Raw genomic sequence first — 123860 nt, forward strand, 5'->3', positions numbered from 1 at the left:
CTGGACATGGAACAATAGACTGGTTCCAAATTGGGAAGGAGTATGTCAAGGCTGTATATTGTCACCCTGCTTATTTAACTTATATGCAGAGCACATCATGAGAAATGCTGGGCTGGATGAAGCACAAGCTGGAATCAATATTGATGGGAGAAATATCAATAACCTCAGATACGCAGATGACACCACCCTTATAGCAGAAAGTGAAGAACTAAAAAGGTCTTGATGAAAGTGAAAGAGGAGAGTGAAAAAGTTGGCTTAAAGCTCCATACTCAGAAAACTAAGATCATGGCATCCAGTCCCATCACTTCATGGCAAATAGATGGAGAAACAGTGGAAACAGTGGCAAACTATTTTTCTGGGCTCCAACATCACTGCAGATGGTGACTGCAGCCATGAGATTAAAAGACACTTGCTCCTTGGAAGAAAAGTTATGACCAACCTAGACAGCATATTAAAAAGCAGAGACATTACTTTACTGACAAAGGTCTGTCTAGTCAAAGCTATGGTTTTTCCAGTAGTCATGAGAGTTGGACTATAAAGAAAGCTGAGTGCTGAAGAACTGATGCTTTTGAACTGTGGTGTTGGAGAGGACTCTTGAGAGTCCCTTGGACTGCAAGGAGATCCAACCAGTCCATCCTAAAGGAAATCAATCCTGAATAGTCATTGGAAGGACTGTTGCTGAAGCTCAAACTCCAACACTTTGGCCACCTGATGGGAAGAACTGACTGCTTGGAAAAGACCTTGATACTGGGAAAGATTGAAGGCCGGAGGAGAAGGGGCTGACAGAGCATTGGATGGTTGGATGGCATCTCCGACTCTATGGACATGAGTTTGAGTAAGCTCCAGGGGTTGGTGATGGACAGGAAGCCTGGTGTGCTGTAGTCCATGGGGTCACAAAGAGTCAGACACAACTGAGCAACTGAACTAAACTGAGTCAGAGGTCACAGAGTTAGTGGCAAAATCTAGATTTGAAGAGAGGTAAATTTCCTGATTTCTGAGGTTCTGTAGAGTTCATCCTTTAACCAGGAGGGAAGAACAGGCCCCCAGACTCTGGCAGCCTGTATCGCTTCACCTGTTGCATCTTCTTCTCTTCTGCCCCTCAATACACTGCATCTATCTCTGACCCACCACACACTTTGGCCAAGCCAGCCATCTCACTGGTACTGGGATAAGTGGTCTTTCTGCAACCTTCCCCTCTCCGTCTTCTGGCTTTTCTCCCTCTGCAGCCACTTCTCAGGTCCCTTAGAAGACAGCTCCTCTTCCACTCTGCCCCATCCTCCATTCTTCCCTTTCCCCTCCCCACCTCTCCCCTCTCCTCCCCTCTCCCTTCTCTACTTCTCCTTTTCTTCTTTCTCCCTCTTCATCACTGCTGGCCCAGTTCAGTCCTGAGCCCTATTCCTCTCCTCTTCTGGGTCATCTCAGTCAACAAGTACCATATCTCTATCTCCAGCCCAATGCTCGCTCCCCAGCTGCCACACCTGTAATAATATATCGTTAGGTGGTTCAGTGGTAAAGAATCTGCCTGCAATGTAGGAGATCCAGGTTCGATCCCTGGGTCAGAAAGATCCCCTGGAGAAGGAAATGGCAACCCACTCCAGTATTCCTGCCAGGATAAATCCCATGGACAGAGGAGCCTGGCAGGCTACAGTCTGTGGGGTCTCAAAGAGTCAGACATGACTTAGGGACTGAACAGCAACAAAGCAACTATTAATGACTTACTACTAGCGGAATTTACATTCTACTAAGCGGAAAAGACTCTGATGCTGGGAGGGATTGGGGGCAGGAGGAGAAGGGGACAACAGAGGATGAGATGTCTGGATGGCATCACTGACTCGATGGACGTGAGTCTGAGTGAACTCCACGAGTTGGTAATGGACAGGGAGGCCTGGCATGCTGCGATTCATGGGGTAGCAAAGAGTCGGACACAACTGAGCGACTGAACTGAACTGAACTGAACTGAAGCAGCTTAACTTATCAGGTCTTTTCTGATGTCCACAACTACCCTCTAAACATGGGTTTTGTAATCTCCCATGTGCAGGCCTCTGGTAAAATCACTTTCCCAGGGGCACACAGTTATAATGGAGGGGGTCAGGATGTGGACCAGGGTCTAGTGAGGCCAGAGGCTACTCTGCCCTCCACTGTGCCTCCTGAGGGTTCATCTGCTTCTAGGGCATCTCCACTTGAGTTTGTGCCTCAGGCCCTGGAAATTGCCCAGTCCCTCTTTTCCCCTCAGGGAGGCTCCTTTCATCTTACCAGGCAGCTGATTGGAAACCCTGGTCTCATCCTCACCCCCTCCCTCTGTCTTGCCCCCAGACTAAAGTCCTGCAAATCCTGCTCCTGGGTCCTGCTCCCTCAGCTTTCCTTTGCTGATCTCACACTTCCTCTCAGTCTCCAGGCCTCTCCCCAGCTCACCCCTCACAGTGCAGAGCTGTCCTGAAAACGTGGATTTGACCATGAAACAAATTTCAACTCAACTTGGCTTTCACAGCCCTTTGATTCCTAGCTCTGGAAGCCTCAGAAGTCTTGTGCTCACCCCAACATCTTACCCTCTGAGAAAATAGAATAGCTTTCCCCCTAGCATGCATCGTTTGTACCTCCTTGCCTTCATCTGGTAGTGGTTTTCTCTCTTGGAGGGTCCTCCTCCTCTCCAGACTACATGTGTCTGGCAAACTAATCCTTCATGACAACACTAAATGGCCACTGCCTGCAGGAAGCCCTCGGTGACTGTCACGGAGCAAGGCTGAACTGCTGTGGCACTTGTCCCAGCTGGAAGATCCGAACCCATCTGTCCTCCTGCACCCAAGGCCTCACCAATCTCTTGCCTTGGTGACTGCAGTGGCCTCCTGGTAGGGCTTCTGCTTCTGCCATAGTCTGTTCTCCACTCAGCAGCCAGAGCAATCCTTTGAAAATGTGAATCAAATCATATTATTCCATGTTTAAGCTCACCGATGGCTTCCATCTAACCACTTTCCAAGACTTACATGATCTTTCCCCGGCCTGCCTCTCTGAGCTCAACTCCTACCTCTCCCCTTGGCTCCTTTGGTCCAGACACACTAGCTTCTTCTCTGTCCCTCAAACAATCAACCCTTTCCTCATAAGACTTTCAGTTCAGTTCAGTCACTCAATCATGTCTGACGCTTTGTGACCCAATGGACTGAAGCAAGCCAGGCTTCCCTGTCCATCACCAACTCCCAGAGCTTGCTCAAACTCATGTCCATCAAGTCAGTGATGCCATCCAACCATCTCATCCTCTGTCGTCCCCTTTTCCTCCCACCTTCAATCTTTCCCAGCATCAAGGTCTTTTCCAAGGTGTCAGTTCTTTGCATCAGGTGGCCAAAGTACTGGAGTTTCAGCTTCAGCATCAGTGCTTCCAATGAACATCCAGGACTGATCTCCTTTAGGATGGACTGGTTGGATCTCTTTGCAGTCCAAGGACTCTCACGCGTCTTCTCCAACACTACAGTTCAAAAGCATCAATTCTTCTCCGCTCAGCTTTCTTTATAGTCCAACTCTCACATCCATACACGACTACTGGAAAAACCATAGCCTTGACTAGATGGACCTTTGTTGACAAAGTAATGTCTCTGCTTTTTAATATGATGTCTAGGTTGGTCATAACTTTTCTTCCAAGGAGCAAGTATCTTTTAATTTCATGGCTGCAGTCACCATCTGCAGTGATTTTGGAGTCCAGGAAAATAAAGTCTGTTACTATTTCCATTGTTTCCCCATCTATTTGCCATGAGTGATGGGATTGGATACCATGATTTTAGTTTTTTGAATGTTGAGTTTCAAGCCAAGTTTTTCACTCTCTTTCACTTTCATCAAGAGGCTGTTTAGTTCTTCTTCACTTTCTGCCATAAGGGTGGTGTCATCTGCGTATCTGAGGTTATTGATATTTCTCCCAGCAATGTTGATTCCAGCTTGTGCTTCATCCAACCTGGTATTTCGCATGATGTACTCTGTATATAAGTTAAATGAGCAGGGTGATAATATACAGCCTTGACATACTTCTTCCCCAATTTGGAACCAGTCTGTTGTTCCATGTCCGGTTCTAACGATTGCTTCTTGATCTGCATACAGATTTCTCAGGAGGCAGGTCAGGTGGTCTGGTATCCTCATCTCTTGAAGAATTTTCCACAGTTTGTTGTGATCTACACAGTCAAAGGCTTTGGTGTAGTCAATAACGCAGAAGTAGATGTGTTTCTGGAATTCTCTTGCTTTTTTGATGATCCAACAGATGGCAGTTTGATCTCTGGTTCATCTGCCTTTTCTAAATCCAGCTTAAACATCTGGAAGTTCACAGTTCATGTACTGTTGAAGCCTGGCTTGGAGAAGTTTGAGCATTACTTTGTTAGCGTGTGAGATGAGTGCAATTGTCCAGTAGTTTGAACATTCTTTGGCATTGCTCTTCTTTGGGATTGGAATGAAAATTGACCTTCTCCACTCCTGTGGCCACTGCTGAGTTTTCCAAATTTGCTGGCACATTAAGTGCAGCACTTTCACAGCAGCATCTCTTAAGATTTGAAAGACTTTGCACCTGCTCTACTCTCTTTGAAACTCTTCTATTCTCTTTTCAATTGACTTGCCCCTGACCTCCCTACTAAAAACAGGTCTCCTGGTTATTCTACATCACGATGTCTCCTTTTCCCTTCAGAACATGTATCAGCTATGTACTTAATTACTCAGTTGTTTCCTAGTCTATAATTAAGTTCCAGGAAGGCAGAAACCATGTTTGCCTTCATCTACAGTTAACTCCCTGCACCCGTAAAAGCTAAGCAGGTGCTTATTAAATAACCACACTGTACCATGTTGTGACTGTGTACATGTTTGCCTGTCTCACTGGCCTGTGAGACCCTCAAGGGTTCCCTACTTAATATCATATTAAGTGTTTATTTGTAGATTGTCCATTTCCCCATTAGAATGGAAACACCATGAAGAGGAGATATCTGTTCATTGCTATATTCTGTGCCTAGAACTATGCCTGGCAAATAGTAAATAAACTCGATAAATATTTACTGAATGTTGAAAATGCAGGGATATGGCCACATCGTCTCTGTCTGTAGCACCCTCTCAAACCCAAGCCCAGGGGAAGTGTCAGTGAATATTGGCTGAATGAATGGGTCTGTGCTAAGAATGTGTACACTGATGATGGCCAGATTCTTGGAGCTTGGACAGGGGGCTTCTGTCTGTGTCTCTCTCACACACTTCCCTCCAGAGTCTAGGCCCACAGGGTTGGTAGAGGGAAAGAAAGAAAGAAGTGTAACCTGGAGGTGAGTGCTCACAGCCATCTGGTGGTCACCTGGGGAACTACAAGTATTGTCCACCTTAGTCAAATTTCACCCCCAGCCCCTTCTGGGGAGAGAGCTAGGCTAGAATGAAGGCACACTGGATTTGGTTCCAAATAGAGTGGCTTCAGATCCCAGCTCTGCCATTGACACTGTGATTTGGGCAAGTCGTCTGGCTTCTCTGGGCTTCACCTATGAGATAGGGGTGTAGGATTATGGTACGTACTGGGCTCTGGTCTGGCACCTGGTAGGTGGGAAGGGCTGGAGGGGAAAGTCAGTGACGAGCAGAATTAAGGAGACAGGGAAGTGGGCCTGAGGATGAGAGAAGAGAAAGGGTTGCCTTTTCCTCTAGATAGCAGATCTTTGGGGAACAGACCTGGTTGGCAGTGATGGCCTCAATTGTCCTGTTGACATGGGGCAGTTTTGGAGCACGAGAGAGTGTACTCACATGAAAATCCATAGCTTAAGACTTCCCTGGCAGTCCAGTGGTTAAGACTCTGTGTTTCCACTACAGGGGACGCAGGTTCAGTCCCTGGTCGGGGAACTGAGATCCTACGTGCTGCATGGCACAGCCAAAAACCCAAAACAAGCAAAAAAGAAACTCCACAGCCTCACTTGAGTCTCTTAGGTCTCCAGGGTTCCTCATGGTTAGAAATATCACTCCACTCTTTTCCTCTTTGGCTCGCTGAGGATCGCCTCCATCATGAACCAACACCATGATTCTCTGGATCAGGAAATTCTGACCAACCAGCTACTTCAGGGGAAAGGTGGTCACTGATGTTCTTCACCCTGGAAGGGCAACCGTATCCAAGACAGAAATTTGGGGAAAACTAGCCAAAGTATGGAGAAGGCAATGGCACCCCACTCCAGTACTCTTGCCTGGAAAATCCCATGGACGGAGGAGCCTGATGGGCTGCAGTCCATGGGGTTGCTAAGAGTCAGACACGACTGAGCAACTTCACTTTCACTTTTCACTTTCATGCATTGGAGAAGGAAATGGCAACCCACTCCAGTGTTCTTGCCTGGAGAATCCCAGGGACAGGGGAGCCTGGTGGGCTGCCATCTATGGGGTTGCACAGAGTCGGACACGACTGAAGCGACTTAGCAGCAGCAGCAGCAGCAGCCAAAGTATACAAGACCACACCAGATGTCATCTTTATATTTGGAGTCAGAACCCATTTTGGTGGTGACAACTGGCTTGGATGTGATTTATGATTCCTTGGGTTATGCAAAGAAAAATAAACCAACACCACCTTGCAAGACATGGGCTGCCCGAGAAGAAAAAGAACTGAAGGACAGAATGAAGGAGCTTGGGGGATCACAAAGACCAATGTAGGTGCTGGCAGAAGGAAGGATTAAAGATCCTGCAGTGACTTGATTTGTGGTGATTGTACAGATGTTTCATGAGAGGATTAATAAACTATGCAAAATAAAAAAAGACCACTGCCACTCAAAAGAGAAGATGGTCTCTCATACATCTCCCCTCTCTATTTGTGTGTGTGTGTGTGTGTGTGTGTGTGTGTGAGCCACATGGCTTGCAGGATCTTAGTTCCCTGACCAGGAATCGAACTTATGCCCCCTGCAGTGGAAATGTGGAGTCCTAACCACCGGACCACAAAGGGATTCCCTCTCATACACCGTCTCATGCCAACCTCCCAGCAGCCTCTCTGAGACCAATTGGACAGTTGTTGGGACCTGGCTCTGACAGGGGAGAAAGTGAACATCTGGGTTCCTGGGGGCAGATGTCCTTATATTCTCTTTGATGCCCCACTTTCCTCGACACTGTGCATATTACTACTCCCTCCGTGTTTTCCTTCCCTTTCTTGGATGTTGCTTTTTGTCCAGTCATCCAGTCAGCAAGTATTTATTGAACACTTCCTGCATGCCAGGCTTTGTTCTCCAGCACAGACCAGAACAAAGTCTGTACCCTCGTGGAGCTTTTATATCCTGGTGGGGCTGACATGTCTTTTCTCTTAAAACAATAAATTTATAATTTCAGGAGTGCTAAGTGCTCTAAAAAATGATAAATAAAGGAAAGCACAGAGAGAATGATGGAAGCGGGAGTGGTCGTCTAGGGTAGATGTTGGGAAAGCCTGCTCTGGAAGATATTGACTTGGCCACAGAGGCTCTCGAATGGAGTAAAGGGGTTCTGGGCAGAGGGAAGAGCCAGGCAAAGCCCAGGAGCAGGAAGCTTCTTTCCCGCAGTCTGTACTCTCACTGGTGGGTTTCCCTGAAGCTCCTCCTCTCTGCTCCCTCGCCGCACACCCAAGCCTCCCGGGTGTCCTCCTGCAGCCAGCACAGCCAGTGCTGACAATGTGCCAGGCCCCTCCCAACAATCCCATGCAGAAGATACTAACGTGGTCTTTTTCTTAACTTTTATTTATTTGACTGTGCTGGGTCTTGTTAGTTGCGGCATGCAAACTCTTTAGTTGCAGCACGTGGGATCTAGTTCACCTGACCAGGGATCAAACCCCAACCCTCTGCATTGGCTATGCAGCATCTTAGCCACTGGACCAATTGGGAAGTCCCTGTCTCTAGAGAAAACAGGCCCAAAGAGCCTAAGATATTCACCCAATCTAACTGCTGACCACACCACCTGCTAACCACCCCAAACTCACCATGTCCAACCTGAAGTACAGTATCTTCCCCAGCCCTGACCTCCCCATGTACCCTGCCACTGGCCTGCCCCCTCCTTCTCCCTGTGACACTTCAGTGGTTCTGTGCTGGGAGGATAAGTGGTGGGGCCTGGGATCTGGGCCTTCACCTGGTCCCTGCCCCCTAGCCCCATCCCACAGGCCTGGTTGATTCCAATGAGGATAAGAGCTCGAGTTGGAGGGTGGAGGAGGCAGCTATTTTCCCTTCCCCAGAACTGGCCATATCTGTGGCATCTGGAGAAGTCAGCTGGGAGAGGTTCCCTGGGAACAGGAAGAGGTGGGGAAGGGGGAGTTCCTTCTCTGTGCCCTGACCTGCCAGGGTGCCTAAGATGGGAGGCTGAGAGGGGCCCGCCCTGGGGACTGAGCTGATGGCTTTCTGCTTCCAAGTTCTTCCCGGCTCCCCCACTCCTGCTGCTTCGGGGAAGTGACCCCCACCCCCACCACCACCCCGCTGGCTTTCCAGATCCTTGAATAAATAATTCAAGTTTTGAAATCTTGCCAGGCCCACCCCTCCCTGTGCAGTGAGGGCGCTATTGGGCTGACATGATTGACGTCGCCCGGTTCCTTCTGCCAGCCCCAGCATCACGAGGGCTGGCCCGGTCACTGTCAGTCCAGACCCTTTACCCTGTCCCACTCACCTGGGGGCCCACAGTCACCTGGTGTCTTCATTCCAGGACCCTGTGACCCTCATCACAGCCTGGTCACTTCAGCACTTGTCACAGGGTCACGGTGACCTGAAGAACTATCACCCAGCCCCTCCACCTTCCCTTTCTTTCGCCACCACCTCATCCCTGAACCCCATCATGGCCCAGAGTCACCCTGACACTGCTATGGTTGCCCTAGGGGCTTCTTCTCTACCTCAGCGTCGTACTGCCACCATCCCCCCAAGATCCTGTCACCACGCTCATACCGTCACTTCCACCCACCTCCCTGCTCCCTCGTGCTCCTGTCACCATCACCTCAGGGCCCCATCGTCTTGGCAACCCCTGTCATCCTCACTGGGGACTGGGACGCTCATTCAGCCCCCATCACTCGGTCTCCGTCACCTGAATTCCGTCAGCCTCTCTCTGCCACCCGAGGGTCCCATCACCTCCATAAACTCTCCGGGGCCCCTTTCCTCCTCTCCCTCTAACACATGCCCCCCGCCACCTTCCTGAGACTTCAAGGGCTCTCGCACCAGCGACCCCGAAACCCCCGGCCCGTAGAGGGCGCAGCGTCAAGGACAGCGCGGGCCGACTCAGAAGGGGGCGGAGCCGCAGCCACGGTCGCTTTTTATGAATGGGGGAGCGGGCGGCACGAGGCCTCATTACTATGCCGAGCGGCGCGCGCTGCGCCCCAGCGCGACGCATCCATTGGCCAGCCGGGCCACTGACGTCACCAAAGCGGTGGTCGGGGGCGGGGCGGGGCGGGGTGACTCACGCCGCTTCTCCCGCGGCCGCGGGGGCTTCTCGGGGTCCTCACACACCCTGCGCAGCCCGGACCCGAGTTCAGCCTTCCCGCGGCCCGGCCGCGCCCGGTTCCGAGAGGTGAGTAGCGGGCCCCGGCCTGGGTACCAGGCATCCGAGAGGGCACGCAGGATGCTGGGGCGCTGGGCAAGCGGTCAAGCTCCCAGCGGTTGATTGGGGTCGGAGGTTGAGACCAGGAACCCTGAGTCTGGGCTCACAGGAAGGGACCCAGGGTCTGGGTGATAAGAGCTGTCAGCTGGGTAGCCCGGCGTGGGGTGAGCACTCCTGCAAGGACCCGAGGCCCTGAAGGGACTGATGGTCATCTGAGTTTGGGCCGGCAGGAGGCGTCTGGGCCAGGACCCAGGCGTCCGAGCAGGAGGAGGTGTCCGACTTAGAAATCCAGACGTCCGGACAGGAGGCGGAGTCAGGCCCAAGATCCAGGTGTCCAAGCAGAGGGAGGGATCTGACTACAGGATCCTGGCTTCCAGCAGGGGGTGTCTGTCCCAAAGACCCAGAGGTTCAGGCAGAAAGAGGGGTCCAGCTGGGGGGCAGAAGTCTGGCCGAGTGTGTGTTGGGGGGCTGAGGTCCCAGATGTTGTTACCCCAGGAGTGCAGGGTGGGGGCTGGCGGGAGCTTCACGAGCATTCTCTGGGGGCGGAGTCTGGGGCTGGCCATACTGAGAATCGTGAGGGGTCTGGTGAGCCTCAGAAACTGAGCGTCATCCTCCCTGGTGGGGAGGGAGCAGAGCTGCTGTCAGTCTTGAGATGTCCCCTCCCCCGGTCCTGGGCCTTTCCCAGCTTCTCCGGGATCCTATGGGCCTCTATCCACTTATGGTAGTCCTTGATCTTGTCCTCCTCAGTCACACAAGTGGGAGAAAGAGACCTGCAGGACTCAGTGAGTTAGAAGGGAGAGGGGAGCGACCCACCACAGGGATCACCAGACCCCTGCTGGCCTAGGGGCATAGGCGAAGACAAGGGTATCCTGGAAGGAGCTTCAGGGCATGGGAGGGGGTGGGCAACCTGGGACCCAGCCAGGTATCCTGAGGAGAGACCCCCACTGCTTCCAGACCCCTCCACCCAGCACCCAGCCCTGCCAGCTTCTCACAGGGCCTTTCTCCTACAGGTACCATGATGTGGGGTGCAGGCAGCCCCCTGGCCTGGCTCTCTGCTGGCCCCGGAAACGTGAACATGAGCAGCATGGGGTCCACAGAGGGGCCCACAGGCCCTGCCACACCACTGCCCTCCCCCACGGCCTGGGACGTAGTACTGTGCATCTCAGGCACACTGGTGTCCTGTGAGAACGCGCTGGTGGTGGCCATCATCGTGGGCACTCCCGCCTTCCGTGCCCCCATGTTCCTGCTAGTGGGCAGCCTGGCTGTGGCAGACCTGCTGGCAGGCCTGGGCCTGGTCATGCACTTTGCTGCTGTCTTCTGCATTGGCTCAGCAGTGATGAGCCTGGTGCTGGTTGGCGTGCTGGCCATGGCCTTTACTGCCAGCATCGGCAGCCTACTGGCCATCACCGTTGATCGCTACCTTTCTCTGTACAATGCGCTCACCTACTACTCAGAGACAACAGTGACGCGGACCTATGTGATGCTGGCCCTAGTGTGGGGGGGCGCGCTGGGCCTGGGGCTGCTGCCTGTGCTGGCCTGGAACTGCCTGGATGCCTGGGCCACATGCGGCGTGGTCTATCCGCTCTCCAAGAACCATCTGGTGGTCCTGGCCGTTGCCTTCTTCATGGTGTTTGGCATCATGCTGCAGCTGTATGCCCAGATCTGTCGCATTGTCTGCCGCCACGCCCAGCAGATTGCCCTCCAGCGGCACCTGCTGCCTGCCTCCCACTACGTGGCCACCCGAAAGGGCATAGCCACCCTGGCCGTGGTGCTTGGCGCCTTTGCCGCCTGCTGGCTGCCCTTCACCGTCTACTGCCTGTTGGGCGATGCCCACTCCCCACCCCTCTACACCTATCTCACCCTGCTCCCTGCCACCTACAACTCCATGATCAACCCCATCATCTACGCCTTCCGCAACCAGGACGTGCAGAAGGTGCTGTGGGCTGTCTGCTGCTGCTGTTCCTCTTCCAAGACGCTCTTCCGATCCCGCTCCCCCAGTGATGTCTAGTCTCATCCTGGTGACCCTCCAGCCCTGATCACTACAGAATTCCAGAGTGTTAGGTCCTCCAGGGCTTTGTTCCAACCCCCAGCTCCACACCCCAAGACCCAGCTGGTTCTGGAGTTCTAGGACTTTGGGTGTTTCACAGGATTCTGTTCAGATCCCTGCAGGGCCCAGCTGGCTCCATGGTTCTAGAATGTTCCTGTGGTCAGGGTTCCAACTCAGAAATGTCCCACAGCCCAGATGGGCTTGGAGTTCCAGTAGGCTGCTGGGTATTTCACAGTGCCATTCCAAGTCCCTGACCTTCCCCCTGCCTTGACCTTGACCATGTCACTTTACTTTTGGGTTTCTGAGCTAAAGAGTCAGAGAGGTTAGTTACTCCGTTGCCTAGATAAGAGAAAGATTTATCTGTATATATGTGCACATACAAAGAGAATATCTATTTATTATTTATTTATGAATTTATTTATGGGTGTTAAGGGGAAAAAAAGAGACCCACACCTTGAAATCCAGGCCATACCAGGGTACTCCCAGTCCCCAACACCCTCATTTCTGACCTCAGTTCCTAGAGGGGGAAAAGGGAGAGAGAGAAACCACGTATTTTGTTATTATTTTTGCTTACTTTTTATCGAAGAGATCATAGAAACCAGAGCCTTCTCCCCAGGCCCGCCCCCCTCGGGTTTGCAGGGGGAACACACCAGCCTCTGGTTTTTTATTTTTTTAAGAAGCCATCACCTGAGAAACCGAGAATTCCTCTGCTCTGGGGGCCGACTGCCCTCTGGTGGCCGTTTTTTGGGAACTGCAGCCGGGTCGGCCGTCGGAACCAGGCCAAGTAACCCCAGCTCCACTCCAGCCTGGTGTCCAGCACCATAGCCAGAGCCTGGGGTCAGGTCTCACCCTGCAGTGCCCTACAGGAGGCAGGGTGCGAGCCAACACCTGAGCCCTCTGCCATCTGGGGTAGGGTCCCCAGTCCCCTATTCCTGTTCCTAACCCAACCCTCAATAAAAAAATGATTTTGTGATAAATAAGATTTGTCTGTGCGTGGAAGGAGTGGTATGGGGTGTAATGGGTGACAGCCTGGAATGGGAGGATTAGGCCAGGCCTGGGGACCTATGGGAGGATCCAAGAAACTGGAGACCCAGGTGGAGTATGGCTGGCAGGTGACACCTCCCACCCCAGGATGCCAATCTGATGGGTTCCTCTGTTCAGACTCAGGCATCCCCAAACAAGAACCCCACCTCCACCGAGACTAGAACTCCTGGTGCTAGAGCCCCTTGGGTTTCAGTTGCTCACATCTTGCCTACATTAGCTTTAGTTTGGGGTTTGGGCATGAAGAATGTGCTCAAGGCATGTAGGTGTTCCAAACAACAGCAGCCTCTTCCACTCACAGGTGTCTTCTGTGTGCTGGGCACTGCACTAAGCGTTTTGCATCCGTCAGCTCACGTTTGCCTAACAAGCACCCCCTGGCACGGGTAAGAACTTCTCATGTTACAGACCAGGAAGCAGGCCAAGGGAGAGTCAGTGGTCAGCTCAAGGTCATACAGCTAGGAAATGGCAGAGCCAGGATTCCAAAGAGGAACATTTGTTTCCAGGCCCTGTGCACTGTCCCCTGGCCGATGCCCCCTCATCTCCTGCCTTCCCAAGCCAAAGGCTTAGGACATTCTGGATCCTGCCTTGTGTTGGGGTTAATTTTCAGAGCCAGTGGCCCCATTTTGGGAGGTGGTTGGATGGGGTCTGTTCACTCAGGAGCTGGAAGGGCTTTTTTTCTGTGCAAAGGTGAGTGATAGTAAGAGTGTGTGTGTACCCTTGCGTGCATTTGAGGACAAAATTGGGCAGGACTCTGAATTTCACTGTTTTGGAACCAAAAAGAACTTGTTCACCAGGTACAGGCAGGAGTAGGTTTGGGGTGTGGCTGAAGAGGAAGCTCTGACTACCCCAAACCCACATCTACCCAGATGGGCAAAGCCTGGAGGTGGGGCCCTCAGAGCGCCCCTATTGCACAGATGGGGAGACTGTTTCCCTGGCCAGAGAGCTTTCGCCTGATGTTCAAGTCTCCTCCCCAATAGTAGCCACAGGAATCCAAGGGGAGTGGGCATACCAACAGGGTTGGGTCACAGCTGGCGGAGGGAGGGCCTGGGCTGAGCTACACACAGTGCCAATCCAGGCCCAAAGTGGGGAGGCTCCACCAGGTCAGGTTGAGGCTTACCTCCTCTCCCCACCTTCCTGGAAGGTCCCTAGGGAAAAGGTCCTCAGTCAGGAAGCACCTGTCCCATGCCAAACATCTCACACAACATCACCATGGTCCCTTTGGGGGAGGGGGGGGGTACTACTGCTTCCCCCATTTTACAGAAGAGAAAGTTGAGGCTCTGAGAGTAATGAATTTTCGTTTATTCATTGCTGTCCCTGTGGGCAGCGTAAATTCTAGCTGGAGGACACAGTAATAAAGAGAGTAACTAAAATATGATAATGTCAGAGTGATATATCCTCAGAATCGAGGCACAGGGAGCACATGTAATCTTTAAATGAGAGTGCCCCTTGGGACTTCCCTGGCAGTCCAGTGGTTAGGGTTCAGCTTATCCACTGCTTCTGGGGACCCGTGTTGGATCCCTGGTCGGAGAACTAAGATACTGCAAGTGATATGGAGTGGCCCAAAAGTAAAAAAAAGATACGGATGCCCTCAAAATCCTCACTGAAGGTGACATTTGATTTGCCTAAAGTCACACAGTTAAGAGCTGAGCTGACCTGAGGGTTGAACCAGGTCCTTGTGACTCCCAATCTGTTTCTTTTCTGGGTGAGGGAATTTGTTTCAGGAGCAGCTCAGAAATAGCAAGCAAGGAAACCAGGGCAGGGAGCCCTGTCCTGGGCTATGGGAAGTTTTGGGGGTCTCCAGGGTACCCCTAGGCCTTTGGGAGGGGCAGTGTAGGAACAGGCCTCCTGTTTGCCTCCGTCACACTCCCAAGGAGCACCCACCAAGGTCCCGCAAGAGCAGGGCCAGGGCCCATCCCACCCTTGGCGGACTTGGCTCTTGGCCCCCTCCCCGCTTCCGGCTCCGGGGCCCAGCAGGGCCAGCCTCACTTCTGGTGGACCCTCACGCTGTGAGTCCTCTTCTGTCTCCGTGCAGCTGTGAGGTGGCGCTCAGGCATTTCTGGAAGCCTGCATCTTCAGTCTCGGCCTTGAGTCCTGGGCCCACACGAGGGTGTCTGAGCCTGTCCCCGGGTTGGGGTCTGTGTGCAAGGTGGGGCCCGCTGGCTTCTCCTTCCCCTGGGATTCTGCAGCTACATCTCAGGTCCTCCCTGTACCCTAAGTCTGTGTTCCCTCCAGGAAGCCTCCCTGGCTCAGCCCTCCTGTGGCTGTGAAGATGAAGTTTACACACCTCGCTACACTTCTCCTTAGTAAATATTTACAGAGAAGTTTTACCTTCCTCATCAGAGTGGGGGCCACTGAAGGTTGTGTCCCAGCTCCAACCGAAGGGCCCTGAGAAAAGGGACATGTCTGGCCCTCAAACTGAAGCCGTCTGTGTCTCTTTCAGGCTCAGACTTCTCAGCCTGGGGCTGCTCATCACGTGTGCATGCATGTGTGTGTGTATGCCTGTGTGTCTGTTTTTCGGGGTGGGGTGTAGCCAAGCCTTCCAGCCTCTCTGCCTTAGCCAGTTGTCCAACTCCATACCTGATCCCCCCAGTGACTGAGGCCCAGGAGGGTGAGCTGGGCAGTGCGGTGGGGGGTCCCTGGCTTGGAGGAGGCAAAGGCTGGGGCCCAGAACCCTGCTTTCCTGCAGGGGTAGGCCTTAGGGTGGGGCTGGGGCCCTTCTCTTCTCCCCTTCTTCCCAGGTCCTGTGGAGGGGGCAGCCCCCACCAGGGCCATGACCGCTTCTCCCTGCAATAAGTGAGGAGACAGCAGCTATTAATATAAGATGAGTTCACGGGCTCACAGCTTCTGCAGGCTGGAAAACAGGCTCCTGGGGCCAGGGGCTGCGGCAAGTCTCGTCTGTCAGATTTTCTCCTGGAGCCTGAAACCTGCCAACCCTGCACCCCGAAACTCCCTACATGCAGAGACATGTGTGCACACAGGCACATAAATGGAGGTCCAGGTTCCTGGCTGTTGAGAGAAGACCCACACATGCATACACATCCAGACACGCACGTATGATCAGTGTGTCTGCACACCAGTATGCACACCTGTGCACACAGATATATCACATGTACACAGACCATGTCAACCTCAGGTACACATGTTCTCATGCAGAAGCACAAACCTAAATGTATGCACATGCCCCTGCACAAATACGTATGCACACAGACACACAGCCTTGTATATACATGTGTGCACACAGGTCCAGGCATGCTTGCATACCCAGACCCATCTGCACACCACGGCACACCCACATATATACAGACACAAAACTGCCCGTGTGCATACAGATGGCATCAGTCATGTACACACATGTGCATACAGGATTACATTCAAGGACTTGTACATGTACACATATATGTACATGCATGTCTTTTGCACACAGTGTACACACAGTCACACAGGTTCCTCACTGTCAGTGTTCAGCAATCATGAACTCACAGGCAGACCCTTGGTTTCTAGCACCATCCGGCTGGCTCAGCCTCCCCTCCCCCCAGCCTCATGACAGGCAGATCAGGCTCCTGCCAACCCCAATGTCTGCCCTTGGCTTCCCACCCCCCGGGGGTCCCCAGATCCCTGATTAACCCCCTCACTAATTGGCCACCAGCCCCTTGACTTTGCTGCAGGCCTTCTCAGGAGCTGGGAGCGAGAGGCTGCAAATTGGCCAAGCAGGTTGGGTCTGGGGAATAGAATGCGAGGCACGGCGGGGGTGCTATGAGCTCAGTGCTGAGCTGGAGCCAGGCAGGGTGCCCCTATACCAGGATTGGGGGGGGGCACTGGCTTCGTACCCTCGTGGGAGGGCACTTAGGATTCACATGCACCCAGTCACCTGAGCCTTGATTGCACGCACTTTCAAACACACTAGTCATGTGGGTGGACATGCTCCAGCCCACTTCACACAAATGCATGTGAACATTTGCACACACCCACACTCAGGAAAAACCCCATTAATCAAAATCTTACATGTTGATAAATTCACCTGTCAGATACAGAGACCACTGATATATGTACATCCAAACACACTTCACCTAAATGCCCAAATGTGTCACATGTATACATGCTTGCAAACACGAGTTTACATGCTATACATGCCTATGAATGTACACCTAGGTATACCTGTAGGCATGTAAGAACATCCATCCACACCTGTACATGCACACCCAGAGTCCAGGCATGTGTGTGCACACCATTTGTGTGCCTACCATGATGGACCCCCAAATAGCCACAGAATAAGAACTCCCACAACCAGCCACCGGCTTTGTGGAGGAACAGGGAGTTTGAAGTTCCTGCAGTCTAGGGAGAGGGGTGTGTGTTGGGGGCGGGGAGTGGTGGAACTTGCCTAATACCTAAGCCCACTACTCCCTCTGGGTTCTCCTCAGCCTCGGGGCTCCCAGACAGGACGGAGGTTCTGGCTTTGCTTCTCTAGTTCCTGTCTCCTTGGCTCTGGGCCTGAGCCCACAGTGAGTTCTGCTTTCTTGCAGACAGCCAGGGGCATTGGAAAGCAGAGGGTTTCTACTTTCATGCTTGCTGCCAACTTGCTGTGTGAACTTTGGGCAAGTTGCTGTACCTCTCTGTGTCTGCCTTTCCAACTGTAAACTAGGAATAAAAAGCTTGGTATTGGCCATCCTTCCAGGATTGCCTGAGGAGTCCATGGGTTCATCTTTATGGATGTGCTTTACCCGGGCATATGTCTGGGAGAGGTTAGTTCCCAAGACAGCAAGACACTGGAGCTGTGGTGGGGGGTTGGTGTTGGGCAGAATACATAATCCTGTTCAACTCCTCACTGAACAGGAGGGAGCTGAGTCCCAGAGGGAGCCGCAAGGTGAGAGCTACAAAACCTGGCCTCCGACTTCTCAGCCAGGAAATCTTCTTCTCTTTAAATACGTATGCAGGGCATGAGCAGGTGCGTGCACAATCCCCCAGGTAAGGGCGGGGATGCCTGCCTGCTGCAGTGGGAGGGTGTCTCTGCAGTATGCCTGCCACCATGGTACCGAGCATTCTACCAGGGAGAGATTCTTTTGGGTGTGAAAGGCTTATTTTCTTGTCCTCTAGCTTCAGACCCCTCACAAGACACTTCTCCCGGGGCTAAGGCTGGCTTTGGGGAGCACCTGAGACAGCTCCTAGCTTCCTGATCTAGGAGGGAACTAGCTGACAACCACCCAGAGCAGCGCTTACAGAAGTGCTGCCAGGTTGCCCTGGCCGCCAGGCGGCCAGGAGGGGGCAGTGCGGAGCTGGCCGAGGCAGCACAGGAGGGGTGGCTCCTGAGGACTTTGTGTGGTTTGCTTGTGCTTGTGCTCCTGTAACTGTGTGCCGCTCTGTGCTCTTGTGTGCACAAAGACAGCATTCTGTGTGCACGTGTCTCCATGTCTGAGTGTGCACAAATGCCCACATCTTAACAGGTGTGTGCATATACTGAAGCTGTGTCTGTTGGGAGCCCCCGCCCATACACAGGGAGACCACTTTGTTCCAGGCAGTTGAGGGCACAGGGTACTTCTAACTCTAAAGGTCTAGGATAGCAGGGCCCCCAGTACAGCTCACTTATTTCAAAGCAAGAGCAAAATTAACCATCATTTATAAAACTAGGCACCAGTGGGTAGGTAGGTCAGCCTGTAACAGAAAACCTTTAACACACCCGCCTCTGACACCAAACACCATGATCCTCGATGGAGAGATTCTGAGAATGGTTTACGTTGTGTGGTGGGCAGAACAGGAGACCCACGTGCGAACTATGGCTTTGCTCTTGGTCGGCTATGCGGTCTTAGGCAACTCAACCTCTCTGAATCTTTTTCTCAACTGTCAAGTGGGAGACCCTTGGTTGGTGAAATAAAGCATAGGCAGTCTCAGGCAGGTAGTAGTTGAATGCTCATTCTTCTCACGACTAGCCCAAAGAGCTGAAGCTCCCAAGCGGAGGAGCTGGAATTTAAGTCAGACTCCCAGCTGCCCAGAACCACATTCCTTCCCTCCAATTCTCCAGCAAGGGCGGCTCCCGACACCACCATTTTGTCTTCTCCCAGGGCGGGCGTCTGGCTGCCTGTCAGTCACCGACCTCGGGAAGCCAAGTGCTGACTAAACACAGGCCTGAGCACGAGGGTGGGGCGAGGGGCTCCGCCGGGGCCAGCCGGCTCCCGCGCCCCCTCCCCGGCACCCCCACCCCCAGCGATGAGCTCAGAGTGGCTGGCGCAGCACTTGCTGACGATTCAAAACTTCTGCCCCCTCTCCTGGGATGCCAGTGGGTGACTCTCTCGCAACAGCAGGCGTGACCAGCCGAGTCACCAACCCGGCTCCCACCCCTCTCCCGGGGCCGCCCCACACCGTCTGCTGGGCTTGGAACAGGGAGTCCGCTCATCAATTACCCCCGGGGACAGCTACTCGCAGCAGCTGTGCTCGGTACAACCGTTGCTTCCTGGGTAGGTCATTTTTTTAGGGTCAGAAGAGAAACCCAGACCTGTCACCTTCCCAGGCAGGAGAGAGAGGGGGCCTGCGGCAGCCTAACCCTTTTATCGGATTCCATTGTAAGTCGTTCTATTTAAGGTAAGTTGCTCGGGTCTGAGAGGCAGACAAGATGCCGGCCAGATGCTGGCAGGCAGCATCAGCATTCTCCTGCCTGATGTGAGGCTCCCCACCGCCCCCCCGCCGCCCTCCCCGGCCCCAGCACACCCCTCTCAGCCAACTGAGGCGGCCTCCACATCCCCCAACAGGTCTCCTCCTAAATCAACACCCCCACCTCCCGCACAGGGCGCACCAGCCAGAGGCAGAGGCCCCCGCCCTCTGAGCCCACCCACACCGACCTCCCTGTGGAGCTCTGGCCACCACCACCTGTGGCTATCAATGTCGCCCCCTTGGAACTGCTTCTCCCATTACACAGATACAAGTGTGCACACACACACACACACACACACACCCCCCAGAGGTGGCTGCGTGGTTACAAAGACTTTCATCAAATTATTTAAAATGTTGGCATTTATGTATTCGGAAGTATACATTAAAAGTTACATAGAATCTTCAGGTCACTTGGTGTGCTAACGTGCTACACACATGAAACCTGGCAGGGACTCAAGTGAGACCAGGCCTGGAGGCACAGGGCTTTGAAAAACTGGATGTCCTTTTCTAAGGACCTGAGAGGAGCAGGGGAAAGAGGAAAGGGTCACTTCAGGGGTCTGGCTCAGCCCCACTGCTCAGATCTCAGTTGCAGCTCCTGTCCCATCTTCAGGGGAAGGGGCCCCATCTTCAGACTGTACCCCACGACATACAAGCCCAGTCCCTAACATCTTCATGTGGCAAACACACCCAAGAATAATCCACCAGACCAGGTCCTTATAAATATATTTATATCAGAGAAAACAAGGCACTTTGGGAGCATTACAGCTCACTCTCCTACACATACATCATTCTAGACAGAAAGTAAAAATTGGTTAGTTTCTCAAGTGAGTTAACTGAGGAAAGTTAATACAATAACAAAATTGCTCCCTAGCCCTTCCTGAGGCACGGGATGAGGTGCATCTCTGGGCACACCTGGTATCCCAGGTCAGCTGGACCCCGGTAGAGCTCAAAGCCTGACGACCCCAGAAAGCCTGACATCTCTCCTGAGCAAAAGCCCCTAGCCTTGGGGCACTGCCCCCCTCCCCAAGCCAGGTAAGGGGGGGCTGCAGTGGGAGGCAGGCAGAGAGCAGAGCTGGGACACGGTGGGAATGCTTAAGCAGGGTCACCAAAGCCACAGAGACCTCAATCTGTCCGAGCTGGCGCTGCAGAGCCGGAGGATCGGCGCCACGGGAAGAGATTTCACATTAGCCCTGACAACACCGCCTCGGCTCTGCGGTGACATTGGCCAGGGTCGTTTCTGAGGGGCGCGAGCTTCCGCTGGACGCGAGCTGGAGCTCAGGCCAGCTGCTCTGAGCCTCCAAGGGATCGCTGAGCCTGCCCCCTCCCCGTGGCTGCTCCTTTGGAATGTACTCATCTCACAACCAAGGCAGAGCCACAAGTCACTTCTGACACTGCCGAACTGGAAGCTGGGCCCCTGGGCCACAGGAATGGGGGCAGGTCCCCTGGGCTGGGCAGAACAGGGAAGGGAGGCGGCTCCTTGCCTTCAGCCCTCAGAGTCCTTAGGGGCCATTGCTCCACACCCTCACCAGCCTCAGCCCAGTTTAAATAATCACTAAACTTGGCTTTCTACAATTACAGGATTCCAAAGACACACAATTACCTGCACAAGGTCCTTTATCATCTTAAAGGGCTCTGGGTTTAAAGAAGCTTTTTTTTTTTTTGGTGCACATATGCATAAGTAGAGCCCAGAGGGCCTCTCGGCTGACTGGGTCCCCAGCCCCCCGAGCTGAGGAAGCTTCGCAAGGCCGGCTGCTACAAAGCGCCGAGCTTGGCTGCATAGATTTTAATGAGAGCGTCAGGCAGAGCTGTGCTGTTGCTCTCCGGGACTTGCAGATCATTACCAAACCAGCTGTAGGATGAGAACACAGCACATCGAAACCCTAGGAGGTCACTGAGCTAATGATCTAATCCTACCTTCCGCAGGCAGTGCCCCTCCCCACCTCCTCCTGCCCCCAGCCCTCTTCCACGGCAGGCTCTGTCCATTCCAGAAGCCAGGCCAACACCGCCCCCTTCAAGGTCAGAGCAGGATGATACGAGCACAGTGCTGGCTCCCCCTTTTCCAGAAAGGAGGGGGATGGGGGTGATTCAGTCAAAGCCATTAGGCCCAAACCCTGGCCTGGCCTGGCCAGGCCCCAAGACTCCTATTTGGGAGAACCGCTGCCCTCTGCCTGCTGCCCTGGTCACTGCTGGGCGACAGCTGGGGGCACCTTCAACAGCCATTTTAGAGTTCTGAAGAAAGCACCTTCAGCTTCTGGAGCACACTGTGGGAGGCACGGCAGGGGTGCACACGTTCTGGTTCTCAGCGCTGGAGCCCGGTGCCTGCCCTGCGCCCAAGACGCCCTATCTGGGGAGACAGGCGGGCACACTGGCCTCTTAACGGCTCCGTCCTCACGACTGCACGCTCTCCTCGAGCTGGAGGGGCTGATGAGGGCTTTGGCAATTACTAGAACCATGTGCTGTGCTGGGGGGAGACAGATCCTGTTTGTCTTTGTTTCAGGGCTCGGAGAGCTGGAGAAGCCAGGAAAAGCCGGTTTCAGCCTAAGAGGCTACACAACAGAAGAAACCTCACTGCTGGCCAAAGCTGACCAGCTTTTTTTCCTCAAGAATAGCACCTGTGTATTAGCTTGGGGAAAAAGGGGGGAGGGAGGGAGGGAACATCATGGTACAGTGAGGAGGGGAGCTGGAAACAGGACCCAGAGACGTCCTGCGTCTCAGCCCTCCTCACAGCTGCCAGGCCTCCCCACCCCACCTCCCCAGGCACTACCTGCGGCCGCTGCCAGCCTGAGGGACTGAAGTTTCTACAGTTGGCAGGACCTATGCTTAAACTGGGGAAACAAACGGGGGAGGAGATGCAGAGGAATTGAAAGCAGCACCTGTCACACTGCCTACCCTCTTCCTCCTCTCACTACTCTGGTCCCCAAAAAGAGCAGCTCTCAAGGCCAGGTGCCGGGCTGGTGACAGGAAAGCGGGGGCAAACGACAAGAGCAGCCACGAGGGTCTGAGCAGTACGGACAGGCCTGGCGCAGGCCCTGAGCCCTGTTGCTGGGACTCCCCTCTGCGCGGAGGTCTGGAGCAGCGCAGAGCCCAGAATCTAGCAGGTGCCCACAATTTGGTCCCATAAAGCACAGGGGACTCGGAATCAGGAACTCTGGGCTCGAGCTCTGTCCCCATCCAATGGTGTGACCGTGAGCAAGTCACTTCCCATTTCCAGGCTTCAGCGTCATTCAACCCAAAGACTTCCGTCTTCTTCCAGTCCTGCAGCTCCAAGTCTCTGCTCGGCTCCTAACCGCAGCAGAGGCTCAGACCCCTGGGTGTCAGGGCTAGTTTGGTCATGGGGTCTAGAGGTTAGAACCGGGCTGTGGTGCTTGGAGGCACCTGGTGGCAAGGGAGGGGTATTTGAGGGACACAGGAACAGCACAGTCAGGGAAGGAAGCCTGGGAGGGAGGCAACCACCCCTGCCTTCATAAAGGCACTGTTTCTGAGCAGAGAGGGTAAGACATTTCTTTAGGGGCCTGATGGCTCCTGGAATAAAGGGCATCTAGACACAGAGATGGCTTAGAAAAAGGCAGCCTCACCCTGTGGATGAGGACAGAGGGGTGAGGCACCGGGCCTGCGGCTGCTCCGCCCTCTCGATGCACGGGAAAAGGGCCAGCAGGCTTCAGGACCAGAAGATGGCTGGCACTATGCAAAGCAGCTGAGGACAAGGATTCTGGAAGACTACAGAAAACGGCTCCTGGGGGAAGGCACCATTCCAATTTAAACCCAATCAAAGGAGTATGCTTTGGGGTCTTCCCTTCTCTTCAGTCGGCAACAGTCACTTGAAGGGAACAGGGAATATCCCAGGTACTGAACCTCAGCAGCCCCATGGGGCCTGACCTCAGGGAGACGGGAAATACATGGTGATTTGGAGGAAGGACTTGGGATATATCTTTGGTTGCTTCAGGGAAGGCTCTGGCCCCTTGAAATTCTTTTTTTCCTCCCTTTTCTTCCCCTTGGGACTGTTGGGGTAGGCATCAAAGAAGGCAGGTAGGAAAGAAAGAAAAAGGAAGTAGGCGGCAGGCAGAAGAGTTAATCCGACCATTCGTCTTCATCAAACTCAGAGGAGTCGTCTTCCGAATCGCTGTACTCCACAGCAATGCGACGCGACAGGATGGTGGCCACGTCGTTGCCCACAACATCCCGCTTCTCTTGTTCCCGCTGCTCCTCAACCCTGCGCAGCTGAAAGCCTGGAGGGGGAGAGAGAGGAGGGTTAAGAAGGAGCGTCAGTCTCTGAATCCATCCAGGACTGAGGAAGAGGGAGTGGCCCCTGGTGGAGGTGGGTACTGGAAAGGACAGCTAAATAGAAGGACGCTGGAGGAGAGCAAAGAGGGAAAGGGGAAAGCCGATGAGAAGTCAGACAGGCTTTATGACACTGTGGTCCCAGTGCGACAAGAGCGTCTAAAGGGAGCCTGCCATTCTTTCAGGCTCCCACGCTCTCAGGCTGGTGAGGACGGTACTTCTCACGAGGCTTTGAGTGAGGAGTGGCTGCCATACCCCATCTAGCAGGCACTCAGTCTGCCGAAGTCATTGATTTTCATGGAGTTGAGCTGCCTGAGGTTGTCTCCTCTAGACAACCCTTCAATTCACTGAGGATCAAACAGAAGAAACCACTTTCGCCTCCTGGGAGCAGAACCAGCCTCTGACAGAGAATAAATGCTCCACAATGGGAAGACGATGATGAGGGAGAGGAGGAAGGCAGGGTGAGAGGAAGGAGACATGGAGACAGGAGGGAAAAGGAGGAAGGAAGGAGGTGGGAAGGTGGGGGAGAGGAGCGGAGAAGAATAGGAAAGGTAAAAAAGTGAAGGACAGGGAGTGTCTGAGTCCAGATGAGGAAGTACCTTCCAAGACAGTGATTCTTGGTTTTCTCTGGGGCACAGAATGAACGCAAGAACACACAAAGCATAACTTTCCAAGCAGTTTGAACATCCTAGGTTAAGAAGCCTTTACTTTAAACCAAGGTGGAAAGAAATACAAACCTCTGCATTTTGGGGTGAAGCCTTTCTTCAGACTGATCTGAGGTCTGAAGTCCTACTCTCTCTCCACCCAGCGAAAGCCATTCCCCTGGGAGGGCACAGGGCCCCCCCCCGTCCACCCTCCAGTCAGTCAACCCAGCTGCCCAGACAAGGCGCCATGATCCTGGACCCACCACTGGGGGTTTACCTTGACGGATGGCTGAAAGCAAGTCGCTGCGGGCATCGCTCACAGGAGGCAAGGAGGACTTGGGCTTGGTGGTGTCAGAAAGTGGCGGAGGAGGTGCAGCCAGCTGGCCATCTGCACCACTGAAAGGGGGCGGAGGGGGCCCTGGAGGAGGGGGCGGGGGCGGAGGCGGAGGTGCGCCTCCTGCTGACTGGGACAAGGGAGGTGGTGGCAGAGTCGAGTAGTCAACTGCCGGCGGTGGGGGAGGAGGTGGAGGGGCAGCAAAATCGGGGTGAGGCGGGAAAGATGGGGGTGAAGGTGGTGGAGGGGTCGCTGGAGACCCAAATCCTCCAGGTGGTGGTGGGGGTGGAGTGTTTATCATCGGAGGTGGAGGCGGAGGGGCAGGTGGTGGAGCAAACCCGGGTTTGGGGCCTGGCGCAGAGCCCAGAGGAGGAGCTGGCGGTGGGTGGCTTGGGCTGACCACACTGGACCTTTTGAGTCCAGCTCTTTGGTTATTGTCTGCCGGGTAGCTGAAAGGACAAATGAAAAAGACCCACTATCACTCTCAGGATGCAAACACCCACCCTTATGTTAAGCTTATCGATTACCCTAGGTTCATTCTGGTTGACGGTATAATTTCATTTTAGCTCAAACAGAAAGAACAACCTGGGGATGGTCAGAAATTCCCAGCCTTGAAATGGGCAGCTTTGTAAGATAATGAGCTTCCCATCAGCAGGAGTAGAAGCAGAAATTGAGAAATACTGCCTGAAAAAAAGTGGACTTAGGAGTTCTCTAACAGGTAAGGCTGGCCAAGACCATCTCTTAGGTCCCCTCAAACCTTTCAGCTCTGCAAGGGAAGGCGCCCTCCTGAGTCCTCCTCTAAGAGGAAGGGTCAGCTCAATCTTGGAGCCAGGACTAATAAGCCACGCAAGAACGAACCGAAATAAAAATTCAAACACCACCACCCACCAGGCTCCATTCCACAGGCTATTAACATGCACGGGATCTTGTGAGGGCAGGGAACCCAAGCCAAGCTAGGCAAACCTGACCAGGGTGCAGATTCAGGTGAGCACACCTTCAGTGCTCCTGTGGAAAAGCCTGAGCGCGAATGAGGGCCTGAGGGTCAGCAGAGACGGGAAATGAATGTGCCGCCAGACTTGACCCAAGTTGAGGGAGCATTAAGGCTCACCTCTCCTGGGTCAGGCCTGCTTGCCTGCAGCGGCGAGGTCTGAGGCCATGTGTGAAGCTGAAGGGCCTCTTTTTCCACCTTTGTGTCTGTCCTACACTAATAGCTACTCCTTAGGAAAGCATCCATCTTGGAATTTTCCACAGACCTTGGAGCCTCACTGTATCTGACGCGGCAACCAGCAGGAAGTGATTGGGAGGCAGAAGGAGGTTTGGGATTAATGGTTTCAGACGCCAGGAACAGGGCGGGGGGTGGGGTGACAGTGCGGCTACAGGTCTCCATTGGGAGGGTCCTCAACATCCAGTCTCTGATTAAACAGTGTCCAAGGAGACAAATGTACCTTTCAAAGCTCTCACTTGTTAGGCATCAGAAAGAAAAGTAACTATTTTTCCTCAGGAAACACTGAAATCTAACACTCCTCAGACCCCTCCCCTTTCCAGCCATGACATGCTAACTCTTCCTGTATACACCTCTGCCAGGGACACTGACAAATATCAAAATGGTCAGATCCTAAGTCTCATCTCCTTCTCCTTTGTTTCATTCTTTCTGGAGATTCTGGCCACAGTGAAATGGAGCAGAGGCAACAGGAGAAAAAGGCAACTACTTACTAGGTTCCTAGACAACTAGGGAGAAAGGCTATTCAGTATTTTATGGACAGCAGCAGATTACACCACTTTATTTCATGCTGAGTCAGACAGAGCTAAGCTAAAAAACAGAGAGAGAAGCTGGTGACTTCTCTGTTCAGGTGTAGCCAGTAGTTAAGAATTCAGGCTCTGGAGTCAAACTGGCCTGCTTTCCAATCATGAGTCTGCTTCCTACTGACAGTGTGATCCTAGGTGAGTTCACGGGCCTCTGTGCGTCCCTGTCTACTCGTCTGTAAGATGGGTACCTATCTCAAGAGGACTCTTGTGGAGGTTAAGTAACATATATAAAGTTTGCTATAATGCCTGGTACCTTACAGACAATAAATATCAATTATTTCTATTATCCTGACTCACTTGTCTGGAGTTACTTTAGTGGTCCTGGCCTGGATTTGGAACTTTTACTTTGTTCTTGAGTGTTTAACCAACCAGAGTAAATAGAAGAGATGCCACTGTTTACCTGAATTCTGCTGGTGGGGGAGGCAAGTTGTCCTCAGAGAAGGAAGGAGAAGGTGGAGAAATGGAGTCTGACTGTGGTGGTGGTGGATAGTTGCCTGCATCCACATTCTCAACAGAGCCAATGCTGCCATTCTGGTACACCAAGGTGGGTGGATACCTGATAATGAACCCAATGTCAGAATTGTTATTTAAAGCCTGAGTGATACTCTCTTGCTTTCCTAAAAAAGCCCACAAAAAATGCATTTGATTGCTAAATATCTCCCAGATATTTCTACTCCCCCAAGTTGCTGTAGTTGTAATTATTTTATTTTTTTAAAAAAATTTAATGGAGTATAGTTGATTTACAATGTTGTGTTAGTTTCAGGTGTACAGTAAAGTGAATCAGTTACACACACACACACACACACACACACACACACACACACACACCCGACTCTTTTTTAGATTCTTTTCCCATATAGGTTATTATGGAGTACTGAGTAGAGTTCCCCTGTTATACAGTAGGTCCTTACCGGTTATCTATTTTATACATAGTAGTGTGTATATGTCAATCTCAATCTCCCAATCTTCCCCTCCCCTCTCCCAGATATTTCTGTTGGATTGTCTGTAAAAATGGGACTCAACCCAGCTTATCAAAATCATGCTGTTCCTTTCCTAGTGCTGGCCTTGTCACACCCAGCAGTTCTTTGAAATTCTCTCCCAAATGTTAGGAGCAGCCCAGACCCAAATCCCAAAGTCTGTCTTGCGGCAAAGGGCAAAGCCAGGCCCCAAGGCTAGTGAGCTGCAAACACGTGACTGGCACACAGCCTGGTTTTGAGGTCGGCAAGCCTCTGGAGCGCTCAAAGGCCAAGGAGGCATCTGACTGCAAAACCAAACTGAGGATAAAACCAAGCTGAGGATAAATGCAAGTTGCTATGTGGTAGTTGGATGTGGTCTCTTATCTCACAAACCAAGCTGCTGATTCAAGTGGGGTCCTAGGGCTGGCCTCATGAACACCTGTCCCTCATAGCACTGGGCCGTGGGTGAATTCACTCTGGGTGAACAGCAACAAACTTCCACACAAACAGGAACACACCAGGCAGCAACTAATAAAAGTGTGGCCTGGCCCGCTCCACCTCGCCCTTCTTTCCACCACTGCTGGGTTATAAGGAACTCATCTAAAGTAGACCCCAAGGAGAACAGAGTTGGAGGAAACTAACTAAATCAAATGATGCTCTGACGTAAAAAATCCCCAAGGCCTTCAGCCCTGTAGACCTGGCATATCTCTTTACAGGTTTACCATGTAGAACAGCCTTGTAGCCTGATCCCGAACCTCTCGGACAACAGAATCACCATACACACACACACGTAATGGTTGGCATTCTGAACACACAAGCTGCTGGTCTTAAGAGTCACTGAGCCTTCCTATGACAAGGGCCTGTCTGAACAGGATGAGATCATGGAACAAATGGCCCCTTTTTATTGGGAGGTGAAGGTAATGGAGGTACCCTCAGGGCTGATTCCCCTGTAGAAAGGTTCATTTTTTTCCTCTCACCATCTTCATCACTCTTTAAAACAAATCTCTTAATCTAGGAAGAACAAGTGTCAGAAGTGTCAAGATTTCTAAAAGTCAAGAATTTCATGGTAGAATTATTCCTAAAAGCAAGAACAACTCAACTCTTTCCTTTCATCATTCCTAGACACCCGGTATGGGCTGGCATGGTTCTCCGACAGCCAGGATGCAAGGTATTTAGGGGAAAACCAGGGCGACATTTATGCCAGGCAATCTCAGCGACTTGGCTTTGAATGTCACACAGGTCGGATACCAGGATAAGCATCAAACCAAGCTTTAAAACCATTTTCCCCCCTTTTAAACCTCTAGTGTGATTTGGTATTGGGAAATGGGGTCAGACTGACATCTACTATTTCTCCACAGAGATATATAGCCTCAGTACTGGCTGCACGGCCTTTCCCACACTGTCTCTGAGGTCCGCTTTCAGTCCCTTGGCCAGCCTCTCTCCCGAGACTGACAAAGGCTGACTGAAAAGTTGCTTTGGTGATGTGCACAAATTCTCTGCCTGGCCTTCCCTACTCCCATGAAATGTCCAGTTCTTAGTCACGACCTTCGAATCAATGCTCTGAAGGCAAAGAACTCCTAAGACCACTTTTCTTCCCTTTCTAGTCTTTCATTTGAGGCCCTCAGACATCGTAAGGGCCCTAGAAGCCATGCGCTTTATTTTCCAGACCACTCTGGTCACCTTATTTAAACTGCTGAGCCTCTAGATTTTTTCCTGTTTTTTAGCAAATTTTCATCACCAAATGGAGGTACTTTAAAGTAGCTGATTAGCAGTGGTATTGATTTAAGCCACACAGCCAGACGTCAGGGGTATGAAAGGTGTCACACCAGAGCTGTCAGGCTGCTGCCCCCAGGTGCCCAGACCCTTCAAAGAATGCTGCCAAGAGGAAGCAATGCTACCAAGAGCAGCACCTACCGAGAAGGCTTTTCTTTGGATTCCACAAATTCTTGACCCATCTTCATTTTCTCCCACTCTTCCTTACGTGTCTTGATTTTACGTGGGTTTACATTTCCTCGATTTGGATTATCTTTCTTTTCTTTCTATAATGAAAAGAAACAGAAAAGCTTAATAAACATTTCCCAAAGTTCTTCATTAAAATTCCACCCACCTTCATGGATATACACCCTAGAGATAATCTGCCTAGACAACATACAGTAACCACAGAACTTACAAAATTGCTGGGTTTAGAGTGACCTAGAGGTCATTTAATCCAAACCACCTCCTGGGCTCAAACACATTTCTTCAACCCCACACTCAAATACCTGTAGCAATGGAAATCTACCATCTTTCTGGGTAATTCATTCATGTTTTTGAGCAACTCTAACTGTTAGGAAGTTAATAAATAGCTATTTATTATTCGTTATGCCACAAAGGTCAGTGAAGAGAGAAGAGAAATAATGACAGCCATAGATATCTGGGACAGATATAAGGAAATAGTTAAAAAACAAACCCAAACAACTGATGGATTCTTCAGCTTGTGCAGCTGCACTAGCCCCTGGTGCTCTCCTAGGCCTCCCAGCAGCCATGCTAATGGGATTGTGAGGTTGCAACTGCTAGGTCATATGCTTACACACATCACTGGGAGTCTAAGGGGAGGGGAGCACCTCTACCAAAACTAGGCCTATGCCCCCACCCCTGCCCCGCCCAACCAGTAGTCAAGTGTTAAACCGCTCCCGTTGCAAATCGAACACTGTAGAGCCTTGTGCTGATCTCTGAGAAATGAGCTGCAAAGCTGGCGCGGAAGGGACTAGCCTAGCTCAAGTGTCCAGCAGAGTCAGGTGCAAATTGCAAAAGAAATAAATGGTGAATAGAAAAGTCAATTTCTAAAACTCAGCCTGAATATACTCAATTGTTAATAGCACTGGGGGGAACAAACACATTTTTGGTGTGATTTATACTTTCATCTTGGTTGTGCTTGGAGTGGACACATTTTTTTAAGAGTCTCACCTGGCATCCAAGCAAGCAGCCACTCAGAATGATTACTTCACACAAGACTGGCTTCCTTTTTATCCCCCCTCCACAATCGTGCCTACTGATGTGTAGAACAGAAGCCCCTTTCCCCTCACCCTATGCTTCCTCTTCTCTTTCATGATATCCTTGGTGTCCTGCAGCATCTTCTCCTTCCAAAGATCAAAGAAGTACGAAGGGTCTGTGTAGAATTTGAGTGCCTCTTTCCCATCGTCCCTGGGATAGAAATGAAGACAAGTAGCTGTCAGTAGACAAATGAGCTCCCAACCAAATCCAATATTCCAAACACCTACCAGTTAGCAGTTTTTACACTGAGGAATCAAGAAGTCATTCAAATCGACTGCGTATTTTCCTCCTCTATACCAGAGTTCCAAAGCCCCTGAATGGCATGGCACCTCTTTACTTATCTAGCTTTTTAAGAACCTTAGTCTTACATTCAATTCCTGGTGGAGGAATCTGCATGGTTAGGGCAAGAATGGTTTATAGCAGCAGGGATCCTGCTTATGTCTAATGATCTCCAGGGCCGCAGACATCTCCCTGAGGACATTCTGATATCTTGGCACATCAGACGGGATTTCTGCCACTGGCTCCCCTACCACCATCAATTGCCCAGGACTCTCCAGCAAGCATTAATGGCCTTCCACCCACCCAAAACCCTGTGTACACATGCACAGCTTCACATGTGTACAGACGTATGCATATACACACATGAATGTGTATTATGTGTGTAGCTGTCATTCCTCTGTAAATATAGGCAACACAGCACTTAACCTATGAGAAGAGCTCAGCATCCGCCCCCATCCCCCAACCACAAGGGGGCCCCAGTGAGAAAAGACAGCCAGCTGTTCTATGACCACAAGATTTAATTACCATCTCTTAGTGGCTGTGACAGAAGAACAGGGTGAGCTGATGAGTGTCAGTGTAAGGGTCATCCACCAGATTCAATGACCCTGGCTGGAAACCTGAACTTTGGCATGGCTAAGTCTCTCCCCTTTTTCAGAAAGCATGCATTACACTATTCTGAACTAAAACAAATTGGAAAGGTAATTCTTTTCTGACCTCCAATCCTATCACAATACACAGAAACCAGTTCCAATCAAGCACTAATGATTTTTACATTAAATCTTATTCTGAGTTAGCCACATCATTCGTTTCTGTTAGGCTAAATCCAGAAAACTGAGAAGAGAATGTTAAAAAGGAAAACACCCTACATTAGCTGAAAAATATACTCGTCTTACCATACTCCATTCGATATTATTAAGTGTGTAATCCCTTGCTCTCCTACAAACCCTCTGCCCAGGTCCAACCAGACTCAATGATGGAGGCTGCAGAGTCAGATCTCTGCCCTGCTATGTTAGTTGGCCCCTTTGAGAGCCAAGGGGCAGACGTAATTTCACACGGTAATAACAAAGGATAGGTACCACGCACTTTCTCTGCATCTGTGTGAGAAGTGGCCATGTTCCTATTCTGGCTCTCTGGATCAGGTGGGTGTCCTTGAATTTCACACACACACACACTCTACTTTGCAGTACACCCATGTCTCACAGAAGACATCTGCCTCCAGCTATCTGTAATTACTTTTACCTGTTCCAAAGATATTTATGGATGTGAGCAAGATAAATATTCGCTTTCTGTCCCTGCTTGGAAGTTTTTTACACGGTAACACTACCAGACCAGACCACTAGAGGGGAGGGGCTTTAAGCTGTCTATAAGGCTGCCTTTTTCAAGTCCAGCCATAGCACCGTAGGTCCTTTCACAGGGGAATGTTGAAAGGATGTTCAAAACAAAGTGAACGACACTCACTGGAAGAATGCCAATTACTCCTTAGGCTCTGGAAGGACCCTCAGGGCCCAGAGAAGCCAGTCCAAAAGGCTGGCCCCACTAACACGCCCAAACATCTGGTAATCTAGCGGTTTCAGAGTAAGTGGGAGCCTTGCTAAAATGTTGCCCCTGGGATGCAAGCTATAGGACTGCCTTGTAACAAAGTCCTTTTGGTTCTATAATAACTAAATTCCTTGGATGGAGTCCAAGATGGACCTGGCTTATACCAAATTAAACTCTGCAGCATAAATGCTGTAACAAACTTTCAATATTATATATTATATTCACTCATATTATATATGAGTTTCAGAAACCAAACAATAATAAGTGACACCTGTTTATATGGTAAATGTTAGCTTCTTCCACCATAAGCAACTCCGGGGTAGGTAGTACGCTTTTTGATACAATCCTCTGATGTACACAACATCTTTAAAAAGAAAATCTAGTGTTGTTAGCCACAGGTTGAAGAGGGGAGAAGCTAGCCAGGCTACCTGTAAGGGGTAAGGTTGTTGAGAGGTGGAGGAGTATCACAGGTGTTGTATGTTTCCAAAACAGGTATGGGGAGAGAGTTTCTGTCAAAGAGCTTCTGGTCTTGAACAGTAGAGCTTCTGAAGGCCTTTCGGGTGTTGATTCCTTGCAGTGATACTGAAAGAAGATGGAAGGCATTAGAAAATGGACGACAGGCTATCTGAGCAAACACTGAGTCACACCAGCCAGAGAGGCCTCAGCTGCTGCATTTCTTGGCTGCGGCTGTCTGCAGCCAGGTTTTTTTTTTTTTTCTTCTCCCCCTCTGGGGAAGCCCCACAAGGCTGTCAGCGGCCCAGCCATTTCATGACTGAACAAAATGAGGCAACACAAAGGTTTACTATGTGGCCAGATCTAGCAGGCCCCTCCTTAGGAGGATTGAATCTTCCAAGTACTTTTATGGTAGCAAACACGACTGGGGGGAAGGGGAATTTGAGAAAGAGGGAATTGGGGAAATGGGAGAAAGGGAGTATGTGGAGGTGTGGTAGAGATGAAAAGGTTTCTTAATATCACCCAGGTTTGTGTCATTTCAAAGAAGAACTCCATAGGTCTCTCTGATTTCCCCCCTCACTTTTTTATAAATCAGGGGAAAAAATTCTAAGCAACTGCTCAGCAGAGCCTGCAAATGCTGAGCTCAGCTTCCTTACCTTCTTCTTCCTTGGGATCCAGCTGAGTGACTTTAACTTGTAGGCGGTCGACCCTCTCAGCAAGGGAGCTTACCCGAGAGGCAAAAGTATTTGCCTGAGTAAAGAGCTCTCCAAAAATGTCCTCGGCATATTTACCTGAGACAGCAAAGAACCAAGTCACTAGTGCATAAAAGTGACAAAAATGGTCAGAAAAACTGGCTACTAAAGACTGTTCTCCCCACCTCCCAAATACACACGGACCCCGCCTCTCTAAGATGGTTCAGGCTACAGGAAGAGCTTGTTCTTGGAGACAGAGATATACCCTCCAGAGCCTGGGCAGCCTACAATGTGCTCTGTAACTAAGAGTCTTCTTGGCAAACTGAGCTGTCATGAAACTCAAAGCAAGCTGAATAAAATCAAAATGTGTAATACAAAGAAACATCCTAGAAGAGTGGATAGTATGTCTACACATTTGCCTATAGCCCTTAGCTGTTTGCTGTTCTGTAAAAGTACCCTCTGAAAGTAGTTCTGGAAAACAAATTGTGAGTTAGTTAAGTGTTTACAATTAACATAAAAAATAAGAAGTTACAACCTCAATGGAGCCCCCAAAATACACTGAACCACCATGATGAGATGTGGTATCTGTAAGAGGCCTTCAACTGTCACTAACAACTCCTGCTGCTGCTGCTGCTGCTAGGTCGCTTCAGTCGTGTCCGACTCTGTGCGACCCCATAGACGGCAGCCCACCAGGCTCCCCCGTCCCTGGGATCCTCCAGGCAAGAACACTGGAGTGGGTTGCCATTTCCTTCTCCAATGCATGACAGTGAAAAGTGAAAGTGAAGTCGCTCAGTCATGTCTGACCCTCAGCGACCCCATGGACTGCAGCCTTCAAGGCTCCTCCATCCATGGGATTTTCCAGGCAAGAGCACTGGAGTGGGGTGCCATTGCCTTCTAGTAGAGACTAACAGCTTCTTCTAAAGGGTGAAAAGGTGATTTTATGATTCATAAGCTACAATTTTGAAAGTCTTTGCTTTAGGTTATAATCCTTCAAATCTACATCTTAGGGAACAAGTGGAAAGCTGAAACATTCAAGCTCTCCCTGAAAAACAACATACCAGTGGTCTCATTCCACAATGTCTTGTTTTTTAGAAAAAGAGCTCCGTACTTTCAACCCTGGAATGCAAGGAGAATCTGCAGCCAAAGAAACATAACAGCAATCTGACACTACCTCCATACTGTCATTCCAAGCCACAAAGCACATTCTTGCTAGGAATGAAAAGTGGTGCATACGAATAAATATACCATCTGACTGTGTTACTTGCAAGGTGAAGGCAGGCATAAGTGACTGCGCCCAACCGACAGATCATTTCTTTGAGAATTATTTAAAGTAGATCTGATTTTTAGCTTCTAAACTACATTTATGCTTAGTCCACACCTGAGGGGGAAAAAATTAGTTCAAAAGGCCAAAACTTCACCTTGAGGGTGAACTGCAGCTCACTCACCTTCCCGGTGTAACCTGAAGAGTAAGCATAAGACCAATCAACAGCATATTCTGGATTGCTAGTAGATTTAGTCAATAAGGAGTTTCTAATCAAGGAAGAAGCAAGTCTTTGCATACTGAATGGTTCTGTAATCTAAACAACCATGGGAAGCTCCTGAGCTCAAAGGACTCAAACTGGCTAACAAACTGCATTTCCACTGTGCAGGTTGAAGATTCCTATCTGATCCCTGTCCATAAAAAGGCTAAGTTCCTATAGGAACCATACTGTATTGACTCACAGATACAGAGAACAAACTAAGAGGGAGAGGGAAGAGGAAAGGGACAAGATGGGCTAGGGGATTAAGAGGTACAAACTACTAGGTATAAAATAAGCTATAAGAATACATTGTAGAGCACAGGGAATATAGCCAATATTTTATAATAACTATAAGTGGAATATAACCTTTGAAAATCGTGAACTACTATGCTGCACACCTGACACATATTGTAAATCAACTACATTCAAAAAAACAAAAAACAAAAACCATACTGTATCATGCTTGCCTAGGTAATGAAAGACCGACTGAGAAACACACATTAGTATGGAAAATAACAAAGGCTCAAAGATATCTGGTAACCAACCAACTATTGTGGAGGAAAAGAAAACCCCAAATCAACTCACCCTTAGATCACCGAAAGACAGCACTCAGGACTTTGCGTGCTCCTCAGTGAAAGGAGCAGTGACAGCAGGAGCAGAGCTCAGTGAGGCACAGTGACTTAGGATAAAAGTCATACAAAGAGCTCCACCACACAGAAATGGTGACGCTGAGAATGCTACCTGAAGGGGCAGTGAGGCGGCGTAGAGGCTTCCCCACTGTCAGGTTACATCAGGACTTAAGCATACTTAGAACCCAAGATAATGCGTGGAAGAAGCAGTAGTCTTCAAACCAGAAAGTCTGAATTTAAGTCTCAGTTCTTTCTCTCTATCCTTGTCTTACTGACTCTTCACCAAGTCAAACTCTCAGCCTCAGTTTCATCATCTGTGAAACGGGGACAACTGTATCTATCTCACCAAGTTGTCATAGGACTAAATAAGCCCAAAACGTAAACAGTTATATAATGAGATTCTTCATTATACTGATGACTTTTAAGAGTATCGATATCTCAGTATCTTAAGACTTATGCTTGAAAATGAAAGTGAAATTCGCTCAGTTGTGTCCAACTCTTTGCAACCCCATGGACCACACAGTCCATGGAATTCTCCAGGCCAGAATACTAGAGCAGGTAGCCATTCCCTTCTCCAGTGCATCTTCCAATTTAAAATATAATTCCAGTTGGTAATGTGATCAGATCAAATCAGATCAGTCACTCAGTCGTGTCTGATGCCCTGCTCTATAAGTACTAAAAAGTACTACAACCTCTGAAAACAGGAGTGTGATACTTACATATCTTGTTCAGAGTTAAATTTCACTCATTCAGATTACCAAGACAGATCCACTATCAAATCAGGGCATTCATAATAGACATCTACCTCATTCTGCAAGAGATACCTTAGCAGTAGAATTTTTCAAACGAAAACAAATCTTCTTAATGACCCAAGAGGAGGTTCCATTCTCCTAGGTGGTCAGAATACTGATTCAGTGCTGGTTGGCTGCACGTTTTCTAAGACATGGCAACCTAATACGTGAAACGCCAATCTCACTGCCCTGAGGGAAAATAAGAACTCTGGATATGCTATCAGGGAGCAACCCATGGCTGTGAAATTTTTAGTTTTGTGCTTCATGCATTCCATAATCAGACTTTCCCTACTAGACCAAGCACTTCCGGCTAGAATATATAATGCATGAGGTCAAGGTCATAAGCCTGAAGTACACAGGAGCCCATTCCTGCACCCCTCTCTGTTGGACGTAATCCTAGTCATCTTTCAAGGTTCGGTTCATTATGTAACCTCTTTTATGAAGCTTTTCTTGACTCTCCCTATTCCTGCTATGTTCCCACTCCCCGTAGGAAATATTCCTTCTTTCCCTGTATTCTCTGTGCACCGACAGCATGGAAGGACAGAAAGAATAGAAGCACGAATCACTTAACAAATATTTACTGAGCTCCTATTGGGTGCCGGGTACTACACAAGATAGACACTGGGGTTCAAGGAAACAACACACGATTTCTGCCTTCAAAAACCTTTTAGTTTAGTATAGGAGATACAGATAATTTTTAATATAATGTGGCAGGTAATAATACAGCAAGTAATAGGATCTCAGAGGAGTACTCAGTCCAACCTGGAGGAGATCCCTGAGCTGGGTCTTAAAGATCCACTGCAAAGATGGCAAGGGCTCTCTAGCAGTGGGAACAACAAAGGCACAGTGCAGAAGTATGAAGAGTACATGGCCCGTCTCAGAAGCTATGCGTAGCTGGCAATTCATCTTTTCTTCCTTCTTCCTCCCCCACTTCTTTTTTTCCCTTTTTAAAAGAATCTCTTTAAAAGATTGTAAAATGGGAGAAGATGGATTGCAGAAGATGAGGCTGAAAAGAAAGGTATGTCTTAAAGTCTTGAATGCCATGTGAAGGAATTTAAAATTAAGTAACTCCATAATGAGGAAGACGGGAGATGAAATACATAGCTAACATTTATGCTCTTATTTTAAAAACATTTTTTAAATTGCAAAAGTTAACACAGACTTAACTTTTTAAAATTCAAACAAAAATAAATAAAAATAAAATAAAATTCAAACAATTCAGAATTATGAAAGTAAAAAGTCAGATTTAGTTTTGTGCAGACCACTCTGGCAAGATAAGTTTAAGATTTAAAAGATTTTACACAATTTTTAGGTTTATAGATTTAAAGAGGTTGATCAGAGAAAGGGAGGCCAGAGGTGGGCTAAGAATCGTTTGGTGAGTGTTCAGTTGGGCTGCCCTGGTGGTTCAGCGGTAAAGAATCCGCCTACAATGCAGGAACTGCAGGAGACATGGTTTTGATCCCTGGGTCGGGAAGATCCCTTGGAGGGCACAGCAACCCACTCCAGTATTCCTGCCTGGAGAATCCTTGGGACAGAGGAGCCTGGCAGGCTACAGTCTACAGGGTCGCAGAGAGTCAGACATGACTGAAGAGACTTAGTACGGCACAGCAAAGGTCTAATACAGGGCAGTGGTGGGAAAGACAGGGAGCCAGGGGACAAGCTTAGAAATCCTTAGGAAGTCTGACTTTGCCTCTCAGTGGCTACTGTGTCTGCATGCAAGTTACCTTACTTTTCTAAGCCTTCATTTCTTCACCTGAAAAACGGGAATGCCAACATCTAACCTCAAAGGATTATTAAGAAGATTAAATGAGATAGTCTATATGTCAAGATCCTATTAAAACCTGGCATAAAGTAGGCAATCAACAAATATGAGATCTCTTCTCACCCTCTCTCATTCTCCCCTTATTTCTTTCTTTCTCCTCTGGTAGATTATGGGCTCCCAGAAGGCAGAGACCACTTCTTATTATTGCTGTATCCTCTCAGCACCTGGCACATAAAATATGTTCAATACATGTTTACTGGATGAATAAAGGGTCAGCCAGCTCTACGACGTGAGAAAATCTTGTTTCCATAAGCACAGGCCAACCCTGGCCCTCAGATGAACTTCCTCAAGATAGGAGTGGCCTGATCACAAGTGGGAGAGTGAGCAATGGCATCCAGCAACACTACCCTGGAAAAACACCTGAGAGAGACCATAACGCCTGCTGAGAGAGAAGACGACGCATCATTAGCTAGATGGCCTCTGTCCTACAGAGAAGGAGTCCGCGTGTGACTGACTTCCACCCATTTGGCCTTCTCAGGGTGACAGAAGCAGCAATGGTGCTTTCAAGGCACAGTGAGGCTCTCTGCAGTCTTCATGTGCCTCCCCGTCAGCCGTACTGCTGTGGCACTGCTGTCGACATTCCTTTGTGTAAGACAGACACTGGCAGGGTTTCATTTCTTTCCTGACGCTCCATCCAGGTTTCCCTAAGCCCTGGATCAACTGAGACGGCCTCTGAGCTGGGTGACGGCTTAGGAATCTCAGACCCCATACATCATCTGGTCACAGGCCTCTATCTCCTCAGGCCCCTGTTGCCAAGGCAGGGGCTATTACTATCTGGGGTGGCGGGGGAGGAGGGGAATGCAGACTTTCTTGATATTCCACTGCTTTCACGAAAGGCAGTGATGCGACAGGAGGGTTAAATGTCTGAAATAATTCACACTAAGACGCTTCTGCTAAGGAAGATCACTAAAATGGCATTTTGACAGAGGTTCTTATGGGAGCTAGAATGGCACTAGACAAATGCAGAGCCTATCCAAGCATCTGCCTTTCCCATATCTCGGCTCCAAGCAAACAAAATCCGCTCAATTCAGAATGAAATCCAAACCCAAGCATGTACCCCACTCAAGGCGGTCTCATTCATTCTTAGCAATTAAATAAAAAAGAAATTACAGTTGAGCTGGCTTTCCTTCAGCTTCAAAATAGACTAGGTTAACCCCCATCTTCCTCCTAGAGAGGAATGGCTCCAGCTACAATCTGTGTCACTGTGTTCACACAGCTTGCAAAACTCCCAATACCCCAGAGACTACAGAAGTAATTTGTACCCTGAACTTGGACCTGGGGGCTTGCAGCACAATTAAATGTGTACCAAGGTAGACAAGTCAGCCAGAATCTCTCTGAATGTGTGTTTGCTTTACTCCTCTTTGTGAAGAAAGGTGGTGGTGGGGGGGGTGGGGGGGTTGGGTAGATAAAGACTATTGGTACATTTGAGGCTTCAACAAAGTCAGGCTACATCGAATAGCTTGTGCAATTACAGGCACATTCCCCAACCCAAGATACTGCTCTGTGAACCTCCCACTTTACACAGAGAATTCTGCTCTGTCATTCCATCTGCAGTTTCTGCTGCAGCCCTTCCTGCCACCCTTCCCACAGATTTCTTTTGAAGCAGGTGGAGGGGGAGGTGGAGGGAACCTAGAGGGTGGTGGTAGAAGAAAGGGTTGAAGGGAAGAATCTGTATAAAAAGAAGCCTCTCTCTGGGGAGGGGTGAGGGTGGGATAAATTTTCGCACTACCTAGGGAAGGCAGATGGGGGAGAAATAGGAACACGGAGGAGAAGGGGAGGAAATAAAGAGCACCAACGACCCCTGAGGGCAAAGCACAGGCTCTCTGCGGCACTCACTCAGGCTGCCCAGCTGTCGGATGACATTTGCCAGGGTGATGTTGGTCATGCATTCCAGCTCGCTTCTAACGCTAGGCAACGTCTGACGGCACAGGTGCCTTGGCTCGATGTTCCTCGTTACTAACGGCATGGTGGACCTGCTTCAGGCAATGTTCTGAATGATGAAAAACAACCTAAAAAAGAAATAACAGGAAAGTATTACTCAACCACAAATTCCAGGCACACCAAGGCTGTGTGAGTCGTTTTTCCTTTTGTCTTGCTCTGATCTAAACAGCTTTAAAAAATCTTTCCCTCTATCTCTCTTTTTTTTTTCCTGCTTTAAGCCCTCCCCATCACACCCTTCTTTCACAGGTTTGCTATTAGAGCCCTGTTGGATGAGTTTAGAAATTCTGAACTGGTGACTGCTGGCTGAGAGTACACAGGCAGCATAAAAACCTAAAAACCCTAAAATAACAAGTATGCTCCAGCTAACAGAAGTCTCTAGAGGCAGGGACGCATGGTCAGAAAACAGCCCATTCAGCAGGTCCTGGATGGTACAGATCCTAACCAAGGGGTGTCCACAATCAGAACAGATCAGATTCCAAATGATCAATTATGAGAATCAAAAAAGAGCTTCTGTCATCTGACAGGCTCCACAATGAAATTACGTTGCCAAGTGATTCCACTGTTCTACATCAAAACATAACTTCTCCAGTTCTTCCCTGAGGGAGGACTCTTAATGTACAACTAAATACTGTATCTATTAAGACTACTAAAGTTCAGTCTGTAAATGGACAGAATGAAAGAATACCAAGGAAAATTTTACATGTTCAATATATCAAACATGATGCCAAGCACACTGTGCTGTAAGATTCTCCAGTCCTTTCTCTTCTACTCACAGCTCCCTTTCTCTCTCCCATCCGGTTCAACACACCTGGGCCAAAAGGCTCTTGAGACAGCAGGAAGTGTCTGGAGCAGATCCGGAAACCTTCCAGTTACTGTTTCTTATCCTGTCGGCTAAGCCCCTTTCCCTAGGAAATCCCCCAGCACTTTAGGTTCACGCTGAGCTATTGTTTCAGAGTTAGATTACCAAATTCCTAACTTTACAAGGACAGGAGGAGGTTTTTTTTATCCAACAAAATGACTATATGACTATAGCCAAAGTACACGGGGCTGGAACTGTTCACCTAACTTGTGAAACTAAAGAAATCTGAAGCAGCCTAAAGGCTTTTGTGCTAGGGAAAATGGCAAGTTAAATGGTAAAGCATAAAGGTAACCAAGGTACACGGGCTTTTGTGCTAGGGAAAATGGCAAGTTAAATGGTAAAGCATAAAGGTAATATACTCAATTCCCCAAGACTGCAAACCCCTCTTAACACACACACACACACACACACACACACACACATCCACACACATCCACAGAGGTTTACTTACATTGAATCTTAAAACACCAGCTCATCACCAAAAAAGTTGACTGTGAACACCAAATGCTTAAACCAAGCTATACATCATAGAACTTAAAAGTGAACCAACATATTGTCTGACCAAAAGAAAAAAAAGCCCTTCAGCTCAAAGAGGGAGTAGAACCCTTTGGAACAGACTGCTCCTTGTTATGGACATTCTGATCTGCTAAGAGTAAAAATAAAACAGGAAGCCAGCAGCTTGGGGAACAAGATTTCCTGTCACCAACAGCAACAGCCCAAGAACCAAGAGAATCAGCTGTTTGCTCATAACTCTGAACCTCCCTTTGATAGTCACTGTGTGGCAGCTGTGCCTATCTTTGGGGTGCAGAGGTGTTTCCTGAATATTTGTCTACTGTCTAAGGAAATAATTTTCATTCTGTTCCTCAGCTAAGTTCCCCTTTGATTCAACAGATTTTCTAATCCAAACTCTGGACTTTCCCTTCCAGTCTAACGATTCTCCTCTTTTACATAATGTAAAGGGTACTGGGTACTAACATGCAAGCTTCAGTAACTAACTCAAACTGAAAGAGAGTTTAGAACAGAAAAGGAGACAAGGGGTTACAAATAAAAGAAGCTCACAGGGCTCTGCATCCTCTGGATGCCCTCAGATTCCCAAAATTTCAAGCTTACCAGAAGAACCAGAAATTCAGGGTACAGCCAAAGATGACTGAAAATAGCCACTATGGCTCCCTCCCTTAGCAATCATTTCAGAACTTGCTCCAGCATCTTAGAGGAGCTACAGGAGCCAGATCCCCTTGAAATTCTGTGTCGAATGGCTACTGACAGGGCATTCCAGACATTCTCTTTGGACACCTAATGGAAACTGGATTCCAAATAGCTAGGTAAATGTCAGACGGGGATGAAGCTGGGGAAGCCACTCTTAACACCTTGGTACTTTAGCATTTATGTTTTCCCAAGTTCCTTGGGTAAGAAGACACAAATGGAGGCAACCCTGTGTCATCTGGGGGCAAGTTTTCAATACCAAGATAGCTAGCTGCGTCTTGCCAAAAAAACCCAGCTCCCACATCAAGCTAGAGTAATCAAAAAATTACAGTATTCAATATCCATCAAGACAAAAGAATTTAAAAAGTGAATCTGCTACTAAAAAAAGTCGTTTTACATGTTTCAGAGTCACCAAAGAAAGACAAGAGTCCTTATTAAATGGAATTACCCACATCACTGCTCACTTTTCTTAAAAAGAAGTGTGGAATTATGCACAATCTGAACCAAAATACTAACTTGACCAAGAAAGAAATCCTACATTCCAGTGAAGATAAACTTGGAAATGAGGCAAAGACTTCCAAGGCTCTTGACTCAACTCAGCTTTAAGTTGTGGAGTTGAGACATACTTGGGTTAGTGCCCTGAGTCTTGACACCTTACTAGCTGTGTGATCTTGGGCAATTTTCCTAGAGACATTAAATAATGTAACATATATAAAATGTCCACTACAGGGCTAAGAAAAAAAGGTAGCTATTTTTAGTTCACTGGACCTGAGGCAAATCCTCCTGTAAAGTCAATTTTATTCATTGACAAATATTTTGAAACACTTTTAACAATGGACATATTATGCAGTAGAACGCAGTGTTCACATAAATTTAAAGATGAAACCCTAGACGTCAATGAAATTTGTGAGTTCTTTTTCTGGGGACTGCTCCCAGCCATGCTGCTGGACCTCTTAAAGAACATAAATTCTCTCTCCTCTACTTTTACAATGGGTTCCTCATCTGAACCACAGAACAGAGAAAAGGATTAGAGTGACTGTCTTCTCCATTCTCATCAAGAGTGTAAACAACCAGCACCATTCCAGATGCACTGGAGAGAAGCTAAGGCATTATGTACAACGGATGCCTACTGGCATTAGGGCTTAATGTTCTCATGGGAATCCAGTTGAGAAAAACTCCTCGATCATCAGTCGTCATTTAGTGGAAAATGAGTGGAGCACTGGGTGTTGAGGAACCACTAAATTAAGGAAGTGACATGGTCAAATCTGCATTTTTAGACAAATCATTCTAACAGAAGTAGGAAGCTGTATTGGGACAGAAAACTGAAGGTAAGAAGACCAGTTGGGAAACTCTTCCCAGGATGAGAAGGAGACAATAGAATGGAGAGGCCCACCACAGCTAGCAATTAAGAACTGAGAAACCACAGACAGGCTGTGAGGGTGAGTCCAATCCTTCAGCTATCCTATCTGTAGCTCTCCCCTGATTGTTCTGTACAAAGTGATAAAATGTATGTTTCTTTATTAAACATATTATGAGAGAGTTCCCTGGTTGCCTAGTGGTTAGGATTTGGTGCTGTCACTGCTGTGGCCTGGTTGCAATCCCTGATCAGGAAACTGAGATCTTGCCATTTATAAAAATTTTTAAGAATAAAAGTACTATGAAAGAACTAAATGCTAGTGCCAGTAATGAAGGGACAGTGAAGAAAACCAAGAAAGTAGTCATTCTTAGCTAGAAAAAGAAGTTTTGGACACATGAAAAGTGGAATGTCCTGTCTTTACAGAATCAGTAAAAGTTCTTTTTCAGTTATACTTTACTTTGATTAGAAAAAGTATACACTATAGTGATATTTGCTAATTTGGGGGTTTGAGAAGGTCTTACCTTCAGGGATGTTACATAGGAGAGGAATTAAATTAGAACCATTGAGAAGATAAAAGTTATAGGAACGTAGATTTCAATTAAGTTAGTTCCTTTTAATTAGAGCTGTCCTATATTAGAATGGGTTCTCTTCAGAGGTGATAAGTTCCCCAGTATCATCCCCTGGATATCAGCTATTAGGCATGCTGGGGGAGAGATTCTTAGACTGTAAGAAAATGATATGGAGAGGTCAGACTGGATGATTTATACAATGCCCTCTAAATCAAAGATGATATAATTCTCACTCTGGGCTTCAGTTTCTTCATTTGCAAAATAAAAGGACTAAGCCAAGATCTTTAAGAATTTCTAAAATTCTTGGATTTGCTGGACTTTGGCCACCTGATGTGAAGAACTGACTCATTTGAAAAGACCCTGACACTAGGAAAGATTGAGGGCTGGAGGAGAAGGGGACAACAGAGGATGAGATGGTTGGATGGCATCACTGACTCAATAGACATGAGTTTGAGTAAACTCCGGAAGTTGGTGATGGACAGGGAGGCCTGGCGTGCTGCAGGCCACGGGGTCACAAAGAGTCGGACACAACTGACTGACTGAACTGCCATAACCTCTGCTTGGCCAACAGTCACTTGCATTTTGAACATAAGGCCAGGAGAGGTCTAGGTACTGTAAAGATGGATGGATCATGTCCATGAATCAAACTCTTCTATAGATCTAGAATGGTAAAAAGGACATTCCAGACAGTGCTCTGGGGTTAAGTTAATTACACTCTGGGAGCCTCCCAAGCCAATTTGGGGGTTGGCTACCCAAAGATGTAAAAATGTCTGGACCAGTGACAAACATCCAGTCAGACTCAGCAGCAACCCCCATCTTCACCCCCAGCTATTTTCAGCTTAAGGGACTTGAGAATGAGTCAGAATAAATCAAAGACTTCAACCATCTCCTCCGAGCCATGGCTTGGAGTACACTGACCAGTTTGGACTTCCAGTACCATGATGGGATTCATGCTTTGAATTGGAAACTGGATGTGTTCTTTGAGGTCTCTTCACAACAGTAAGACTCTACAAGTTTGTGTATTTGAAGTTATCATGGGATATTTATATATCACATTTGGCCAGTCTTAAGGCAAAAGGAGACTCTGACATGTACCCTACACTCTGAACTCTCAACTCTGCTCCCGACAGCCTGCAGCAGGAGTGGGGTGAAGTAGGTGAGAGGGATGGATTGGAAGCTGGAAGAAGGTAATAAAGGAAGACTGCATGTGAGGGGGAAGATGCACTCATCTGTACCCTACACTTTGAATTCCTATTAACAGCAGGACAAAAAACAGATGACTGCTCATTCTGGCAATGACATGTATTACTAGCTGTTTATTATAAATAAATAAGCAATGTTTCATTTAGAGCCATGGTCACTGATAACACCTGCAGATTTCTATGGTCACATCCCAAAGCAAGTATATCTGAGCTACAGCAATAACAACAGAAATGCTTCTCAAGGCAGTTCCTCTTTGAAACATACCCTCAAAATGCTGATCAGCAGTAGCATGGGATGAGAACATGTGGGGATATTGTATGTGTGGCAATTAGTACTTCTGCTTTTCACTTCAGCATTTCCCACTGTTCTATAGTTAACAGCACTTTGGATAGGGGCATATGAGAAGCGCCTTCCTTTGTAGACTAGTTTCCTCTTTCAGGAGATAAATTTCTTTATGATAAAGAATATGCATTCCACAGTGGTTCAAGAATCTCAACTGAAAGGTCAAACAATCGCTTGATTTCAAAATGAAACACAACACTCAGGTTTACTGTAATCTAAGTTGGTCCATCAAAATATTTAAAGAAGTATAAATTGACTGTTGCATATAGCAGTTCCTCACTATCATGCAACAATTACAAGGAGAATTGCCTCTTTATAGACTTAGGCACCTGCCCACTTCCTGTTGAAATACAGGGCGGGGCTGACGCTACACATATAACCAGACTCTCTCCAAACACAAGAAATTACTGATACACCAGTTTAGGTCACTAATGTTCAAAAAAGCTAGCAAGATAAATGGAACTCCACGAGTGGACAAAGAAAGTATCTGACTGGGAGAACCAAGAATAAAAGCTTACTTGTGATCTAAAACCAGGAGAGATTACCAATTTCATAAATGAATGACACCAGCTATGGACCTACCTTCAATAAATGTAAAGTTCCTTCTTGTCCTAATTTGGTTTTGGGAAAGGAGTCCAGGGGAACAGAACTTCTAAACTACAGTGTCTTACTCCTTCAACATACTGCACATCTAGCAAGGACCACTCACATCTGGCAATTTCATAACTTTCTATTATCTTTTAGGGGCAATACCACCTTTTTTCTTCTATTACTCTTCAGGCTCTATTCATAGCTTTGTTCTTAAAGCTAAAATCGGGGGGGCTAACTTCGACCTGCAAAACTGGTTTTTTCTAGTATCAACTATTCCATAGAAAACTGCCTTTTTTTGTTGGTTTTTGTTTTGGGGTTTGTTTGTTTTGTTTTGATTATTACTGTATAGCTTTACAATGTTGTGTTAGCTTCTGCTGTACCGCAAAGTAAATCAGTTACACAGATACATATATCCCCTCTTCCCTGGCTTTCCTTAGGTCACCACAGAGCACTGAGTAGAATTCCCTGTGCTGATAGCTGGTTCGCATTAGTTTATCTATTTTATACATAGTAGTGTATATACGCCTATCCCAATCCATCCCCAATCCCACTTCCCCCTTGGTAGCCATATGTTTGTTCTCTGCATCTGTGCAATACCTGGAGAAAACCATAATTCAAGAAGATACAAGCACCCCCAATGTCCACTGCAGCACCATTTACAATAGCTAGCACATGGAAGCCACCTAAACGTCCATCAACAGAGGAATAGGGAAAGAAGATGTTGTAAATATATACAATGGACTATTATTACTCAGCCATAAAAAGGAATGAAATTGTGCCATTGGCAGAGATGTGGATGGATCTAGAGACTGACATACAGAGTGAAGTCAGAAAGAGAAAATCAAATATCATATATTAACACATATATGCAGAATCTAGAAAAATGGTAAATATGAACTTATTTGCAAAGGAGAAATAAAAAACTACTTTTCAAATGGCCAAAATTAAGCTCTTTTTTAAAGTAAGATCCATCTGGTTGTCCAAAAGAAAATACACTTAAAATTGTGCATTGGAAACCACTTAAAACTGTGAGTCGGGTTCTAGTTCTTAGTCTAATGATGACTAGCAATTGGAGAAAAACTTTCAATTCATCTTTCCAGTTCAGCTGTGAGCTGCACTAAAAAAAATGCTTGAGAGGTGCTATATGAAACTGAGATTTTGTTTACAAAATATTCCTAGCTCCAAAGAGATTTATTCACATAAAATATTTCCTGTATCTGCATCTTTGCCTAAGTTCCTAGTTATGAATCCATTTAAATTACACAGGGTCTGCATGGTTATCACTGATAACTCTAATAACAGACACAAAGTTCATTTTACTCTCCCAGTCTTAATTCCAATTTCTAGCAAAACTTAATTCATCAAAATGGAATGGTCTGAAATACTCCAAACTATCCATCTAAAAGGTCTTTTGATCCAGCAATTACACTCCTGGATATTTATCCAAAGAAAACAAAAACACTAACTTGAAAAGATACCTGCACCTCTATGTTCACTGCAGCATTATTTACAATAGCCAAGACATGGAAGCAACCCAAGTGCCAATCCATAGATACACACTGGAATATTACTCATCCATAAAAAAGGAATGAAAACCTTTGGGACTGATACATACACACTACTATATACCATATAGGAAACTAATAAGAACCTACTGTATAGCACAGGGGACTCTACTCAATACTTTGTAACAGTCTATATGGGAACAGAATTTAAAAAAGAGTGGACAGGGACCTTCCTGGTAGTCCAGTGGCTAAGACTCAGGCTCCCAATGCAGTAGGCACCCGATCAATCCCTGGTCAGGGAACTAGATCCCACATGGTGCAACTAAGAGTTCGCACATTGCAACCACAAGATCTCGCATGTCGCAACTACAGATCAAACACACCATGTACCTCAACTAAGACCCAATGCAGCCAAATAAACACTTTAAAAAATTAAAATAAAAAAATAGAGTGGATATGTACATGTGTAACTGATTCACTGTGCTGTATAGCAGAAACTAAAACAACACTGTAAATCAACTACTGTAAAATTACTACCCCCACCAAAAAGAATGAAATCTTGCCATTTGCAACAACATGGATGGACCTAGAGGGTATTATGCTAAGTGCAATGTCAGACAGAGAAAGACAAATACTGTATGATTTCACTTATATATGGAATCTAAAAAAGAAATGAACAAACATAATAGAAATGGGTTCCCTGGTGGCCCAGCGGTTAGGATCTGGTGCTTTCAGAACTGCCGCGCATGTGTGTGCGTGTGTGCTCACTCAGTCACGTCTGTTTGCAATCCCACTGACTGGAGTCCGCCAGACTCCTCTGTCCATGGAATTTTCCAGGCAAGAACACTGGAGGGGGTTGCCATTTCCTACTCCAGGGGATCTTCCCAAGCCAGCAGTAGAACTCGAGTCTTTAGAGTCTCCTGCACTGGCAGGCGGATTCTTCACCACTGGGCCACCTGGAAAGACTGGGATTCAACTGCTAGTTGGGGAACTGAGATCCCTTAAGCTGCAAACTGTATGGCAGCGCCATAAAAAAAAAAAAACAACAGAAACAGAATTATGATACAGAGAACAAAATAGGTGGTTGCCAGAGGACAGGGGGAAAGAAAGAAACAGGTGAAGGAGATTAAGATGTATAAACTTCCAGTTTCAAAATAAACAAGTCAGGGGTATGAAATGTATAGTATGGGAAATACAGTCAGTAACTATGATATGTATTTGTATTGTAACATATCTTAACCAGACTTATCCTGGTGATCAGTTTGAAATGTTTCAAAACACCAAATCATATACTGTATAATAGGAACTAACACAGAGTTGCAGGTCAATTGTACTTCAAAAATAAACTCATAGAAGAAGAGATCAATTTTATAGCTATCAGAGGCAAAGGGAGGGGAATTGGATGAAGGCGGTCAAAAGGTATAACCTTCGTTATAAGATAGATAAGTGATAGGGATATAATGCACAACATGATAAATATAATTAACACTGATGTATGTTATATACAAAAACTGTTAAGTGTAAATCCTAAGAGTTTTTAACAAACACACAAATTTTTTTTCTATTTCTTTAGTTCTGTTATCTATATGAAATGATGGATGTAAGTAAAATCATTACACTGCATACCTTAAACATATACAGTGCTGTATGTCAATTATATCTCAATAAAACTGGAAACAATAAATGGGGGCTTACTTTTACTCTGACTGCATGCATGCTAAGTTGCTTCAGTCATGTTTGACTCTGTGACCCCATGGACTGTAGCCCACTAGGCTCCTCTGTCCACGGAATTCTCCAGGCAAGAACACTGGAGTGGGTTGCCATGCCCTTCTCCAGGGGATCTTTCCGACCCAGGGATTGAACCCACATCTCTGTATCCTGCATTGGCAGGCGGGTTCTTTACCACTGGCACCACTATGAATAAGTGAGGAAACCTTATTCCTATCATTCGTGGGTACTCAAGTACCAGATTTCTTTCAGCTATCGTCATCAAATGAGCATTAAATTCACACAGGAGTTTAACATGAAAAACAACTCAACTGCTCTGGGACAAAAAAACCCTCACAAAACAAAACCTCGTGCTCGCTCCAGCAGCACATATACTAAAATTGGAATGATACAGAGAAGATTAGCATGGCCCCTGTGCAAGGATGACATGCAAATTCATGAAGCGCTCCATATTTTTTAGGAATAAAACTACCATATGACCCAGCAACCCCACTCCTAAGCATATACCCTGAGGAAACCAAAAATGAAAGAGACACATGCATCCCATTGTTCACTGCAGTACTATTTACAATAGTTAGAACATAGAAGCAACCTAGATGCCCTCTACAGATGAATGGATAAAGAAGTTGTGGTACATATACACAATGGAATGTTACTCAGCCATAAAAAGGAATGTATCTGAGTCAGTTCTGATGAGGTGGATGAACCTAGAACCTATTATACAAAGTGAAGTCAGTAAGAAAGAGTCAGAAAGAGAAAGATAAATGTCATATTCTAACACATATATACGGAATCTAGAAGAATGGTACTGAAGAACTTATTTACATGGCAGCAATGAAGAAACAGATAATAGACTTACGGACATGGGGAGAGGGGAGGAGAGGGTGAGGTGTATGGAAAGAGTAACATGGAAACTTACATTGCCATATGTAAAATAGACAGCCAGTGGGAATTTGCTGTATGGCTCAGGGATCTCAAACAGGGACTCTGTATCAACCTAGAGGGGTGGAATGGGGAGGGAGATGGGGGGAGGTTCAAAAGGGAGGGGATATATGTATACCTATGGCTGATATGGACTTCCTTGGTGGCTCAGATGGTAACGCATCTACCTACAATGCAGGAGATCCGGGTTTGACCCCTGGGTTGGGAAGATCCCCTGGAGATCCAGTATTCTTGCCTGGAAAATCCCATGGATGGAGGAGCCTGGTAGGCTACAGTCCATGGTGTCACAAAGACTCGGACACGACTGAGCAACTTCACTTTCACTTTCTTTCATGGCTGACTCATGTTGAGGTTTGACAGAAAACAACAAAATTCTGTAAAGCAATTATCCTTCAACAAAAAAATAGATTAAAAAAAACCAAAACCTCAACAAATCACTGCACAAGATTATTAGAAATGTGTCAATAACTCACACAAGCCCTAATAAAGTATTCTCTTTTTAAAAAAGTTTTCTTTATTTACAGACAATGACAGAAATGAGTGATCTCTGGTTGGTGGTGGCCAAAAAACTGAGATGAGGATAGATACAAAAGGCATTCCTCTCCAAGTACCTGGGCTTGAAAACCTGGGAGGAAGCCTAACCTGGACATGTGCTACATATGGGAACACAAAGTTGTTTTTTATCGGAGAATGTCTAGTTCCCAGTTTACTATCTCACCGAGGGATAGAGAAAATGGAGCTAGGCTGTAACCCTTCTTTCCTGGTTCTCTACTGCACTTCGTTAAGCTCCCTACAGATGAGACATTGGAGCACCCACTGGTGGATGAGATACTGAAGCAAGTTTGAAAATGAGGAAGGAGATAATCAGGATGGAACCGTACATTAGGCACTGAGTAGGTCTCATTTCATCCTGCTGGCTCTCTAGCCATGCATTTAATCTCTATTATGCTTCTCTTCATATTTCAAGCATCCCTCTGTAGTAACTACTCCCTCTCTGGGATGAAAAGGCCAAAAAAGAAGCCAGTTCTATACAAATGAGAAAGGCCAGGGGGAAAAAAGGTTACAGAGTAACAACAAAAAAGGAAATTCAGCAAAATGTTTTGCTGACAGCTCAAGGTGATACACACACACTGGTCATGGAGTAGCCAGAGCAGTAGTCCTGGACGTGACTGCTAATACACCGACTTAAGTGAGGAGAGAGACCTAGCAATCTCAACTGCATCTGTACACCAGGGAGTGGAATTATGAAGCAAACTGCCATGAAATTTCATAGCAACTATTCTGTTCTGCCAGCTGTAACAAGAATTCATTGCTGAAAAAGTGTCACACACTCATCTGTCACTAACGGCCAAGCTGCCAGCAACTGACTAAGAGCAGCAAAGGGCAGCTGTACATCTTCCTCTCACAAGGTCTATCCACCATTCAAAACATGGGATTTATAAGGAAAAGTCCCTGAACAGCAGGAAAAGTACGTGTCCATTTCTTTTCTTTCTATTCTCAGTTTACTAGGTTACCAAAGCCCTCAAAAGACCTAATAAGCAGTGATGTAGAGCAGCAAGAGTACGGACATTAGAGAAGGAGGTATGGATTTCACCCCACTACTGCCAAACTTCAGTTCTGGGACCTTGGCAAGCAGTACTCGCCCTGTCTGTTTCCTAACCTGTTAAAATCAGTAAAATGATCCTTAGTTTAAGGTTGTTGTGCAGAAAAATGAAATAATGCATGTATAAAATATTTAACATAGTACCTGGCACAGCATAATTACAATAATAGTAGCAATGACTGTAGTATTAATAGTAGTCCCTGCAGCAGTAGTAGTAACAGAAATACTAATTCTACATCTATCTAGCGCTTAGTTCTGGCATACAGTTAAATATATGGTTCTTTTAACCAGTAAACAACTCTTTAAGTTTTGGGTTGCATTAATTGCTAACTACTAATTATAGCACGCTTATCAATCAATGAATATTTATCAAGTAGACACTGCTGCTGCTGCTGCGGCTAAGTTGCTTCAGTCGTGTCCGACTCTGTGCGACCCCATAGATGGCAGCCCACCAGCTCCTCCGTCCATGGGATTTTCCAGGCAAGAGTACTGGAGTGGGGTGCCACAGACACTAGATGATACAAATATAAAATTCTTCCCATGACCAAGAGCTTATAATTTGAGGAGACAGATAAAACACAGGTAAGTAACAACATAGTAAACAGAAGTTATCAAACGAATGATGTAGTCAATTATGACAAAAGGAAGGATGAAAAGATCACTTTCAACTGAGCAGAATTCCTGGAATAAAGACTGGAACTGGGCAGGATTTGGATTTAAAGAATAAAGAAGGGAAGTTTTCTAGGTCAGGGTAATATAAGTAGAAGACTTGAATTCTACCGTAAGTATTTATGGAAAAGTCACAACTCTAATGGGTTTTTACGGTATTTCATGAAATTTAAGATGCATGATTATTCCAGAGATGTTAAAATATGGGGAAAATATGCATCTCAGAATTAATGAAACATAATATTTCTTTTTCTATAATATGAGAGGGTAAACATGATGATCTTTAAAAAGTTCTTTCCAATTCTAAAATGATATAAAAAAAAGAAAAAAGAAAATGATATGATTTGGTAACTTAGACTTACAAGATAATACTCAAATTTTACCAAATCATCAACAGCATGAGAAGAAAGATAATAAAAAATAAGAGAGACTGAAACCAAATTCCACTATTTGTTTGCAAGGCTAAAATGTTTACCTCCTAATTAATATGTTTGTATTTTCTTTTATATGTGCTAAGTCGCTTCAGTCGTGTCCAACTCTTCGCAACCCAATGGACTGTAGCCTGCCAGGCTCCTCTGTCCATGGAATTCTCCAGGCAAGAATACTAGAGTGGGGTGCCATTTCCTTCTCCAGGGGATCACCTATGTATCAAACCGGCGTCTCAAGTCTCCTGCACTGGCAGGGCGGGTTTACCCTTTCCTCTGTATATTTGAACATAATTATAACAGCTGTTTTAATATCTTTGTCTGGTAATTCTATCACCTCTATCATTTTTGAGTGTTTCTACGAACTGATTTTTCCCCTAATTATGGGCCACATTTTCCTGGTAACTTTTGACCGGACGTTGGACGTTGTGATTTTATGATGTTGAGTACCTAACATTGTTGTCTTGGTTTCAAAAATGTGAGGCTTTGTTCTGGTTGGCAGTTAAGTGACTTCTGGTTCAATTTGGTACACCTGAGGTTTCTTTTTAAGCTTTGTTAGGGTGGATCTTGAGCAGCTTTTACTCTCTTGGCTCTTTAGCCCCCGTACAGACGTGGCCCTTCAGTGATCTCTACTGTATACTTTCTACTGGATCTCTGCTGGAGAGTGAGCAACATGGGCTCTCTACTCAGGCTGATAGGAATTAGTACACCTCCCTGCACTGGGAATCAGTTAGCTCATAAGTTTCTGCTCACTCTTTTCCAACCTCCTATAATCTGACCCCAGGCAAAGAAGATTTCTAGAACAGTATTCTTCCTTTCTTCCAGAACTGCACCCCACAGCTTCCAGTTGCCTCAGACTCCCTTGAACTATTAACGCAATTTGTCTCAGTTCAGTAAGACGAATCTGCTCTGCTTGGGATTCCCCACCGCCCTGCCCTGCTTTGCTCCATGGTTAGAATCTAGACAGAAAATCAGGGTAATCACGGGGCTCACGTCCTTATTTCCCTTCTCCCAGAGATGAAAGCCACAAGCTTCCTATGTAAGTCAGGACTGATTTCCCCTCTGGTTTTGCAAGGTCCCCAATTATAAAGAGGTATTAATTTCAATTTATCTTCAATAAGTATATGCCATAGAAAACTTTTAAAAGGAAGAACAGGTATCCCAAAATCAAATAAGAAAACACTGCAAAAAGGTAGGATATCACCACTATATGCCTATAACATATTTGAATAACATTTTTCTGAATAATCATAATTAATAATGGCAGAAAATTTTCCCTTTTTCTTTTTTTAAAGTTGGTACTCATATAGGTATTTATCACATTAAAAAAAAAAATCAGTACAGCTTGATGAATCCAGAGGCAAGTTCAGCCAAGAGACAAGGGTCCCCTGAGCCACTAGTTATATATGACTCTGGGCTGGTTAATCTCTCCAAGCCTCATCTGTAAAATAGGGAAAATAAAACCTATCCCATAGGATGGTTTTCAGGATAAAAGGAGGTAACATACGTAAGCCTTCTAGAGGGGTATCTAGCACCTAGTAGGTACTCAACAACTGACAGCTCTCATTATTGCTAATTCAAAGCAGCACCGAGTTTGTTGGACTTACCTCCTAGTGGTAATACAATAATTTAAAGAGCGCAGGTCAAATTAAACAGCACTGGGCATTACACACAGAGTTCTCCTAATTGGTTCTCTTTTCTTTGGTCTCAGAAGAAACCAAGCAGTAGGTAGGCCTCTTAACTTCTGCAACGGGTTCTCTGGGAGTCTGAAGACAGGAGCTGAGAATGAAATGGATGGCCTCAAAATTCCACCAAATGCAAAACTTATTTTTGAAGTGGAATTAGTGGATACTGACTAAAATAATAAAGACATCAACAATAAAACATGGCTGTAAACAAACTTATGTATCTAATTAGAGCTGGTTACTACTGTTAAGTGAAGAGTCAGCTGGAAAATTCAAGTTAGAACTTGTTTACTTGATCCCTCAACTTTTAAGAAATGCAATCCATTATAAACCTTTGAATTTTAAAATATTTTACTACAGCTGTGTAAAATATCACTTGAAGAGAACTGATTTGCCTTTTACCTCATGTTGTAAACTAAAAGGTTCAATAAAAATGTATCCAATGTCAAAAAAAGAAAGAAATGGATGGCCTCTGCTTACGTTATACCAATTTTAAGGATTAAGACAAAGGGTATCAGTCTATCAGTCTTTCCAATCATAGTCAAGAGTGAATTCAATATTTTCACTTTATGTATTTTGAAAGCAGTCTCAAAGGTACTACTATCTGGATTGTGCCATTTCTTTAAAAAAAAAAAAAAATTCATCTTAAAGGCCCAAGGCAGACGCCACCCTTTCTAAAAGTCCAAGGCAGACGTCACCATTTCTAAGAAGCCCTCCTCAACTCTTCTGGTCTGAAGCCATTTCTCCCTCTCCAAAGGTGCCAAAAAAGCACGCTGCACCTTTTACGGCAGTCACTACATTCTATATTGTAGCACAGCTTTTTGGAGTGTACAATTCTTTGAATACAGGAACTGAAAAACAAAATATCTTTAAACTTAACAGAAACAGTAGTAACAGCAGCAGCTATTGGAATCTGCTGTAATAAGGGTGGGATTTTTAAAAACTTCTTTGCATCCTATAGTGTCTGCCCAAAATGTGTCAAGTATTTATTCACATTTTCTTTAACAGATCTAATCCTCAAAACACTACTGAAAAGTAACTGGGAGCATTCTGATTTTACAGCTAAGAGAACTAAAACACCAAGAGCAGTTCTATAACTTTCTCAGTCACACAGCTTTTAAACCCAGGTCCACCTGCATCCATGACACTATGCTGACTTCACAAAACACCCTGGCCAAGACTGTGCCCACATTTCTCATTTTCATACACAAGTGCCATCAAACCCCAGACTAGTTTCTTCCCCCTCAAAAAAAAAAAAAAAAAAAAAAAAAGATAATATGCTAACATAAGAAAGCCTTCCTGACATATTTACCCTGGAACTGCAATGGTGTTAATGAGAATAACACACTGCTTTCTCCCTCTCTACACCCAGTTTTAGCCAGCTGCTCAGGGGCTTCACATCTTTCACTTTAAATAACAGAAACACTGGCTCATTTAAAGCGCCAGCCTCAGATACCATGTTCAGATGCTACTGCTTTTCAAACAAACGCCTGTTTTCAAAGAGCTAGGCATTTGGGGTTCTGTCACTTCTGATGGGTTACTTTTATTTACAGGGTCTCTGAAAATCACTTTAAGTTTCATTCTCTGGGCACTGTTGAAATCATCAAATCTTGTCATTAAGGACTTTTTAAAAGTGCCTAATCTGTCGTCTTCTTTTACAATGAACCAAAACACATTCCCATGGGTAATTCCTAAAGTGTATACAGTAGTCCCCTTTCTCCAAGAGTCATACATTCCAAGCCCCCCAAGGATGCCTGAAAGTACCAAACCCTATATATAAACAAAATACTTTTTTCTTTCCTTGTTAAGTCGAGAACTTTCACCTTTTCACTTTTTGGCCTCTCTTTGCCTACTCTTGCATTTGAGGGTCATTAATAGGTAAAATAAGGATTATGTGAACACAAGCACTGCAACACCTGACAAGTGATCTAATAACCGAGATAGTGGCTAAGTGACTAACAGGCAGGTAACATACACAGTGTGGCTACGCTGGACAGAGACGATTCACGTTCAGGGCAAGACAGCATAGGATGGCGTGAGATTCTGTTATGCTACTCAGAAAGGTGAGCCATTTAAAATTTATGAATTGCTTATTTCTGGAATTTTTCATTTAATAATTTTGGACTACTGAAATTAGTTATTATTTAACAATTTTGGTAACTGAAACGGAGGAAACTGAAACTTCAGATAATGGGTGATGACTGTATGTATGTTTTAAAATAATATTCTTCTGAGCCTTTTTCTAAAAAGCACAATTGGTTTTCCTTTTTAGCCCAAGTAAAGATAATTATATATCAGAAGTGAGTCCCACCCCCCCATCTCTTTCTGCATATGGGGAATGCTGAAAAGAGAAGTCTTTTTTAATTATTAAATGTAAATAGCTCATTAAATATAATCCAATTACTTTAATTGTAAAAAGGAAGTAATTACAATATGTACATGTATTCTTGCCTAGTAGATTTAATATCTTAAATTAATCTTTTCAGCATTAATATTTTAAATTAACCTTTGATATCAGAAAAATTCAAGAGACTGATGTCTACTTTAAATATATACATATAAAGCTGTACCTTATGGATCTTTGTTGTGCTTTCACCCACAAACAGTTTTTGTGGGAACAGCCCCATCCCCATAAAGAAGGGTAATTAAATAACACCTGCCCTAACTGAACTGGTATTTCTAGTCTGCTGTAATTCATGTTAAAGGGTCTGTTTTAAATTCTAATGCTTTTGTGGGACAAAAAGCCAAGAGATGAATTCTGTGGCATTCCAATAATCACAACAGCTTTACTTAGCAAGACAAATTCAAGCCAAAATTAGGAGCATGTCTCTGGTATAGTAGCCTAAATTTTCCACTACCTCATTTCTATTCTGTTCCTATCAATTACAGTTCCCTGAGACTACCCCCGAGCATTCTTCTCTTGCTAGCCCCTTCTGGTCTAGCCCCTCAAGTTTGCTGTTACAACACTTTCCCTTAGCAGCCATTTGGCTCTTTGATTTTTACTCTTTCTTGGTGACCGAGAGTAAGTAAATTGCATAGCTAAATCTATGAACTGCTTTGAAAATGGGCTCTGCCACGGTCTGTGCACAGAAGAACTTCTATTAAAATGGAGAGTAAAGGCCTATACAGATGAGAAATTACGAAGACTGAGTTTTGTTTTTCTACCCCCCACCAAAATCTATCAATGAGTGTTGTTTTAAGATATGAGCATGTGTTTAGAAAAATTAAAATTGTGTTTACATTAACACGGAACTTTTCCAAACTTTAGAAATATCAAGAACTGAATGAATATATATGTTGTAGCAGTAACAACTGCAGCCATGTTTGTACAGCACTTCCCCTCCAAAGTAGAAAAGTTCTATTTAAAGTACAAAGAGGAACTTCTCTGGCAGTCCACTGGTTAAGATTTTGCGCTTGCACTGCAGGGGGCACAGGTTCAATTCCTGGTCAAGGAACTAAGATCCTACGAGTCACTCAGTGCGGCCACACACACAAAAGAAACTGCAAAGAAGCATCATGCGTTTTCAGCAACTCTCCAGGATTTCAGTGAAATAAATTTCACGGCTCAGACTCCAGTATTAATGAGCCAAAGGTGCATCTGTGTCTCACTGTTATGACTTCTCAAAACAAATAATGAAATAGGTAAGCCTGCTGCTGCTGCTGCTAAGTCGCTTCAGTCGTGTCCGACTCTGTGCGACCCCATGGACTGCAGCCTACCAGGCTCCTCCATCCATGGGATTTTCCAGGCAGGAGTACTGGAGTGGGGTGCCATTGCCTTCTCCAATACATAAGCCTAACTATGACTAACTCCTTTCGCCATTCAGACTGTAGCCATACTGGAGCGGTTCCTGACCACATAATACATAAGGCTGGCTTCTGCTGTCATCCTGGCTAACCTGGAAGGCTATTTTATGGTCCAAAAGGATAGTGACAAGGGGTCACTGTGAGTGCCTCATTTCAAACACTGTAATGAATTCTGAACAGTTACCAAAGGTTAGCAGAAGGAATGGAGTCTGGTATCTGATGATGATCACAGGACTCCAGAAGGACAGTGCCATTAAAAGACAAGAAGTAATTTCACAAGTAAAAGGTGTACTGGCAGCTAAAACTGAGCCCCTTTCAAGATTTAAATGATTCAAGTCTCATCTTAGTAACACTGGTATTTTTGTACAAAATATATCTTATTAGGCCAGCCCTTGAAAGTTAAAAGGTGTCTTTAAATGCCTGCTGACCTAAAATTGCCATGTTCCATGTTTAAAGGGATTGATTTTCTGGAAAAGGACAATAAGATGCCAAATTTTGTTCAATGGAGATCAGAATACTATTTGGTGAACCTATTCTGCACCTGTGGAAGCAAAAGAATAAGACTGGCTCACACACCCCAGAGGGAGGGTAGTATTTATGTGGGCTCTCCCTATGACCTCTTTGGCAGCAATGTAAGAAAGCCCTTTTTTGAGGCTAAGGGGTGGGTCCAGGACTTTCAACTACCCATTCAAGCAGGGTTACGATTCCCCTCCTCCGTAATTAAGTTCCCTTTCCCACTCTCCATGCATGCATGAATTGTAGTGACATTGACATGGGGGTCTGACATTAGTCTTTGAAGGTCATTTAAATCCTCCTCCTTCCAAGCTGCCTTAAAAGCAATGCATCATCCTCTCCACAATGCCTGAGTATGGGGTTTGACTAGATGGTTCTCAATGTGGAGTGAACCTAAAGCATAAAAGGAAAGGGGGCTCCAAATTCATATGATACCTCCAAGGGGTATCATAAAACGAACAAACCGAAGAAATAAAACATTAGGTAAAACTCAGCTGCTCAAGAGACAATACCAAGAGAAACACTAAACATCTAACATTACATGCATGAAAACATGTCTACTGATTAATTTAGGAAGGTAGAAAAGGTCATTCACAATATGGCCCCTTTCTTTGGCTCCAGTCTCATCTTCTGTCATATCTTCACATTTACATACCCTTCCCTGAAGTCCCACAGACCTTCTCATGGTTTCCCATCTCATCACGTTCTCTCTTGCTTCCATACTTTTGTTCAAGTCTAACCACCTACCACAACCCCCAACTTCTTGGTTCAGTTCAGTCGCTTAGTTGTGTCCGACTCTGCGACCCAGTGGATTGCAGCAAGCACGCCAGGCCTCCCTGTCCATCACCAACTCCCGGAGTTCACCCAAACCCATGTCCATTGAGCCAGTGATGCCATCCAACCATCTCACCCTCTGTCGGCCCCTTCTCCTCCTGCTTCTAGGGTCTTCTCCCCAACATCTAGGGTTTTCCAAAACTGAGCTCAGGTATTTCGCTGGTGGTCCAGTGGCTAAGACCCTGCAATCCCTGCAGGGGGCCAGGGTTCAATCCCCGATCAGAGAACTAGACCCTGCATGTCACAACTAAGACCCAGGGTAGCCAAATAAATAAATTAAATTAAAAACAAACAAACAAACAAACACACCCACTGAGCTAAAGTGAAACATCTTTTGACATGCCTTGACCCCAAAAGAGCTTGATGCCCCTCCCTCACACCCTCTTCAAAATTCCATAATACTCTGTGCATGCCCATCCTATCCCACTGCTTAAAAATGACTGATTTTCTTACCTGCTCTCCCACTAGACTAAATTGAGGTTAGTGATCAGTCATCTCTAATTCTAATGCCTACCACCATGCGAGACACAGAATGTTCAATAAAAATTTATCAAATGAATAAAGCTACAGTAAGTGGCTACTATGCTTTAGCCCTCAAAAAGGTGAGGTGGGGAGAGTGTCTCTGGACCTCCAGTCTTACAGCACTGCTTCCTGAGGGAAGAGAACCCAATCTGAACGGTCCAAGTTTAACCTCTATTTTAGATTAAGAGTCCTGGTAGCACACCAGATCACAAGACAGAATCTCCATACACTTTCCAAGCCCTAGAAAATATCAAGGGTCTAATCTGGTACAGAGTGAGACATTAAAAATTAAAACCCAGGGCAAAAATTAACTAAAAAACAAAAGGCTACCCTGACCAATATGATCAATCTGCCACCTCCTTTTTATTCACTCACTTCAAAGTTCTTACTTCCTAAAGTAGAGAGAGATGAATGATAAGAGTCATCAGCCAAAGAAGATAAATTTCCAAAAAGGCTAGGGAAGGTCAGAAGAGGGTAAGTCATGAAAATCAGCACATGTCCACAGCTTGAAAGAAATCCAGGCTGTTATTAGAATCCCTGGGCACTTAGCCTAAAACGTTAATAAGCCTCTGAATCTTTCCTTTCCCTCCCAAGTCAGCTTCTGGCTTCCCTTCCCTCGATACCTCTTCCCCATCATCTACTCACCCAGCAGCCTGCCCCCCGTCTTTCTTTTCCTTCCTACCTTCACAAATACTGACAGAGATTATCAGAATGTGGCAAACAAGTGACAACTAACTGCATGTGGGGCATCAGTATAAAGGACATCCAATTACTCATTTGTTTGTTCCTCCTTCCTTCACTCATTCAACAGACCTTATATACCAGACAGTGTGCACACAGTGGGGAAATAATTCAACACTGCCCTGTCCTCATGAAGCTTGACCGCTCCTGAAGGAGACAAATTAAAAAGGGGGACAATAATATAAAGTGATGAATGTGACCACAAATGTTAAAATTCAAGGGTTATGGAGGCATCCAGCTCACACTGTGGGTGAAGGGGTCATAAGAAAGAGTGTCTTAAAAAAAAAAAAAAAAAAGAGTGTCTTAAAAGATGAAAAGGGTTAGTTAAGAGAAGTTTCAGGGGAAGGAAGCAATGTGTGCAGAGGCGAACAGTGTTCCAGGAACAGCAAACAGCTTGGTGTGGCTGAAGTGCAGGAGGTCACGAGTGATGAGGCTAATCAGACAGACAGAGGCCCAGGTGCAGAGAGCCTTGTGTGCGTACTATAGCACTTGGGAGTGTGTTGATGGCTACTTCGAACTACTTAAGATTGAGGCCAGGGAGTGACATGATCGGATTTGCATTTAGAAAGCTCTCTCTGGCAGCAGAGAGAATGTATTACATGAAGGGGAGAAAGACTGAGGCAGTAATCCAAGTGGAAGCACTTCTAATTGATCGATAGAATCTACATAATGGGAAAGTTGCAACGTAAGATGACAGAAATTGCTCTATATTGAGTTTGAGACCAAGTTGTCACTGATAAGCTTTCTCTTTTGAACAATTAAATTACCTAATCTCTCTCAGTTTTTACATTCTGAAAAATGCATTTGTGTGTTCTAGGGGGAACACTAGACTATCACCTATCATCAACCTTTTCTTAATGCTTTAAAATTTATAGTATAAATTTTTTAATATATGTATAGTGAGATAGCAAGTATCAGTGTAGAGTGTACCTACCGCCTAGTTTAAGAAGAATATTACCATTAGTTTTAAAGTCCCCTGCATGTCTCTCCCCAAACCCACCTTCTTCTCTTTTCACCATGAGGTAACACTATCCCAAATAGTGATAACTTTACCACATCTGTATCTCTAAACATTTTTAGTTTCACGTTTCTTCACATGAATCTTATCATAATATATATTCGTCTGCAACTTTTCACTCTACAATTTGTTGAGATTCATTCATGTTGCTACAGTTGCAATTTAATCATTTCCATGGCTACACGGTGCTCTACTGTATGACCACACTGAGATTTATTTATACAATCTGAAGTTGATGGATACTGGGATTTTTTCCCAGTTTGGATTTTTTGTTTATTTTGCTAATGCCAACAGTGTTGCTACGGACATTTTTGTACACATCTCCCACTGCACACGTGCAACAGTTCTTCAGGGTAGATACCCAGGAGAGAAACTGCTGCGTACAGGTAAGCACATCTTCAATCATGAGATAATACCAAATTGTTTTGCAAAACAGTTGTACCCATTTACACCACTATTTGCTGGGTTCCGGTTGCTTCATGTCTTTGCTGACATTTTTTGCCAAACTTTAATTTTTGCCAATCTGATAAACACAAAACAGTACATCACTGTAGTTCTAACATGCATTTTCCTGATTGCTCATAAGGCTGAGCATCCTCAATGCTTTTTGCAGAAAGGAGCTACTTTTTATTTTCAGAAACCTTCTCTGAAAGCCTTGAATGGCTGGAAGTCCTTCAGAAAGCTGCCTCCCAATAACTAACAAGATGAAAATTGGTCTTTCTTAGCACTAAGCTAAAACTGTATGACCAAACCTCAGCCATACTGACATCTGACACACAGGCAAATCTAAGATTTTTCATCTGACAACTGATGGTGAGTTAGAGGATTTAGAAGAACTATGCTGCTGCTGCTAAGTCGCTTCAGTCGTGTCCGACTCTGTGCGACCCCATAGACGGCAGCCCACCAGGCTCCCCCGTCCCTGGGATTCTCCAGGCAAGAACACTGGAGTGGGTTGCCATTTCCTTCTCCAATGCATGAAAGTGAAAGTGAAGTCGCTGAGTCTTGTCCGACTCTTAGCGACCCCATGGACTGCGGCCCACCAGTCTCCTCAGTCCATGGGATTTTCCAGGCAAGAGTGCTGGAGTGGGGTGCCATTGCCTTCTCCAAGAAGGACTATAATGAGACAGAAAAATCAGAGGGGCAAATATTGCAATATTTAAGGCCTCTGACTATCTGATATCAACATACTTCTTCAGCTTCCTTTCTGGTCACACCTTTACAATGCTCTACACTTCTCCTGCCTGTGATTTCATAAAAGACATTTCCTGCTTCCTGGAATACCTACCTTTTTTAAGTTTTTTTTTTTTTTCCTCCCCCTACTTCTTGAAATTTTATTAATCCTTCCCTGCCCAGTTCAAATGTAATTGCTTCCGTGAAGCCATCCTCACCCTGTTCCCCAGAAATAATCAAGCTCTCCACTGCTTCAATAGCACTCTATAATTCTTCTGTTAGAGTACCCATCCCATATTACAGTTGCAACAGGGATCAACTAGGAGCTTTCTAAGGGAAGGTACTATCTCTTAAATCCTCAGGGGCTGAGTAGCACTCTGTCAACCACCATCAATTCCTCATAAAACACTGGGTAAGCAGACAGAAAGATAAACAGAATCTGCTAAGAAAAATTCTCTAAGGAATTTCCTGGTGGTCCAGTGGTTAGGACTGTGCGCTTTCACTGTCTAGAGCCCAGATTCAATCTCCCTGGTCAGGGAACTAAAATCCCGAAAGTTGCACAGTGCGGCCAAAAGGAATATAGTTCTTAAAAAGAAGAAAAGAAAAAATCTTTCAACAATAAAAAGGTTCTTTCTTATTCTTGCTCATTATGAAGGAAAAAAAAAAATCAGAAAAAAGGCAAGGTAGGACAAAAGCACTGGGAACTAGTAAGAATTAACTTTGACAATTCAGACTCCTTAATGGAGCTCCGTGTCAGGTAGGCCAGGAAGTGAACATGTAAACGGTACAGTCACCTTTTTAATGGGGGACAAGAACATCGAAAAAGAGATTTATAACTGAATCTAAAACCTCAGGTTGTATCTTTAAATTCATCTGGAAATTATTTGGGCCTGGTATTTTCTGCAGGAGAAGTTGTTTTCATTATAAATTCAATTCATTAAATAGTTAAAGGTTTTCAATTTTTTCTTAAGTCATCTTGATAAGCTTTCTTTTGAAGTTTGTCCATTTTATCTAAATTTTAAAATAAAATGACATAGTATTCTTTTTAACTTGATTAGCAAAAATGATTACTATAAAGAAAAAATATCTAGAAGACTGGACAGAATAAGGGCAGAGATAAGGATCCAAAACAAAGATTTGAGATTTCACAATACTGCAAAGTGTTCATGTGTCTCTGCATTCCTAAAGCATAGACTTCTTTTGGACAGGGATCATGTCTACCAGTCTTTTGTACATAATGTGTTCTAAAAAGTATTTCCTGATTTCCCACATCAAATAAAAAATACAAAATTGATAGTTCAAGTCAACAGGTATTTTCTTATTTTAAGAGTTGATTTTGATTAATATATGGTTGACCCAAGTAATATTTGTAGTTGTCTTTAAAATAAAAACCTTTTTTTCAATCAAGTAAAAACTGGTTTCAAAGGTTACTCTCACTCATTAACTTAGATCTTAAAAAAAAAAAATCCATTTAAATACGGGAATTCATTGAATTTAAAGGGGAAAAAACCCAGCAGGAACTGATTTGAGCTATAAAATACAGCTTTGAATGAAAAAATACACATTACTTTAAAAAATAAAAATGCAGTTATTATTAAGACTATTGTTACTATAAAATCACACTTCATGACTTAAGAAAAGTCAGTTTACTGGTTTAAAAAAAAGCATGGTAGTCATTTGTTTTATTCACTTCTTCCTCAAACCTTAGAACACAGTAACTAACTAGAAGGAAAACTATCTGATTTAAATTTCAGGGTCCCTACCCTGTCCCACCCTCTCCTGCCCCAGCGGATGTGCACTTGGTTAAATGCATTTTGTATGAGAAAGGAGAAGCAAAGAGATGGTTTGAGCTTTAAAAATCCAGAGCAGATTATATTAGAGTAATTTTGAAAGCTTGTTTAGCGACTCATGGAATAATACTAGTCTTCTATTAGTGAAGGTCAACCTTTTTAATTGGACATAGTCCAAGACACTACCTGGGCAACAAATCAGTGAGACAGTACAGGCACCTCTGATTCTAAACTGGTATAATCCTTTTTTAACAAGCATTATCACAGCCTCCAGTATTATACAATAAGATTTCCCAAATATCTATGAGAAGTTGACAGTGGTAATACTTCTCTACCTATCTCATAATACCCATGTATTTTACCAGCTCTTCTCCCTATAGAAATCACATTAACAGAGATGTTTAGAGAAATTCCCTGGCTGTCCAGTGGTTAGCACCCCACGCTCTCTCTGCCCAAGGCCCAGGTTCCAACCTTGGTTGGGGAACAAAGATCTCACAAGCTGCTCAGCACAAGGCCCCCCCCCCCCAAAAAAAAAAAAAAAAAAAAGATGTTTGAGGATTTATGGTTTTAAATGTCCGTAGTTTTAAAAACTAGACAAGTGTTACAAAAATTTTTGTTGGTATTTTTCAGGCTTGGTGAAAATGGAATTTGACAAAGATTATTTTCCAAGTGGTGTGGAAGGAAGCAGAGAATTAGCAAAATCGAGAGGAGAAAAAATGAGAACGCATCAGGTGAAGGCCTGAGGTTTGTTGGCAGGAGAAAAGTATGGTACTCTGTAAACAAGAATCCATGGTAAACAAAATTTAATTAAAGTGAAGCAATTATCATGTCTTGTCACATTTGTTAAAACTAAACTCTGCCAACAGGTATCCTGTTTTAGGGTGTCCATCAACTTGATTTCCATCAATTGTCCCAGAGAAATTATTAATAGTGCCCCCTCTTACTCTTAAAAGTGAACTAGTTTAAAAAATACCAAATCACCATGTTGTACACCTGAAACTAACATAACATTGTAAATCAACTATCAGTCAGTTCAGTTCAGTTGCTAAGTCGTGTCCGACTCTTTGCGACCCCATGAATCGCAGCACGACAGGCCTCCCTGTCCATCACCAACTCCCAGGGTTCACTCAAACTCACATCCATCGAGTTGGTGATGCCATCCAGCCATCTCATCCTCTGTCGTCCCCTTTTCCTCCTGCCCCCAATCCCTCCCAGGATCAGAGTCTTTTCCAATGAGTCAACTCTTCGCATGAGGTGGCCAAAGTACTGGAGTTTCAGCTTCAGCATCATTCCCTCCAAAGAAATCCCAGGGCTGATCTCCTTCAGAATGGACTGGTTGGATCTCCTTGCAGTCCAAGGGACTCTCAAGAGTCTTCTCCAACACCACAGTTCAAAAGCATCAATTCTTCGGCGCTCAGCCTTCTTCACAGTCCAACTCTCACATCCATACACGACCACTGGAAAAACCACAGCCTTGACTAGACGGACCTTTGTTGGCAAAGTAATGTCTCTGCTTTTCAATATGATATCTAGGTTGGTCATAACTTTCCTTCCAAGGAGTAAGAGTCTTTTCATTTCATGGCTGCAGTCACCATCTGCAGTTATTTTGGAGCCCCAAAAAATAAAGTCTGACACTGTTTCCACTGTTTCCCCATCTATTTCCCATGAAGGGATGGGACCAGATGCCATGATCTTAGTTTTCTCAATGTTGAGCTTTAAGCCAACTTTTGCCCTCTCCTCTTTCACTTTCATCAAGAGGCTTAAAGGGTGGTGTCATCCGCATATCTGAGGTTATTGATATTTCTCCCGGCAATCTTGATTCCAGCTTGTGCTTCTTCCAGCCCAGCGTTTCTCATGACGTACTCTGCATAGAAGTTAAATTAGCAGGGTGACAATATACAGCCTTGACGTACTCCTTTTCCTATTTGGAACCAGTCTCTTGTTCCATGTCCGGTTCTAACTGTTGCTTCCTGACCTGCATACAGGTTTCTCAAGAGGCAGGTCAGGTGGTCTGGTATTCCCATCTCTTTCAGAATTTTCCACAGTCTACTGTGATCCACACAGTCAAAGGCTTTGGCATAGTCAATAAAGCAGAAATAGATGTTTTTCTGGAACTCTCTTGCTTTTTCGGTGATACAGAGGATGTTGGCAATTTGATCTCTGGTTCCTCTGCCTTTTCTAAAACCAGCTTGAACATCTGGAAGTTCACGGTTCACATATTGCTGAAGCCTGGCTTGGAGAATTTTGAGCATTACTTTACTAGCGTGTGAGACGTAGCGTGTAAATCAACTATACTTTACATAAAAAAGTTTTAAGTGAATCGGTTTACACAATCAATTATATGATCACCCTGTCCTTTAAGAACCAGGAGGTAGAGCTGCCTCAATGTTCAGGATCGAATCATAGTCCCAACTATTTAAAATTCAGTACATATTTCCCTCATTTATCTAGCACCATGACCACAAGAGCAACAGCAGAGTAACTAAGAACATGGACTCTAGAAGCAAACAGCCAGAGTTCAAATCTTAACCCTGCTACATAAACTCTAGCTATGTGACCTCAAGAAATTTTGCTGTTTTTTTATTTTGAAATAATTTCAAACTTGGAGAAAAATTGCAAGAATAGTACAAAGGACTCCTTTATGCCCGTCACCGAGGTCCACCAATTATGAACATTTTGCCATATTTACTTTTTTATCTTCACCACACACACAATTTCTTACTAATTTTTAAACTATTTTGATAACAGGTTGTAGATAGACATGGTGCCTCTATGTCTAAATACTTCAGAAAGTCAACTCCTAAGAACATACTACAGTCCAATTATCACATTAGAAAATTTAACAATAACAATACAGTATTATTATGCAACATAAAGTCCATATCTAAATTTTACCAATTGTCCCAATAATGCTCTTTATGGGAATTTTTTTCCCTCAATCCAGGATTCTAATCCAGAATTGTGGCCAGGTTTCTTAATTTTTCCCTCATGGGATTACTGGGAGAAATAAAGGAGTAAACATACAGAATTTAGAACAGTTTTTGGCATTTAATACAGGTATTAGCTGCTTTTCGGGAGAGACAGACTCCATATAGGGCTTCCATGGTGGCTCAGATGGTAAAGAATCTGCCTGCAGTGCAGTGCAAGAGACCGAAGTTCGATCCCTGGGTGGGGAAGATCCCCTGGAAGAGGGCATGGCAACCCACTCCAGTATTCTTGCCTGGAGAATCCTATGGACAGAGGAGCGGGGCAGTGGGCCACAGTCCATGAGGTAACACACAAACACACAGACTCCATACAAAGTACAATACAAAGTACAATAATTGTTGGATAATGAAAATAACTCTTTAGACACTATAGTTCTATTGTGTGTGTGTGTGTTTTTTGGCGGGGGGAGGCATGCTGTTCAGCATGTGTGATCTTAGTTCCCCAACCAGGGAACGAACTCCTACCCTCTTCACTGGGAGCAGGGAATCTTAATCACTGGACCACCAAGGAAGTCCCTAGACACTATACTTCTTGAAGTCATTTTAATGAAAACTCTCTGTAAAATATGTTGTGCATATCCATTATTTCTTAAACACAATACACAAAATATAATTCAATCTTTTCCTTAGTAACTCAGGGTCTTCACATAAGCAGGAGTACTGTGCTATAAAACCATGATGCTGTCAAAGGTTCTTGAGGCGTGAAGTGCTATATACCTCTGTAGTGAAATGGCAATAAAGTTCTGGACAGACATCTTGAATCTCCTCCCTCTGCTGTCATGCTTTTGATCATTTGTATGTATCAGTGCACCCACTCTATATTATTCTAATAATGCTTATAGTCAAACAAGGCTTTTAGTTTAAAAGGCACTTTCATGTCATCTCTCATTAATTCAATAAATATCTACTATGTCATTTGATTAATTAGCTGATTTGAATTTCACAAGAAGTCTGTGAGGTAAAAAGAACATGTATTACTACTTCCAATTTTAATTACCTTGTTATAGATGAATAAATTAAGGCTCAGAGAGGTCAACACACTTACTCTGGGCCACAGAGCCAACAGGCAACACCGACAGCCTTCGCACACCTAGATCCTCTGCCCCTCAATACAAACACAGCTACCTCAGAGTGAGGCCCTAGGATGATAGACTTTTTAGGTAGGTGAACAAACTTTTGGAAAGCTCTTTGACTTTCAAAAGTACTTTCAGCTTCCTTTCAAATGCAAGGAGTTGCATTCTGCTCTGCTGAAAATGCCAGATGTCTGACTTTCAGATGCTCTTCCTCTGTATTTTCTCAAATATTTTTTCTAAAATTCTCTGAACTTAAAAAAATAAAAATAAAATAAAAAATAAAATAAAATTCTCTGAACTTGATGGCAACACTTTATTAACATAGACTCCATACCCATTTGAAACTTGAGATAAACTCAGATCTGAGCTAAAGTTAACCTCTGCACTCTAATAAAGAAAAGCCTGGCTAAGAAAATGGTGTAAATAAGATTGCAGGGAGAAATGTTTAATGAGCTGTTTTTAAGCATTTCAGGAGTCTAATTTACATACAATTAAAGTTAAATTGCACATCATTCTCAGCTATTCATTAAACCAGGTACAGGGACCTCTACCTAACAAAATAACCTGGTAACATTATTAGCCTAGTTTCAGTTATGGCTCAAAGTAACAGCTGCACCTAAAGAAAAACAAAACACAACACTCTCACTAGGATTTACCCCAATTAGCCCAAATTAATGAGGTTTGATTGTACCTCCAACAATGACCCACAAAACCTATCTTCCCCTGACGGCCTAGAGTAGAAGCTCAAATGCAGTTAAAACAGCTGCCGCAGAAGCTAAGTAGAGAAAGAAGACAAAATGGCAATGGCAGAGTTAAGAGCCAGAAGCCTCAGGTTCCAGGTCAGCTTATGCTGCTAATCTGTGTGACCTTGGTTAAATCACTCTACTTCTAGAGCCCTCAGTTTTCTAAGCAATAAATGTGGTCTTTAAATACCATATCTCACTGAAAGCATCCAGAGCTCTTTGACTAAAGGGCAGGAATTGTTCAAGACGAGTCTGGAACATCTTATAACTAGAAAGCAAGGAACAGTATCAAAGACTACTTCAGTTATGTCAAAAGGAATCAGGAGCCAACCTGAGGAGGCTCCCACTAGTTCAAGACGGAACAAACTGAACATCAGTAAAAATAACTACAATAGACTAAAACATATCAAGTATGCTAAAACTCATGATGATACTTTTTTTAAAAACCCAAACAACTCATTCATTCCCTTTGGAGTGTATCAGGGAACCAACTTATTTTCAAACTTGCAAATAAGGGAATAAAGGTAAAGAATAGAGTATTTATCCTGCCTTTCCTGCACAAATCAAAAACTTCAGAGAAACCAAAGAGTTGATTAGGGAAGTTTTTCTTTTTTTAAGTATTCCAGCTCATAAATGAAGAAAGAATAATAGGGAAAAAAAAAAGAATGATAGAACAGGAATGAATATCACCATTTTGCAAACATCTAGGTAATCATCCATGACCACTTACAACACAAAAAGAGACATCTGGACATTACAGGCCTTCTGACAGAACACAACCACACTTAGAAAGCATTATATCGTCAAAGCAGGGAGCTGATTTAGTTCAGGCCATCAGCGTTGTGCTGACCAGTAAACAGCCACTACACACATGAAGCTACTGAGCACGTGAAATGTGGCTGGCTCACATGAACTGCACGTGCTGTGAGTGTAAAATACACCCCAAACCACAAAGGTTTAGTATGTAAAATATCTCAATAATTTTTATATTTATTACATGGTGAAACGATAGTAACTTACAATAAAATGAATTTCACCTGTTTCTTCTTACCTCTTAAATGCACCTACTAGAAAATTTAAATTTCACTTCAGACTTGAATATTTCTATTAGATAACGGTGCTCTAGATCTAACAACCAGTTTACAAGGAATACAAGCGGCAGAGAAACAAATAAATCACAGAAATTCAATAAGCAAAATCTAGAATAAGAAAACTTGGTTTCATCAACAACAACAAAAATATAAGGGAAAAAAGAGGCAAGAGAACCCAAAGATTAAAAGAGACTTAAGAGCCATATAAACCAAATCAATGTATGGACATTTTTTTGGAACCTGATTTGAATAAACCAACTGTTTAGAGAGAAGGGAGGAGCACTGGTGAAGGGAGAGAGGGAAAAGAGAAAGCAACTGTGGAAATATGAACACTAACTGGATGTCCAATGATGTTACTGTGTACTGTGATTATTTTTTTTTCAAGAATAATTACCTTTTAAAGCCACATAATGAAATTATTTACAATTTAAATGATATGGTGCATGGAATTTCTTTCAAAAAAATCTTGTGAGGATGCAACAGTAGCAGTACAGATGAAACAAGACTGACCATGAGACTGATGATTGTGGAAGTCCAGTGACGGACATGTAGAGGTTCATTACATCATCTTCTCTACATCTGTAATGTTTGAAATTTTCTAAACATACTTTTTTTATGAGAAAAAATTTTACTATAAGGACACTTCCAGCTTGTGAATCTACAAATATCTATGAAAATAAAAGATGGGGTTGGCAGGTATCTCAAGAAGTCATTCAATCTAGTTTTTTGCTTCCAGGAATGTTACTTGCAATATTACTTCACTCAACAAATATTTATTAAGTAATTACTAAATGCAAAGGCCATAGCACTGTAGAAGATGTATGCAGATATAAGAGTTTCTGTTTAAAGAGTTTCATAATACAGGAGAGACAAGAAAAGAACATAAATATAAAATAAAGTAAAAGTGATGAAGTTATGGTTTACCTGGTTAAGTAAATCACAAAAAGGCATGATAGAAGTGTGTCATATAACTAGGTGTTAAAATAGGCAGGATTTCGACATGTAAAGACAAGGAGTATTATGTCTAAGGTGGACAGTGTGAGCAGAGGTACATAAGCAGAAAATAATGAGACATTTCTGAGGAATGAAGATGAGTACATTATTGCAAAAGCAGTAGGGAACACGGCTGGAAAGACAAGTATGGCCAGATGATAGAATCTTAAATATCAGGTTGAGTTTGTACTTTAGTCGCTAAGAGATAGGAGTCACACAAGAAGAGATACAGATTAAAGAATATTTAGGAAGATGCTAGGCATCTCACTTGGTATTATTGCCTGGAAAATTCCATGGACAGAGAAGCCTGGCAGGCTACAGTTCATGAGGTCACAAAGAGTGGGACAAGACTGATTGACTGAGCACACACACATACATCTCACTTGAGTAGAGAAGAACAGAATGGACCTGGGGGGCGGTGGGAGTGGGGACAGGCGCAATACAGAAAGTAGAAGCAACAGTCAAGGCAAAGCTAACAAGGAACCTGAACTGGTATAGTAGGGAAAAGAGGGAGGGACCTGAGAGTATCTTGGCATGAAAAGGGGAAGGTCAGGAAAGTCAACCAGCAACTAAGGCCTTACATCTCACTGAACTGGGGAAACAGTAGAGCCAATGTTTGGTATGTTGGCAGACCTATACTAGCTCTGAAATGTACTGAATAAACGACTGACTGAGTGAATAAGTAAATAAGGGGGGTTGGGGGGTGGGATGGGCAGAAGAACAGCTCAGCCTTCCTGTTTTAACTTAGGAGGAAGTCAAGGTGCTGAAGGAAAATGCTGCCCAGGTGTGCTAAGCAACATTGTCAGAAAAGCAGAGGTTCCATCGTTAAAACCTGTATAAAAAGTATAAAATCCATCCTGAAAAACTTTTACCATGTCTCCCTAGCAAGAAGGAAACAAGTTGTACCAATATGACCACTGGTTCCCAAAAGCAAACAATCCATGAAAAGCTGAAGGTGCAGAAGAGATGACCAAGTGGAAGAATTCAATAGGAATTCTGGGACTGGGGTTCAAAGGTGGAAATACAGATCTGGAAGTTTCCAAACAGAGGAGGTGATAGTCAAAGACATGAGAGAAGAGATGACCTCCTAACACAAAAGCATAAAGAGAAAGGTAAGGACACAGGACCACCTGGAGACCGACAAAGAAGAAAGATCAAGGAAAGCCAGAGAATCAGAACAATGCCCTGTTAAAAAGTTTAGAGAAGAGTTTCTAGAAGGAAGGCATGCTCAATCCTTGTTTTCTTCCTTGACCCACATATCTAATTCATCATCAAGCCTATCGGCTCTACCTCCAAAATACTTACTAAATACATCTACTTCTCTCATTTCTTCTTCCACCAACCTAGCTGACATCTCTACCACACCTGGACTTCTGCTATGCTATGCTATGCTATGCTAAGTCACTTCAGTTGTGTCCGACTCTGTGTGACCCCATAGACAGCAGCCCACCAGGCGACCCCGTCCCCGGGATTCTCCAGGCAAGAACACTCGAGTGGGTTGCCATTTCCTTCTCCAATGCATGAAAGTGAAAAGTGAAAGGGAAGTCACTCAGTCGTGTCCGACTCTTCGAGACCCCATGGACTGCAGCCTACCAGGCTCCTCTGTCCATGGGATTTTCCAGGCAAGAGTACTGGAGTGGGGTGCCATTGCCTTCTCCGGACTTCTGCTATTCACCTTAAATCAATCCCTGCCCCTCAAATAATTTTTTTGTTGTTGCAGCAATTGGATTAATCTTTTCTTTAAAAAAAAATTATTTATTTAGTTGGCTGCGTTGGGTCTTCGTTGTGGCATACAGGATCTTCAGTCTTCATTGTGGCACACGGAATCTGTAGTCGCTGCATGCAAACTCTCAGGAGCAGCAAGTGGGATCTAGTTCCCTGGTCAGGGACTGAACCTGGCTCCCTGCATTGGGAGCTGGGGTGGTCTAGCCACTGGACCACCAAGGAAGTCCCTGGATTAATCTATAAAAAATGGAAATCATATCACATACCTACTCCCTCTTTAAAACACTAACTAAATGGATATTTAAAGACACTGGGGTGTGACAATGCTAATATAATCATGTTCCTGTGGGGAAATACTTGCATTATATATATATATATATATACATATTATATATATGCTGAAATATTTACAAATGAAGTCTGCTTCAAAAAATAATAAGGGCAAACAAGTCTGAACTTATTCTATGAGGCCAGTACTACTGTGCTATCAAAACCAGACAAAGGGACTTCCCTGGTGGTCCAGTGGCTAAGACTCCATGCCCCCAATGCAGGGGACCTGAGTTCAATCCCTCGTCAGGGAACTAAATCCCATATGCTGCAACTAAGGCCCAGTGCAGCCAAATAAATAAATTAATTAAAAAAAAAAAAAAACCCAAAGACTTCCCCCTAAAGTTAGGAACAAGGCTGCAATATCCATTCTTATCACTTCTGTTCAATACTGTGCTGGAGGTTCCAGCCAGGGCAATCAGGTAAGAAAAAGAAATAAAAGGCATGAGACTGGAAAGAAAGAAGTAAATTCTATTTGCAGATAACATGATCGTGTAATATAGAAAATGCTAAGAAATCCATCAAAACACTGTTAGAACCAAGGCAGCAGGATACAAGATCAATATACAAAAATCAATTTTAGGGACTCCCCTAGTGGTCCAGTGGTTAAAAGAATCCACCTTGCGATGCAAGGGACAAGGATTCAATCCCTGTCAGGGAACTAAGATCCCCCATGCCTCAGAGCAACTAAGCCCGTGAGCCACAATTAGAGTCCATGAACTGCAACAAAAGATTCCCCATGACTCAATGAAGAAATGATATGCTGCAAGTAAGACCCACAATGCAGCAAAATAAATTTCTTTTTAAAAAATCAATTTTATTCCTATACACTAGCAATAAACAATCCAAAAATTAAACTAAGAAAATAATTTCATTTACAAATGCATCAAAATAAATTTAGGAATACTTAGGAATAAATTTAATAAAAGAAGTGTAAAACTTGTAAAGACTTCAAAATATAGAGAAAAATTTTAAAGGCCTAAATAAATGAAAAAACACCCTATATTAAGAGTGAAAGACTTAATATTGTTCCGACAGCAATACATCCTAAATTAATCTACAGATTCAATGAAATTCCTATTAAAATCCCAGCTGAATTTTTTTTTTTTGGCAGAAATTGACAAGCTGAGCCCAAATTCATATGGAAGTGCAAGGGACTCAGAAAGTCAAAACAATATTGAAAAACAGAACAAAGCTGAAGGACTCATACTTTTATATTTCAAAATTTATAATAAAAGAGCTTCAGTAATCAAGACTGTGACACTGGTGTAAGAACAGACATTCAGGTCAGTGGATAAGAACTGAGAACTCCCCCAAACCTCTATGGTCAATTTATTTTTAGCAAGGATGCAAAAAAATTCAATGGGGAACAAATTGTCTTTTCAATATATGGTGCTGGGACAATTGGATACTCATCTGAAAAGAATAAAGTTGAACCTCTACCTAACACCATAACAAAAAATTAACTCAAAATGGATCAAAGGCTTAACTATAAGATCTAAAAGTATAAAACTCTAAGGAGAAAATATAGGTGTAAATCTTCACAATCCTGGACTAGGCAATGGTTTCTTAGATAGGACACCCAGAAAAACAACCAACCAAAGGAAAAGTAGATAAACCGTACTTCATCAAAATTAAGAAACTTCTGTGTTTCAAAGGTCACAGCAAGGAAGTAAAAAGACAACACACAGAAATGAAAAGAAAATATTTACATATCATATCTGGTAAGGGGCTTGTATCCAGAACATATAAAAAACTATACAATACAATAATAAAAAGGATGAACAACCCAACTTAAGAATGGATAAAACATTTAAACAGACATTCTCCAAAGAAGATACAGAAACAGCCAACAAATACATGAAGGCTGCTCAACATCACGCTAGTTAGTAGGGAAATGGAAAGCAAAACATTAGCTATGTGGGAGGTGGGCAAACTAGGCATTTGGGATTAGCTGATACAAACTACTACATAAAAAGCAGATAAACAAGAGGTCCTACTGTATAGCACAGGGACTACACTCAGGATCTTGTAACAAACTACAGTGGAAAAGAATTAGAAAAAGAACATATACATGTATAACTGAACCACTATGCTGTACGCCAAACACTGACACCACACTACAAATCAACTATACTTCAAAAACAAAAAGAAAGCTATGAGGTATCATTTCACACTCACTAGGATGGCTATAAAAAACAGATGAGAAATATTGGTGAGGGTGTGCAAAAACTGGAATCAGACAGTGCTGGTGGAAAACAGACTGGCAGTTTCTGTGTTACCATATGACCCGGCGAACCCATTCATAGGTATGTACTCAAGAGAAATGAAAACATACATCCACTCCAAAAAATCTCTATATGTTATAGCACCTATATGTTATTCATGACAGCAAAAAAGTGGTAACAAACCAAATGTCCACTAACTGATGAATAAATAAAAGTGTTACATCCATACAATGGAGTAGTGATACAAGCCTACCACATGATGGACACTTGAAAGCATTATGCTAGGTGAGAGAAGCCAACCACAAAACACCATGTATTGTATGACTGAATTTATATGAAATGTCCAGAAAGGGCAAATCCACAGACACAAGAAGCAGATTAATGGTTGTCTAGGGCTGTGGGGAGGGGAAAATGGGGAGTGACTTCTTTTTGTTTATTTTTTTTACTTTACAATTTTGGTTTTGCCATAGGGGAGTGACTTCTAATAGGTATGGGGTTTCTTTCTGGTGTAATAAAAACACTCTGCATTTTGGAATTAAACAGTGGTGATGTCTGTATAACCTTGTGAATAGACTAAAAAACACTGAATTGCATATTTTATTTTTGTTTTTAATATTTATTTATTTTTGGCTGGGTTGGGGTCTTAGTTGCAGCACATAGAGTTTCCTTGCAACATGCAGACATCTCTCTAGTTGAGTAACCCGCTACAGGTAGCGCGGGCTTAGTTGTCCAATGGCATGTGGGATCTTAGTTCCCCGACCGGGGATTGAACCTTGGTCCCCTGCATCACAAGGCAGATTCTCAATCACCAGACCACTGGGGTCCCTGAACTGCATGTTTTAAATGGGTAAATTGTTTGGTATGTGAATTGTATCTCACTTTATATACATATTTATTTATTTATTTATGGCTGTGCTGGGTCTTCATTACTGCTCGGGCTTTTCTCTGGTTTCAGCGAGTGGGGGCTACTCTCTACTGGCGGTGCACAGGCTTCACATTGAGGTGGCCTCTCTTGTTGCAGACCATCGGCTCTAGAGCACAGGTTCAGCACTTGTGGTGCACAGGCTAAGCTGCTCTGAGGCATGTGGAATCTTCCCGGATCAGGGATCGAACCTGTGACTCCTGTATTCACAGGCGATTCTTCATCACTTAGCCACCAGGGAAGCCCTGCATCTCACTTTTAAAAATCAAAAAGAAATGTCCACATAAAAACTTGCACACAAATGTTCATAGCAGCTTAATTTGTAATAGCCCCAAACTAGAAACATCCAAATATCCATCAACAGGTGAATGGATAAACAAACTACTATATTCATGTAATGGATTATTACTTGACAACCAGTGAAACTTGCAACAACATGGATGAATCTCAAAATAATCATCCCAAATGAAAGACACCAGACCTCTGTCAATCAGCATGTACTGTATGATTCCATTTATATAAAATTTTAGATTTCCTGATGGCTCAGCAGGTAAAGAATCTGCCTGCAACTCAGGAGACAAGGAGACAAGAGTTAGATCCCTGGGTTGGGAAAATCCCCTGGAGGAGGAAATGGCAAACCTCTCCAGTTATTCTTGCCTGAAAAATCCCACGGACAGAGGAGCCTGGCAGACTATTGTCCAAAGGAATACAAAGAGCCGGACACAACTGAGCATGCACACTGGTTAGAAGATTCAAAATAATTTATAGTGATAATGTATCAGTTGTTGCCTGTGGCTGGGAGTGTGAAGGTGAGCAACAGAGCAGAAGGGAGTGATTACAAAGAGGCAGGAGGAAAGATTTATGGGTGATGAAGATGTTCATTATCTTAATTATGGTAGTGTCTTTAATGGTATATACATATGTCAAAAATTACCAAATTTTACATTTCAATATGTGGTTTATGCCAATAACATCTCAAAAAAGCTGTTATAAAAATGAAAAAAAAAAAAAGGTCTGTTAATTCAAGTATTTAAACTGCTGCTGTCTATATAGGCTAGATAGTAATTTAAAACAAAAGTTACATGATTAATAGTTACTATGTGAGGTGATGTATGTGTTAATTGGCTTGATTGTGGTTAATCATTTCACAATGTATACACATACACCAAATTTTCATGTTGTATACCTTAATATAAGATTTTTGTTTGTCAAAATATCTTGATAAAGCTTAAAAAATAAAAATAAATAAAAGTTACATTAACTGTTGAAAAAAATAACATTAGGGGAAGAGACAGAGTATTAGAGGAAAAAATTAGCCATGAATTAGTAACTCTAGTCAGGAAACAGATACACAGGGGTTCATTATACCATTTTTTACTTTTATATATGCTTGAAATTTTGCATTAACAACTTTTTAAAGGGAATACCCTGGCAGTCCAGTGGTTTCACTGGACTTTCACTGCCAGGCACAGGTTCAATCCCTAGCTGGGGAACTAAGATCTCGCTCGCAAGCCACACAGTGGGGCCAAAAAGAAAGAAAAACAACAGTTTTTAAAAAACTGTTCAAGCATCTGAATTAAAAAAATAAAATCTCATCAAGACTTCCCATTTTACTTAAAAATAAAACTTAGCAAGCCTACTAAGCTTTGAAATACCTTTGCCCTTCGTTCCTTCTCCTTCTACCTCGGAACTGTCTTTTCCTCACCTCTTAATTTGGTTCATTCATTTTCACTCTTCAGTTTTGGTTTGTCACCGTCTCACAGAAGCCTTTTCTGACCATCTCTGTGCTGTGCTTAGACACTCAGTCATGTCTGACTCTTTGTGACCCCAGGGACCATAGATTACCGGGCTCCTCTGTCCATGGGGATTCTCCACACAAGAATACTGGAGTGGGTTGCCATGCTTTCCTCCAGGGATTCTTCACAACCCAGGGATCGAACCCAGGTCTCCCACATTGCAGGCAGATTCTTTACCAACTGAGCCACCAGGGAAGCCCAACCATCTCTAAGTTCCTCCATTATTTCTGTTATAATACCTTATTTTATTCTCTTACTAACATATCACAATCTTTCAATATTTTATGAGTTTGTTTTTGTTGTTCAGTCACTAAGTTGTGTCCAATTCTTTGCGACCCCACGGACTATAGCACACCAGGCTTCCCTGTCCTTCACTATCTCCCAGAGTTTGCTCAAACTCCTGTCCATTGAGTCCATGGCATCATCCAACCATCGCATCCACTGTCACTCACTTCTCCTGCCTTCAATCTTTCCCAGCATCAGGGTCTTTTCCAGTAAGTCAGTTCTTCGCACCAGGTGGCCACTGTACTGGAGTTTCAGCTTCAGCATCAGTCCTTCCAGTGAATGTTCAGGGCTGATCTCCTTTAGGGTTGCCTGGTTGGATCTCCCTGCCATCCGAGGGACTCTCAAGTCTCCTCCACACCACAGTTCAAAGCACTGATTCTTCCTCACTCGGTCGCCTTTACGGTCCACCTCTGACATCTGTACACGACCACTGGGAAAACCAGAGCTTTGACTAGACAACCTTTGTTGGCAAAGTGATGTCTCTGCTTTTTAATATGCTGTCTATGTTTGTCATAACTTTTCTTATAAGGAGTAAGCGTCTTTTAATTCATGGCTTCAGTCACTGTCCTCAGTGATTTTGGAGCCCAAGAAAATAAAATCTGTCACTATTTCCACTTTTTCCCCATCTATTTGCCATGAAGTGATGGGACCTGAGCCATCATCTACTTTTTTGAATGCTGAGTTTCAAGTCAGCTTTTTCACTCTCCTCTTTCACCCTCAACAAAACACTCTTTAGTTCCTCTTCACTCTCTGCCATTAGAGTGATATCATCTACATATCTGAAGTTGCTGATATTTCTCCAGGCTATCTTGATTTATTTGTCTATGTGATTAATTTAATCTTGATTTATGTGTTTACTTATTGCCTACCCGAGCCTCCTTAAACTGCATGAGAGCAGCGACCTTGCCTCTTACAATCACTGAGCTGTTTTCTTCATGCCTGGCACATAACAGATATTCAATAATTTTTTGTTGAATGTTAAACTAGTAACCCAATACTGGGTATTATTGTCGAACATTTAATACATTAAGGTCCTACAGAGAACCTATTGTTTGCAAAGCTTCAGGTAACACATATGCATATCTGAAGTGAAAGGATACGTGATGTAACATGAATAGAATGAAAATTTTTTTAAATTCCTCCAAAGGCTAGTGAAAACAGTAAATAAATACTATTTAAGACTTATTTTTTTTCTCTGGAGAAGTCATTTAGAAACAGAAATAAAGAGCGTTCTGATATAGTATTTACCTTCTTCTCAAGGCAGACCTATAAACAAGGGGATCCCCCAGTGATTAATGCTGAAACCTATCAGAAATAACATTTTTAGAAATTATCTAGAAAAAAAACTGTCTAGTGAATCTTCTCAGCTTGCATACGACTCTAAAGTAGTAGCTAGAAGTACGATGATACAAAGTCGTGTGTTAAGAAAGGTGGAAAATAGCATCCATGTAGACAAAAATAAGGTCATGCCTGGATTTATGCTGAATACAGCTACAAAAAGGCAACAAAATGCTGGTCATTATTACGAAAGCTTTGGAAACAGGGAACACATCATCCTGCCCTTGTACCAAGCAAAGTGTATCTGTATTAGAATAGAATGTGCAGTTGTGGTCACCATAACACAAAAAGGTAAAATAGAGAAGGCCTAAAAAGATACCCAAAAAGGCCAAAGGACAGAGGAGCTTATGTAAGTATATATATATATTTTTAATATAGATATATAAAGGACACATTAGTATGAAACGAAGAGGGTGTGAAATGGTAGACTACATCAAATCTTAAAAGTTACAATCCAGTTAGAAGTGTAAATAAACAAACAAAAATAAAGTATATATTTTTTTAATTTTAAGCCCAGGTTTTAGAATAAGACAGACAGAAGTTTTATGTCAAAAAAGGGAAGGGAAGGGGGAAAGGGAAGAAGGGGAAAAAAATGAAGGCAGGAAGGAATTGAGCTTTAATCCCAGTAGGCTTAGCTGTGTGACAGTGGGCATGATACTTAACTTTGAGCCTCGATTTTCTCATCTTTAAATATCTAATTTGAAGGGCTGCCATGAGAATGGAGATATGCACACTACCTAGTATATAGTCTACATTTACTACTTTTATTAGGACTAATAAAAAGTAATAGTTTACTACCCAATCCAATATATAAAGTAATAAAACTCATTACTCAGATGATGAGTACAGAATGTAAGGGAAAAAACAATCAAAGATAGTCTAGAAAAATTCATAGGCAGCTTTTCCATAAGAACCTTCTTCCTAAGAAAAATTACAAACTTTAGAACAGAGCCTTAAACTTTGAGGCTGACACTTTCACCCCTTTACCATTAGCAGCAGAATTCTGGACGAGATGATATATCCAACCAAATACGCCATTCATTGTCTTAATTTAACTAGACAGGTCCCTCTCTTACAGATGAGAAAACTGAACCTAAGAGAGTCAATGCCCAAGGCTACACACAAAGCTAATACATGGAGGAGCCTACATTTGAAACCAGATGGGCTGACTCTGGAATCTATACTCATAACCACAACTAACTGCCTCCTACTCTGCAAGAAATGTTGGATGCTGGGTATGCAAGAATGAGATGAGTGATTAAGGAGTATACAGTAAGTATTCAAAAAGGCTGCTTGATGAGTCCAGCCCAGCCAAGGTCACCACCAGTTAGATACTCAGATTTAGGGTGACCACAAGCACAAACACTGAAATAATAACTGATTAATGAGGATGTAACAAACCTAATAAAAGAAGGGAAGCCTAAAAATCCCTAAACTGTGGTCTCAGATATGGTAAACAAACTGCAGAAAAAGAGGAAAATATATCAAAATGCTAACTAGTGGGATTATGTGAAAGTGAAAGTCGCTCAGTGTGTCCAACTCCTGTTGACCCTGTGGACTATACAGTCCATGAGCGGGTAGCCTTTCCCTTCTCCATGGGATCTTCCCAACCCAGGGATGGAACCTAGGTCTCCCACATTGCACGCAGATTCTTTACCATATGAGCCACAGGGAAGCCCAAGAATAACCCAGGAATCAAACTGGGATCTCCTGCACTGCAGGAGGATTCTTTACCAACTGAGCTATCAGGGAAGCCCAATGGGATTACGGGTAACTCATTCTCTGTTTCATATTTTTTTAATTTGGCTTTAAAAACAAAAAAGAGCTCATATTATTTTCATAACTGGAAAAATGAAGAAATAAAAATAAATCTGAGGAAACTTTCACTCTTTACTCACTTCTAATTCTATAATTTGTTGCAATGAGCATGTATTACTTTTGTAATTCCAAAGACATTTTAAAAACAAATAAATCTAATATATTAGAAAAATGAAGTAAATTACATGCAAATACCAAAGCCAAAAAAATGGATATAAGAATTAGCAAATAAGGAGTTACAGTTTGTTGGAAAGAACTCTATACATACACCACAAGACTTAAGATTCACACTGAAAAAATGAAAAAAAAAAAAAGATTCACACTGATATACACACTAACACGGACATCAAAAACTATTTTGAACAGTAGAATTCAGACACAAGAGTACATACTGCATGAGCCAAGAACAGGAAAAATTAATATGCAAGGATAGAAATCACAACAGTGGTTGCCTATAAGACAGCAGGGAACTGAGGAGGGTTATGGAGACATTCTATCTCTTGACTGGGTGTTAGCCATCCACGTATTTACATGTGTCAAAACTCATCTATCAATAATTACATACTTGTATTTCTATGTATTCCACTATATGTAAATTTTACCTTTAAAGAAATCTCATTTTTAAAAAAAAGACAGGGTTCAATCTCAAAAGACAGGGTTCAATCTCAAATCTGTTATTTATTAGTTGAATGACTTTAAGGAAGTTACTTAACCTCTCTGAGGCTGCTTATCTGTATGTATGCTCAGTCACATCTGACTCTCTGCTACCCCAAGGGCTGTAGCCCACCAGGCTCGTTTGTCCATGGGATTTTCCTGTCAAGAATACTGGAACGGATTGCCATTTCCTCCTCCAGGGGATCTTTCTGACCCAGGAATTGAACCCCCGTCTCCTGTGTCTCCTGAATTGGCAGGCGGATTCTTTACCACTGAGCCATGGGGAAGCCCATTTATGGGTATAAAATGTAGCTAACATAATTTATCTCAATGCTGGGAACTGACTGTAACATGTATCAAAGTCAGAGACTGTGCTTTGCAAACTATCACCCTATGAATGTTCAAAGAACTTTAAAGGTAAAATGGGGGCAAAGTGGATCTTATATTTCTCATAATACCACAAATGGCTTTGTTATCAGGAACACTATTCTTTAAAGACTATCAGTATTCTACAAAGGGAAATTTACTTATAGTTCTCCATTGTGAAGGGAAAGGAACATCATGGACATGATCTAAGACCTCCTTCTACACAGTTAAAAACAATTACTCAAGATACGACTTGAGAGAAAGCTTGCTAGACTGAGTACTTGCCAGAACAATGGCATAATCACAGGAGGAAAAGGTCTCAATTCTAAATATGTGAGAGTAAAAGAGTTGCTCACTACTTTACTATGTCAATTACAAAGTTTAAATGTCTCCGTAAGTCATATCATAAGTGTGTGTAAATGTGTATCTGTGCACATACATACACATATTTACTCAAATTGGAACAGAGTTAAACCACTGCTTCTTCCAAAAAGGGCTTCTACATTCTAAAAATAAGAAACTTAATTCTGTTCAACTAGAATTCAGAATTCATCTTATAACTGAGAGTATGTCTCAGGCTTTCCCATATTTACCCAAAAAGAAAAGCAGCTTGAAAAATAATATCATAGGCAAAGTCTAATAGCCTCTCCCATCAATCTCAAACTGTTTGTCTTTATTAGTGTATAGAAATCATGAAGACAACCAAATTTTTCTGCGGTAATTCTATATCTGAATGTTATTTCTTCTGTAAGCATTCAACAATTCTTGTTTCTATTCTTCTCTTTTCTAATTCAATTCTGTTTGGTTTCTAAGTTAAGAAGTGTGTTTCATTTGCATAAATGGTAACTATTCTGAGATACCATTCATAACTATACATTTGAATTCTCTAGAGTACTATTCATAACTTTAAATGGAACAGGGGAAAAAACCCTCATTCAACTTCACTTTAATGGTGACTAAGACATGAATGGTTATGCTATCCTGTAGAGGGCTGGCCAAAGGACTCAAGTCCCCAGTGCTACTGCTAACTTGTCATCATTTTATGAGCGTCCAAAGGAACCAAGAGGATCACTGCCTTGACCAATCCACCTACCACAAAAAAATACTGAGCTCAGAAAAACATGCTCATTAGCTAAACATGTTTTTTAGAGTTATGAAGTATCTATGTAGAAACATTAAAAGAGGTATCTTAGCCAAGAAGCTCAAAAATTAGCTGAGAAGAATCCTGACAAGTCCTGGCAAGTTCTCTATAAGACCAATGCTGGTTATTCTCTAAGTGTTAAAACAGCTTTTCTGAGAAAAGCTGAGTCTTTTATTCAAAGTAGTAATATTCTAGTAGTTCTTTACCTAATCAGTGGCAGAAACTGAATTCACAAAATCTGCATAAATAATTCAACTGTACTGCTCTAATAAATTTAAACCAAATAAAATAAAATTTGAGCAGAATAAAAATGATGGTGCTATTTTAAGTTTGTCACCTCCTGATTTCCCTCATTTTTCTTTCTTATCCAAAAGTCAGAGACAAGAGACTATATAACCAGAAAAGAGGAATGGAAGGACAGTGCATATGTGAGGACACCTACATTCATTTCCGCTGTATGACCCTATCCTTGACAGAGTTTTCAACAGAGGGCAATTTTCCCCCCAAAAGACATTTGACAATATCTGGAAACACTTCTGGTTGGCACAGCTGAGAAGGGACAGAGGTGTAGTTACCATTAATAGGTAGTGGGTAAAGACCAGGGATACCGCTAAAGATACTACAATTCCCACGACAGTCTACCACTATACAGCATATTATTCAACCCAAAATGTCAATAGCACTAAGGATGAGAAACCTGAACCCAAGGCTCAATAAAGACCTATCTCTCAATAAATGTTTGTTGGAATGAACTGAAAAGGAAAGACCATAAACTGGAAAAGAGAAGCCTACAAGAATGAAACAGAAGACAGAGGCCTAAATTAAACATTACTAGCATCTATCACGGAGAAGGCAATGGCACCCCACTCCAGTACTCTTGCCTGGAAAATCCCATGGATGGGGTCGCTGAGGGTCCGACGCAACTGAGCGACTTCACTTCACTTTTCACTTTCACGCGTTGGAGAGGGAAATGGTAACCCACTCCAGTGTTCTTGCCTGGAGAATCCCAGGGACAGGGGAGCCTTGTGGGCTGCCGTCTATGGGGTCGCACAGAGTCGGACACGACTGAAGCGACTTAGCAGCAGCAGCAGCAGCAGCATCTATCAAGCCTTTATTGAGACTTTCTGGAGGTCCAGTGGTTAAGACGCTTCACTTCCACCACAGGTGATGTGGATTAGATCCCTGGCGGGGGAACCAAGATCGGACATTACACGTCGCATGGCAAAAAAAAAAGGCTTTATTGTGTGTTTCACAATCGGTCATACAGAAATGAACAACAGAGCCCAGCCCATAAGAAGCTCATCGCCAGGTAAAGGAAAGAGTTTTATAATTTGTCTGTTATCTGATTTGACAATATCCGATAAATGCTTTAATGAAGGAGAAGACAAACAAGGGAGTCACTCAACTTTTCCTAGGAATGATTCACATCTTAGAAGACATCTTAGCTCAGTTCTGAAGGATGAGTAGGAAGCATCTTACTTCACAGCTTACAATGCCTCTTTCTAGACAAAAAGCCATTCAAAAAAAACTGTGGAATACCAATTATGTTCCACGCATTCTGTTATGTTTTGGAGACACAAATTACAACTTTCCACTTTTTCCCTTGGCATTGCCGGTACCCAGCAGCCCACCTCCACAACCCAAATCCCAACAATTCTTTCATTTAGCAATTGTCACCAACCTATCACAGTAGTCAGTAAGGCCACTATCTACAGATTTAGTAGAACTTCCAGTTGCCTGTCGACAAGACTGTATCTAATCTTGCCTAGATCACAAAATCAGGATGATGATGCTGGCAGAGTAACCTGCAATGAACTGACTATGCGTCCAGATCTGCCAACTGTTGGATGTGTGCTGGTATCTTGGAAAGCTATTTAACTTTATGAAAAAATCCTCTTCCACCCTACCCAATTCATGCCAGAACCAACATGGAGTTGCTCAGTCGTGTCCGACTCTTTGTGACTCCATGGACTGTAGCCTACCAGGCTCTTCCGTCCATGGGATTTTCCAGGCAATAGCACTGGAGTGGGCTGCCATTTCCTTCTCCAGGGGATCTTCCCGACTCAGGTATCGAACCCAGGTCTCCCACATTGTAGACAGACACTTTACTGTCTGAGCCACCAGGGAAGTCCAATATCAAATTAATCAACATGTATTTACTGAACACCTTCCAGGTGCTTACCTCAATGGTTGTCAACCCTGGTTGTTTACTGACATCAGAATTCTCAGATATAATTTCCTTTTTGATGGTAAATTCTGATGCAACAAAAGTGTGATGCCTTGGCCTTTAGGCTTTACAGAATATACAAGAAGTGTAATACACAGTGCTTGTCTTGAAGAGCTTAACCACAGTCATAACAGAGTAAATTGTAATAGTATGTTTGTTCACTAATTTGTAACCCTTTTGCAATATTATCAATCCTTACCAAACAGAAGAAACTGAGGTAGTCTGGATAAGAACTACTTCTATTCCCTAGTCCAATCAAACACCAACTACACCTAATACACAGTTACACTGATACACTGTTCCACACCCTTTCTATCTCCCAGACAGTCAAAGTGCCACTCTCAGAAACTATGAAGACACTCCAATTAGGAGAATGAATTGAGGCCCTCAAATCAGGTGGCAGTTTGTCCTGAAGCCCAGAATCTCTCAAATTCATGCTGTCGAAGGCCTTCTTTTAAATAGGAAAAATAATTATTTAACCTCTAACAATACCAGTCTACCTCACTCCTAGTTGAATTGTTCAAGAATAGTAAAGAGCAGACTGAATTTTTGTAAATGCGCTCCTAGAGGTCCTTGGCCGTTTAAAGAAATCACCCAAATTCATAAGGCTGGTAAACTTCAGTTTTTCACATGGTAAATAATTGAAATTTTTTAAAAAGTAAAAATATAAATCAAAACTATCTAAATCCAATATATTTTAGTAAACTCCTTGATGTACAAATTGAAGAAGCTTTAAAAGTTAAAAACATAAAAATTTTGATCTAAATCTCATCCAGCAGCAATAACCTCATACTAAAGACCACCTTGAAACTTTAAATTCTGCAAACATGATTCTACAGATCCTCACCTGATTAGTCTTTCTCTGAATTATATGGGAAAAGATACAATTCTCTTAATTGCTACATAAAAATTGATGATCACAAGACCTATAAATTACTTTTTAAAAAAAGAGGGCAGGGAAAAAAAATAGAGGGCAGGGATGTCATTCAAACATCTAAGATAGAGACCAATAATGGTATTAAAAGGTAAAATTTTGTACTTGAGGAAAAATGCATATTGATGTATATTAAAATAAGAATATCATATGAAAGAAAAAAGTGTCTTCTATGTAATACTGTTTTTAGGACCTATGACTTTAAAATTTGCTTGGTTGACAATATTTGTCCTTGTAATTGTTCATCATATAAATTATATCCATAAAATTCCACAATTCCTTATTTCCAAAATCCAAAAGGCTATAAAAAACAAGTTTTCATTATTCATTTGGTGGCAAATCCTGACATGAAATGACTATAAATGAAATGACATGAGGCTATTCATAACATTTATTTATCCCAGTTGGTGTGAACATTCTGACATTTTACTGCAGAAATAGAATTGTGTTCGATTACAAGGTGCTGCCCCACACCTCTCAGGGATGTTACATAACTTACAATATATGTACATTTCTTTTCCAAAATTCTAAATTCAGAAGCACAACTAGTCCCAAGAACCTCCCCCCGCCCACAGTACTGCAGACTGATAAACTATATATAATTAAGACTAAATCTTTTACAGAAAATATAACTGATATTAAGAGTAAATGCAAATCTTTACATGCAATAGATAATAAATTTAATGTCTTAACTATTCACACCTATATAATCCTGCAAAATAAAGCATTATAAAGACTTAACAAATGTCAAAAAACACACCATTTTTTGTTTTTCAATTGATGGGGACATTTGCATCATCCAATATCTAGATCAAGTCCTCTCAGGCTGAAATCCACTAATTTAAATGACAGTTTTAAAAAAAGAATCCCAAAGATGACAATTGGTAATTATGTTGAGAAAAACAATTATTCACTGACAAATAACATATTCAGTTCTGACTTTTTAAAAATTATCTCAGAAGGTTTAAGATTTAAAATTCTTTCATTCTAGAACATAATCTCTGAACGTAGAACATATTACAAGTGACTTTTTCTGTGAAAGCAGAGCCTTGGACAGGGGACAACAACAGGAACAGTCCTTAAAAACATTTCAATGGGAAGAAGAGTTTCACAGTTCTTTCCTTGCTTCCTCCTTCAGTTGCAGCTTTTCTGGTTTTAGAATTTCAAACAAAGAAATACATATTGGCTCCAATGCTAAGAAACGCCCTCCTTCTCAGCAACTTCCTCTTCCAATTTTCTTCCCTACGGTTGACATATGAGAACAATGCACACTGCCGACCTACCATTTTGATTAACCAAAAGCTCTGAGACTTGGAAAAATTAAGGGTTGCAATTTATTTGTAGTACCCACTCTAGGTCCACAATCTTCACTAATCTAGAAGTCAAATAACAGGAAGCAAAAAGAAAGGAGTATTTCACTTAATCAAGAAGCGGGCTATTGAAACTTTCACCCCAAGAATCCAAAGAAATTTGCACTAACAAATGGGAAATTCCTTCCATCCCAAGAAAGCTTGGCCTTCTTAGGGAAGAGAAAAAGTTACTAGGCTGGCACCATTCCAAACCAAGAGTCGAGTCTATGCACCAATAGTTAGTGAACTTCTACTGGCCATGCAATCAGGATTCAAACTGAGTTCTCTTGAGATCCTGACACACTTCCGAGTGACTTTTACAATTCGGTAACGGTCCTTTCCAACTCACAAACTGAACAAAGGGGATGCACTTATGATTAACCAACCAGAGATTAAGACCCAGCCTGTCTCCTTGTCAGAAGTCAATTCAAGTGTCTGGGACCCAACCCCTCCCCCATCCATGACAAAGCAAACTTCCTTTAAGTAGACAGTCAATTGCCCCTAGACCAGTGATTCTCAAAGGAAACACCCTAATGTTGGTAAGCTCTGAACCTTACTGTGTGACCTTGGGCAAGTTACTTAAGTCCTCTGAAACTTAGTTTACCTATAAATTCTCAAGTGTGGCTGTAAAAATTAAACAAGAACCTGTTTGACATACAGTAGGAGCACCATAAATGTTCCTTCTAAACCACCCAAAAGAAAAGCGAGTTCTTTGGGGCCTAAATTTCAATCACAGCCCCAAGAGGCTCCAAGGATCCCTTCCTCTTCTCCGATTCTATGAAGAACTGTACAAAACTTCCCCATCTCAGAGACTCTAGGGTCCTGGAAGACCAAGACAACCAGACCCCATCCCATTATAGTCTGGGGTCCATCCAGAGTCTTCCTCGATGGGCCCCTTTAGCCAACTTTCCTTATTACTTTGCAGACCATCCTGGACACACACCTACACTCACGTACACACACATTCCTCTCCGCCACTCTGCAACTGAGGCCAGAAGTCTCAAAGAGCGCTTTAATGCCTTCATGGCCGAGAAATGGAAACTGAGGCTCCGCCGAGAGAAGATCTCTGACAACGTCTGCCCGCAAAGCCTTCGTTTTACAACTGGGTAAAACGAGGCCCAGAAAGGGAAGTGACTTGCCCAAGGTCACACAGCGAGTTGAAAGCACAGATAAATCAGGCTGGGGTACTTTCGCAGCCTCGCGGGCCCTTCCAAGCCTCCGAGGGGATCTCCGGGATACCTCCTCTCTGGGGAGGGGAGTGTACTGTGAGACATCACCCCGCGCTGACCGCTCACCAGCTCTCAGTCGGTATGTGGCTGGAGGCGCGGCACCCACTCGTCCGGAACCCTGAGCGGCTCGGGAGAGGCGACCCGACCGGGCCCGGCGCCTCACGGCTGGGCCCGCCCGCGGGGACTTGTTGCTCACCTGGTCTCGCGCGGTCTCCCTTAGCGTCAGAAGGGCTGGCCAGCCGCCCTTCTCCGCACAGGGTCTGCTCTCTCCGGCCACCTCTCGGGTTGCCACACAGCCGGACCCCCGCCTCAGCGCGATACGCCCCCAGCCGCGCTCGCCCGGCCCGCGTCCGCCATTACGCGATTCCCCGCCCTGGGACGCAGCCACACCCCGCCAACAGCCCTGATTGGCTCTCTGCCCCACCCGCCTGGGACTTCCGGGCTTTCCATTGGCCTGAGTGCAATGTCAGTTAAAAGCTACGCAAACGACGTACTCAAGGGTACTGTCCCGGGAGCTCCACCCGAGCTACTTCCGCAATCGGAGTAAACAGCAAGGGGCAAACCAAGTGAAGTGGGGGTGGCTTTGAAACTAAACCAACTCTTATATTCAAAGTAGGAAAATCCCACCTAAAAACTCGTACAAAGTGTATCGAGAGGCGAATTCTTCTTGTTAGAGTTCAAATAACCAGGATCTTTGGTAGAATGAATGGGCCAAACCTATAAAGTTTCTGTGGACACCCCTAAAGTTACTGATAGTTTTGTTCCTTCCCGGCCGGTCTTAGGCCGGCCGAAAGTAGGGTGGGGAGAGTGAGTCACAGGCTCTCGCCTGCCGCTAAGGGTCCTTCTGGGGTGAGGCCCGGGGTCCTGGGATTGGGTGCTGGGTGTGAAAGGCCAGGGTCAGGTGAGTTGGACCCTGGTTCAGCCGCCACCGCACTCTGCGACCTCAGGCAACTCTCTCAACTTACCTGGGTCTCAGTCTGTCCTGCAAAGTAGGAGCAGTCACGTCTGCCTCTTGTCCTGTAGTGTTTGTTAAGGATTCATGCTTGAGTGGGTATATGCGCGTCTTGCTGATCATAAAAGGTTGCAGGCCGGATTCACATTGTACCTCAGTTAGTTCTCTAGAGCAACTCTTAAAGGCAGATACTGTCCTTATTTTGCAAAAGATAAAACTAAAAACGCCATGACTTAACGCCTGGCCATGAGTCGCCCAGGGAATTTGAAATGACCCTGGGACTCAAACCTGTATATTTTGGCTTCCATTTCTGTATTTCTCCCTTCCAGGTCTGGTGTCCCCTGAGAAAGACCTCTCCCCCAACTTGTTAGCATTCCAGGGAGATTCTTGAGGGTGCCCTCAGCCAATCCCTCATGTCTCTGGTCACCATAGACTTAGGTGACCACTCCCCAGCTCCGAGGTTCCTGGGAAAAATAAGCCACTCCCAAGCTCCGAGGTTCCTGGGAAAAATAAGCCAAGGGATGTACCCGAACTGTTTCTGGGGGCCTAGGAATCAGGAGGTGGGTAAAAGATGACAGGTGGGTCAAAAACCCAGGTAGAATCCTGAGTAAGGACACAGAAGCTCCAAGAGGGGCAGTCTCCATTCCAGGACTTAGGTCCAGGTCTCTCTGCTCTCCGAACAGGGCTCTTTTCACCGCAGGATTGTTTTTCTCGGAACGACTGCCTTGGCTATAATTCCTAGTCCTTTTCCCTCTCTGGAAAGGAAGGAAGCCAAAAAGGGAGTGTGAGGGGGGAGCAGCCTAAGACATTAGAAGGACAGAAACCACCAAGTGGGTGGTGCCCATAAGGCCCCAGTGCCCGCTGAGTCAGTGACCTCCAGGCTCAAATTGGGCCATGTGGTCTGACGACCGATGACTATTTAAATCCTGACTGTGGCCACTGGGTGCTGGGAGGCAGCAGGTGCTATGCAGAGGTCAATGACTTTAGGGCAGACTAACCTAAGATTAGGAGAAGGCAATGGCACCCCACTCCAGTACTCTTGCCTGGAAAATCCCAAGGACGGAGGAGCCTGGTAGGCTGCAGGCCATGGTGTTGCTAAGAGTTGGATAGGACTGAGCGACTTCACTTTCACTTTTCACTTTCATGCATTGGAGTAGGAGATGGCAACCCACTCCAGTGTTCTTGCCTGGAGAATCCCAGGGACGGCAGAGCCTGGTGGGCTGCCGTCTATGGGGTTGCACCAAGTCGAACACGACTGAAGTGACTCAGCAGCAGGAGCAACCTAAGATTGAATCCAAGCTCCACTACTTTGTAACTAACTCTCAGCCTCACCCAGGTCTTCTCTAAAATGGGGACAACATAGCAGTTGTGAGGATTCAATAAGTTAATTGTGGAATTAATGAGTCATGTGTGTAAAGTGCCTGATAGCTATTTATTCATTCATGGATTAATCCATTCAGTAAAAAAATTATTACACATCAACCATGTGTAGGGCAGCCTGCCAGCGGTGTAGCTACAGTGGTAAGCAAACCAGACTCATACCTTCATGGGGCTTACAGTTTGATGAGGAAGCAAGTTGTTAAATGATCAGACAAATCAAAACTTATGATAAGGAATAAGGAGGCAAAGTACAATGTGTTTATGAGAGTGAATGTCAGGAATTGAGATGGGGTCTCAGGAAGCTTCCTGAAGAGGTGAGTCGATGAATGGGGATTAACTAAGCCGCAGATGGTTGGAAGAAGTGTTGGAGGCCAAGAGAAAGCGTGCTGAAAGTATCTAGGCCCAGGCCCATGCGTGTGAATTGCAGCATTGGGGACAGAACTCTTGCTGTGGGCCTAAACAAATAAGGTGTTACAGGGTAAGGCAACTGGCTTTGAAAGTGAGGCCATTCTCCAAGGGTCTCTGTTCTTTTCTGGTAGTGCCTGAGTGTTGACATCAACCTCCCGGGCTTGAATCTTGGCTCTGCCATCTCACCTTGAACCATGTGACCTTAAGCAGTCACCACACCTCTCTGTACCTCAGCTCCTCTTCCAGTCAGTGGGGATAGTGGTAGAAGGGCTTAAGGTGAGGGAGTGAGGATTCAGTGTAGAAATGTGTATAAAACACTCTGGCAATAGAAGGCACTTCACAAATGATGTTTAGCCTTCACAGCATGGAGGGAGGTGAGCCTAAGGCAGCATATCCAGTAGATAAATCATGCTAATACTAATTAGCAATTAGTATTAACTGATTAATACTGATATTGGGAGAGAGCTGATGCAAGCACCTAGGCACCAGGCAAGTTGTCATCTGACCTTAATTGTCATAAAAGACTTTGGAGCCAGGCAAGCCTGTGTTCAAATCACATCTGTACCATTTCCTGGCAGTGTGACCTTGGGCAGGTGACTCCACCTCTCTGAACCTTGGTGGTTTCCTTGTCTGTAAAATGAGGATGATAATTGCTCCTGATTCTCAGAGATGTGAAGATTATCACAGCTTTATTTATCTCAAATGCGGGGACTTCCCTGGTGGTCCAGTGGTTAAGAATTCACCTGCCATTTCAGAGGACATGGGTTCAATCCCTGGTCAGGGAACCAAGATCCCACATGCTGTGGGGCAACTGAGGCACAACTACAGAGCCCACATGCTCTGGCACCTTCACATCACAACAATAGATCCTGCATGCTGCAACTAAGACCTGAGGCAGCCGTAAATAAATATTTAAAATGTGTAGTAATTAGCATAGTGATTGGCACATAGCTGCAGTTGTTGAATGTTCGCCTTAATAATATTATTATTGATGTCAGGAGTTACTGTCTGTACTAGGTAAGATTCTGGTGCTTTGCTTGAAGGTTGTCTGGCAACAGGAGACTTCGTTTCTCCTTTCAGGCAATGGAGATAGGTTACTTTCAGAAGGGGAGGTGCTATGCATCTTAATACTAATCTTGGGACTTACCTGACAGTCAAGGTACTGCCAAGGGCATGGGTTCGATCCCTGGTTGGGGACCTAAGATCCACAAGCCACATGGTGCTGCCAAAAAAAAAAAAACATTACTGTTACTAATAATAAGCACTAACATTGAGCATTTGCTATGTGTCAGCCATGGGGTAAGTGCTTTACTCATACATTCTTACAGCAGGCCTGTAATTTAGGTCCTGTTATCATTTTCCAAATGAGATAAAGGAAGCACAGAGAGGTCAAGTGACTTACCCAAGGCCAAACAGTCAAGAAACAGTATGACTGTATTGGTGTTTTGGGGGAGGGAGGTGGGAGCGGGGTTCAGGATAGGGGACACAGGTACACCCACGACTGATTCATGTCAATATATGGCAAAAACCACTACAATATTGTAATTAGCCTCCAATTAAATAAATTAATTTTAAAAAAGAAACAATATGACTGCAATTTAAACCCAACCTTGGAATTTGAGAGGGCTTGGTGCTTTTGAGAGGCAAGCCCTCTCTCTAGTACCCGAGGAGTTCTCACCTGGAATGATGAAAGAGTTAGTCCCAGGTTCTGAAGACCAAACCCTGTTCCTTTCCCACCAGTTCTAAAAAATAACCCGTGCCTGTTCCCTGTCCTCGGAGGCTGATAAGATCAGGGAACCTAACTTCTCCCTCTGCAAGGGGAAGCAGGAAGACACATCGAGTCACCAGAACTGGATTTGAGTCCCAACTGTGCCACTTAATGGTTCTGTCCTAGCCAAGTCACACCCTGTCTTTGAGCCTCAGTTTCCTTGTCTATGAAATAGGGATGATAATAGCTCCGCCTCCAGGGCTGTTGTGAGGAGCAGAAAAAACAAGTCCTGTATGAACTATAAAGTACTCTTCAGCACAAGGCTTCCTCTCCTTGTTGCTATGGGGATGGTGAGCACTCCAGAAAAGCAGTCACAGCCAGTATAGTGCATAGCAGGCAGATTGCCATCTCTGGAAACAGTCCTGGATTCGAGTCCCAGATCTGCCTCTTACGCCTGTGTGACCTTGGGGCAGTCTTAACCTCAGTTTTCTCATCTATAAAATGGAGTGAATCGTACTGATCTTGTAGGGCTGGAGGGAGGGCAAGCACAGCGAAAGAAGGCACCAAACGCCATGAACCCGTGCCTGGTACAGAACTGCCAGAGCACAGGAATTCAGGGCAGAGGGACCACGGAGAATCACCCTGACCCCTCCACACAACCCCTGCCTGAGGGCGAGAGGGTGGAGAGGACTGTGCTCAGAGGCAGAATGGTCTCCAAGCCACTGCCCTGCCTGTGGCATCCTTAGCTCAGGCTGGGTCCACTGCATCTCTGTCTGTCTCCCGCCCTCCCTCCCTCTCGTCAAACAAGTTCTTCTCCACTGAGCAATCCCAGGGGGCCCCCGAACCTCGGTTCCAGCCAAGCTTGCAGGCTTTCCCCGCCTCCACATCCTGAATCCACAGCCTTTGCATTTGCCATTCCTTCCACCTGGAATGCTCTCTCCTCCCCGGAGCGACTTTGATGGGGGAAGGTGGGGGGAGGGGAAGGGGGGGCGGTGCTGGAAGGGAAGGATCTGGAATGATGCTCCCCCACCACCTCACTCCCCTTGCCTGCAACCCCCACACGGCAAGCCTGACCTCCCCCCCTCCCAGCATGGGGGATGAGACAGCGCTGGGAGGGGGAGGAGGAGGGGGAGGACTCAAGTGAAGGGCCCTCTGTGGGGTTTTTCACCTGCTCAGAAGAGGCAGACGGAAATGAAAGCTCTAGAAAAATGCCTGCCGCTCTGCTCCCGAGGCCCCAGCTCGGCAAAGCCTCCCTGCCTTCCCACTGTGCCATCTTCTCTCCCTCCCCCCTCCTCCTGCAGGCAGGTGCCACACAGTCAAGGAACATGGGTGGGCAGGCAGGCCAGAAAGCCTTGAGTTCAAGTCCCATTCCTGCCGCTTACCCAGGGAGTGGCCTCCGCAAGCTGTTTGGCCTGCTTACACCTCATTTCTTGGTAAAAGGAGACAACAATCCCTTCTCAGGCCGCTGTGAGGACTAAACAGGGAAGCCAGATGAAAGTGCCCAGCACAACCAAAGCGCTCAGCAATGGAGTTGGTAACAGTGATGGCAACACACCCAGTGCCCACGTGTGCCTGGCACAGCTCTCAGCACCTGGCAAATATTAGTCTATTTGATTCCTGGTGAGGTGGATCCCATTACTGTTAGGGGAAGCACACTGACTGAAACGTCCACCCTGGCCAGGCACCATAGTAACCATTTGCATGAGTTGTTTTATGACAGGAGGTCCTGGTAAGGAACACAGACCTAATAAGCCACCACCAACCAACCGGAAGAGTTCAGGAAAGGTCAAAAGGAGACACCACATGTCTGACCACCTCCCAGAATCCTTCTGTCTGGCATCCATTTGGCTGAACAAGGCGTGTACCACCAGGAAGGACTCTGACTCAGAATGATTGCCTAAAGACAACCCGGAAACTAATCCCATCACCATAAAACCCAAGACTGAGAGCCACATGGCAGAGCAGTTGTCCTGGCTTCCCTTACCTTACTGCTCTCCACCCGGGTGCCCTTTCCCAATAAAATCTCTCGCTTTGTCAGCATATGTGTCTCCTTGGACAAGTCATTTCTGAGAGTTAAACGAGAGCCCAGTTTTGGGCCCTGGAAGGAGTCCCTCTTCCTGCAACATTACTCTCTCTCATTTTACAGATGAGGACACTGAGGCACAGAGAGGTTCTATAATCTGCGCAAGGCCACACAGCCCACGAGAGGCAGAGCTTAGCTCTGTTCTTACCCTTTGCACTCCGGTGCTCTCAGTGGTGGTGGTTTTATTTGCTGTTATCTGTACCGACTCTATGCCCTCGGTAAGTACATGTTATTCTTTTCTTTCCCTCCCACCTTCAAAATCCTGCCTTAAGTTTCTCTCCTTTGTAACGCCTTCTAGTCTATTCATTTAATGAGCCTCTACTGCTGATGGCTCTTGCCAGACAGACCTGGCAATCCAGGGATCCATCCACCCAGTCTCTGCCCTAGAGTGACTCCCAATCTAGTGAGGGAGAAAAACACATACATAAAAGCTACACATACATAGGACTTCCCTGGTAGTCCAGTGGCTAAGACTTTGAGCTCCCAACACAGGGCCTGGGTTCTATCCCTGGTCAGGGAACTGGATCCCACAGACCACAACTAAAGATCTGAAAGAGGCCAAGTGCCACAACTAAGACCTGGTGAAGCCGAATAAATATGTAAATAAATATTTTTAAAAATATAAATAAAACTCTCTAACAGCAAAAAGAAAAGTAAAGTATTAAAAAAAATACATTATTTGAAAAAAAGAGAGGAACACCAATTGCAGCAGGAGCTGGGAGCCCACAGAAGCATAGAACTTAACTGGAGGATTGGGGCAGGCTTACCAGAAGAGGAATCATTTGAGTGGGGTCTTGAAGGGTGGATAGGAGTTCCTCAAACAAAGTTATAATATAGAGACATAAAAAAAAAAAATAGAGAGACATAGAATATGATGTATAGTGCAAACCCTGCAAAGGAGATTGAATCTATAAAGGCTAGATACTAACATGCTGGGGTAAGTTCTATGCTAGGTCTTCTGGGCACCGCAGATACAGAGGTGGAAAGAAATGCCCCCAGGGAGTTTACAGACTTAGAATCAGGGAATAGAAAGCAATAAGTAAAGCAAAAACAGCAGTATTAAAGAAGAATCCAGAGAGGCTTTGGGACTACCAAAAAAGAAACCTAAACCTGTCAAGGGGTCAGTGAAGGCTTCCTGGAGGAGTAGTTGATGCCTGTGCTAAGTCACGTCAATGGTGTCCGACTCTTTGTGACCCTGTGGACTGTAGCCCATCAGGCTCATCTGTCCATGGGATTCTCCAAGCAGTACTGGAATGGGTTGCCATGCCCTCCTCCAGGGGATCTTCCCAAACAGGGATCAAACCTGTGTCTCTTATGTCTCCTGCACTGGCACGTGGGTTTTCTGTCACTACGACTACCTGGGAAGCCAGTTGATATCTAGGCTGAGATTTAAAGGTCAGGGCCAAGGACTTCCTTGGCGATCCAGTGGCTGAGACTTGGTACTCCCAATGCAGGGAGCTCGGGTTTGATCCCTGGTCAGGGAATTTAATCCCAGAAGCCACAACTAAGAATTCACATGCCACAACTAAAATTCCGCATGCCGCAAAGAAGATAGAAGAAGATCCTATGTGCCACAACCAAGACCCAACACAACCAAATAAATAACTTTTTAAATTTATTTTTTTATTGAAGGATAATCGCTTTACAGAATTTTGTTGTTTTCTGTTCAAGTTCAACCTGAATCAGCCATAGGTATACATATATCCCCTCCCTTTTGAACTTCCCTCCCATCTCCCTCCCCATCCCCCCTCTAGGTTGTTACAGAGCCCCAGTTTGAGTTTCTTAGCCATACAGCAAATTCCCCCTTGGCTATCTATTTTACATATGGTAATGTAAGTTTCCAATAAATATTTTTAAAAATAAAAAAAGGAAAGATCAGAGCCAGATTATGTCAACCTACCACCACCCAGCCCATATGTAAATTCAACATAAAAAACGAAGGTAACTATAAGAGTAAGGAACTCCAATAAACTTCAGATGTTTGCCATGAATACTATTTAAATGTTTTTTAAATTATCAAACATCAAATCATTTTTTTTAAATGTTTTTAGTGTCCCTGCTTTGTTGGTGTCCTGAATACACGTTGCCCTGCTAGTTGGGTAATCGGACAAGGTAATTGGCCAGAGGGAGTCAGCCAGGTGAAGAGCTGGGGAAGGGTGTGGCAGGCAGGGGGGAATTTCTTGTAAGTACAAAGGCCCAGAGGCAAGAGAAAGATGGCGTGTTGGGGGAAAAAGGAAATCCTTTGATGCGATCCGGCAAATGGAAAGAGGTGGGGGATGGAGAATTGGACTGGATTCTAAGGGTGCTGGGGAGGCACGGAAGGGTTTTAACTGGGATGTGAGGTGATCAAATGTTCCTTTTGCAGGATCACCCTGAATATTGCTAGAGACCTTTTGATGGTTTGAAATCATTCATGCAAGAGACACCAAGTACCCAGGATGTTTCAAGCACTGACCCAGGTCCTGGGGCTGCAACAGATAATTAATTAAGGGTTCCGCAGGCAGAGCAAGACCTGGCGGGCACATTGAGTGCCCCGCTACGGAGGAGTCTGAGTGGATAGAGGCTTGGAGTGTGGAAGTGTATGGCTTTCACAAAAAGAAAGCCAAGCCCTGGTGCTAGATGACGAAGCAGTGAGATGGGAGATGGCGCTCAGGGAACTTGCAGGGGACTTGTAGTGGAGAGACTACAATGTCTAGGAGAGGAGAATAAAGGAATGAAAGCGGGAGTAGAGGCAGTGGGTTAGGGGTGAAAACTCCTGCTCCGTGTAACCTCCCTAGAAAGTGGCCAAGTGGGCAGAGGGCAGAGGCCCTGGCCAACCCCATCAGCCCCCCATGCTTCCTGAGCTCTGCTGAGCCCTGCAGCTCGTCTCCTCCTGGCTCCAGAAGTCAGACGAAACCCTGAAGGAGAGCAGAGGCGGGTGAGGAGGGGGTGGGCGGGAAACAAGCCCAGGCCTCTCACCCCAGCAGGGCCTTCCTTCCCAGCGGCTGGAGCCAACCCTGCTGAGGAGCCAGAGGTTACAGGGAAGGATTAAGGAGTTGGTTGCTTTTTTACCCAAATTGTGGCTGCATTTCTCTCTCTCTTTTTTTTTTTTTTAAAGAAAAATGTTCCTGTACACGCACCCGGAGGCTTTTGCAGGAGGCGGCTGTTGGAGAACTGGGAAAACAAGCCAAGAAACAAGAGAGAGGAAAAAGACCACGCCTCGCTTGGCAGATTCCTAATGGCCCAGGAGACCTGAGGCTTTACAGTGGGAGGCCAGTGGGGGCTGGCTCGGGTGGGAGGGAAGGGCAGGCCGAAGGACAGCCACTTGCTGGCCAGTGACCTTGGGCGGGATGCTGCCTGCTTCCCTCTGGTGAGAATGGGGAGGAGGGGGCAGGGGCCAGGCTGGCCCACTGAGGTCACAGGAAGGCCCCTTCCAGCCTGAAACGCGATCTCGGGATGTGGGGCCTGCCAACCTGCAGCGACCCTGGGCCAGCAGAGATGAAAGGCTGCCTGTCCCCGGCTTCCGGACCCCCGGGGCCACAGTGCCTCCAGCTTGAAGGGCAGCAAAGCGGCTGCAGCTGGCTGAACCCGGTTACTGGGCTCCCCCCACCACCACTACCACCACCACCACCCTCCCCCACCACCTGATGTCCTTCAACCCTCCCTTCCCTGTTTTGCAGAGGACACTCGGAGCCCAGAGAGGGCTGGTGACCTGTCCGAGGTCACACAGCAAGTTGGAGGCTGAGCCAGGACTCACCACAAAGTCTTTAGATTCCAAGGCCAGGCCTCATTCCCTTTCCTGGAAACTTGGCTGCCTGGGGGGGCTTACCCTGGGGAGTTGGAGAGACCCAGGGTTAGGGAGGACAGTTGGGAGCTGTGTCTGTTTGAAGTCACAGCTTAATGTTGATTAAAGTGCCTTAAAAAAAAAAAAAAAAAAAGACGAAAGGAACATTCCCAGCCCCTGCCATGAGCCTGGACTTGCTCTGCTGGCAGGGGAAGGAATGGTGGCCAGCTGCAGCCTCAGTTCCTGCTGCTCCCGCCCCAGCAGACAGAGGGACAAAGGCCTCTTCTCAGCCTGTCCCCTCCAGCCCCCTGGATCAGAGCAACAACCAGGAGGCTCTGTCACTGACCAGCTAAGTCCCTGTTTCTCTCTAGGTCTTAGTGCCCTTTCAGGAAATGGGGGCAGAGTATCTGCCTGACCTATTTCTCAGCACCATTTTGAGGTTTCAAAGAGGGAAAGTTAACAGAAATACAAACCTCTCAGCACCTCCTTCTGCCTAAGGGTAGGCCACCTCTGAGACCCCTCTCCCTTACCCTTAAACTGGCCAGCCCCAGTGCTCAGTGGGGACCATCCCTCACTTTGGGGAGCCCTCTCTCACCTCCAGACTGTGCTGCTCCTTCAAGGTATTTATCCCTGTTGTAATTAAATAATTAATTGTGTAATTGGATCTGTCTCCCCATTAAAAGGTGAACTCTGTAATAATAATAGCTGACACAAAATGCTTACCCAGTGCCAGCGACTTTGCATGTATTAACCCATTTAATCCCCGTGCTGGGTACGGTTAGTTTTCCCATTTTACAGATGAGGAGACTGAGAAAAGGAAAGATAGAGTAATGTACCTGAAGTCACAAACAAACTGGAAGCTGAGCCAGGACTCGGTCCAAGAAGTAGCAGAACCAGGATTCAGATGCAGACCCCAGGTTGGAATCATTAAGCCACTAATGAGGCTAGTTCAGTTTGTCCCTTGTCCATCCTAGCTCCAGAATACCTGGCATACAGTAAGTGCTCCGTATGTATCGGGTGAGCAAGGACAAAAGTAAGTGATGAATGCATTCAGGTATTTGGAAAAGACTAAGTGGTATTGGAGAAGACTCTTGAGAATCCCTTGGACTCCAAGAAGATCAAACCAGTTGATCCTAAAAGAAAATCAGTCCTGAATACTCATTGGAAGGACTGATGCTGAAGCTGAAGCTCCAATACATTGGCCACCTGATGTGAAGAGCTGACTCGTTAGAAAAGACCCTGATGCTGGGAAAGATTGAAGGCAGGAGGAAAAGGGGACGACAGAGAATGAGATGGTTGGTTGGTATCACTGACTCAATGGTCAAGTTTGAGCAAGCTCCCGGAGATGGTTAAGGACAGGGGAGCCTGGCATGCTGCAGTCCATGGGGTCGCAAAGAGTCAGACAAGACTGAGCGACTGAACACCAGCAAGAGCACCATCCAGGGGTGAGTTTTGCAGGTGACATGTGTGGAGCAAAGCCCCGATTAAGGGAGGCGGTACCCAATATATTGTTAAAGACCTGTTATTAAGCTTCTTTCTGGAACATAACAGGCCCCAAACCTGGGACATCATCTGTGATTTCTCCTTCCACTTCATCTGCCGGAGCCATTTAGCCCCCAGGTTCTGCTTGCCATCTCCCAGTGCACCCCGTCTTCTCCATCCTTCAACCCCCATCTTTTCCTTGGATTTTTGTAGCAACTCTTACACAGGGTTCTCTGTCTCTAATTTCTCCTCCTTTGAGCTGGGGACTTCCCTAGTGGTCCAGTGGTTAGGAATCTACCTGCCAATACAGGGGACACGGGTTCCATCCTTGGTCCAGGAAGATCTCACATGCCATGCAGTAACCAAGCCCATGCGCCACAGCTACTGAAGCCCTCACACCCTGGAGCCTGTGCTTTGCGACAAGAGATGGCACCTCAGTGAGAAGCCCGTGAACCGCAGTGAAGACCCAGTGTAGCCAAAAATAAATAAATAAAGTTTAAAAGTGGTGAAAATGAACTCAGTCATTTAGGACTCTTTGCGACCCCATGGACTGTATAGCCTACCACACTCCTCCATCCACGGGATTTTCCAGGCGAGAGTACTGGAATGAATTGCCATTTCCTTCTCCAGAGGATCTTCCCAACCCAGGAATCGAACCTGGGTCTCTGGCATTGTAGGCAGACGCTTTACCATCTGAGCCACCAGGGAAGTCACTTAAAAGTGGTAATAAATAAAAACAGAAAGCTAATTGTGTGTCCCATCCCTCTTTACTCCCTCCCTCACTAATGAACCTTGCATGGCTCCCCGCTGCTCTCTGGATAAAGGCTGCACTTCTCACCAAGGCTTCTACCACCCAAACCTCTGCCTCCCCCAGCAGTCTCCCCACCCCCCAGTCTCACCGGCTACCCTTCTCCACATGTCCTTTGCCCAAACCACTCTACGTAGAAGTTAAGAGCATGGAAGACCTAGGTTCAAGTCTGAATTTTGCCATTTACCAGATGTGGAAGTTTGTAAATAAATCAGTTCCCTTCTCTAAGCCTCAGTTACCACATCTGGGAAAATGGGCATAATTATAATACTTCTTCATAGATTCATCATAAGGATTAAATGAATAAATAGGGTGCTGAGCACAGCACCCAACACTCCCAGTAGTTCCCTTAATTCTTACCCTTTCCTCTGCTATAAAGAGCATTTCCTACAGTCAGTCTTACTATTCTTTATGACCCAGCTCAAATGTCACCTCTTGGAGGAGATCTTGCTTGATATTCACACTCTGTTCCCCAAGTGAAATCAGCCTGACTTTCCAGGCTCACTTGCACTTTGCACCTCTGTAAAGCACTTGTAATATGGTTGCACCCTTTCCCCCATTACCCCTGGAGTTCCGGGAGAGCAGGAACAACACCTTCTTAACTCTAGCCCCTGCCTGGAGTGCAGCTCAGAAAGTGTAGGTAATATTGAATGGAGGCACCACTTTCAGCGCCTTTCTCTTTTTTTTTTTGGTTGCGCTGGGTCTTCGTTGCTTTTGTGTGGGCTTTCTCTATTTGCAGAGAGTGGGTGCTACTCTTCTTTGGGGTACGCAGGCTTCTCCTCGCACCCACTACTCTCTTGTTGCAGAGCACAGGCTCTAGGCACACGGGGGTCTCAGGAGTTGCGCCTCTAGGACCATAGAGCCTGTGTTTAGTTGCTCTGCAGCGCATGGAATCTGCCCAGACCAGGATTCGAACCTGCGTCCCCTACACTGGCAGGCGGATTCTTACACACTGCGCCACCAGGGAAGATCCTCGGTGCCCTTCTTGAGCGCCTTGCAGGCAGGAGGCCTGAGTGATGCTGGGACCTGGCTGCCTGAGTCCCACTCCAGCTCTGGCGCAGGTATGTTGGTATGCGGGTGGGAGTGGAAGTAGGCAGAAGAAACCCCTTACCTCTGTGCTCTTTCCTCCTGCCGGGCCTCTGCAGTCCTCTGAGGGAGGACGAGATGGGAGGAGGAGGGGAGGAGGCACAGGTGCTGAGCAGGGGTGAGGTGGGGCTATAGCCAGAGCTGGGGCGTGAGTGGGAGCTGGCAGACTCCAGCTGCTCCAAGACCAGGGCTGGGCCCGGCAGGACAGAGCCTCACAGCCCAAGTCCCCACCTGCCATGCCCCGCCTCATCCTGGCACCTGCATGAAGTGACTTTTCAGGTTGTAAAACTACATCTTGATCTGCAAGGAAGCAGAATCCAAGCCTGGCCTTGTCTAGTTGCTGAGCAGGGAAGAAGGCGAGTGTTCCCTTTTATTCTCTTTTTTGTGTGGGCAACCCCTTGCAATCCCAGACACATCAAAAGAGGTAGCACTCTGCAAACCCAGGTTAAGGTCAAGTTATCCCCCAACTGTTGCTTCAGTTGCTTCTCCTGCCACTCCCCCTATTCAGAACCTTCCTTTCAGGGCCTAGCACCCTCAGGATAAAGTCCCAACTCCAAACCCAACCCATAAAGTCCTGGGTAGTCTGGCTTCTGCCTCCTCTTGCACTTTTTCTGCCTCCATGTCTTCTGGCCTTTTCTCAGTTTTTTCCAACACACCTTGCCCCCTTCCTTCCTCTGGGCCTTCACACACACTGTTTCTCTGTCTTGAATGCTTTTCCCCATGCCCTGATAATTCTGTTTCATGTTGAGTACTTTTGATGCCTAAGAAATCTTTGCCTATCCCAAGATCCTGAAGGTACGCCCATTTATTTTCTTCTAGGAGTTTATAGTGTTAGCTTTCTCATATAGGTCCCTGATTCATCGCGGTGTGTTGTCAGGTAGGGGCTGAGACTCATTCCTGCTCTAATTCCTACTCATTTTTTCATTTTTTTATTATTTTTAATTTTTTGGCTGCCCTGGGTCTTTACTGTGGTAGGCGGGGTCTTTCGTTGTGGCATGCTGGCTTTCTCTAGTTGTGCTACAAGGGCTTCTCACTGCAGTGCCTGGGCTTTTCTTGTTGTGGGGTGTGGGCTTAATTCGGAGAAGGCAATGGCACCCCACTCTGGTACTCTTGCCTAGGAAATCCCATGGACGGAGGAGCCTGGTGCGCTGCAGTCCATGGGGTCGCTAAGAGTCGGACACGACTGAGCGACTTCACTTTCACTTTTCACTTTCATGCATTGGAGAAGGAAATGGCAACCCACTCCAGTGTTCTTGCCTGGAGAATCCCAGGGACGGGGGAGCCTGGTGGGCTGCCGTCTATGGGGTCACACAGAGTCGGACACGACTGAATCGACTTAGCAGTAGCAGCAGTGGGCTTGATTACTTCATGGCATGCGGGATTTTAGTTCCCTGACCAGAGATTGAACCCATATACCCTGCATTGGAAGGCAAATTCTTAACTTCTGGAACACCAGGGAAGTTTCTCCTGCTTATTCCTGACAGTTGAGCTTATCCCTCACCTCCTCTGAGAAGACTTCCTTGACTGCTCCAAGACTAGATCAGTTCCTCCCACTCCATAGCCCAAAGCACCCTCTATTTTATTGCAGCACTTGTCACAATTGTAATTAAGCAATTATTTGTGTAATTAGTTGTTTAACATCTCATCTCCTCTTGCATGCTGTAGCTCTCTGAACTCAGTGCCTGTGAAGGTCTTCTTTAAAATCTTTGTATTGAAATAGACATTCCGAAAACTGCGCATATAGAAATATGCAGCTTGATAAATTTTCACAAAAGGAACACAGCATGTAACCGGTACCCAGACCATCATGACACTAAACATTTTCTGTACCCAGGAGTCCCCGCATGTCTCATCCAGCTATGGCTGTCTTTTTTCACCCCTATATTCTTAGTACTCAGCACAGAGCTTGGCATCATTAAGCTCTCAAAATTTTTGAATGAATTAGTTGGTGATGCTTAATTCTCCTGCGAAGAATTAGACATGGAACCTGATCTCAGCTCTAGCTCCAGTTCATTGTGACCTTGAGGAGGTCCTTCTGCTTTCTGGGTCTCAGTTTGCTTGTTTATAAAATGGGTGGGTTGGGGGGATGGAAGGAGGTTGGATAATAATCCCTTTGGGACTTTTCCAGATATGGCATTTGAGGCAGAATTAACCCCTCAGGTTCTGACAATATATCGTCAGGGATGATTTTGGTTTCATGCCTGAAAATGAGGGCCTGGAAGGATTAGAAACTTGATCCAGATGGAGCATCAGGAGCCTGGGCCTAAGAGTCAGAAGAGCTAGGTCTGGCCTCTGGGTGACCCTCGGCAATTCCTTCCCGTCCCTGGGTCTCCTTGGTTTCTTCACTTAAAATGAAGAGTCGGTTGGCCTCCAAAGCTTGACAAATGGTGATGCTGGCTCCAGGCCTCTGAGCACCAAGTTTCAGTTCCTGGAGCACAGGAAACTGGCTCCGGGCTCCTCCCTTGCCAGGCACCATGGGGGGAGAGGAAAGCACACAATGTGATAACCACCCTAGCAAAGGGAACGCACAATCTGGCCGGGGGACCCAGTGTTCAGCCAGGAACCAAATGGAAAATGGGCTGATGGTCCAAATGATTCTCTCTACTTGTGGGGCTGGAGGGGAGGAGTTGGAGTGTTCCCAGTAGGGGTAGGAGACCTGGGAGTGGCGGTAAGGGAAGACAGAGATGGCTTCTTGGGGGAGAAGCCTTTGGAAATTGGCAGGGCAGCCCAGGGTGCTTCCCAGAGATGGGAGGAGGCAGGAAGGAGGAAATTGGGTCCAGGTGACCACAGAGCAGCAACTTGGCCAGGGAGTGGGAGAGGCGGGAGCTTGGGCAGCCACCCCACAGCTGAGTCTTGAAGGGGAAGGCGGGGGCGGGGGCGGGGGGGCTGTTGCCTCTGCCTCGGCCCTGGGAAAGCGCCATCTTCTCAGGCCACAGGCTGCAAAGGAGAGCATGGCTGTGAGCTCAGGCTAGAGGGGTGTCTTTTGGAGCTATCCCCCAGGGCCCTGCCCAGCTATCCTAGAGCTGCATAAAAAGCAGAGTCCAGCTCCTTCCACAGGGCCCTCCCTTCAGCTTGGATCTCATTTCTGCCTCTTCCTGGCTTTACAACCAGGGGGCACTCAGAGCATCTTCCCTGAAGCCCATTCCTCAGATAGATGACTGAGGCAGAGTGATTGGGAGCCAAGTTAAGGCACTGAGTTCTGCCTCTGCAAATGGTAATAGGCAGCAGAGCCTAGAGTTAAGAGCTTGATTGCCAGGGTTCAGCTCCCAGCTCTGCCGCTTGTGGGCTGTGTGACCTGAGGCAAATCCCTTAACCCTTCCGTGCCTCTGCTTCCTCATCTGTAAAGTGGAATGATCATACTACTTAAAGCATAGGGTTGTTGTGAGGATTAAATGAGGCAGTGGGTATAAAGCATTTAGATATAAATCACTGCCACCTCCGAGGCAGCAAAACGAACAGACTTTGGAGTTGCTCCTCTGGTCCAAGCCTCAGTTTTTTTATCTCTAAAATGGTGTTAATAATGCCTGCCTTTCAGGTCATATGTGAATATTAGTCAGGATGAGCCGACCCCTAAGAAGAGTATACTGGAAGCCTCTCTCTCACATCCCCTCCCTGCCTCACCATCAGCCTGTTCAAGCTCTGTTCATCGGTCCCCAGCAGCAAACAGCTGCTCCGTGGCCAGCTCAAAGGCTTAGGAATCTACCCTTGCAGTGGGGTTTGGTTTAGGCTAGGGCCATTCAGGCTCTGGGACCTAGTTCAAGGGCTTTGGGGATCTGGGTACCCAGAGGTGGTCTAGAGGGGGTGGAGGTGGGCTTCAGGTGGGCATGGCCTCTTGACCTCTCTCTGACTCCTCATTCGGTGAGGGAAGGAGCCAGTAGAGGAGGCTGAAAGTAGACCCTCTGAAATGTGGGGGTTCCTACTTCCCTGGTTGCCTGGGCCTAAAGATCAAACTAATTAAGAAGAAATGACAAAGCCTATAGTGGTCCCTTGGGAAATAGTAAGACTCGCTGCTATCCATTATCTTCACAACAGCCCTGCAAAGCAGGCACTATTGAGCCCATTTTGAAGATGAAGAAACTGAGGCTTAGAGAGAGATAAAGTCACCTGGGGGTCACAGAACTATATCTAGGGGCACAGCTGAGATTCAAAGCTGGATCTGTCTGATCCCAAAGGGGCTGCCAGCCAAAGGATAGGAATCCCAAGGTCACCAGCACCTTGGTGACCAACTGGGGCTGGACCAGGGGCCAGATTTAGAATGGGCATGGTGTGGCCCCAGGATGATGACCAGATCCACTCAGGATAAAACTGTTTGATTTACCCTCAGAAACCTGTCTGTGAGCCCACTCACCACCCTCTAGTAGCATTCTTTTTTTCTTGGCCATGTTGGGTCTTAGTTGCAGCACGTGGGATCTTTTGTTGCCACACGGGATACTCTATAGTTGTGGCCAATCTCTAGATGTGGCACATCCCGCAGCATGTGGTATCTCAGTTCCCCGACTAGGGATCAAACCCAGGTCCACTGCATTGCAAGGTGGTTCTTAACCACTGGACCACCAGGAAAGAGCCAGTAGTAGCTGTCGTACTAAAGTTATTTATTCTGTCTACAGACATTTGCACACCTCTTCCATACATAGAGCCATATGCTCGGCCCTGGGGACCCTGGATGAATCAGACTTGGAGATTGCCGGCTAAGTGCTGCTAGTCTGCCAGGAAAGACAGAGGCATGGCTAGAAACCTTACTAGGGCAAGGTGGACTAAGGAGTAAGCACTGAACTGTGGCCCCCAGCTTCCTGGGTTTGAGCCTCAGCTCTCTCTCTTATTACCTTTAGAAATGGGGCAAGTCACCTAACTTTTCCAAGCCTCAGTTTCATGTGTGTAAAATAGAGATGACGATATTTTCTTTTAAGATATCCATGAGGATGAAATAATATCATGAACATGAAATGCTTACATATATAAAGTCTAGCGTATAGAAGGACTTCCCTGATGGCTCAGCTGGTAAAGAATCTGCCTGCGTGTGGGAGACCTGGGTTCGATCCCGAGGTTGGGAAGATCCCCTGGAGAAGGGAATGGCTCCCCACTCCAGTATTCTGACCTGGAGAAATTCATGGATTGTGTAGTCCCTGGGGTCACAAAGAGTCGGACACCAGTGAGTGACTTTCACTTTAGCATATAGAAAAAAGCATCTGATGACTATTAGCTGTCTGTAATTAAGTGGAATGGGGGTGGAGAGGAGAAATCTGTTTTTGTTGGGCAACAGGAATCAGGAGAGGCTTCTTGGAGGTGGGGACATCTGAGTTGGGCTCTGAAGGATGACTTCACCTGGAGAAGTGGGGGAAGACACGCCAGGGATAAGGCCCCAGAGACCAGGAGGATATGACCTGTTTGGGTGTGGCTGGGCAGAGTCAGCTGGGAGGAGTGATTGGAAATGAGGCTGGAAAGGCGGTTTCAAGGGCCTCCAGTGCCTTGCTGCCCGAGTTTGGACTTTAAAGGGCCGGGGACAGAGCAGGCCTTTAAGAGCTGGGAAGGGACATGATTGTGCCTATTTTAGGAAGATGATTCTAACTGTAGTGTGGATGGAGCATGAACCGGAAGGGGAGAGACTGGATGTCGGGGAGCGAATCTGAGCGTGTGCCCCGGAGGTTAAAGTCCCCCAGGGGCTCCCCCAGCAGCCTGCAGATCAGGCCCTGACCTCTTCCTTCCTGACTGCCCCCAGGCCCCTTCCTCTGCGTGGAATGTCTTTCCCCCTCCCTTCGTGGGCTAATTCCTTGTCCTCCCTCTGGTCTCCGTCTAGCCATGCTTCCTCCTGGAAGCCCTCCTGGGCACACCCCAGCCAGGCCTAGATTAGGTCTTCTCCTCTTGGGGACTCGTGACTAAACTCTGGCTGAGCGACCACCTGCTCAGGGACCACCAGGCCCAGCACATAGGGGGCGCTCAACCCTGAGCAGAGGAAAGACGGAATCTGTGAGTGAAGGGACAAGCCCGTTAGGGGGCAGGTGTGAGAGTCAAGTGAAAATGATGGGGCCTGCGGTGCAGTGAGGAGCGAGAAGCATTGACAAGACGCACGACTGATGAGAAGTGAGCACAGGGTGAAAAAGAAAGAGTTGGCGATAACTCAGAGGTTTCTCCCTCTGATAGCCTGCTGCCTTTCACCAAGAGAGGAAACATGGGTGGGGTTAGAAGTAGGGGAGGAGGGGCAGGCCAGGGCGGAAGATGGGCCCCCAGTGCTGGCTGCTCCCCGGAATGCCCTCCCCACTGCTGGGTCCCCATCAATGTCTGTGACTTGGGCGAAACGTTGCCTCCTCAGAGAGGCCACTGTGAGCCCCTCTAGGGAGGGTGGCCCCCCCTGTAGATTACTCTCTACCAGCATACCCGCTCCATGCCCTTCTAGCCCTCCGCAGAGCTGTCATCGGCTATCTACTGATTTGTATTTTGTTTGTAGTGCGTTTTTCTCAATAGATGGGAAGTTCCTCTGTCACCTTGTTGCATGGACCACGTTGCATCTGGCAGGCTTCCTGAAACACGGTAGGTGCTCAAAACAAGATGTTTTTTTTTGGTACGAATAAGTGAAGGAAAGAAGGAAGGCAGGCCTTGAATGCCATGATAAGGAATTTGACTCTTGGCCTCCAAGAAATGGGGAGCCGTGGAAAGTTCTTAAGGGAGGCAGTGTCAGGATTCAGCTTGTGTTTTAGGAAGCTTGCCCTGGGGGCAGTGTGGAAGACGGACTGGGGAGGGAGGGGGACGAACTGAGACAAAGACAGTACCCAGGCCCAGGCTTGGAAGCCCCCATGCCTGTGGGGGCCCTGGAGACCCTCCCCGTCCTTCCCCACCCCCGGCCAGGCCTGTTGTCTCTGAGCCCAGCGGCAGGCGGGTGGTGGGAAGAGCAGGGCTGGCAAAGCTGACACTCACTAATCACGGCCCTCACCCCAGAGCCGCACTGACTGTCTGGTCTCCATGGAGACAAGGCAACCTCCGGCCACTTGTTAATGGCAGCTCAACAAGGCTGCAGCAACGGGGACGGGCCTGACCAGCGTGCCCCAGCCCGGCACCACCTGTCCCAGACTGGTCTGCCGCAGCACACCCCAGGGGCGCCCGAGTTGGGGGACAAGACTGGAGGTCTGGTGGCTGGGAGGCCCCCCGCCCCTCCACGGCCCCACCTCCCTTGGCACTGCCAAGCAGGGAGAGGGCAGAGGCAGCCTTCTGCCCTGGCTGCCTCCTCCGCCAAGCTGCTGGGAAGCTGAGCTCATGCAGGTCACCCAGGCAGGGCCAAAGGGCTGCAGGGGGATGGTGAAGGGAGTATGTGGGGGGGACCGGCCTACATCCCACACAGGAGAGGAACGGACAGGGCGCTTCGCTTGCCCTGACAAACCTCTGCTCTGCTAGCCTGAGGCAGGGACCCGATTGGGAGCCATCTGTCCAGAACCTCTTCTCTGGTTTGCTGTCACTACATCTGAAATCTGAAATGCCACCATTAGCAATTCACTCCTTCAGGAGGCTGTGTGGCATAGCGCACACACACACACACACACACACACACACAAACAAAAACAACTCTGGCTTTGCAGTCAGGCAGGCCAGGATGTAAGGCCTGGCTCCGTCTTGCCACCTCTGAGCACTGACCTCCCCATCTGTAAAATGGGATAGTAATTGCACCCCACACAGACTCACATTGAAAGGCGCACACGTCTCCGGGCTTACCCTGATGTAACCTGGAAGGCTGAGCACGATACCTGTGAACCCTCCAACTCCTAGAGGCCTTTCTTCACTCCCACAGCTGAGCTGGGTGTCTCCTCCCTGGCCCCCAGGACTAATACCACAGCATTCACCCCACTCAGGTAACCATGTGTCCCACCTTTGTCCTCCCCACAGATTGTGCTGTTGGGCAGAGTAAGCAGCAGGAGTTTGTCCAGTAAATAAAGGCGGCCGGGCGGGGGGGGGGAGTTGGTGGGGGGCTCCCTCCACCTTTTGTCCTCCTCCCTCCACAGGGGGTGCTCAGCCCCTGGAGCACTGCTTGAGAGTCTCCTTCCCCCTTCCTCCCCCGCCGCTCTCCTTCATACCTTTGTTTGTCCATCTGTCTGTCCACCCAGCCATCCTGCAAAGATGTGGGAGAGGGCCCAGCTGTGACCCCAGCAAGCAGGTGAGGCAGAGGCCAGATTCCTCAGGTCAGATACCTGAGGCCCACCCACAGCTGCCTGGACCTTGCCACAGCTGCCGCCCCCAGCTACTTTTCTCCTCCGTCACTCCCCAGGCAACATTCCAAGCTGAGAGGGCCCTTGGAAATCATCTAGTCCAATGCACTGCAGCCAGATGAAGAAACCAAGGCCCAGAGAGGACTGGGGCTTGCCCAAGAGCCCAGAGAAGCTCTGTTTCTGAGCTGACAATGTACCAATTATGTGGGCCTGTTTGGGAGGTGACTTTTGGCTCTCTTGGCCCTGCTGACAGCTGTGTTCCCAGTGGCAGCTGGAATGCTGGTGGGAGGCCTGTCTGGCCTTTGCACCCTGACTCCCCAGGGCAGAACCAGGTGGCTTTGGGAGGTGGGGGTGGGGGGTGCTCAGGGCTCCGTTGGGAGGGTAAGACGATGGGTGGGAGGGTAAGACGATGGGTGGGAGGGCCTTAGAGGAGCAGCCAGGATACCAGGGAGGGTGTGGGATGTCTGGAAGATAAAGGAGGCAACATCGATTTTAGAGACTAAATCAGAAGCCTTGAGCTGCTGTCCCAGCCCTGCCATATTCAGGGTGCATCATTTGACCTCCCTGAACCTTAGTTTTCTTATCTGGAAAATGCTGCTACCTTTGTAGAATGAAAACGTCCTGTCAACGGTGACAGCAGTACAGAGGGGAGGGATGTTTAACTGCTGGACTGAAAAGCTAAGTGTCTGAAAGGGGAAGGGACTAGCCCGAGGCCAAGGAGTGAAGCCACCTCTCCCTCCCCTGAGTTCTCTGCCCTGCATTGGATACAAGGTTTGGGAGCTGGAAGAAGCATACAGAGCAGACTGTTCACTCACTGAAGGAGGAGGAAACGGGATCAGAGAGGGGGAGCAAGTTCTCCAAGGTCACCCAGTGAGTCTGGGGCCAATGTAGGCCCAGAGCCCGGGCTGGGCACGAAGTCCCCCTGCCCAGCTGCCTTGCCTACTCATCCAGCCCCCTTGGCTTTTGTCTCCCCCAGTGAGTGGGCGCAGAACGGGCCCAGCTTCCTTCCTGCCGCCCTGCCCGCCGTCTGCCACGTTGGCAGCCGCCCGCAGCCTTCTCGCCCCTGCTGCTGTTGCTGCTGCTACGGCATCAGCCGAGACCAGCCCGCCGAGAGAGTTTGCCCAGAACAGCCAGGGCTGCCGGAGCTGGGGCTCGGCTGGCTTACTCTGCCAGACAGGAAGGAGCGAGCCAGCCGGCGGAGGGAGGGAACAAGGGCTGAGCCAGCCTCCAACCTTCCCAGTCCTTCCCCACCCTCACCAGCCAAGAAAGGGAGGCCAGGCGACTGGGGCTGCGGGCCTGGGGCTGCTGTGTCTGTGTGTGAGCTTTTAGCTGGGTCTCTCCGTGGCTGCGTGCATGCTTGTGTGTGCAAGCGGTGGGGGGCATGTGGGGGTGATTGGTGTGAGTCTGTTTGCCTCAGTGTGTGCAGGTGATGCTGTGTGGGGTGAGTTTGTGCTGGTTTGTGAGACACGGGGTGTGGGGGGGTACCACTGCGTTGTTTGTGTAAGCACGAGGAAAGACAACAAGACGACAACTGTCAGTGAAAAGGAATTGGTGTGTGCATAAAAGGCTCAGCATGCGTGTCTGAGTCTGTGTACTCACCTCGTGTCTGGGTGTGTTGGCCCCCTGTGAATTTGTTATTGTGTCCAAGAGGATAACGATGATACTGTGAGTCTGAGCTCCTCTGTGTTTGCCCAGGGGACAGTGTCTGTGTGTGTACACCAGAGGGATGCTTGCAGCTGGGATTTGAGGCAGGTCCCAGGAAGACACTGTGGAACAGAGAAGGCTGGCCCAAATGTCCAGGGCATGGGCACGGAGTGTCTTTCTGTGCCCGGCAGGCTTTGTAAGCGTGGTTATCTCTGGTCACGCAGAGGATGACCGTGTGTGACTGTCGATTGCTGGGCTGTGTGTGCAGAGAAGAGGCGGCCCGGGTGTTGTGTTCCTGGGGTTGCATCCGCAGGGGCCGCAGCAGCCGTGGTGGTGTGGCGGCTGTGTGGTGCAGGGAGACAATACGCTACGGGTTTGCACTTGTTTCTCTGCTCGGCAAGGCCCTGTGTGTGACTGTGTTTATGCGTGTTTGTGAGCACCGCGTGCTGGAAACGGCGTGCTTCGGGGTCTGTGGGAAGCTGAGTGTAGGAAGGGGGGAGCACATGGCTGTGTTTGTACTTGTCTGTGAGCCCGGGGTCAGATGCACTCCATGTGCTACCTCCTGTGTGCACAGGTGGCCGCTGTGTCCAACCGTGTCTTTGTGTGTTTCGGGTCGTCTGAATGTGCACAGGAGGAGGACATGGCGGGGATGGTTTGAGTGCGTGCCTGTGCAGGCCCCTTTAACGTGGCAAGTCGAAGAAATGTCGGCCTTCTTGGCAGCAAATCTGGGCTTGGTTCCACTGGGGGTGTCTGCAGTGAGGGGCTCTTAGAAGGGACGTGCTTGAGCGAGAGAGACAGGAAGGGAAAGGGGGGCTAGCCCCAGCTCGGGGTTTCCAGGAGGGAAAGCCAGACATTGGAACTTGTCAACGCTACCTCCCTCCCCGCCCCCACCTCTCCTCCTGGCGCCTTAAGGCTGCTGGCAGCTGGACAGACAGACAGACAGCGCACACAGAGACTGGCTCACCGGCACAGAGCCCGAATGTGAGCCCCTAAATACACAAGCCTGGAAAGCCTAAGGTCCAGAGAGGGCGAAACACATGGCTCAGGCTTAGAGGAGCACATGTGTTTATAGGTACCACGGGGCAGGGGGTGCTGTTGGCTTCAGGTGCTTCAACCCAGGGGAGAGCCCAGCCTAGAAGCGGGAGGAGGCTGCAGGGCTGGGGCAGCCCCTGAGGAGGGGCCTCTTATTACTCTAATCAGACTCCCAAGGCTCCCGGGCCCCCTCCCTGTTATATTATACAACTGCTGCAGAGTCTCTGAGAATTTTGGTTGCCTCAGAAATCACCAACTGCAGCTCTCTCTTTGTTAGAAGCAGAAGAGTGACCCAGAGAGGGGCAGCAACTGCTCCAGGGTAACACAGCAGAGTTAGAACTGGAACCCAGGGCTGCCGCTCTGCCTAGTATGTCTGCTGTGCGCGCTGGCCCAGGGGCCAGTCCATCCTATCCTAGCCTTCCCGTGACCCACTGAGCTGTTTCTCCCTCCTAGTTCTTCAGGATACGATAATGACCTCTGGCTTTTGCTTTGGTTTTTTTGTCCCAAGTGATGTGTCTGTCTGCTTGTTAGTCCGTCTGTTTATCACAAGGGCGCCAATACCCTCTGGGGCAGCAGAACCTGGAAGAGAAAAGGAGAGTTTGGTTCTGGGCCAAGGGCTACTGGGATGGGGAGATGGAGAAAGAGAAGGAAAGGAACTCAAGAAGAGATGGAAGGGACTTCCCTGCTGGTCCACTGGCTAACACTCTGTGCTTTCAATGCAGGGGTCCTGGGTTCCATCCCTGGTTAGGGAACTAGATCCCACATGCCCTAAGAGCTGGTGCAACCAAATAAATATTTTTTTGAAAAAAAGGAGGAAGAGAGGGAGGCGGGGAGGAGAGCAAATCGGGGAGGGGCCTGGTGGCAGATCTGAGAAGCTTAAACTCTCCTGGCTCCACCTCCAGCCTGGGCACCAAGGGCAGACTCTGAGCTCCAAGGGAGTCTTGCCCCTTGCTGGGTTTCTCTAAGGCCTGGACTCAACCCCCCAAACCCTGGGGTCCGTAGGGTTGGAATCTTGGGGGCACCACACACGTGTGGTGTGCAGTGACTAGACACACCTTAAGAGAAAATGGGGTGGGTGTGAACTTGGGTGTGTGGCATCTTTGGAGCTTGGGAGTTAGGTGTGTATGTGACCTTGTAAGTGTGATAAGACACTGCATGTACACCTGTGAACACAGGCTTGGACTTCCCTGGGTAGGGGAAGGATTGTGGGAATGTGTACATGTGTGTGTGCTATAGGCAGGAAGAGGAATTTTATTTACCCTGAGGTTGTGTGCCTGTGTGTGTGCGTGCATTCAGGTATGTGGAGGAGGCTGTATGACCTTGCATTTACATGCTGTTGTGGAGGCTGTATTCTGTGTACACTAAGTAAATTATATGGCTATGCACAGTGTGTGCGTGGCTGGATTTGTGTGTGTGGATCGTGTTTGCGTATTTATATGTGAAGTGTATAATTGGATATGAGTGCAGCTGTGTACATGTCTGTGATTGTTTTGAGATACAAGGTGGAGTGGTGTGTGTGTCTTGACTAAGAGTGGCGTGTGCAGTTGTGTATTTGTGGGACAATGAATGTGAGGGAGCTGTTCACATATGTGGTTGTACATTTTGGGGGATTGGGTTAAATGTGTGGTTCTTGAAACGGTACTTTGTCTATTTTTTATTTATGGTCAAACATTCCCCCCACCAGAATGTAAACTCTGTGAGGCTGGAATTTTGGTTTGTTTTCTTCATGGTATCTTTTGTGTTTAGAATAGTGCCTAACACACAGTAGGCATTGAATCCTATTTCTCCACTAAATGATGAGCGAATGGGCGTGCTGGGCTATGTGCGGGAAGTGTGTTGTATGTCTGAACTGTGTGTGCGTGTATCTGGGTGTGTGAACAGGTACATTTTGGTGTTGTCCAGGCGTGTGTAGTTTTAGGCTAAAGTGGCTTGTGAACCGAGTGTGTACAGGTGTGCCTGTGTGTGTCTAGATCCGCACGTAACTTGTGTACCTGAAGCTGTGCCCCTTCGGTGAGCATTGGGAGTGTTGGGGGATGTGTCTGTGTGTGTGCACAGTTGTGTGTGCATGTGCACGGGGGCGGGAAGACGCTGGCGGCTTCTCCCAGCCTTCAGCACTCACTCAGCTTCACCCCAGGTCGCCTGCTGCGAAATGTCAGTGGCAGAGAAGCTAAAAATATCCGCTCTCCTCCTCCTGCTCACTGCTTGGGCTGATGGAGCTGTGGGGCCCCAGCAGGCCCCTCGGGCCCTGGGGGGAGGAGGAACCGCTGGGTGAGGGGCGGGTGTGGGGTGAGATAAGGAGGCCCTCCTCAGCACACCCCCTCCTCCTTCCCTCTTGGGCTCCCAAACCAGGCCCCAGGCTTACCTCTGTCAGGAAGCCCTCCAGAACCTCCCGGGAGCTGCCACATGCTGGGCTGTGTGTGTGTCTGTATCTGTAGTGTCCAGAGCTGCCTGGGAGGGAGATACGGGCTCCATCTGACCAGGGCTCCTGTGGGCAGGACCATGTCTCCTCTGTCAGTCCAGGCAGGGACTTGGGAGGGCAGAGCTGCCAACCGGGCGTTCTGGGGATGGGCTATATCTTTCCCCCTTAGCCTGGGTAGGGGGCTCCTGGGGAAGAAACTGGTGCTGTTTCCTCCCTAGCGCTGAGGGTCAAGGGTACAGCCCAGGCTGTGTGGGTTCATCTGGAGCTGGTCCTGGAGCCACTAGGGCCCTCTGACCCCAAGGCACATCTGCTGCTACTCAGGGCTTGTGGGCAGGGAGGAGTCTCAGCTCAGCTCACACCCTAGGCCGGCATGTTTTGTGTGGGTGTGGGTGGGACATGTCAGGGCCCGTGGTTCTTCAGGGACCTGTGTCCCATCACATGTTAGGCTCCTGGGTGTGTCTTCGCTTATGTCTGTGCTGTCAGCAACTGCCTGCCTTAAACCTTGTGGGCAATCAATGAAAGTTTGGGGAGTTGGGTGTTCCCCCATGTGAATGTTCCTCTGTATGTGAGGCTGGGTTTCTTTCATAATGCAGACCCGCACACCCTAGGCTGGAATGAACTGTGGTGGTGTGTTAGCTGCCGGTGTTACCACATGGAGAATTCGGCGTGGCGGTGTGTTGGAGTGTGTGTCTCTATCAAATGGTCAGTGCCTGTTTGTCCTCTGTACCAAGAGGTCCGCGAGTGTGTCTGTATGTTGGGATGTCCGCCACCTGATGACTCTGTTTCCGTGTGTCTGTGTGTGTCTGCCTGGATGTCATTTTGTCCATGGGCACCTCTGTGCCAGTGTGTGTGCCTGTTGTCAGCTTGATTTCGTGGGTCTGTTGTGGCCATGTGTTGCTGCAAATGCTGGAGTTGTCTGTGGGGGTTGAAATCTGTGCACAAACTGAGCACCCCTGTCCCTCAGTCCTTTTTCAGTCTTCCACCATTTCTGTGTTGAAGGCCTTGGGTTTTGTGCCATGTATATGTGTGTGTGTGTGTGTGTGTGTGTGTCTATCAGTTGTCCCCAGCCCCAGTGCCTCCAGCTCTGAGATCTGCCCTCCCACCCTCTCTCCCGTTGGACTTGAGGTGGGAGCTGAAGTAGAGGGCAGGCAGGAACCAGGCATGGAGCCCACCACAGCCAGGAGCCGAGGCCAGGCTGCCACCAGGGCACTGCCTCAGCTTTCCTCCGAGCAAGCGGTAAGCCAGAGCCTCGGTTACATGTAAACACCAGCTGTGTCAAGACAGCGCAGCTTCTTCTAGGTCAACAGACAGCTGTGGGGTTGCTAGGCAACCGCCTGGCTCCCCCCTCTATTAAGCCCCCACCTCCCACTGCCTCTACCTGCAAACCCTCTGCCGGCTCCCCCCACCCCGGGATACTGCCACGCCCCCTCCATGCCAATTAAAACAGCGGGGTTGAGAGGGTAGGGGGTCAAGGCTGAGTGAAAGGGGGGCTCTGGGACTGGGATTAAGGTGTAGGGAGGTGTAACCCTTCTGGTGCCGCTGTCCTCTGGCCCCCAGTCCTCAGCCCACTCTTCCACTCTCCCCTCCTCCTCACCCGTCAGACAAGGGCAGGACTGGAGGGAAGGTAACTGATGCCCCCTGCCAGAACTGGAGAGATGCTGGAAGCAGATGGAAAGTGAGGGGTGCAGACCGTATTAGCGATTGGTCAAGTCTCTTCCCCCTCCCCGTCAAGCCTGGGGAAGACTGGCTGGAGGACCCTCTGGCAACGAAAGGGTTAAATTCCCCCTTTATTTCCACCCTCTCCCAGGATAGCCACCCCCTCCTAGCTACCCTCCCCACCCCCGTTTCCAAGACAGCACCTGCGGTCCCAGCTGCCAATGCCCGTTTGGTGCCCGTGCCCAGGCCAGGCAGCCCCCGCAGCGCCCCAGGCCCTCGCCCTGCGCCGCCTTTCACCTGGCCTGGGCCTCCTCTGGGGGTCCCGCAGCGCCCCCCCTCCCATCCCCGGGCCTCCAGACCGCCCCAGGCCCCAGGCCGGCGGGGTGTGTTGGCTCTCGGAGTAGGGTGCGCGGGCCCAGCCGCGGGGCCAAGGCTACTCTGGCTGAGCGGGAGGAAGGATGGGCGGAGGGAGCGGGCCGGGCAGGGGGCAGCGCCCGTGGCCGCCCCATTAGTATGCGGTCGCGCTCTGTGCTCCATGGCAACCGCTCCCCCCGCGCCGCGCCGGCCAGGCCGCCCCGGGCGCAGCGCGCACCTCTCCTCCCACAGGTGGCGGCGCGCGCGGGCCGGGCACGCTCGCGCGGGCACGCACAGGCGGGGCGCCTGGGGGCGCCCGGGGGCGAGCCATGGGCGCCGGGTGCGCTGGGCCGCCGGGTCCCCGCGCCCGCCGTCCGTGGGCGTGTCCCCAGGTGCTCCAGAGTGAGCCCGGGGTGGGGGGGTAGTGTACCTGAGGATGATCTGCTTGTGCCTGGGTGTGTCCCTCAGCGCGCCTGTTGTGCCTGTGTCTGGTTGTCCTTGAGGGTATTTGCCTGTCTGTGCTCATTTGCCTTCTTACTCCTGATTGTGGCTCTGAGTGTGACTGCCCCAGCGTAACTGTGTGCCTGTGCCTTTGTGTATCTGTGTTTCAGCGTGTGGTTGTGTCTGCCCTCTTTGTGCCTGTGCGCCTGTATGTTCCTTAAGGTGTGTGTGTGTGTGTGTCTGTGTGTATGCCCATGGCCCTGGGTTTTCCTGTGGAAGAATGCCATATGCCTGTGACTGTATATCCGGGTATGCCTAGATGAGTATTTGTCATTGTGTACGTGTGATTTCTTTGCACGTGACCCTCGGTGTTTGGCATCCTTGTGTGTGGTGGGGCGCAGCTGTGTGTTGAATTGTGTACCTGTGTATATGTCCTCCAGAACCTACTTCTCCATGTATGTTGTCGTGTGTTCCTGTAAGCACCCTGAGTTTGTGTCCTGGAGTGTGGCTGTGTCCAGGAGCTCCTGGCTCTGTGCCCTCCTCAACTTCACTCCCTGCTGCCTGAGTGAGCCGACACCTGCTCCCTGAGCACTGGACCCCCTCCTCCCACCTGGCAAGGACAAGGAAGGACACGGAGACAGAGGCAGACATAGAGGCAGAGACAGAGAGACTTGGAAGAGGACACAGAGAGCCAAGCAGGCTGCAGAGGTGGTGACCCAGAGTCATGTGATCAGCCTCAGAGCCCAAAACCCAGAAGAGAGAAACAGAGATCCAAGATTCAGACATTAGAGAGACCCAGAGTCACACAGAGACCCAGAGCACCAAGTCCGGAACTGCTGAAACAGACCAGAGATCAAGGATGTGGCTCCCCAGCCTCCCTCCCTCTCTCCCTCCCTTCCTCCCACTCTAGAGTTTCCAGCCCCAGCTGTGCCTCCTCCACACACCCAAAGCAGAATTCTCTTGGCCCTGGGAGTTTGTGCCCTAGGACTGGAACCCAGCCTCCTCCTCGCTGCAGCTGGCTGTGTGTGTGTGCGTACATGTGTGCGTGTGCACATGCACGCAAGTGCTCCAGTGTGCATGTGCTACCATCTGTGTGCTATTCTTGGCCAGTGCCTACAATGGCACTCAGCCCTCCCAGGGCCATGGGCATACAACTGACATAAACACACACACACACACATCTCTTAAGGAACATACAGGAGCACAGGCACAAAGAGGGCAGATACAACCACATGCTGAAACACAGATACACAAAGGCACAGGCACACACACACCTCCCCCCTCATACACACACACTGTTGTCTGCATTTTCACTGGCCCAGATCATGTACACCTTTATACACATGTCACACAGTCAGCCACACTCATTCACACCCGGAAACATGCCCTCAGTCTCTCTCTCTCTACACATCTATACACAGGGCCAGGTGATCCACCATGCATACAGCAAGTGTCACCTTCTTAAGTTCCCCCAGGCTGCCATTCACCCTTCAGCAACCCCTGAGGGGTTCCCAACCCCTGTCACCCACAGGGAAAGACATAAGAACAAATCTGTCAATTCCATCAGACCATACACACACAGACAGGAACCCCATCTGTCTTGTTCACTGTTGTATCCCCGGGTGCCTGGGACAGTGCCTGGAATCTTGTAGATGCTTAAGAAATATTGGTTGAATGAATGTGTTCACATAGTGTCTCTAACAGTCACTGAGAGAACCCATGGTAATTTACAACCAGTCATTCAGTGAAAAACACTGACGGGTACCCTAGTGTACACACAAAGCGTTTTATGCACACCTAGGACAACACGTTAAATACAGGTGTGTGCACACAAGTGGCTGCTTGTGTGCAAACATTCAGCACAACAGCTAGATTCAAGGTTCTCAACTTTGGCTGCACATTAGAACCACCTGGGGAGCTTTTAAAAATCCCCATGCCCAGGCCCCACCCAGGCCAACAGATAAAATCTCTCTGGGGTGAGAACCACTGATCTAGATGAATGGACTCGAAAATGTTGACGTAAGGGTTATTACCAAGAATGGGGGTAGTGTGGGTTTTCACTTTGAACAGTATAGTGAAACAGACTCCTGAAGGAGATTGCTTGGGTTTCAACCCTGGTGTCCTCATTGAGATGTCTTTGTAAATGACCTCTCTGTACCTGAGTTTCCTGTCTGTAAAATGGGGATGATCTACAATAAAGCCTCATGGGATTGTCATGGGGACAAAATGAGTTTATAGATCTAGTTTAGAACAGTAACTAGTACATAATGTTATGTAATTATTTCTTGATCTTCTATCATTTAAAATTTTAATCATAGAATGGATGAATTTGGGGATTAATTTTATAAGCAAGACCTTTTCCCTTTGTTATGAAAAAGCAATGGTTCAGAGTCAGACTCTGGGTCAACCTACTTCTGCCACCTCCTGTGGGATCTTGGGACAGGTTACTTTGTTTCTCTGAACTTGTCTTCCCATCTGTAAATGAGCTGAGTATTTTTTTCTACCTCAAAGATTGTCCTGAGGAGTAAAAAACCTCAGGGAGGGGCTTAATAAACAGTGGCAAAATCCAAATACCTAGGAGCCAAGTTGCCTTAATGTATTGTGGGATCAGGTGTGGGACGTTGGCTGTGAAGGGCCAAACTTCTGAGCAGGGTCTCTGCTCCCCTTCCTTCAGAAGCCCGAGGGCCCGAGGGCCAAGAGAACCTTCCATCCCAAGGGCTGTGCCCTTGGCCCTGGCAGCTCCCCCTGAGTCTGCTCTCCAAATACACCTCCGGCCCCGCCCTCCTCAGCCCGGACTAAGCCACAGACCCTAGACTGAGACCCCTCCCCTTCCTGGGCTCCAGGAGCCTCCTTTTCACCTTTCAAGGAGCCCCTGTCCTCCTCACCCAGCCTCCCGCCCATCCCGGAAACCACAAGGCCTTCTCTGGGTTCCATCCCTCTCTGGGCGCCCCTCTCTTTTCAGTGAAACCTCACCCTTCCTACAGAGCCCTCTTCGAGTTACAGAGCCCCCTTGCTGGGCTATAATTACCTCCCTCAACTCCCATTTCCTTCCTGGGTCACCCCTCCCCACCCCCACCCCAATTCCTGGGCACACCACGGTTCTGTGTCCTTCTTCCTCTCTCCCTGAGCCCTAACAATGCCTTCCACAGAATAATTCTGTTACCCCCTTCCCCCATGGCACCCCCACCGACCCCCGGCCCTCAGCCCCCGTCACCGGGGCCCCACCCTCTACCCAGCCTGCCCCACCTGGACAGCCTCCCTAGGTCTCCTCTGCTTCCTCAGCAGCCGATGAACGTACTCATTTTCTCCCTGCAGGAGACTCTTGGGGCTGAAAACAAACATCTCAAGGCCTCCCCCGCTGGTCTGGTCGCTTTGAGGCCACCCACCCCTTCCAACCAGCCTGCCCCCGCTCCCCGGCCCCCAGCCCTGGGGTGACTTCATGAAAGCCTTCTTTCCTCCCCAAACAGACAAGTGTCTACTCCACCTGGATCTAGCCACACGTGGCTTCCATCCCCTGGCTCTCTCTCCTTTGGGAACTCCCTGGCTTCTTCTGCCTCGCACCTGGTCTCGGCCTCCAGGAAACCCTCGCCAGGTCTCACCACCCCTGCCAGTCCCACCCCACTGCAGCCTGATGCCTGGGCCCTCACTGCAGGAGGGGGAGTCTTGGGACTGCAAAGGAGGGAGGCTTCGTGGGAGAAATGAACCTTCACATCCACCACAGAGACTGAGGTTTTAGGGGCTGTTACTTGCCCCTGTCTGAACCCTCCGGCGTCTTCTTTCAGATAGGGATGCCCAAAGTTGGGGGGTTTATCTTCTCTCAGATCGAGGGTTCCTCTGACTCTCCCAATGCCTGGGCCATGCTGCTTGGGTGAGGAGCAGGGGCAGGTAGTACGGAGCTGTCCCTTGGGGGTCACCTTGAGCCTCAGCAGGGAGGGCCACAGACATAAACTGGGGCTATGGGAAAAGTTGCCTGCTCAGGACCAGGCAGCCCAATGTGGGCATTATTTGGTCAAGGGCAGCCAAGAGCTCGTCAAGGTCAGGGAGTGGGACACAGCTCGCCCTGCCAGGTCCACCAGAAACAGGCTCAGGATTAGGAGTTTTCTTTTTCCAAAGTTTACAGAAGCTGGGAGGAAATTCAAACCTGGCATTTGGGGTTCAGGGTGGAAAGACAGGGGAAGGCAGAAATATTGGGGTCATTGGCCTAGTCAAACCCTGCA

The 123860-nt window shown here is 46.4% G+C and overlaps 2 protein-coding genes and 1 non-coding gene across 8 annotated transcripts; 2 read left to right on the forward strand and 1 right to left on the reverse strand.

Annotated features, from left to right (window-relative positions):
• Positions 1-9359: 9359 nt before the first annotated feature.
• Positions 9360-12630, forward strand: GPR3 (G protein-coupled receptor 3). The gene is made up of 2 exons (XM_005895940.2): positions 9360-9465; positions 10506-12630. Exon 2 carries the CDS (start codon positions 10511-10513, stop codon positions 11501-11503), a length of 993 nt encoding a protein of 330 aa, XP_005896002.2. The 5' UTR covers positions 9360-9465; positions 10506-10510; the 3' UTR covers positions 11504-12630.
• A 7303-nt stretch (positions 12631-19933) lies between these two features.
• Positions 19934-91222, reverse strand: WASF2 (WASP family member 2). Of its 6 annotated transcripts, none has more exons than XM_070383656.1 (9): positions 91204-91222; positions 39835-40007; positions 33201-33335; positions 32520-32673; positions 30306-30423; positions 29155-29279; positions 26685-26840; positions 24422-24927; positions 19934-23448 (listed from the first exon to the last, which is right to left on the reverse strand). In XM_070383656.1, exons 2-9 carry the CDS (start codon positions 39962-39964, stop codon positions 23291-23293), a joined length of 1482 nt encoding a protein of 493 aa, XP_070239757.1. In that variant the 5' UTR covers positions 39965-40007; positions 91204-91222; the 3' UTR covers positions 19934-23290. The 6 variants fall into 6 exon arrangements, with proteins under 6 accessions (XP_070239757.1, XP_005895965.1, XP_070239748.1 ...); XM_005895903.3 differs by lacking the exon at positions 91204-91222 and adding an exon at positions 90435-90573; XM_070383647.1 differs by lacking the exon at positions 91204-91222 and adding an exon at positions 90305-90327.
• Positions 49647-49753, forward strand: LOC138985084 (U6 spliceosomal RNA). Its single transcript, XR_011462347.1, has one exon. It is a non-coding gene; the product is annotated as a U6 spliceosomal RNA (small nuclear RNA).
• Positions 91223-123860: the final 32638 nt, after the last annotated feature.

The sequence above is a fragment of the Bos mutus genome, chromosome 2, assembly GCF_027580195.1.
Source record: "Bos mutus isolate GX-2022 chromosome 2, NWIPB_WYAK_1.1, whole genome shotgun sequence".
Lineage (NCBI taxonomy): Eukaryota > Metazoa > Chordata > Mammalia > Artiodactyla > Bovidae > Bos > Bos mutus.

Excerpts from the sequence above, each read along its gene's own strand:
- GPR3 (XM_005895940.2), top strand. The coding sequence starts at position 10,511 with ATGATGTGGGGTGCAGGCAGCCCCCTGGCCTGGCTCTCTGCTGGCCCC.
- WASF2 (XM_070383656.1), bottom strand. The coding sequence starts at position 39,964 with ATGCCGTTAGTAACGAGGAACATCGAGCCAAGGCACCTGTGCCGTCAG. Across the intron at positions 29,280-30,305 it reads AAGAGAAGAGGAAGCATAGG|AAAGAAAAGAAAGATAATCC; the intron begins GTGAGGGGAAAG and ends TTTTCATTATAG. Across the intron at positions 24,928-26,684 it reads CCCCCACCAGCAGAATTCAG|CTACCCGGCAGACAATAACC; the intron begins GTAAACAGTGGC and ends TTGTCCTTTCAG.